The 131,443-nt window shown below is 44.3% G+C and overlaps 5 protein-coding genes across 24 annotated transcripts in view; 2 read left to right on the top strand and 3 right to left on the bottom strand.

Annotated features, from left to right (window-relative positions):
* The window catches only part of LOC110504941 (adhesion G-protein coupled receptor G4-like), a 15,075-nt gene extending 13,708 nt beyond the window's left edge, over positions 1 to 1,367 (bottom strand). Inside the window, exon 1 of the mRNA XM_036970375.1 lies at positions 1,228 to 1,367. The gene's annotated coding sequence lies outside the window, so the exon portion shown is untranslated. The remainder of the gene's footprint in view (positions 1 to 1,227) is intronic.
* A 15,645-nt stretch (positions 1,368 to 17,012) lies between these two features.
* On the top strand, positions 17,013 to 72,153 carry LOC110504938 (MAP7 domain-containing protein 1). 16 transcript variants are annotated; one of them, XM_021583820.2, is made up of 21 exons: positions 17,013 to 17,165; positions 32,580 to 32,729; positions 33,283 to 33,363; positions 33,726 to 33,889; positions 35,840 to 35,948; positions 36,707 to 36,787; positions 37,922 to 38,026; positions 43,294 to 43,404; positions 43,925 to 44,023; positions 48,135 to 48,257; positions 53,475 to 53,593; positions 62,829 to 62,959; positions 63,111 to 63,403; positions 65,092 to 65,218; positions 65,305 to 65,485; positions 65,573 to 65,677; positions 65,938 to 65,985; positions 66,133 to 66,241; positions 68,023 to 68,200; positions 68,312 to 68,595; positions 68,719 to 72,153. In XM_021583820.2, the coding sequence occupies exons 1-21, from the start codon at positions 17,120 to 17,122 to the stop codon at positions 68,724 to 68,726; spliced, it is 2,652 nt and encodes an 883-aa protein (XP_021439495.2). In that variant the 5' UTR covers positions 17,013 to 17,119; the 3' UTR covers positions 68,727 to 72,153. The 16 variants fall into 16 exon arrangements, with proteins under 16 accessions (XP_021439495.2, XP_021439494.2, XP_021439496.2 ...); XM_021583819.2 differs by having other exon boundaries at positions 53,451 to 53,593; XM_021583821.2 differs by lacking the exon at positions 36,707 to 36,787 and having other exon boundaries at positions 53,451 to 53,593.
* Positions 72,154 to 72,199: 46 nt separating this feature from the next.
* LOC110504939 (four and a half LIM domains protein 1) lies at positions 72,200 to 92,446 on the bottom strand. Of its 2 annotated transcripts, none has more exons than XM_021583833.2 (6): positions 92,197 to 92,446; positions 77,647 to 77,828; positions 77,012 to 77,189; positions 76,702 to 76,871; positions 73,177 to 73,363; positions 72,200 to 72,977 (listed from the first exon to the last, which is right to left on the bottom strand). In XM_021583833.2, the coding sequence occupies exons 2-6, from the start codon at positions 77,800 to 77,802 to the stop codon at positions 72,823 to 72,825; spliced, it is 846 nt and encodes a 281-aa protein (XP_021439508.1). In that variant the 5' UTR covers positions 77,803 to 77,828; positions 92,197 to 92,446; the 3' UTR covers positions 72,200 to 72,822. The 2 variants fall into 2 exon arrangements, with proteins under 2 accessions (XP_021439508.1, XP_021439507.1); XM_021583832.2 differs by lacking the exon at positions 92,197 to 92,446 and adding an exon at positions 81,324 to 81,474.
* A 5,270-nt stretch (positions 92,447 to 97,716) lies between these two features.
* On the bottom strand, positions 97,717 to 116,059 carry LOC110504936 (sodium/hydrogen exchanger 6). 4 transcript variants are annotated; one of them, XM_036969575.1, is made up of 16 exons: positions 115,348 to 116,050; positions 112,970 to 113,169; positions 112,243 to 112,320; positions 111,700 to 111,776; positions 111,463 to 111,575; positions 111,074 to 111,179; positions 108,264 to 108,405; positions 107,215 to 107,320; positions 107,000 to 107,088; positions 106,764 to 106,877; positions 106,459 to 106,570; positions 102,124 to 102,277; positions 101,887 to 101,917; positions 101,675 to 101,778; positions 101,256 to 101,361; positions 97,717 to 100,972 (listed from the first exon to the last, which is right to left on the bottom strand). In XM_036969575.1, exons 1-16 carry the CDS (start codon positions 115,637 to 115,639, stop codon positions 100,694 to 100,696), a joined length of 2,103 nt encoding a protein of 700 aa, XP_036825470.1. In that variant the 5' UTR covers positions 115,640 to 116,050; the 3' UTR covers positions 97,717 to 100,693. The 4 variants fall into 4 exon arrangements, with proteins under 4 accessions (XP_036825470.1, XP_036825471.1, XP_036825468.1 ...); XM_036969576.1 differs by having other exon boundaries at positions 101,675 to 101,760; positions 115,348 to 116,041; XM_036969573.1 differs by having other exon boundaries at positions 107,000 to 107,320; positions 115,348 to 116,059.
* Positions 116,060 to 117,635: 1,576 nt separating this feature from the next.
* On the top strand, positions 117,636 to 131,171 carry LOC100305219 (TAF7 RNA polymerase II, TATA box binding protein (TBP)-associated factor). Its single transcript, NM_001165123.2, is given in 12 exon segments — positions 117,636 to 117,754; positions 117,939 to 118,015; positions 118,320 to 118,398; positions 118,856 to 118,989; positions 119,342 to 119,462; positions 119,609 to 119,667; positions 120,118 to 120,190; positions 120,736 to 120,849; positions 123,604 to 123,804; positions 129,519 to 129,631; positions 130,298 to 130,357; positions 130,851 to 131,171. Coding segments are annotated over 12 exon segments (1,116 nt in total). The 5' UTR covers positions 117,636 to 117,714; the 3' UTR covers positions 130,896 to 131,171.
* Positions 131,172 to 131,443: the final 272 nt, after the last annotated feature.

The raw sequence follows: 131,443 nt of genomic DNA, 5'->3' as shown, positions 1-131,443 counted from the left end.
CATCAAAATATATTTGATATTTTATATTCTTCAATGTAGCCACCCTTTGCCTTGATAACAGCTTTGCACACTCTTGGCGTTCTCTCAACCAGCTTCACCTGGAATGCTTTTCCAACAGTCTTGAAGGAGTTCCCACATGTGCTGAGCACTTGTCGGCTGCTTTTCCTTCACTCTATGGTCCAACTCATCCCAAACCATCTCAATTGGGTTGAGGTTGGGTGATTGTGGTGGCCAGGTCATCTGATGCAGCACTCCATCACTCCCCTTCTTGGTCAAATAGCCCTTTCGTCCTTCACGGTGGGAACCACAAATGCAGAGATCATCCATTCACCTACTCTGTGTCTCTCAAAGACATGGCGGTTGGAACCAAAATCTGAAAGTTGGACTCATCAGACCAAAAGATAGATTTCCACCGGTCTAATGTCCATTGGTCGTTTTTCTTGGCCCAAGCAAGACTCTTCTTCGTATTGGTGTCCTTTAATAGTGGTTTCTTTGCAGCAATTCGACCATGAAGGCCTGATTCACACGGTCTCCTCTGAACAGTTGATGTTGAGATGTGTCTGTTACTTGAACTCTGTGAAGCATTTATTTTGGCTGCAATCTGAGGTGCAGTTAACTTTAATTAACGTATCCTCTGCAGCAGAGGTAACTCTGTGTCTTCCTTTCCTGTGGTGGTCCTCATGAGAACCAGTTCCATCATAGCGCTTGATGTTTTTTGCGACTGCACTTGAAGAAACTTTCAAACTTCATGAAATTTTCCAGATTGACTGACCTTCATGTCTTTATTCATTTTTTTATTAACCCCTCTTCGGATGACAAATATCTTGAATTTTTTTTACATCTTTTTTGCAACATATATATTGCTTATTTGAGATGTTCTTGCCATACTATGGACTTGGTATTTTACCAAATAGGGCTATCTTCTGTATACCACCCTTACCTTGTGATTGGTTCAAATGAATTAAGAAGGAAATAAATTCCACAAATGTACTTTTAACGAGGCACACCTGTTAATTGAAATGCATACCAGGTGACTATCTTTTTTGGTTACTACATGATTCCTTTTGTGTTATTTCACAGTTTAGATGTCTTTACTATTAATCTACAATGTAGAAAAATGGTAAATGGTCAACAACAAAAAAATTTAACAATTAAGAAAAACCCTGGAATGAGAAGGTGTGTCCAAACTTGACTGGTACTGTACATGCAAACAAAACTATGACTTACCTGTGTCATCCCCCAGTCCAAAAAGCAATGTCCTTCGCCAGATAAAACAAGCAAACAAGCAAATTAGAATTGAATAAACTGTCTCTTACATGTCTATAACACCAAATGGAAGGTTAAGAGAAAAGGTTGACCTCCTGGGATAATAGTCTTTGTTGAATGAGGGAGACTACAATGTCTTCCTCTTTAAGAAGACCTCCACGCCCTCTCCTTTTGTATCCTGGCTTACTTATTAATCAGACACAGAGCAATAAACATAACTAAGGCAACAGAGGGCAGATTGACCATGATATCTACAACTTTAGTTCTTCAAATATGGAAATAGGTATATACAACTTCTACCCAATTTAGAATTCTACTAAATGTATGTGAAAGGCTTTGGGTGAATGGTTTTGGATGATTTACTTGGTCCTGTCACTATATTCTGACTATAACACATGTTCCTGTTGATTGGCATGGAGCTAACAGACAGACATGTCCAGAGAATCAGTAAGGAGTTTTGGGAAACTGACTGATACCTTGACATCTTACACAATGTGTGTTTCTAATCCTGGGTGCTGATTGGTTAAAACCGCATTCCAGACGGTGTCTATTCCACAAGTTACCACCTGCTAAACCTATGACCTTAAAATGCCTATTTACTCTGTTCCATCTGACTGCGCAATCCACTGTCTCATCAACTCAGCCAGGCAATTGATATACTAGATATACATTGTAAAAAGCATCTAGACATTATCTACCATTTCTTTTAGATTAGCATTTGGTTGTCAACAGCAGAGATTTGTAATAACATTGCTCTCTGTATCGCTGAAATTGGCAGCATTGCTTCAGTATTGAAATTTGATCTCCGCTAGCATGTCGTGGTACACACCTTCCACGTCCATCATTATTCTCCATAGAACGCAAAGCCTCTTGTTGATCATCCCTTATGTAATGTACAGAACGTCTGCGTTTATCCCTTACTTATCTAGTCACTTTGCCCTACTATAACTAAATACAGTGCCTTCAGAAAGTATTCAGACCCCTTGACTTTTTCCACATTTTGTTACGTTACAGCCTTTTTCTAAAATGGATCAAATAAAAACAAATCTTCAGCAATCTACACACACAAAAATGTTTTTTTAGAAATATTTGCAAATGTATTAAAAATACCTTATTTCAACAAGTATTCAGTCCCTTTGCTATGAGACTCAAAATCAAAGTCAGGTGCATCCTGTTTCCATTGATCATCCTTGAGATGTCTCTACAACTTGATTGGAGTCCACCTGTGGTAAATTCAATTGATTGGACATGATTTGGAATGGCCCACACCTGTCTATATAAGGTCCCACAGTTGACAGTGCATGTCAGAGCAAAAACTAAACCATGAGGTCGAAGGAACTGTCCGTAGAGCTTCGAGATAGGATTGTGTCGAGGCACAGATTTGGGGAAGGGTACCAAAATATTTCTGCAGCATTGAAGGTCCCCTCGAGCACAGAGGCCTCCATCATTCTTAAATGGAAGAGGTTTGGAATCACCAAGACTCTAACTAGAGCTGGCTGCCCGGCCAAACTGAGTATTTGGGGGAGAAGGACCTTGGTTTGGGAGGTGACCAAGAACCCGATGGTCACTGTGACAGTGACAGAGAGAGGTTCTCTGTGGAGATGGGAGAACCTTCCAGACGGACAACCATCTCAGCAGCACTCAACCAATCAGGCCTTTTATGGTAGAGTGGCCAGACGGAAGCCACTCCTCAGTAAAAGGCACATGACAGCCTGCTAAGTGTTTACCAAAAGGCACCTAAAGGACTCTCACACCATAAGAACAAGATTCTCTGGTCTGATGAAACATGAATGCCAAGCCTTATGTGTGGAGGAAACCTGGCACCATCCCTACGGTGAAGCATGGTGGTGGCAGAATCATGCTGTGGGGATGTTTTTCAGCGGCAGGGACTGGGCGACTAGTCAATATCGAGGCATGGGTGAACGGAGCAAAGTACAGAGAGATCCTTGATGGAAACCTGCTCCTAAGCTCTCAGGACCTCAGACTGGGGGAAAGGTTCACCTTCCAACAGGACAACAACCCTAAGCATACAGCCAAGACAACACAGGAGTCAAATTTTATTTGTCACATGCTGTCACGTTCGTTGAATGGAGGAGACCAAGGTGCAGCGTGATGTGAATACATTCTTCTTATTTAATGAAACGAAGAACACTTAAACTTACAAAACAAACGTGAAGCTATGTATGATAAATGCAGACACAAGCACCTGACACATAGACAATAACCCACAGATAACCTAAGGAATATGGCTGGTAAATAAATATGTTTCCCAATCAGAGACAACAGAGAAAAAAGATAAACTGCTGCCTAATTGAGAACCAATCTAGGCAACCATAGACATACATAACACTTAGACTAGTAAACACCCCCATAAACATACAAAACCCCTAGACAAGACAAAAACACAAATCACTCGTCACACCCTGACTTAACCAAAATAATAAAGAAAACAAAGAATACTAAGGTCAGGGCGTGACACATGCGCCGAATACAACAGGTGAAATGCTTACTTACAAGCCCTTGACCAACAATGCAGTTAAGGAAAATACATAAAAAATAAGAAATAAAGTAACAAATAATTAAAGAGCAGCAGTATAAAGCAATAGTGAGGCTATATACAAGGGATATCTGTCACGTATTAACAAGGTGGGTGGAATCAGGCGCAGAGAGCAGGTGCAGTGAGTCGAATGTTTATTCTCCGGAACCAAACACGGTCAACCCAAAATACAGGGTGAAATAATCCAACACAGGATTAAAATGTATCGGAGCAAATAACACAATACGTATTCACGAAAACACATGAAACCAAAACAATCCCGCACGAAACAAGGGCGGGACAACCTACTACATATAAGGACGTCAATAAACTAAAATACACACAGGTGAAACTAATAAGACAAAACCAACAGACAAACGAAAAAGGGATCGATGGTGGCTAGTAGGACGGTGACGACGACCGCCGAGCACCGCCCGAACAGGCAGGAGAGCCAACTTCGGCGGAAGTCGTGACAGTACCCCCCCCCTGACGCGCGGCCCCCGCAGCGCGCCGCCACCGTCCTCGAGGACGACCCGGAGGACGAGGTGCTGGGCGATCCGGGTGGAGGCGGTGGAAATCTCTCAGGAGAGAAGGGTCCAAAATGTCCCTCACCGGAACCCAGCATCTCTCCTCCGGACCGTACCCCTCCCAGTCCACGAGGTACTGTAGGCCCCCCACCCGGCGTCTCGAATCCAGAATGCCCCGAACTGTGTACGCCGGGGACCCCTCGATGTCCAGGGGGGGCGGAGGGACCTCAGGCACCTCACCTTCTTGCAGGGGACCAGCCACCACCGGCCTGAGGAGAGACACATGAAACGAGGGGTTAATACGGTAATACCTAGGAAGTTGTAACCTGTAACACACCTCGTTTATTCTCCTCAGGACTTTGAACGGCCCCACACACTGCGGCCCCAGCTTCCGACAGGGCAGGCGGAGGGGCAGGTTCCGGGTCGAGAGCCAGACCCTGTCCCCCGGTGCAAATACGGGGGCCTCACTGCGGTGCTGGTCAGCGCTCCTCTTCTGCCGTTCGCCCGCTAACCGTAGTGAGTCCTGAACGGCTTTCCATGTGTCCTTGGAGCGCTGTACCCATTCCTCCACCGCAGGAGCCTCGGTCTGGCTCTGATGCCATGGGGCCAGGACCGGCTGGTAACCTAACACACACTCAAAAGGAGACAAGTTAGTTGAGGAGTGGCGTAGGGAGTTCTGAGCTAGTTCAGCCCAGGGAACATACCTTGCCCACTCACCATGCCGGTCCCGGCAATAGGACCACAGAAACCTGCCCACCTCTTGGTTTACGCGCTCCACCTGCCCATTACTCTCGGGGTGAAAACCTGAGGTTAAGCTGACCGAGACCCCCAGTCTCTCCATAAACGCCCTCCATACTCTGGACGTGAATTGGGGACCCCGATCAGAAACGATGTCCTCAGGCACCCCATAGTGCCGGAAGACATGGGTAAACAAGGCCTCAGCAGTCTGCAGGGCCGTAGGGAGACCGGGCAACGGGATGAGACGACAGGACTTAGAAAACCGATCCACAACGACCAGGATCGTAGTACTTCCCTGGGACGGGGGAAGGTCGGTAAGAAAGTCCACCGATAAGTGTGTCCACGGCCGTTGTGGAACGGGGAGGGGTTGTAATTTCCCTCTAGGCAGGTGCCGAGGAGCCTTGCTCTGAGCACACACGGAGCAGGAGGAGACATAAAATCTCACGTCTTTAGCTAGCGTGGGCCACCAGTATCTCACTCTCAGACTCCGCACTGTCCTCTCGATGCCAGGATGACCCGAGGAGGGGAGAGTATGAGCCCACCGAATCAGCTTGTCCCGGACCCCCCTCGGTACGTACTGGGTTCCTACTGGACAGTTGGGGGGGGGCCGGCTCTGACCATGAGGCCTCCTCTATCTCCGCGTCCACCTCCCATACCACTGGTGCCACGAGACATGACGGTGAAATGATGGGAGTTGGCTCAACGGGCCGCTCCTCGGTATCATAGAGGCGGGACAGCGCGTCGGCCTTGGTGTTTTGGGAGCCGGGCCGGTATGAGAGGGTAAACCGGAACCTGGTAAAAAACATGGCCCATCTAGCCTGACGTGGATTTAGTCTCTTCGCTGCCCGGATATACTCGAGATTACGATGGTCAGTCCAGATGAGAAAGGGGTGTTTAGCCCCCTCAAGCCAATGTCTCCACACCTTCAGAGCCTCGACTACAGCTAACAACTCCCGGTCCCCCACATCATAGTTTCGCTCCGCTGGGCTGAGCTTGCTCGAAAAGAAAGCACAAGGGCGAAGTTTGGGTGGCACGCCCGAGCGTTGGGACAGCACGGCTCCGACCCCAGCCTCGGACGCATCCACCTCCACTATGAACGCTAAAGAGGGGTCCGGATGCGCCAACACGGGCGCATTGGTGAACAGCTCCTTCAAACGAGTGAATGCTCTGCCCGCCTCTGCTGACCAGCGCAAGCGCACCGGTCCTCCCTTCAGCAGCGAGGTGATGGGAGCAGCTACCTGACCAAAACCCCGGATAAACCTCCGGTAGTAATTGGCAAACCCTAAAAACCGCTGCACCTCTTTCACCGTGGTCGGAGTCGGCCAATTACGCATGGCTGTAACGCGGTCATCCTCCATCACCACCCCAGAGGTGGAAATACGATATCCCAGGAAGGAAACGGACTGTTTGAAAAACTCACATTTCTCCGCCTTGCAATACAGGTCATGCTCCAGCAGTCGCCCAAGTACCTTACGCACCAGAGACACATACGCCGCGCGTGTGGCAGAATAGATCAAGATGTCATCGATGTACACTACCACTCCCTGCCCGAGCAGGTCTCGGAGAATCTCGTCTACGAAGGATTGGAAGACGGCTGGAGCATTCTTCAACCCGTATGGCATGACGCGGTACTCATAATGACCAGATGTAGTACTAAATGCAGTTTTCCACTCATCTCCTCCCCGGATACGCACCAGATTATACGCGCTCCTCAGGTCCAGTTTTGTGAAGAAGCGCGCCCCGTGAAATGATTCCACCGCCGTAGCGATGAGAGGTAGTGGGTAACTAAACCCCACTGTGATGGAATTTAGACCTCTATAATCAATGCACGGACGCAGACCTCCATCCTTCTTCTTCACAAAAAAGAAGCTCGAGGAGACGGGTGATGCGGAGGGCCGAATGTACCCCTGTCTCAGCGATTCAGCAACGTATGTTTCCATCGCTACCGTCTCCTCCTGGGACAATGGATACACGTGACTCATAGGAAGTGCAGCGTTCTCCAGAAGGTTTATCACGCAGTCCTCTCGACGATGAGGTGGTAATTGGGTCGCCTTCCTTTTACTGAAGGCGATAGCCAAATCGGCATATTCAGAGGGAATGCGCACGGTGGAAACTTGGTCTGGACTCTCCACCGTAGTCGCACCAACGGCAACTCCTCTACACCTACCTGAACACTCCTCTGACCACCCCTTAAGAGCCCCCTGTCGCCAGGAAATCACCGGGTTGTGTTGAGCTAACCAGGGAACCCCCAACACCACCGGAAACGCAGGTGAATCTATAAGGAACAGACTAATCTGCTCCTTATGATCCCCCTGCGTTACCATGTCCAGTGGCACCGTAGCCTCCCTAATCACTCCTGACCCTAATGGTCGGCTATCTAAGGAGTGCACTGGGAAAGGTTGGTCTACCGACACCAGGGGAATCCCTAGCCTTAACGCAAGCCCACGATCCATGAAATTCCCAGCTGCGCCTGAATCGACTAGCGCCTTATGCTGTAGAGAGGGAAAAAACCCAGGGAAAGAAGTCAAAACATACACATGACCGACAGGAGGCTCTGGGTGAGTCTGGTGCTTACTCACCTGGGGTGATCGAGCAGTGCTCCGCCTGCCCTCCCGACTCCCAGACGAGTTCCTCCAGCACCGGTCTGACGTGTGCCCTCGTCGACCACAACTGGTGCAGGAGGACACTCCTCCTCCGGTCTCCCTCGAAGCTGCCCCTCCTAATTCCATAGGGATAGGGGCAGGAGGGCTGGGAAGTGGAAACGACAGGGCCTGATCCGAACGCCCGCGGGCAGCCAGCAGATTGTCGAGACGGATAGCCAAGTCAATGAGCTCATCCAGTGTGCAGGTGGTGTCCCGACATGCCAGCTCCCTGCGGACGTCCTCCCTGAGACTGCATCTGAAATGGTCGACCAAGGCCCTGTCGTTCCATCCTGCTCCTGCGGCCAAGGTCCTGAACTCCAGAGCAAAGTCCTGTGCGCTCCTCGTCTCCTGCCGCAGGTGGAACAGCCGTTCACCCGCCGCCCGACCCTCTGGTGGATGGTCAAAAACAGCTCGGAATCGGCGGGTGAACTCTGGGTAATTATCCCTTGCCGAGTCTGGACCATTCCATACTGCGTTGGCCCACTCGAGGGCTCGCCCAGTCAAGCAGGAGACGAGGGCGCTCACGCTCTCCTCTCCAGAGGGAGCAGGACGCACGGTAGCCAGGTATAGCTCCAGTTGCAGGAGGAAACCCTGGCACCCAGCCGCCGTTCCGTCATACTCCCGTGGGAGTGTCAACCGCAGAGCCCCGGAGCCAGATGTGGTCGCAGGAACAGGAGGTGCTGGAGAAGGGGGTGCTAGCGATGATGTGGGAAGACCACTCCTCTCCCATCGATCCATCCTCTCCATCATTTGGTCCATGGCAGAACCAATCCGATGGAGCACGCTGGTGTGGTGGAGGACTCTCTCTTCCATCGATGGGAGAGGAGACGCGGCTGCTCCTGCTGATTCCATTGGTGGTGCGGGATTCTGTCACGTATTAACAAGGTGGGTGGAATCAGGCGCAGAGAGCAGGTGCAGTGAGTCGAATGTTTATTCTCCGGAACCAAACACGGTCAACCCAAAATACAGGGTGAAATAATCCAACACAGGATTAAAATGTATCGGAGCAAATAACACAATACGTATTCACGAAAACACATGAAACCAAAACAATCCCGCACGAAACAAGGGTGGGACAACCTACTACATATAAGGACGTCAATAAACTAAAATACACACAGGTGAAACTAATAAGACAAAACCAACAGACAAACGAAAAAGGGATCGATGGTGGCTAGTAGGACGGTGACGACGACCGCCGAGCACCGCCCGAACAGGCAGGAGAGCCAACTTCGGCGGAAGTCGTGACAATATCGGTACACAGTCAATGTTCGCTGGCACCGGTTAGTCAACGTAATTGAGCTAATATATAGGTTGAAGTCGGAAGTTTACACACACTTAGGTTGCAGTGATTAAAACTCGTTTTTCAACCACTCCACAATTTTTTTGTTAACAAACTATCGTTTTGGCAAGTCGTTTAGGACATCTACTTTGTGCATGACACAAGTCATTTTTCCAACAATTGTTTACAGACAGATTATTTCACTTACAATTCACTGTATCACAATTCCAGTGGGTCAGAAGTTTGCATACACTAAGTTGACTGTGCCTTTAAACAGCTTGGAAAATTCCAGAAAATTATGGCTTTAGAAGCTTCTGATAGGCCAATTGACATAATTTGAGTCAATTGGAGGTGTACCTGTGGATGTATTTCAAGGCCTACCTTCAAACTCAATGCCTCTTAGCTTGACATCATGGGAAAGTCAAAAGAAATCAACCAAGATCTCAGAAAAAAATGGTAGACCTCCACAAGTCTGGTTCATCCTTGGGAGCAATTTCCAAATGCCTGAAGGTACCACGTTCATCTGTAGAAACAATAGTACGCAAGTATAAACACCATGGGACCACACAGCTGTCATACCTCTCAGGAAGGAGACGTGTTCTGTCTCCTAGAGATGAACTTACTTTGGTGTGAAAAGTGCAAATCAATCCCAGAACAACAGCAAAGGATCTTGTGAAGATGCTAGAGGAAACAGGTACAAAACTATCTATATCCACAGTAAAACGAGTCCTATATTGACATAACCTGAAAGGCCTCTCAGCAAGGATGAAGCCACTGCTCCAAAACCGCCATTAAAAAGCCAGACTACGGTTTGCAACTGCACATGGGGACAAAGATAATACTTTTTGGAGAAATGTCCTTTGGTCTGATGAAACAAACATAGAACTGTTTGGCCATAATGACCATCGTTATGTTTGGAGGAAAAAGGGGGAGGCTTGCAAGCCGAAGAACACCATTTCAACCGTGAAGCACGGGGGTGCAGCATCATGTTGTGGGGGTGCTTTGCTGCAGGAGGGACTTGTGCACTTCACAAAATAGATGGCATCATGAGCATCTCAAGACATCAGTCAAGAAGTCAGTCAGTTAAAGCTTGACCCCAAGCATACTTCCAAAGTTGAGGCAAAATGGCTTAAGGACAACAAATTCAAGGTATTGGAGCGGCCATCACAAAGCCCTGACCTCAATCCCATAGAGAATTTGTGGGCAGAACTGAAAAAGCTTGTGCGAGCAAGGAGGCCTACAAACCTGACTCCGTTACACCAGCTCTGTCAGGAGGAATGGTCCAAAATTCACCCAACTTATTGTGGGAAGTTTGTGGAAGGCTACCCGACACGTTTGACCCAAGTTAAACCATTTAAACGCAATGCTACTAAATACCAATTGATTGTATGTAAACTTCCGACCCACTTGGAATGTGATGAAAGAAATAAAAGCTGAAATAAATCATTCTCTCTACTATTATTCTGACATTTCTCATTCTTAAAATAAAGTGGTGATCCTAACTGACCTAAAACAGGGAATGTTTACTAGGATTAAATGTGAGTTATTGTGAAAAACTGAGTTTAAATGTATTTGGCTAAGGTGTATGTAAACTTCCGATTTCAACTGTACATGTGGGTAGAATTATTAAAGTCACTTATGCATAGATAATAACAGAGAGTAGCAGCAGCGTAAAGGGGGGGGGGGGGTCAATGCAAATAGTCTGGGTAGTCATTTGACTAGATGTTCAGGAGTCTTATGGCTTTGGGGTAGAAGCTGTTTAGAAGCCTCTTGTACCTAGACGTGGCGCTCCGGTACCGCTTGCCGTGTGGTAGCAGAGAGATCAGTCTATGACTAGGGTGGCTGGAGTCTTTGACCATTTTAAGGGCCTTCCTCTGACACCGCCTGGTATAGAGGTCCCATATGGCAGGAAGCTTGGGCCCCAGTGATATACTCTGTAGTGGCTTTAGGTCGGAGGCCGAGCAGTTGCCATACCAGGCAGTGACACGACCAGTGGGACCCATAAGGTTTGAGTGAGAACACACTGGGAATAAGCATACGGGGAATTTAGCATGATTATTGTTGTTCTTTTTAATACTGGCTCTTCTTCTTCTTTGGTGTTTATGGTAGTGTGCAGACCAACGTTAAGGTGCATTAATGCCACCTACCTGGCATAAGTCTGATAGAGACTGGACTTTGGATATAACCGAAATTCTGAAATCAAATCAATATTGGCTTCAATGTAATTCATTATGAATTCACCTGTCATTGACAGAAAGTTTGTGACATTTTGTCAAAAACACGAGTTGAAACCCCTAAAGCAGGGGTATTCAACACTTTCCTGTCTTCCACATTTAGCAGCCAAGACTGCAGGACCACGGAGGGTCTGTCTATGGAGGCCAGTGTTTCTGCATCTCTGCTGTGTTATGTTGTGGAGGCATTTCACCGTAGAGTTATGCCAATGAATGGTTTGTGTGTGTTGTGTTTCTCCACAGGCATCTTGTCTGCTGGCACTGTCTGAGTTCAGCTATAATGAGACACAGTTTCTGCACTTTAATGGCAGTTATGTGGTCTGTCCTGTCTGTGGACCTGAAAACAGACGTAACAAATAGAGTTACTGTGTCTGTCTGTCTGTCTGTCTGTCTGTCCTGTCTGTGGACCTGAAAACAGACGTAACAAATAGAGTTACTGTGCCTGCCTGCCTGCCTGCCTGCCTGCCTGCCTGCCTGCCTGCCTGCCTGCCTGCCTGCCTGCCTGCCTGCCTGCCTGCCTGCCTGCCTGTCTGTCTGTCGACCTGATAACAGACATAACAAATAGAGTCTGTCTGTCTGTCTGTCTGTTAACCTGTCCCTGACTCTACACATGTGCTTACTGTCCCAGCACTGTGGCTATGGGGATGGGGAGAGGGGGCTGCTGTGTGCCGTGTGCTGAGGGGCAGTTCAGTGTCTAGACTGGGTTAGCCCTGACAACTTCCTCCCAGGGTTCGATATCTATAGGGGGCTGGTGGCACCTTAATTGGGGAGGACGGGCTCATAGTAATGTCAGGAACCGAATAAATGGAATGGGTTCGAACACATCAAACGTATAGTTTTTTATTCCAATAACTTAAAGATAACCGAAGCCACTGTAATCTTAGAGGGCAGTAATGAAACAGGATCGGTCATGATCATCCCCATAGGCCTTGCTGCGTACATCATCATGTGTGGTGTTTATGTGTAGGGTTTTTGTGTGGTGTTTATGTATGGTGTTTATGTGTGGTGTTTATGTGTGGTGTTATAAGCTCCTGATGTGGATCTGTCGTGGACCTGTTGTGCATGCCCTCACAGCAGGCAAGGTCAACAGCCAGCCAACCAATTAATGCTGTTTAGCAAACAACTACAACATCACCGTAAGCTTTCCACTGGTAGATCCTGTTGATTTTCAAATTATTCTTCTCAGAGTGAGAATTAGTCAACAGAATTTCATTTCATCAGAATTGGCCATCACTATTTCCAGAAGTTCCAAAGTGTAACGATCTGGGTGTAGTGGGTGCGAAGTCAGGCGCAGGAAGCAGAGAGTTCAGGGTAGTGCTATTTAATGCACAAACGGTGAACATAAGCCACCCCACAAAACACAGGGCGCACACAAAACAAATGCCCCAAACACGGGGACTTATGCAGTCTAGCAAAAAGCCCAAGAAATGGGAAACACGTAAACCTCAAACGTGCACACTAGTCACACAAACAATCCCGCACAAAGAGCAGGCGCGCCTCCTGGTAATTATAGCCCGACTAATCAGCCTAAAGACAAAACAGGTGAAACCAATAAACAGAAAGGGGGAAAAGGATCAGTGGCAGCTAGTAGGCCGGTGACGACGACCGCCGAGAGCCACCCGAACAGGAAGGGGAGCCACCTTCGGTAGGAGTCGTGACACAAAGGAGTTACAGAGAACACTGAGTACATGACATTGTAAAACAAGTTGTGTAGATGAGGGGTATGTGTGTATTGTTGAGCTACAGTAGTGACACTGGATACGGTTCATGTCTCCATGGCTCTTATTGGTTCAATGACTTCCACATCGACCTTTCTACTACTTCTGTTGCTCTGGGCCCTTCTGCTGTTCATTGAAAGATTCAGTGTTTTTTGCCTTTACTGAAAAGAGAACACTTGTACCCCCTCAGAGAAACAACCAGTACCCCCCCAGAGAGACCACCAGTATCCCCTCAGTGAGACCACCAGTATCCCCTCAGAGTCCACCAGTACACCCCTCAGAGAGTCCACCAGTATCCCCTCAGTGAGAACACCAGTATCCCATCAGTGAGACCACCACTATCCCCTCAGAGAGTCCACCAGTATCCTCTCAGTGAGACCACCAGTACCCCCTTAGTGAGACCACCAGTACCCCCTTAGTGAGACCACCAGTACCTCCTTAGTGAGACCACCAGTATCCTCTCAGTGAGACCACCAGTACCCCCTTAGTGAGACCACCAGTATCCCCTCAGAGAGTCCACCAGTATCCACCCAGAGAGTCCACCAGTATCCTCTCAGAGAGACCACCAGTACCCCCTTCGTGAGACCACCAGTATCCCCTCAGAGAGACCACCAGTTTGGGAGAGAGAGAGAGAGAGAGAGTTTTGCCCTGTTCAAATAATACACTACTGTGGCCCATTAAATGCTGTTACATAATCAATTCATGTCCTTGGATTTTTACATGAACATTCAACCAACTGTATGTTTTCAAAAACTGAAATCAGGTTTTCTGTGTCAAACTGTTTTCAACTCTCTATCACTGCGCTGACACCAATATTTAAGTAATTGACTGACACTGAACTCTTCTCTTCTTGTCTTCTTGTTGGTCCAGGTGAAGAGGCTGGGCTATTCCCTGGGTTTCTCCCCTGAGGTCCTTTCTAACCGCCATGGGTTCCATGATCTGTTCCAGTACCTACACCCTACTGTCCCAAGCCGCCGCCCTCCTGCCCCGCCTTGATATTGTTGCTAGGATACATTGCGCTCTGGTGGCCACTCACACGGTGACGTCCAGGCCCTAGGGACATGTTGCCATGACTCCAAGCAATCCAAGCTCAACTTGGCCTTTGTGACATATACACTCTCCTACATATTTATTTGTACAGTGAAGCTAAAATGTTTTATTTGTCTCTATATTGCATTATTTTGGATTTGTGATCAAATGTGTCATATGAGGCGACAGTACTTAATGTCACCTTTTATTTGAGGGTATTTTCATACAAAACTATTTTACCATTAAGAAATGAAATCACATAATGTATCTTGTCCCCCCATTTGAAGTATTTGGACGAACTCACTTATATGTGTATTAAAGTAGTCAACAGTTTAGTATTTGGTTTCATATTCCGATATATCAGCAAAATTATACTCCCAGAAATATGACCCTCCCCTGTTATTGGTTATGGTTAGCATGTCTTGGGGGTATGATGATTGTGTGTCTAACTTCCTCACTCATCATTATTCCCGATTCATTCAGGATTATCTGTAATCATGGTAGCATCCACATTAATGTAGAAGTAGTCAAAAGTTTAGAATTTGGTCCCATATTCCTAGTACGCAATGACTACATCAAGCTTGTGACTTTACAAACTCGTTGGATGCATTTGCAGTTTGTTTTGATTGTTGCAAACTATGCTGTGCCCAGTAGAAATGCCATTTTGGACTCACTTTACGGAGAATCCTGAATGAATTGTGAATAATATTGTTTGAGAAAGTTACAGATGCACCAATATCATATACTCAAGACATGCTAACCTCTCACCATTATTATAACAGAGGAGGTTAGCATTTTATATCATACCTCCAAGACATGCTAACCTCTCACCATTACAATAATAGAGGATGTTAGCATTTTATATCATACCTCCAAGACATGCTAACCTCTCACCATTACAATAACAGGGGATGTTAGCATTTTATATCTTACCCCCAAGACATGCTAACCTCTCACCATTACAATAACAGGGGATGTTAGCATTTTTTGGGGAGGGGGTGGGGTATGATCTTTGAGCCTCTGTAACTTTCTCAAACCTTCATATTTACTCAATATTTACTATTGATTCATGATAATCGGTAATCATGGTAGCATCCACATTAATGTAGAAGTGTTCAGAAACGTATTCACTCCTTATTTACAATAAAAGTGACTCCAAAATGACACTACATTATTTACCATTAATTTCTGTTGGCCAACATAATCTGAAACACAACCAAAACAAACTGCAAGTGCTTCTAACAAGTTTGTAGAGTCACACGCTTTATGTAGTCATTGCGTGCTAGGAATATGGGACTAAATATAAACATTTTGACTACTAATGAGTGAATTTGTCCAAATACTTATGACACCTTCAATTGGGGGGACTAAATACAGTACAGAAAGTGGTTTCATTTCTAAACGGTAGAACAGATATGTATGAATGAAAATATCCTCAAATAAAAGGTGACATTCTGTACTGTTGCCTCATACAGTATGAACCAGTTTAACTCAATTCCAAAATGCTGGAGTGTAGAGCCAAATTAAACGCTTTAGCTTCACTGTACAAATAAATACGTAGGGGAGTGTACTGTATGTAGCACTATGACCAGAATCCTCATCATGGTATGCCACACCATGGGAAAGGGACACCAGTATAGTGTAGAGTTTGACATGAGACTCCTGGATAATGTTCTAGTTCTGCAACGTATTGTTAGACAGTGGGGCTACCAGCTTGTTATATGATATCCAATTATGTCAATGTTCCTTTAGTAAAACAACTCAAAGGGAAAGGGAGCGGAACTTGACCGTTTGAAACTAGATTTTTTTTTTCTTTTTTTTTTGGGGGGGGGGGGGGGGGGGGGGCTAGAAACTGCAATTGCTTGTTCACAGTGGGTTAAATCAATCCATTCAATGTATAGCCATTATATATATGTAATACCCTTGAACTATTTTCTGTTGCATAAGACATAATGGTATCATTTGTCTGCATACTGTAAGGTGTGAATAGTCAGCATTGTAATGTGACCTAGATTACTTTTTCATCTGAGTCACAGGATGCAACGCACAGAGACTTGGCAATGAGGCCCTTTATCTACCTCCCCAGAGTCAGATGAACTTGTTGATAACATTTGTATGTCTCTGTGTCCAGTATGAAGGAAGTAAGAGGTAGTTTCGCGAGCCAATGCTAACTATCTTTAGTGCAATGACTGGAAGTCTATGGGTATCTGCTAGCATGCTTTTCAATGCGAAGCTAACTCTAATTTCCTTCATACTGGACACAGAGACATACAAATACTATCCACAAGTTAATCTGACTCTGGGGAAGTAAACAAAGGGCCTCATTGCCAAAATCTTGAAGCATCCCTTTAACCATGTGTATGGGAAGGCTATTTGCCTATGATGAATACCAGTATAGGGTTTATGGTATCTCACTGCTATACCGGACCAACCTCTCACTAACACTTCCATTATATGTGATGGTTGTTAGTGTTAAATAACCTCTTCTGTATTGTTCAGTGCAGTATAACTGAACCCACAATGCATTTTTGTTTACCCTGTTTTCCATGTAAAATGAATGAGGGCCCCGCTGGCTAAGGCATGTGAGATGGGGTAGGACAGAAGCGTTAGTGTTGGATGAAAATAGACAGAACAGAGCACAGGGAGGATGTGGTGTTTTCTTTATTTGTAGGGGTTGGTTCACTACTGCTGCAAAGCAGTTCCTCCTGAAACTCCTTAGACTCTTCAACTCTTTCCATAAGGTAAGTCCTCAAGGAAGCCAATGCCTTGACTTCTCTAAACTGCTTCTCTAATGTAATGTTATGACAGAGACAGAACAATATGATTGACACAAATGCATCTCTAACTTTTATAGTGCATCTGACAAAGTTTAGCTTTTATGTTCTGACATAAATATTACTTCCTGTTTGAGTTCTAATTAATTGTATTCCCACTATCATTCCCTGGGTGGTTTGATTACACTTTATATTCAACATGGCAAACTTTGATAAGCAGCTGTTGCCTTCTCACAACCATAGATTTTCACGCTAGGTGGCGCTATTGCCTATCGATGGCCCGTTCCCTACTTTTACTTGGATGTCCACGTAACCGCGTACGTATTATGCGCGCCTCTGTTGCCCCCAAAAAATTGAGAAGGAAAACTTCATAGAAATGGCGGAGGGTGCAACATCTCTGAAGGGTTTGCGAGCTCAAATGGGTAAGGAATACACTTAGCATAACTAATTATTGATGTGCCAATGTAGCTACTTAATGAAGTCGAATTTCCTCTACGTTGCTTGATAAGTGACCCCTCTACCGGTAACCTACTCATTTTGAACATGTTTTGTGGCTAGCAAGCTAACCTTATCCGCTGACAAAAGGAGTTGGAAGTCCGCAACTCTGATCCCCTCCGGCCAGTTTGAAAGCTAGCTGTACAACCTACTAAGCTATCTGCATGAACATCAACGTTTACCAGGTCATTTATTTTGCACTATATGTAACTAGTACAACGTTCCTATTGAATGTACTTATTGTAAAATCACATTAAAACCTACTCTAACTGAGCCATAGTAGCAGAACCAGAGAGCCAATCATTGTTGGATCCAAAATTAAATGTAATCACCGGTTGGAACGGATCTGCGTGCGCGCTGCAGAGGCGCCATAAATTGCTACCTAGCTAACGTTACACATCAAACTTGTTGAAATAGTTGCCTAATTAGCTAGCTAATTATTAACTAAATAATTAATTTGCCAATAAGCATAGTTTACTTAGCTAGCTGGGTAGCTAACTTATACAGTTAGCGTCATAACCGTGCCTATTTTCTGACTAGCTAATTTAACTAATAATACTAGCTACAGTAGCTACTTTATGGTCATCTTTGACATCTCCAAGTTCAAGCTAGGAGGTAACGTTAGCCGACGACTTGCTAGCCATTGTCTGCAAAGAAGCAAACCGTATTTTCTGGTTGGCTAGCTAGTTTAATCAGATTGACCCTGGAGAGGCTGCACGAAACTGTCGTGTAAAACTACACAAATTGTCTGTTGGTATGTTAAATGACGCTAGGCTAATTCTAAAACAGTGATGTGCAAGTAACGTTAGCTACGTAAGTATTGCTATTTTTTTGTGCCTGTCTTAATGCCCAGAAAGGACGTTTGTTGTGGTATTCCTGAGGGCTTTGAATGAGAGTATTCCCGTGGGCTTTGGATGTTGACAGGTTTTGACCTGGAACTGGGAGGTGATTGGTGGTTTCACATGGGATTTGAGAGGAAGTTATGGTGGTTTTTGTGTGTTGCATACCTAGCTAGCTAATTCCTCTCTAGAGACAAGTCACCAATGCAGTTTCCCCTCAATGCATGTGGCTCATTGGTATTCAAGCAGTGAAGAGAATCTGAAATTAAAACTATTTGTCTAAGCTTGTTGACATGTGACAGATTCCGTTGTCTTGGCAAGGTAGCTAGCTGCTACATTTATTTTATTTAACCTTTATTTAACTAGGCAATTCAGTTAAGAACAAATTCTTATTTTCAATGACGGCCTACTGGGGAACAGTGGGTTAACTGCCTTGTTCAGGGGCAGAACTACAGATTTTTACCTTGTCAGCTCGGGGATTCGATCTACATAACGATGTCTGACGTGGTTTTGCACTGAGTTCCACAGACACTGAACCAAAAGTCCACAAAGCTGCTCATGGGATGATGACTGTCCATTTACGGCTAGTTTTCTTGGATGCAGTCAGTGATAAAGGGTTGTTTTGTTTTGTGTATTTGGTTCCACTTTTTCACACTACAAAATTGCTGTATAAGCCAACACTTTTTCTGTCTTTAACATTAACAGAAGTTATTTTACATCGTAAGCTGGGCCTCTTCCTGAGTGGCAGCCAAATGCACAGATGTTTACTGTTTGTCTGCATCAGAAGGTCTGAATGCCCAGTTTGTTTTGTACTCAAACTGTTGGACTGGGCTGATATGCTAGTGTTTCTTTCCGTCAACATACCAGGCGTGAAGGGGTGTTTCTGAAAGTAGGTCATATCTTTTCTTCATCCACTTTCTCATTCACTATTTTCACTCTGAAAGCTATATCCACTGAAATATGTGTCTTTGTGAAAGTATTTTCCAGAGATATTCAATCTTGCCTGTCAGTGAACTGCTGAGAAAGAGGGTGATGAGGGGAGTTTTGAAAAACCCAACCGCACTGTGTTCATAGACAGGAAGGGTAACAAAAGAATGGCTGGAATCCAGTACAGTGTTGAAACACACAAATACTTGGTTATCTACGCAAGATTGTGGGTTGTACCTACACTGTCATTATGAGTGCAGATCAGATGCCTGTGACTGGAACCTAGCAAGGCTATCTGAATCCTGGCTCTGCCTGGCCTGAAGAATCAAAAGCATGAAAAATATTTCTGAATTGTTCTGAGGGAACCGGAGGAGGACATTTTTTAGCCTTTTTTTGTTCGGAAGCTTGTAGCAATGAAAGAGAAACAACTAGTTAGGAGGAGTTCCTCTCATCCCTGTCTTCTATAGGAGGTTAACCCTGAGTTCAGAGGTCATGACATGCTACAGTTTGAGATTGCAGAGCCCCCGACAGTGACACGGTTTTGTTTCATGGCAGGCATTACAGCACAGAGAGAAACGAGCCCCAGGCAGGTCAACTCTTTTATCGGGTGAATAAGAGCTGATTCATGTGATACAGTAAAATATCATGGAAGTTGGATGTGCCCACTCCTATAATACATCAATAAAAAAGAAAGTAAAAGTGCAATATGTGCCATGTAAAAAAAGCTTGCTCAGCTTTTGCTCAGAACATGAGAACATATGAAAGCTGGTGCTTCCTTTTAACATGAGACTTCAATATTCCAAGGTAAGAGGTTTTAGGTTGTAGTTAATATAGAATTTATGACTATTTCTCTCTGTACCATTTGTATTTCATATACCTTTGACTATTGGATGTTCTTATAGGCACTTTAGTATTGTCAGTGTAACAGTATAGCAGTATTGCAATGTCCGTACTGTGAGACGCTTAAGACAGGGCGGACAGCTGATCGTCCTCGCAGTGGCAGACCACTAGTAACATCTGCACAGGATTGGTATAGCCGAACATCACACCTGCGGGACAGGTACAGGATGGCAACAACTGCCCGAGTTGCACCAGGAACGCACAATCCCTCCAGTTCTCAGACTGTCCTCAATAGGCTGAGAGAGGCTGGACTGGGGGCTTGTAGGCCTGTTATAAGACAGGTCCTCACCAGACATCACCGGCAACAACATCACGTATGGTCACAAACCCACCGTCGCTGGACCAGACAGGACTGGCAAAAAGTGCTCTTCACTGACGAGTCGTGGTTTTATCTCACCATTGGTGATCAGATTTGCGGTTATCGTTGAAGGAATGAGCATTACACTGAGGCCTTTACTCTGGAGTGGGATTTCTGAGGTGGAGGGTCCATCATGGTCTGGGGCGGTGTGTCACAGCATCATCAGACTGAGCTTGTTGTCATTGCAGGCAATCTCAACCCTGTGCGTTACAGGGAAGACATCCTCCTCCCTCATGTGGTACCCTTCCTGCAGGCTCATCCTGACATGACCCTGCAGCATGACAATGCCACCAGCCAGGCTGCTCGTTCTGTGTGTGATTTCCTGCAAGACAGGAATGTCTGTGTTCTGCCATGGCCAGCGAAGAGCCCGGATCTCAATCCCATTGAGCATGTCTCGGACCTGTTGGATCGGAGGGTGTGGGCTAGGGCCATTCCCCCCAGAAATGTCTGGGAACTTGCAGGTGCCTTGGTGGAAGATTGGTGTAACATCTCACAGCAAGAACTGACAAATCTGGAGGAGATGCGCTGCGGTACTTCATGCAGCTGGTGGCCCCACCAGGTACTGACTGTTACTTTTGATTTTGACCCACCCTTTGTTCAGGGACACATTATTCCATTTCTGTTAGTCACATTTCTGTGGAACTTGTTCAGTTTTTGTCTGTTGTTGAATCTTGTTATGTTCATACAAATATTTACACATGTTAAGTTTGCTGAAAATAAATGCAGTTGACAGTGAGGACTTTTTTTTTTTTGAGTTTAGATGCTTTGTATCAGTTGACTGTATAAGCATTGAGCCTAGGCCTATCCACTCCATTGTGCTTGTTGGCCTGCCATGAGTGATGCTGATGAAATGTGATGTGTGTTACACATCTGAGACAGTCCTTGTGTGAGCCCAACTCTGGTCAGGGCATTCTGTCATTAGCCAGTGAGAATGGAGCTCAACCTGCTGTCGTCAAGGTGTCTTCATCCCGGTGGCTCTGGAAATAGCCCCGGCTTACCTCTGAGTGAATGTGTCCCCAATAATCCTGGACAAGATCTGGTGTGTGTGTGTGCACCCTCATCGCAGCTGTGCCCGGTGAAGACTGTCATTATTAGACAGTGTGGACACATTCCCCTCCAGGCATCTGCAGTACTGCACTTCCTGCTTGCCAAGAAACACCCAACCATTGCTACTGCTGGGCCCCAGAAGGAATGAGAGGTCACTTCACTGACCCACTGAACTCACTATTGTCTCTGACTGATATTTGTGTGTGTGTTGAGTGGTGGATGGTTGTGTTAAGGGGGGGGGGGGGGCTGTAGTTTCTTTGTGCCCTGTCTACTGACGAGTGGCTGGACTCTGCTTTATTTTTGGCTGACTGACACCTCAGTGCTCAGTACCAATCTCACTGTGGCTTTGGACAGGAGGCACGAACGCAGCAGTCAGCATGTCTTCTTCAGCAGTGGCCCAATGTAAATTTATTGTGAATAGTATGTAATTTATGAACAAAAGGATTATATGCCTCATACTCTTTTATATTGGTGTTCATTACCCATAGTGCTTTGAAGTTAGACATTTCCTGTTTGAACACTGGTGGTTTTGTCCGGCTGTGAACAGAACTGCAGCTGCATGATGGTGCAGGCTGGCCTGCTTCCTGTTTATGACCAGTGCCTGCCCTGTCTGTGGAGCCATGATGAGTGTTCCAGGACAAGACAGGAGCCCCCTGATGAGTTGGATTTTACTGCCTCCCCTAACTGCTCTGCCTGTGGGATGTTTCCTAGCCTAGCTAGCCTAATCAATATAGCCAGTCTATTTACTATGTTGTGTGTGATTATAGAGTGCAAAGCTGTTGCAGTGCATACTGTACCCTAACTGCCTAATAGGATAAGTTGGGTACCACAGACTAATCAGTGAGGTGTTTCCCCCATCACAGCAATGCAGTGCCGCTGTAGCTAGCAAGCATAGGCTAATTAAAATGGCATGTCCTCTATGGTTTGATGAAGAAAAATAAAAGTAGCTTGTTTTTAAACGTATTGTATTATAGTTGTGGACATAAAATAAAACATTTTACCAGGTTATTCTCATTGTTCAACTGTCTGTTTTACAAGAGAGACCTGGCCAAAATGGCAGCACACAAAGTTGCAGACACATTTACATCATAAAACACGAAGAGCTACAGTTTAAAAAAAAAAAAAAAAAACATTTACATACAGAAAAGCAAGATGTTTTGGGAAAGTGTGGTGCAACTGTGGGTCAGAACATTGATAGCCCTCTTTTATTTTCCATCATAGTGTTCAACGTAACTTTAAACACATTTTGAAATGGGATGAGCTCCTGTCGTTTTCGGACCTTTTCAAGCTCGTTCCAAGTGGACGGGGCAGAGTCCTAAAAAGCTTTTTGCCCTAGCTCTGTACGGGCCTTAGGCACAATCAGCTAGACACAGTCATCTGTGCACAGACAATAGTTTTCATTTGACTGCTAAACAATGTAGTTACAAAAGTAAAATGGTAGCTGTCTCAATATGGCCTTATAAATAAAAATGTACCAATGATTTAATCTCTGAAGAGCTAACGAAGGCCAACCCACTCTCATGTAGAGGGTACAGTGATGTGAGAGCTTTGGAGTTACAAACCTCAGCTCCTCATGGCTTTTATTTATATTTATTTTTTTATTGCAGAAAAAACAGACAATTGCAAAATAAATGCAAAACTCTTTCTGGATGCTCAACACCAAGTACAGTTAATGTATTTTTTGTTTCATCGGGTAATGATTAGCACGGTAATACTTATGGATCATTCTGAAAAAGACCTTTGACCTTAACAAGCAGGTATTTGTGTGGTAATAACCAGACTTTTTCCCCCAACAGATATTATTGACAAATGTATTCCAGTAAGTCGTGACATAAGGAATTGATTCTATATCCCTTTTAAATAAAGCAGGGATGTATCTGTTGTTCTGAGGGAGCAAGGAGAAACACATTTTCCCTATTGGAGAGTCAACTGGATTAAGCGAGGGCAGGTCAAGAAGGTGAGGTCTGGTTACACCTCTAAATAACATGAGAGTTCCAGATGGAATAGCATCAGACTATGGCGAACTCTCTAGGTGTGACAGGGATATTGTAAAGAGTAAAATTCCTTATAATGATTGACAATCCTTCTGTATTAACATGTTGACTCATCAGCAGGATATGATTATTAAACCAGTTCTTAAAAAAATAGACTTGTTTCTATACAAAATATCCTTATTGTTCCAAATGAAATACCTATGCGGGGAAAAATTGTTTATTAACGACCACTCTAAGTATACTAGTCTATGAAAAGCATATTTTTTTTTAGGAATCTAATCATTGTTATAGTTACAAAGTAACATAAAATTGAAGCCACCAAAACGGGAGAAGATATGAGGGATGAAACTCCAAATTGAAGTTGTATTCTTTAGGAAATGTTTAGCCCAATTTATCTTAAGTATTATTCAAAGTATGAAAATCGGAAAAAATATGAGACCACCATATTCATGTGTTCATAGCGACAGATTTCCTAATACAATGTGTATGATTTTTCCAGGAAGTTAAAGCATCTGGTCAACCGGTTTACTTATTTTGTGAAGATGTAGGGACTGGGCTGCATAAGTAAGTCTGGAGATGCCGTCAGCTTTAGAAAGCAATACTTGACCTTTTTCAAGGATAAATCCCTCAGCAACCAATGGTTAAACTTTTCTTTTCAAAAATAGGTATGACATTTAATGAGCATCTTTCCTGTTGATCCTTAGATATGGTAATCCCAAGGTACGTTACTTTTTCCTTGACTGGAATATTGCATAGTGTATCACACAGTCTTTAACAGCAAACAATTCACACTTATTAAGGTTTAGGCAAAGACCAGATGCTTTGGAAAATATATTTATCACATCGACTGATCTAGAAATCTGGTCAGCATCTTTCAAAAAGAGGGTGGTGTCATCTACAGGCTTACTGGTGATGATATCTCTGTCAGCAATAGAGATCCCTTTTATATTGCTGGATTTAACAAAACTTGTAAAAGTTGGGTTGCAAGCAGGAAGAGGTAAGGTGAAATTGGGCAACCTTGCCCAGTTCCTCTTTTCAATTCTAGGAGGAGTGCCATGCTCTAATTTAATGTAACTGTTCCCATTCTCCTCATGTTATTGTCCAGCATGCGTTATGTCACAGGGACAAACATGTACAAGATATCACCATACTCAATTACAGGCACGAAAATAGCGGAAACGAGCCTCTTTCTCTCTTCAAAAGAAAAACATGACTTATTATGAAAATAAAAACCCAACTTGAACCTTCGATGTGGGTTTTAAAGGTGAGACACTCATCTATCAAGTGACCCAAGTACTTGTAAGTTGCTTCTTTTTATACTCTATCTGCATAGTGACTATACATGGGAGAGTCTGAGGTTTCAACTTAGATTTTGTGAAAACCATAAACCTTTTCAGCATTTTAAAAGCCACTTCAGCTGACAGAGCTGAGTCTGGACAATAGTAAAGGTAGATTGCAGTTCTTCTAAAGGCCTTATTCAATGTTGCGGCACAACAATAAATAACTGTTGTCAGCATAAAAATGAAAACTAGCATTTGACACGTCATTATTATACCAACATTATTAAAGGGATTCTTCGGGATTTTGGCAATGAGGCTATTTATCTACTTCCCGTAGTCCGATGAACTCATGGATTCCATTTGGTCTGTGTGCGGTTTGAAGAAAGTTGCTAACTAGTGATAGCGCAAATGCTAACTAGCGATAGCGCAAATGCTAACTAGCGATACTAGCGATAGCGCAATGACTTGATGTCTATATCCATAGATTTCTAATTGTGCTAAAACTAGTTAGCATAGGCTCGCAAAACTTCCTCCAACGTTCTTCATACTGGACACAGAGACATACAAATGGTATCTCGAAGTTCATGTGACTCATTGCCAAAATCCATGTGTCCCTTTAATATAAATAGAGAACTGTGGTCCTGCCCCCTTCTGGACAGTTAACCTATCTGGTGTCTTGCCATCAGAACTCTATGTCCAGTTTCTGACACACAGCTTTTGAACCAAGAGACTGCCTGATCAGATAATTCTGTGTTGGCAAGTCTTTGCAACATGTCATGATCAACTGTGTCAAATGCCTTTGATAGATCGATTAATAAGGGTGCCGTTTCTTGTCCATGGCATCAATGATATAATTAACAACATTTGTTGCTGCAGTAGTAGTGCCATGCTGTTTTCTGAAACCTGATTGAAACGTAGATAAAATGCCATTGAAACGTAACTCCAATTGACATTGACATTGGCTAGGCAGGCAAATTTGTTGTGTGTGCTAATGGTTTTGCTTAATACCTTCACTCTGTTACCATTGCTGTTGTCCCCATTGACATTACTGTTATAAAAACGCCACCCACGCTCTTGTCCGGCTTTGTGCTGCGTCATCCAGTCTGTCTGATTTACTGCAGCCAGCCCACTCGGGTCTAATGTATGCTTATCAATGCAAATCTCCATAGTGATGGATGCATGTGCCCTCTCTCTCCTCTTGTCAACTCTCCTTTCAGTATGCACAAGGACACCTGGCTCTTTCAGTTCTACAATACGTGGTCCTGTGTGGCTCAGTTGTTAGAGCATGGCTCGAACCCAGGGTTGTGGGTTCGATTCCCACGGGTGACCAGTACGATAGCAACAAGTCGCTCTGAATAAGAGCGTCTGCTAAATGACTAAAATGTAAAATATGTGTAAATCTGTGGTGAAAAGACCTGAATAAAAGCATTATATTCAATTGAAACCCCTATTGCATTGTCCAGTTAATGTAGGCTAGTCTATGACCAATATTAACTTTGGATAAATTGATGGTATCACTTGCCTCCCAGGTGTGGCAGAGTTAATGGGTATGGACTGGAGCATAGGTGGTGTAACCAGGGACTCAGTCCTTTTATTGTTGCTATGGTGTACTGTTATTTGCATGCTTTGTGCTGGAGGAGAGGGCTCACTGTTTGCCCACTGTTCTCCTTTGTGAGTGACCGAGAGGATGAGGACAGTGACTCAGACAATCCCTTTTGCATATTCTCTATATCCTCTGGCCTGCTCTTTTAATCTGCGTCTGTGAGGGTAGGCTGCACCTACTTCTAATCACGCTATCACACAAGCAGGGAATTATTTCAACTTGTTTTAAAGATGACCGTCTTCAGTGGAACTCTTTTTGGATCGACAATCTGAATGACCACTGCCTGGGCCAAGAGTCTGTCTATGAATAGTGTGAACACTCCAAAGGAACAGACCCCTCAAAAGAGCCCCAGATGTGAATTGAACTATCTCGAGAGGTTGTCTGAGTTTGGTTCGCTTGAATTCTGTGCCCCAAAAAAGGGACCAGATCAATGTGAACACAAGGCTCTCCACGTTTGCTTGTCATTATTCCCACACCACACAGTAGACTACTGCAACACCATTTCCCCTGCCATAACCCCTCACATTGGTGAGAGAAGATGATGTGCAGGTTCGTGGGAAAAGAATGTGTGCTGTTTATGGATATTGATTAGAGATTGTCAAGGATGCACAGATTCAAATATATAGTTTTGTACTGACATGTTCAGATTATTTTTTATTTCACCTTTATTTAACCAGTTAAGCTAGATGAACAAGTTCTCATTTGCAACTGCGACCTGGCCAAGATAAAGCATAGCAGTTCGACACATACAACAGAGTTACACATGGAATGAACAAAACATACAGTCAATAATACAGTAGAAAAAAATTAAACAAAGTCTATATACAGTGAGTGCAAATAAGGTCAAATAAGGGAGTTAAGGCAAAAAAAAAAGGCCATGGTGGCGAAGTAATTACAATATGGCAATTAAACACGAATGGTAGAAGTGCAAAAGATGGATGTGCAAGATACTGTGGTGCAAAAGGAGCTAAATAAATACAGTATGGGAATGAGGTAGATGGGCTGTATACAGATGGGCTATGAACAGGTGCAGTGATCTGTGAGCTGCTCTGACAGCTGGTTCTTAAAGCTAGTGAGGAAGATGGGAATCTCCAGCTTCAGTGATTTTTGCAGTTCGTTCCAGTCAGTGGCAGCAGAGAACTGGAAGGAAAGGCGACCAAAAGAGGAATTGACTTTGGGGGTGGCCTGTGAGATATACCTGCTGGAGCGTGTGCTATGAGTGGGTGCTGCTATGGTGACCAGCGAGCTGAGGTAAGGCGGGGCTTTACCTAGCAAAGACTTGTAGATGACCTGGAGCCAGTGGGTTTGGCAATGAGTATGAAGTGAGGGCCAGCCAACAAGAGAGTACAGGTCGCAGTGGTGGGTAGTATATGGGGCTTTGGTGACAAAACGGATGGCACTGTGATAGACTACATCCAGTTTGCTGAGTAGAGTGTTGGAGGCTATTTTATAGATGACATCCCCGAAGTCAAGGATCGGTAGGATGGTCAGTTTTACGAGGGTATGTTTGGCAGCATGAGTGAAGGAAGCTTTGTTGCGAATTAGGAAGCCGATTCTAGATTTAATTTTTGATTTTGAGATGCTTAATGTGAGTCTGGAAGGAGAGTTTACAGTCTAGCCAGACACCTAGGTATTTGTAGTTATCCACGTATTCTAAGTCAGAGCCGTCCAGAGTAGTGATGCTGGATGGGCAGGCAGGTGCGGGCAATGATCAGTTGAATAGCATGCATTTAGTTTTATTTGCGTTTAAGAGCAGTTGGAGGCCACGGAAGGAAAGTTGTATGGCATTGAAGCTCGCCTGGAGGGTTGTTAACACAGTGTCCAAAGATGGACCAGAAGTATACAGAATGGTGTCGTCTGCGTAGAGGTGGATTAGAGAATCACCAGCAGCAAGAGTGACATCATTGATGTGTACAGAGAAGAGTCGGCCCGAGAATTGAACCCTGTGGCACCCCCAGAGACTGCCAGAGGCCCAGACAACAGGCCCACCGATTTGACACACTGAGCTCTATCAGAGAAGTAGTTGGTGAACCAGGCAAGCTAATCATTTGAGAAACCAAGGTTGTTGAGTCTGCCAATAAGAATCTGATTGACAGAGTCGAAAGCCTTGGCCAGGTCAATGAATATGGCTGCACAGTAATGTCTCTTATCGATGGCGGTTATGATACCGTTAAGGACCTTGAGCGTGGCTGAGGTGCACCCATGACCAGCTCGGAAACCAGATTGCATAGCGGAGAAGGTATGATGTGATTCAAAAATCTCAGACGATACAAAAGAGAGGTTGCACAGGCTAGTAATAGGGGTTGCAACAATTTCGGCAGATAATTTAAGAGAGGGTCCAGATTGTCTAACCTGGCTGATTTGTAGGGGTCCAGATTTTGCAGCTCTTTCAGAACATCAGCTATCTGGATATGGGTGAAGGAGAAATGGTGGGGGCTTGGGCGGGTTGCTGTGGAGGGTGCTGGGCAGTTGACCCGGGGTAGAGGTAGCCAGGTGGAAAGCATGGCCAGCCGTAGAGAAATGCTTATTGAAATTCTCAATTATAGTGGATTTGTCTGTTGTAACCGTGTTTCCTAGCCTCAGAGCAGTGGGTTGCTGGGATGAGGTGCTCTTATTCTCCATGGACTTTAGTGTCCCAGAACGTTTTTGTACTGCAGGGTGCAAATTTCTGTTTAAAAAAGCTAGCCTTAGCTTTCCTAACTGCTTGTGTATATTGGTTCCTAACTTCCCTGATAAGTTGCATATCACGGGGGCTATTCGATGCTAATGCAGAACGCCACAGGATGTTTTTGTGCTGGTCAAGGGCAGACAGGTCTGGAGTGAACCAAGGGCAAAATCTATTCCTGGTTATACCATTTTTTGAATGGGGCATGCCTATTTAAGATGGTGAGGAAGGCACTTTTTAAAGAATAACCAGGCATCCTCTAGTGTCGGGATGAGGTCAATGTCGTTCCAGGATACCCCGGCCAGGTCGACTAGAAAGGCCTGCTCGCAGAAGTGTTTTAGGGAGCGTTTGACAGTGATGAGGGGTGGTCGTTTGCTCGCAGACCCATTACGGATGCAGGCAATGAGTCAGTGATCGCTGAGATCTTGGTTGAAAACAGCAGAGGTGTATTTGGAGGGTGAGTTAGTTAGGATGATATCTATGAGGGTGCCTGTGTTTACGGATTTGGGGTTATATCTGGTAGGTTCATTGATAAATTGTGTGAGATTGAGGGCATCAAGCTTAGATTGTAGGATGGCCGGGGTGTTAAGCATGTCAAGCATTTGTTTGCAATATGTTGATCTATAGGCTAAGATAGCTTCATAAGCTGTTTATTGATTGTGGGGTTTGAATAGTGTGAAGACAACATATTTGGTGAGAATCCATAACATGGTCGTAAAGTCCATTCTAGCTCTTAAAGGGGCAGTAGCCTACATTGGGTGTACAATTTTTAATTATTTAATCAGCAGTTATTCTACTGGTATTTTAATGTTACCAATACTATTTACATGTTCATTTTATCTTCTGATTACATCTTTTTAATAAAATGCTATCTATTAGCTTCCAAAATGTAAGTAGGTAAGTATATCTAGTTGTCCGATAGCACATTCTGATGGAGTGGCTTGTCCTGTATTTTTACCCAGAGTGCATTGAGTGAATGTTGGAAAAATACACCGAACAAAAATATAAAATCAAAATGTGAAGTGTTGGTCCCCATGTTTCATGAGCTGAAATAAAAATATGCACAAAAATAATCTCATTTTGTGCACAAATTTGTTTACATCCCTCTAGGTGAGCATTTCTCTTTTGCCAAGATAATCCATCCACCTGACTGGTGTGGCATATCAAGAAGCTGATTTATACAGCATGATCATTACACATGTGCGCCTGGGTAAAATAAAAGGCCATTCTAAAATGTGCAGTTTTGTCAAACGACACAATGCCACGGACGTCTCAAATTGAGGGTGTGAGCAATTAGCATGCTGACTGCAGGAATGTCCGCCAGAGAATTGAAAGTAAATTTCTCTACCATAAACTGCCTCCAATGTCATTTTAGAAAAATGTGTCAGTACGTCCAACTGGGCTCACAGCCTGTAACCACACCAGCCTAGGACCACCTCATCTGGCTTCTTCGCCTGCGGATCGTCTGAGACCAGCAACTCAGACAGCTGATAAAACAGTAGTATTTCTGTCTATAATAAAGCCCTTTTGTGGAGAAAAGCTCATAGTTGGCTGGTCCTGGTGCCCCACCCATGGCTGTACTCTTGCACGGTTGTGTAAAATCCATAGATTAGGGCCTATTGAATTCATTTAAATTGGCAAATTTCCTTATATGCACTAATTCAGTAAAATCGTTGAAACTGTTGCATGTTGCGTTTTTATATTTTTTGTTCAGTGTATCTTGGTTCCTTTCTAATCAAAGCAATGTAAATGCATAGAGTACTCGGACCTAACGAAGTTTAATTTAACCAGAGTCGGATGAACTGGTGAATACCATTTTTATGTCTCTGCGCGCATTTTGTAGGATGTTTCTATCTTGCATTTGCGCAATTGCTAACTAGCATGAGATGGTGTGTTGTAAGAGTCCCTTTTAGGCCGATGTGATGAGGTTTTGAAGTTCATCTAGTGGATGATTCCTTATCTGCACCAACTTGGATTAGATTATTTATTTTTCCTCTGTTTCATACATTCAAGAGCTGTATAATGGCCTACCTTAATCTAATTTCACACCCTCTCATTGTGTTTTGTTATTCCCCTGAGGGAAGGATGGATGCTAGTCACTAGCTCATGAGACACCACTACTTAACCATTCACCCCAAATGTGTAATCTAATACTAAGCACCCCTCAGTTTCTAAAGAGGCAGTGGGTTAGCTCATTTGTGTATTAGACCTATCTTGAGTCTTATGAAGGTAGGTATCAGATAGTCATAAGGCCATTAAAACTTTTCACTTAACCTAGGATTCCCACTCTGTGAAGCGTGATGAAAGTAAACTGATGTCCACTTCCTATGGGATTATCAGCAGACTTTGACCGAGTCATTCATCTGTGACGACCTGAGTGAAATATATTGATGCTGTTCCATTGAAGACTATGGTATTGATGCAGCTTTGTTTGTTTGTCGTGTTGGTTTTGTCCTCCCGTTGACTTTTGCTATCTACTCTGTAAAGGCCAATGGCTAAAGATATACATCAATGCCAGTCCGTTTGGGAGTGGAAGAGTGTTGAATTTACAGATCCATTGTCTGTTGTTTTGAGGTTTCTCTTCTCCAGTCAGAACCACACTGATATGGGCTAATGTAAAGAGCTGTAGCATAGTCCTCTTCTGTAGTCCACTTCCTGATTTGGAGTTTCCACTCACTGATAACCTGCCTTTGGTTTTATTGTGTTCATATCCGGATGAGTTTTCTCCCGCAGATTCTCGTCCTCTGTATATGAGCTTTCCTGTACTATGCACTCAACAAACAGCATGGCAGATAGCAGTGAACACTGAGCACCATCAGGGTCTTGTAAATAGGGCCATTGTCACCACTCCCCATTGGATAATGCTTTAGTGTTGCCATACAGTCTCACGTTAAGGAGAAGCAGAGGTGCTGTGGGGAGTAGGGTTCATGGTTCCCTTCTGTTGCACTAAAGTTGTTTGTATGTGACATAAAGGCATTTAGACAGGACATGTTTTTTGTTGACGTTGTTATCCGCTGTCTCAGACTCAGAAATTTAAGCATGATGGCTACTTTACTATCCCATACACTCATGGGGCTTTGCTAGCCTATAGCACTGAACTGCAGAGACAATGTTGCTGTTTTAATGCCAATTTCATCAAATTCTGCACATTTTGCCATCGGGAGGAGAATATTTGACTTATTTTTTAAATTCTAGTTTCCTGTAATTCTACACGTTTGTCATGTGGCTGAGAGTGAATTCTGTATTTAAACAAAGTAACTGCAATTATACACATTTTACCATGGCTTATGCCTTGTTCATATGTTATCTGAGGGACTCAAACATTATAACAAAGTCAATGGCGGGCCTATGCCATGACATTGTTTTAAATTTCAGGTTCTTCCTGGGATGTTTGTATAGAAAAGCCCAGCACTGTTAGTGTCGTGACCAAAGCGCATCTGACCCAGTGTGTCACAGAGCCCTGTGTACAGCTGCCTGGCTGACCATTGACGAGGGGGTGGCTAGAGGCTGACTAGATTGATTGTTCTGTAGTGTTAAATCATCTGGATCTCTCTAGAACATGCATTCCTATGGAGGATAAACAAGGCACAGTGTAAACTGCTTGCTCAGCAGCTCCTTATTCCAAAATCATTTTCATTTCATTAGATGTCTTTTTTTAAATTTATTTTTATTGATCATGCTAGACCGTGTGACTCTCTCTCTCTCTGTGTGTGTGTGTGTGCTTACAGCTGCAGCTGCGCAGGCACAGGCAGAGGAGCGGCGCAGCCTAGCAGGGAACAGCCCAGGGCCAGCAGCAGCAGCTAACACGCCATCCCCAGCAGCAGTAGCAGCAGCTAACACGCCATCCCCAGCAGCAGCAGCAAAGTCTCCCCGACCAGGTAACAAAAAAGCCCCTGCCTTCTGCATCTGTATAAACCCACACTGTCACACACACGAAAATAGAGTACACACATGTATATATTATGCGTAGGCATACATACCACCAGAATGAGTCCTATGTCACCCTAAGCCTCTGCCGTATTTCAAGGAGGCCTAGCTAATGTTATGTTTTTATCATGCGCTAACATGATCTTAACCTCAGTAGTCATAAATTAGGCCTACCTGCTATAATTCATTGCAGAGTAGCCTAATCAGTCCCTCTGTGATTCCACGATCACTGTTTTATTTTTGTGCAAAATCAATAATTCCCTGGAAATGAGGGCTTGGAAATTTGACCGATCTTCGCACTTTTTCCATGTTACAGTAATACGACTCAAAGTGCATTAATGTGAGGTAGGCACATGATGGACACATCTGCCTGTTAGGTCATTCACTCAGCGACACTGCAGCTCATTATAATCCACCAACGATGCTCCACCCATGTTCACACTTTCTCCACCGCGTGTGAAGGTGAGTGTGTTCCCACTTACCTGTGTGTCTGTGTGCATGCAGTCATTGATGGTGCTGCACTAAGGATAGACGAGCGTCTTCGAGTGGCGAAAGAGAGACGAGAGGAGGCCGATAGGCAGCAAGGTAAGAGCTCAGTCTGAATGGTGGTTCAGAATCCAACAGAACATTCTCGTAGCGGTCTCAGGAAACCTGTACACCATCCTCTTTAATGGGCCCAGTCTCGGACCCTGACCGTTTCAGCCCTATTCAAATCATTGGATTAGCAACATACACAAGTACATACATTGCAAGTCCTCAGAGGCATTTCCTGTTAAGACAGGAAATGCCTTCTTTAGAGTGTAAAGGGACCTTACTGGGAGATTTAATGAGGTGACCTCTGGGCTGGTCACAAAGTAAACGAACCAATGTGTTTTCCCTCTGTTTTTTCATCACACCCTTTCACACTGACACACACTTGCACCCTCACAACCCCGCCCCATCTTTAGCTACGAAGGAAACTCAGATCCTGGAGCGGGAGCGTAAGGCCAAGATGCAGGTGGAGCGTCAGATGGAAGAGCGCCAGAAGAAGCTGGACGAGCAGCGTAGGAAGGAGGAGCAGAGACGCTCAGCCGTGGAGGGGAAGAGGAAGCTAAAACAGGAGGAGGAGAAGGTACAGGCCCCTGGGGTCATCCTCAACACCAGGGCGCACTACAGATACAGCTGGTATTATTGGGATATATTCTAGTTAACTGGTGTGTGCAGTGCTGGGCATGGAACCTTTTGGTCCACCAGCTACTGTGGCAGGTAGATGAGAAAAATAATTGATTTCTGCTACAATTACTGCTGCATTTATTTTGGTGATAAATGTTCTCATAATTTACTTAATTCTTATTTATTTGCTAATGGGAGTGAAATGCTTGCACTGCGGGTCCCAGACCACCTGCCAACGTGGCTGGAATAGACATCTTACCCGCCGATGTCAACACCGACCCGTATTTGGCATGTGTTAATTTTAGCCCCTGAGATGCAGTGGTTTGGGAATGATACAAATGTGTCTGAACCAGGCTATGCAGATGTACAAGTAAGCAAGAAGAATGTATTTCAATTGGTACTGGTGAACTTAACTCATCATAATTGGCAGAGTTAATGCTATGTCTCGGTTAGAGCATGGGTGAAGAACTTCAGTGAAGTCTGCATACTTTGGTACGTGTTATGAATGAAACCATATCCTGTTTTAGCTTCTTTTCATGGGCGTCTGCTGCAGGAAGCTCAGACACTCAGAGTTCTTATTCCAGACACTTTGTTATTAGTAGCCTGCTGCTTTTCACCACTACAGCGGCCCCAGAACAATTTAGTGATGGTCGTGACATCTGAAAGATTTTAGAATTTACAAGATATTTTAGGGATATGTGTTTTTGTTTCAAACAGAACAGACTATTTGGCTTGATCTCTCATATGACGTTATCTGACATCTTGTTTGTCTCTCAAAATGATCTCCCTCACTTACCCCCTCTCCCATCACTATGGTCATGTTATAGTGAACTGTTATTGTCAGCTAGTCAGACAGAAAATGGCATTTCACCTTGAGTTACCGACTCGAATCATTCTGGGACATATGTTCGTGTTGTTATTTTTGTCCCATTATCTGTTTGACATTGTTTATTTTGGTTTGGGAGACCAAGATTATTTCTGAATGACTGCATTCTACCAATGTGCCCATCTCTCTCCATATCTCTCAATCTCCCCCCCTCTCTCTCTCTTTCTCCTCTCCTTTCCCCCCCTCTCATATCTCTCGCTCGCTACCCCCCCCCCCTCTTGCTATCCCCGCCTTTCTCTCAATATTCCGCTCCTCTCTTTCGCTCTCTCGCTCCCCCGTCACTCTCTTTCGCTCCCCCGTCACTCTCTTTCGCTCTCTCGCTCCCCCGTCACTCTCTTTCGCTCTCTCGCTCCCCCGTCACTCTCTTTCGCTCTCTCGCTCCCCCGTCACTCTCTTTCGCTCTCTCGCTCCCCCGTCACTCTCTTTCGCTCTCTCGCTCCCCCGTCACTCTCTTTCGCTCTCTCGCTCCCCCGTCACTCTCTTTCGCTCTCTCGCTCCCCCGTCACTCTCTTTCGCTCTCTCGCTCCCCCGTCACTCTCTTTCGCTCTCTCGCTCCCCCGTCACTCTCTTTCGCTCTCTCGCTCCCCCGTCACTCTCTTTCGCTCTCTCGCTCCCCCGTCACTCTCTTTCGCTCTCTCGCTCCCCCGTCACTCTCTTTCGCTCTCTCGCTCCCCCGTCACTCTCTTTCGCTCTCTCGCTCCCCTGTCACTCTCTTTCGCTCTCTCGCTCCCCCGTCACTCTCTTTCGCTCTCTCGCTCCCCCGTCACTCTCTTTCGCTCTCTCGCTCCCCCGTCACTCTCTTTCGCTCTCTCGCTCCCCCGTCACTCTCTTTCGCTCTCTCGCTCCCCCGTCACTCTCTTTCGCTCTCTCGCTCCCCCGTCACTCTCTTTCGCTCTCTCGCTCCCCCGTCACTCTCTTTCGCTCTCTCGCTCCCCCGTCACTCTCTTTCGCTCTCTCGCTCCCCCGTCACTCTCTTTCGCTCTTTCGCTCCCCCGTCTCTCTCTCTGTGTGTTTGTGCTGCAGGAGCACTATGAGGCGGTGATGCGGCGGACCCTGGAGCGCAGCCAGAGAGTGGAGCAGAAGCAGAAGAGGTGGTCCTGGGGGGGGCTTTCAGAGTCAGACAACCGACCTGGTAAGGAACCCTCCATCATACCATTCCAACTGCTCTCTATACCATCTAGATAGGACTACAAAGTGTATAGGACTCCACCTGTGTGTGTGTGTGTAAGAAGTTTCTGTTTCTGCTTGTCTGACAGCGGGACGCTGAATGACACAAGTCGGTTAAACTTGCTGATGCATCCTCACATTGACTGGCTCGTTATTGGTTCTCTGTCAGCTGGAGTTATGTTGATTGGCTCTGTTTCTCAATGTTTTCTGTTTTTATTTGAAGTCTTGACTGCCTTTAGTTAATGAAGCATACTATTAATGTGCAGTGACACAGCTGCCTCACTATATCACAAAAAAGTTTAGTGTTTATTTCAGGCAAGGCATTTATTGTACATCTAGGGGCAGTTTCCCAAGAATAGATTACACCTAGTTCTGGATTTAAAAACATGATAGAAGATAGTCTCCATTTGACAGTGCTTTTCAGTCCAATTGTGCTTAATCTGTGTCAGGGAATCCAACCCATACTGTATAAAACCAATGTACTTATTAGTATAGGTCCAGAATATGTACGTTATCAGTCTATTTATTTGACATTTCTGTGGTCCATCCAAGTCTTATGATGTGAGCCTGTTTCCCAGCAGTGTTGTGGGCTCTGATGGTCAGAGGTGAATCTATTGATGTTTGTCAGCCAGCCCTGTTCCTCTTCCACTCTGTCCATGTGAGGAGAGGGGGGGTGGTGTTGTCTTCTCCCCTCTCCCTGCTGAGACCCTTTCTCACCCACAGGAGACCCTGACGCAGGCGCCTCCTCTCCAGTAGCTATAGTTATCTCCCCCGCGTCTCCAGAAAAGCCCCCCAGGACACAAGGTGCTGGTTGATACCTGTACTATACCTACAGTACAGTAGCATGGACTGGCACTGTTATGTTATCCACTAGCCCTTTTCTTAGTCACTCACTGCCTCACTAATATCTTCCTGTTCTCCCAGGGATGGGTTAATGTTGCTTGTATGCACAGATCTAGGATCAGCTTACCCTCCCCCAATCCTAAAATGAACCGTCAGGAGAGAATGCAAGGCTGACCTTAGATCAACATGTAAGGGGAACTTCACTGTTGCTTCTGTCCCACATGCCTTGGGCTCGCTGAATGGAAATGCAGCCTGTGGGCGTCCCCACCTTCTTTCACTCTCACTCACACTTTAGCACTTCCAGGTCAGCTGTCACATGGAGGCACTGAGCTCTCTGAGCAGCACTACTGTTGACTGTTTCACGCATGTGCCAACTAATGTCCATGTTCTCTTGATTGTTCACCTGTGGTGTCTATTCAGTTGATATTTTCTGGATTTTCAATTCTTTCCACTAACTGCTGTGCCTGGCTAAGAATTGTTATGGCTTTGGTCTGGCCCTTGATGTTCATGTATGCCTCACTTTTATATCCATGGCTGATCAAAAACTCATGCTCTCTTGTCTCTCTGCAGCAGACATATAGGCTGCATTTAAACAGGCAGCCCAATTCTGATATTTTTTCCACTAATTGGTCTTTTGACCGATCACATCAGATCTTTTTCAGAGCTGTTCTGATTGGTCAAAAGGCCAATTAGTGAAGAAAAAACCCTGAATTGGGCTGTCTGTGTAAACGTAGCCATAGTAACCAATATGTTTTGGAACATCAAATTACAGTATCTAATCACAATACATCTAGAATCGTGAAAGTCACAATACATTTCTGCACCAAACTATCGTGATAATATCGTACTGTGAGGTCCCTGGCAATTCCCATCCCTATTGATCAATGTTTGGTTTAAACATTGCCCCGCCAGTGAGGTATACCATAGACATGAGACTAAATGAGTGTTGAATATTAGCTGCCGGCAGGGCATTCGGAAACTGCAAGAACCCTGCCCCTATCTCCCTCTTTCCTCTCCCCCATGCCCAGTCTCCTAGTGGTCCTCCTGTATAACTCCCTCATCCCTCCCTGTCTGTCTGTCCCTGCCTCCCCTTAGCTGACAAGCGCTCTACCTCCACCATGAACCTGAAACAGCCGGCCGATTCTGGCATCAACAAGCGCCTGTCCTCCTCCGCCACGCTCATCAAATCACCTGACAAAAGTAAGTCCCTACCCACCCTCATGTCCAGCCACTGTCACAGTTGTTGTCAACCTTGTTGACCCTCTTCTTCCTATGTCCAGGAACTGAGTGACAAGCCGATCAGAGGAGCATTAAGAGACTGGTAAACAAATGCTGTGGCTCGCGGTCTCTGAACTCAACCAATGACAAACCCAGCATGAACTTGTGATTCCATTGCATCCATTTAGTGCTCCCTTCCACTTTTTAGTGCACTTTGTGACACAGGGAAGTGTCTCAGAATCATAAGGAGGGGTGCCAAAGGATCCGTAATCTGTTTATGATCTACCTTCTCTCTCTCTCTCCTCTCCTCTTCAGTAGTCATTGTACTGTACCTTCCTTTCTTATCCTAATGCAGTTCATCCTGATTTGATTCACAAGGAATTGCACTGTTTCTGTCCTTTGAGAAGAATCATCATTCTGGGTCCAATCTAGGCTTGGGCAGTATGGCGCATATACCATATACCGGGGTATTTTGAAATACCCGTGGTATGATTTTCAATACTGTCCCTATTTATTATTTTAATGTATTTTATTTATTTTTATTCACAAATCAATTGAGTCAGTCACATGGTATGCTTGTTTACAAAGAGCACGTGGAGCCAACTGACATTTCCTAACGTGACGCCCACTGTTGAGCAGCACAAGAGGTGATCAAGTTGCACTTGAAATTCAATCCTATTGTTTTCCAGCTAAATATCTTAAATTATAGTTATAACTCTCAAAGTGCCAAATAATTTTCTCCAGTTCAGGGCTCCAGCTATGCATTTGGTTTGCTAACTTGCTAGGTGGCTAACTTGCAAAGCCAAACTTTTGGGATACAGCAGGGACAATCAATCCCATCCTCGATCAATTGTGAGTAGCCTTTTGAGAGTTTATTTTTGGGCTGGTTGGTCTTTCCTAGCATTTACTTTGTTCTCTTGCGCTTCTTAGCATTTAGCTACCGTCCGCTATGGCAATTTGTTCTAATCAATATAAACAGTACCAGTCAAAAGTGTGGACACCTACTCATTCAAGGTTTTTCTTTATTTTTACTATTTTCTACATTGTAGAATAATAGTGAAGACATCAAAACTGAAATAATACATATGGAATCATGTACAGTCAGAAGTTTACATACACCTTAGCAAAATACATGTAAACTCAGTTTTTCACAATTCCTGACATTTAATCCTAGTAAAAATTCCCAGTCTTAGGTCAGTTAGGATCACCACTTTATTTTAAGAATTTGAAATGTCAGAATAATAGTAGAGAGAATGATTTATTTCAGCTTTTATTTCTTTCATCACATTCCCAGTGGGTCAGAATTTTACATACACTCAATTAGTACTTGGTAGCATTGTCTTAAAATGGTTTAACTTGGGTCAAATGTTTCAGGTAGCCTTCCACAAGCTTCCCACAATAAGCTGGGTGAATTTTGGCCAATTTCTCCTGACAGAGCTGGTATAACTGAGTCAGGGTTGTAAAGGCCTCCTTGCTTGCACACGCGTTTTCAGTTCTGCCCACAAATGTTCTATAGCAGGGGTGTCAAAGTCAAATGGACGGAGGGCCAAATAAAAAAATCAGCTACAAGACGAGGGCCGGACTGTTCGAATGTTCATTGAAAAATTTTTAAATGACGCATATAGTCTAGTGAACCTAATTGAACCTACTGAAAACCTAACAAATATATTACAATATGATCAGATAAATAAAGCAATATTTTCTTATGGCTCTGTCAGTAATCTTTAATTTTCAACAGACACAAAAGACAAATTTCCTTTATATAAATATCCCCATAACATGAACATTAAATGAAAGAAACCGGTATTCAAGGCACCATCAGTAGACTATATTTTCTATTTTAGCAAAAGTGGGCTAAATTTACTTCAAAGAAAAAACAATAATAGCAATTTTCTATCATCCACTCAACTGAAATATTTTTAAAATATAATTGGATTGAAATACAAAAAAATAAAGTGCAAAAATCTATTAATCAAAAACAACACTTTGTTTAAGGAGAAGTAACATGCAGTGAAAACAAATATTACATTTTAACTTTTAAACTTGAACTGAGTAAAAACTCTAAATATGTGATTGCACAGTAATGTTCACTTGTTTGAGGTTGAGGGTGATACTTGGTGGTGTCCCATCTTTTCCACAAGTTCATCAATGTTCGGGGTAAGGCTCTGAGCTGAAGAAATCCTCAGAATTGAGTGGAGGTGTTCAGCAGTAAGTCGACTTCTGTGTGATGTTTTGTTCAGGTTCATCAAAGAAAACAGTTGTTCACACAGGTATGTGCTGCCAAACATAGACAACGTTTGAGCAGCCTGGATGCGCAGCTGGGGCATTGTGCCGGGGAGGAAACGGGCGAACTCCGCAGCACCCACTGCCGCATATTTTGCCCTCAGTGCATCATTGCATTGGAGGTCAATCAACTCCATTTGGAGGTTTGGTGGTGAGCTTTCCACGTCAACAGCAAATGGGTTACCGAGCAGTTCCAACCTGCTTTTTTGTGCTTCAAAGTCAGCAAATCGGCGTCGAAAGTCAGCGGCAAGCATACCTATTTTATCAGCCAACTGTGTGCTCGGGAACGCACTGGTAGAGAGCTTCTCTTTCATGGTCTGGCAGCTGGGAAAGTGGCTCAAATTTTCTTTCCGCATCTGCGTCTCCCACAGAGTCAGTTTGGTTTTAAATGCCTTCACTGTACTGTACATATCAGAGATGACACGATCCCGACCCTGCAGCTGCAAGTTTATTGCATTCAGATGACTCGTAATGTCACACAGAAAAGCCATTTCACACAGAAACATTTCGTCTCGGAGTTGTGTTGTGTCTTTCCCTTTGCTGTCCAAGAACAGACAAATCTCCTCACGAAGCTCGAAACATCTTTGAAGCACCTTTCCCTGGCTTAGCCATCGCACCTCTGTGTGATAAGGCAAATCACCATGCTCCGTTTCTAACTCCGTCAGAAATGCCTTGAACTGGCGGTGATTCAAACCTTTGGCTCTGATAAAGTTAACTGTGCGCGTGATGATGCTCATTACATGCTCCATTTTCAAGGCTTTACCGCACAACGCTTCCTGGTGTATGATACAATGATAAGCTGTCAGCTCACCTGTCGCGTTTTCCTCTTGCATCTTTTCCCGTATCTTCGCCACCAGTCCGCTCCTGTGTCCACACATCGCAGGTGCTCCGTCGGTTGTCAAACCCACGAGTTTTTCCCAAGGCAGCTCCATCTCATTTACACATCTTGACACCTCTTCATACAAATCATGCCCCGTAGTTGTGCCATGCATAGGACGTAAAGCCAAAAACTCCTCTGTCACGCTTAGGTTGGAGTCCACTCCGCGGATGAAAATTGACAACTGGGCAATGTCAGAAATGTCGGTGCTCTCATCCACAGCCAAGGAATATGCAATAAAATCTTTTCCCTTTTTCACAAGCTGCTCTTTTAGATTGATGGACAACTGGTCTACTCTCTCGGCAATGGTGTTTCTGCTCAGACTCACATTTAAAAAGAGTTGCCTTTTTTCTGGGCAAACTTCGTCACAAACTTTAATCATGCAGTTTTTGATGAAATCCCCCTCCGTAAATGGCCGGGCTGATTTAGCGATCTCTTCTGCCAAAATAAAACTGGCCTTGACAGCAGCCTGGCCTTGTGATTTGGCTTTTTTGAACAGAGCCTGTCGAGATTTGAGGCCTCGTTTTAATTCCTCTGCCTTTTGTAGCCTTTGTTCCATGTCCATATTCTTGTTTTTGTCCGCGTGTTTCGTTTCATAATGTCGTCTCAGATTATACTCTTTCAGTACCGCCACACTTTCTCCACACAGAAGACACACAGGTTTTCCAGCTACCTTCGTGAACATATACTCCGACTCCCACCTTGTTTGAAACCCCCGGTTCTCAGTATCCACCTTCCGTTTTGCCATTTTTGATGGGTATCTGAAAGTTAATTTTACTGTGATGCTGACGACTGCTGTGCCAATAAATATTGAAATGAAGCAGCCTACTGCTCGGTGCGTCACCTTTGCATTGTGGGAAATGTAGTATTGGTGCGTGTAAAAGATCTGCGGGCTGCCGGCTTGCTGCGGGCCGGTTCTAATAATAAATCAAGATCATCCCAGGGGCCGTAAAAAACCTTCTTGCGGGCCGGATGTGGCCCGCGGGCCTTGACTCTGACATATGTGTTCTATAGGATTGAGGTCATGGCTATATGATGGCCACTCCAATACCTTGACTTTGTTGTCCTTAAGCCATTTTGCCACAACTTTGGAAGTATGCTTGGGGTCATTGTCCATTTGGAAGACCCATTTGCAACCAAGCTTTAACTTCCTGACTGATGTCTTGAGATGTTGCTTCAATATATCCACATAATTTTCTCCCTCATGCCATCTATTTTGTGAAGTGCCACCTAGTCCCTCCTGCAGCAAAGCACCCCCACAACATGATGCTGCCACCCCCATGTTTCACGGTTGGGATGATGTTCTTCAGCTTACAAGCTTCCCTTTTTTTCCTCCAAACATAACGATGGTCATTATAGACAAACAGTTCTATTTTTGTTTCATCAGACCAGAGGACATTTCTCCAAAAAGTATTATCTTTGTCCCCATGTGCAGTTGCAAACCGTAGTCTGGCTTTTTATGGCAGTTTTGGAGCAGTGGCTTCTTCCTTGCTGAGCGGCCTTTCAGGTTATGTCGATATTTGTACAGATGGACGTGGTACCTTCAGTCGTTTGGAAATTGCCCCCAAGGATGAACCAGACTTGTGGAGGTTTCCAATTTATTTTCTGAGGTCTTGGCTGATTTCTTTTGATTTTCCCATGATGTCAAGCAAAGAGGCACTGACTTTGAAGGTGGGCCTTGAAATACATCCACAGGTACATCTCCAATTGACTCAAATGATGTCAATTAGCCTATCAGAAGCTTCTAAATTCGTGACATTGTTTTCTGGAGTTTTCCAAGCTGGTTAAAGGCACAGTCAACTTAGTGTATGTAAACTTCTGACCCACTGGAATTGTGATACAGTAAGTTATAATTGAAATAATCTGTCTGTAAACAGTTGTTGGCAAAATTACTTGTCATGCACAAAGTAGATGTCCTAACCGACTTGCCAAAACTATAGTTTGTTAACAAGAAATTTGTGGAATGGTTGAAAAACGAGTTTTAATGACTTCAACCTAAGTGTATGTAAACTTCCGACTTCAACTCTAAAGAGAGAGCTGTGTCACAGCTTCACCGTTTCACCGTGGGTGTCTCCTCGTTGTCTCTCAGGTGCTCGTGTGAGGAGTTCGTCACTGAACCGGTTGCCTAGAAACAACAAAGTCGACCTAGACACTCAGCCCACTAAGGAAGGCATAAAAAAGCTTCATGTGGAACAGACAGGTGCATATTAAGCCCCCCCCAGTACACCACTATCCTCACCCAACTCAGCCATCCTCTTCATGCTCCACACTCCATTTGATAGGTCTGAGCAACCATTGCCTGATGTGGCTCTGAAGCTTTTGACAACGCCCTCCTTCTGCACAGGAAACAAGCGCCTATAGAGATGAACATAATTGATCTGGAGAGTACTACGTGTCTAGACATTTTTTGCTTGTTAGAGAAACAAATGTTTTCTTTAAGCCTGAATAGTTGGCAGATGCAGGCTAACGTCATACAGTACCGTGGTGCTAGACATCATGTATCCCTCTATCGAGAGATAGCAAGTAATCAGATTATGATCATAGTGTCATTTAGCCACACAGTCAACTAACGTAGAGTTCAAGGCATATTGATTTATACTGTAATGAGAGAACAAAATGACTCTTAATGAAATCCATGTGTTTCGAGAGGCCCTTTCAGGGGAAATTGCTCCTGCCCCCTCTGTCCTTGATAGGCTGTAACCCCACTCTCCTGTCTGTAGGCCCCTCCCTGAAGAAGAGAAGCTCCTCCCTGACACGAGCTGGGGGGGGCAGAACGCCGACCCCCTCCAAGCTCGATAAGGGGACGTCAGACGACCAAGGTGGCTAGCATGAACCAAGTTTATATTTTCTTGTCCTTGTCTGCATTACTCGGGCCTCCTCCTTTTGTAATAACAAGCACGCATCTCCTCCACATTTGTCTGCTCATTCACTTACCTCTTATTCAGCTCCTAGTACTAATTTGTATGCGCAAGCTATGGAGGTTTAGGCAGTTCAGGCTACTGTTGGTGCAGTGATTGTAAAATGCAGCAAGCTAGTGATTTAAAACTTCCAAACTGGCCTTCGTCCCTTTCCTCCACTCTTTCCTCCTCTCTCTATAGGTGTGCTCTTTTCCAGCCAACACTACACCCTCGACTGCCCCAAACTCCTGTGCCTTTGTCTATCCCTGGTCTTTACCAAGGGTTCTCTGGTACCTCGTGTCACTAACCCACCCAGCTCTTTCTCTTACAGATCTCTCCTGTATTGTTGCTCGCCTGCTGTGTTTAACGCCCAGCTAATCTTGTCTTAACCTCTCCCCTTCACCCTTCTCTCTCTCTCCCTCTCTCTCATTCCTTTGAGCTGCTAAGCACCAGGAATGGCTCCTAACTAACACAATGTTTTGTTTGTTGGTCACGTTGTGTTTGTTGTTTTGCCTGCAGATGACGTTTGTAAGCATTGGATTTGACACATGGTCTCGTGCACCGCGCTGTGTCTCGGTGCCATCCCACTGTAGCTCCTAGGGTTTAGAGAGCACTGACATGGCCTCTGTCTGTGTTAACCATGTCCCACTGTATCCAACATACTGTATGTCAATGTGTTAACCATATCCCACTGCATCCAACATACTGTATGTCAATGTGTTAACCATATCCCACTGTATCCAACATACTGTGTCTGTTACTGTATGTCAATGTGTTAACCATGTCCCACTGTATCCAACATACTGTATGTCAATGTGTTAACCATATCCCACTGTATCCAACATACTGTATCTGTTACTGTATGTCAATGTGTTAACCATGTCCCACTGTATCCAACATACTGTATGTCAATGTGTTAACCATATCCCACTGCATCCAACATACTGTATGTCAATGTGTTAACCATGTCCCACTGTATCCAACATACTGTATGTCAATGTGTTAACCATGTCCCACTGTATCCAACATACTGTATGTCAATGTGTTAACCATGTCCCACTGTATCCAACATACTGTATGTCAATGTGTTAACCATATCCCACTGTATCCAACATACTGTATGTCAATGTGTTAACCATGTCCCACTGTATCCAACATTCCCATATGTCAATATGTTAACCATATCCCACTGTATCCAACATACTGTATGTCAATGTGTTAACCATGTCCCACTGTATCCAACATTCCCATATGTCAATATGTTAACCATGTCCCACTGTATCCAACATACTGTATGTCAATGTGTTAACCATGTCCCACTGTATCCAACATACTGTATGTCAATGTGTTAACCATATCCCACTGCATCCAATATACTGTATGTCAATGTGTTAACCATATCCCACTGTATCCAACATACTGTATGTCAATGTGTTAACCATGTCCCACTGTATCCAACATACTGTATGTCAATGTGTTAACCATGTCCCACTGTATCCAACATACTGTATGTCAATGTGTTAACCATGTCCCACTGTATCCAACATACTGTATGTCAATGTGTTAACCATGTCCCACTGTATCCAACATACTGTATGTCAATGTGTTAACCATGTCCCACTGTATCCAACATACTGTATGTCAATGTGTTAACCATGTCCCACTGTATCCAACATACTGTATGTCAATGTGTTAACCATGTCCCACTGTATCCAACATACTGTATGTCTGTTACTGTATGTCAATGTGTTAACCATGTCCCACTGCATCCAACATACTGTATGTCTGTTACTGTATATCAATGTGTTAACCATGTCCCACTGTATCCAACATACTGTATGTCAATGTGTTAACCATGTCCCACTGTATCCAACATACTGTATGTCAATGTGTTAACCATGTCCCACTGTATCCAACATACTGTATGTCTGTTACTGTATGTCAATGTGTTAACCATGTCCCACTGTATCCAACATACTGTATGTCAATGTGTTAACCATGTCCCACTGTATCCAACATACTGTATGTCAATGTGTTAACCATGTCCCACTGTATCCAACATACTGTATGTCTGTTACTGTATATCAATGTGTTAACCATGCCCCACTGCATCCAACATACTGTATGTCTTGTAGTAGTTGTTCAAAGTGACTGTATTTAGAGTATTCTCATTTACAGGGCAAATAGTTTCTCAGTGATATGAGACGCCATGAACTGTTTAAACATCCTTTAGCCTTTTTTGTTTATCAACTCAAACTTTGAATCTCCCATACTGAGAGGAATCCCACAACGAGCCATCCATGTCTGTCCTTAACCTGGATCCTTTCACTAACCAGACAGGGAAAACTCTCCCATCCCCAACCGTTCCTAACCACGTTCCCTGGCCGACCCTGACCCCCAATCAGTCTGGAGCTTCACAGCTGGATCTGAAGAAGTTTAAGGGTCTGGCTCCATGCTGTAAGAGGCTGGCCCACTCTACGTCTAACATGAGTGTCTGCAACAGATGTCCCCTCTCTGTCAGGGAGCCTGAAGGAGGCCTTGACGCAAATCCCTTTATCCAAAGTGCCAAACAGGAATATAGAGCAACGGCCGATTTACTTTAACGTTTCTGTTGTTTATCGACCTTTGTTACTGGGATACTGGTCTTCCATAGGAACCAAGGGGGAACTGTAATCCTTCATTTCGTGAGATCAAGAGCTCCTGCTAATATGTACGCCACTGTCTATTCACATACAGTGCGTTCTGGAACTATTCAGACCCCTTGACTTATTCCATATTTTGTTAAGTTACAACCTTATTCAAAAATTGATTGGAGCAAAAATAGAATGTTTGTTTCATTCTGTTTCTACTTTTTAAAATGTTATTTTGCACAAGTGCAATATTTAGATGTGTGTGTGGTCACACGCGTTCTATTATAAAGGCTGTCATGACTGACTGCAATATTAGTGTATTGTTTTTTTTCTCAAGACTTGAGTGTCATTTGCAGTCAAGTCTAGGAAAAAAATAACATTGGATTGCTTTTAATTTTTTTTTAGCTGTGAGTTAGGTTCACATTAACCACTTATTTTACACAAAGAGACTGCTCATGTAGATCATATTCTTTGTTGATTAGTTAGTTAAAGCCTGCATTTCTCCCTAGCAGGGTTTTTTTTTAATGTTTCGGTGCAAAAAAAAAAACTCACCTTTTTGGGGCCCTCGCCAGTTTGCATCCCTGAGGAAGAGTCTTGGTGGTTCCAAACTTCTTCCATTTAAGAATTCTGGAGGCCACTGTGTTCTTGGGGACCTTCAATGTTGTTTTTTAGTACCCTTCCCCAGATCTGTGTCTCGACACAATCCTGTCTCGGAGCACTACGGACAATTCCTTCAATCTCATGGCTTGGTTTTTGCTCTGACATGAACTGTCAACTGTGGGACCTTAGACAGGTGTATGTGCCTTTCCAAATCATGTCCAATCAATTGAATGTACCACAAGTCGACTCCAACCAAGTTGTAGAAACATCGCAAGGATGATCAATGGAAACAGGATGCACCTGAGCTCATTTTTCTCTCATAGCAAAGGGTCTGGATACTTATTTCTGTTTTTATTTTTATATATTTGCACACACAAAAATCTACAAACCTGTTTTTGCTTTGTCATTATGGGGTATTGCGTGTAGATTCATTAGGAAATAGTTTTATTTAAGCCATTTAGAATAAGGATGTAACAACAAAATGTGGAAAAAGTCCAGGGGTCTGAATACTTTACAAATGCGTAGTGGGCAGGGCCTAGAGTTACCATCTTGGTTTGTCAATTTCAACGTAAGACTTTAAGTTCTTGTTCTTTCCAATACAAAACACTACTATAGTCTGTTTCTTATGTGGATTCTCTCCTGTGACTGGTGGAAATCATATGGTGACCCCCAAATCCTGCCCCCTTCTTTGTGTTGACCCCCCCCCCCCCCCCCCCCCCCCCCCCCCCCCCTCGCCTCCTTCTTTTCTTCTTGTTTTGGCTTCACCATTTTTGGGGGGGGGTTGCCTTGTTCCGGCCGTGTAGCTCGCAAGCCCCTGGTGAGCCCCATGGATGGAGGGTTCCTCAGTCGCCTTCTCATCCCCACCCAGGCCTCAATAGCTAGGAGCAAGAGCGCCGCAGCCCTGTCCGAAGGAGGCGAAGTCCCAGGTAACCCCCACAGAGGAGACCCCCTGTAGAGAGTGAGGACCCAGCAATGCACAGGGACCCACCCCACTGCTGTCCTCCAATATATCATTAGATACAGTATAAGATAATTCCACCTCAATCCACACCCCTGCCCCCATTACATCACCAGTTAATAGCTATAAAACACCCACCCAAGGTCCCTACTATGCCCCTAGCTGTATAGACATATATCTCTCTAGCCCAGAGCCTTACTATGTCCCTAGCTGTATAGACACATATCTCTATAGCCCAGGTCCCTACTATGTCCCTAGCTGTATAAACTATATCTCTAGCCCAGGTCCCTGCTACTGGCTAGGCAAATCCTTTGAAGAAAACTGACCCTTTTCTGGTTTATTTTTTTTGTGGTGGCAGTCCAGCGGTGTCTAAAGGCTGTAGTCCAGCGGTGTCTAAAGGCTGTAGTGTATAAAGGCTGTAGTCCAGCGGTGTCTAAAGGCTGCAGTGTCTAAAGGCTGCAGTCCAGCGGTGTCTAAAGGCTGTAGTCCAGCGTTGTCTAAAGGCTGTAGTCCAGCGTTGTCTAAAGGCTGTAGTCCAGCGTTGTCTAAAGGCTGTAGTCCAGCGTTGTCTAAAGGCTGTAGTCCAGCGTTGTCTAAAGGCTGTAGTCCAGCGTTGTCTAAAGGCTGTAGTCCAGCGTTGTCTAAAGGCTGTAGTCCAGCGTTGTCTAAAGGCTGTAGTCCAGCGTTGTCTAAAGGCTGCAGTCCAGCGGTGTCTAAAGGCTGCAGTCCAGCGGTGTCTAAAGGCTGCAGTCCAGCAGTGTCTAAAGGCTGTAGTGTCTAAAGGCTGCAGTCCAGCGGTGTCTAAAGGCTGCAGTCCAGCAGTGTCTAAAGGCTGCAGTCCAGCGGTGTCTAAAGGCTGCAGTCCAGCGTTGTCTAAAGGCTGCAGTCCAGCGGTGTCTAAAGGCTGCAGTCCAGCGGTGTCTAAAGGCTGCAGTCCAGCGGTGTCTAAAGGCTGCAGTCCAGCGGTGTCTAAAGGCTGCAGTCCAGCGGTGTCTAAAGGCTGCAGTCCAGCGGTGTCTAAAGGCTGCAGTCCAGCGGTGTCTAAAGGCTGTAGTCCAGCGTTGTCTAAAGGCTGCAGTCCAGCAGTGTCTAAAGGCTGTAGTGTCTAAAGGCTGCAGTCCAGCAGTGTCTAAAGGCTGTAGTGTCTAAAGGCTGTAGTGTCTAAAGGCTGTAGTGTCTAAAGGCTGTAGTGTCTAAAGGCTGTAGTGTCTAAAGGCTGTAGTGTCTAAAGGCTGTAGTGTCTAAAGGCTGCAGTCCAGCGGTGTCTAAAGGCTGTAGTGTCTAAAGGCTGTAGTGTCTAAAGGCTGTAGTGTCTAAAGGCTGTAGTGTCTAAAGGCTGCAGTCCAGCGGTGTCTAAAGGCTGTAGTGTCTAAAGGCTGCAGTCCAGCGGTGTCTAAAGGCTGCAGTCCAGCGGTGTCTAAAGGCTGCAGTCCAGCAGTGTCTAAAGGCTGCAGTCCAGCGGTGTCTAAAGGCTGTAGTGTCTAAAGGCTGTAGTGTCTAAAGGCTGCAGTCCAGCGTTGTCTAAAGGCTGCAGTCCAGCGGTGTCTAAAGGCTGCAGTCCAGCAGTGTCTAAAGGCTGTAGTGTCTAAAGGCTGCAGTCCAGCGTTGTCTAAAGGCTGCAGTCCAGCGTTGTCTAAAGGCTGCAGTCCAGCGTTGTCTAAAGGCTGCAGTCCAGCGTTGTCTAAAGGCTGCAGTCCAGCGTTGTCTAAAGGCTGCAGTCCAGCGTTGTCTAAAGGCTGCAGTCCAGCGTTGTCTAAAGGCTGCAGTCCAGCGTTGTCTAAAGGCTGCAGTCCAGCGGTGTCTAAAGGCTGTAGTGTCTAAAGGCTGCAGTCCAGCGGTGTCTAAAGGCTGTAGTCCAGCGGTGTCTAAAGGCTGTAGTGTCTAAAGGCTGTAGTCCAGCGGTGTCTAAAGGCTGTAGTCCAGCGGTGTCTAAAGGCTGTAGTGTCTAAAGGCTGCAGTCCAGCGGTGTCTTTAGGCTGTAGTGTCTAAAGGCTGCAGTCCAGCGGTGTCTAAAGGCTGCAGTCCAGCGGTGTCTAAAGGCTGCAGTCCAGCGGTGTCTAAAGGCTGCAGTCCAGCGGTGTCTAAAGGCTGTAGTGTCTAAAGGCTGCAGTCCAGCGGTGTCTAAAGGCTGCAGTCCAGCGGTGTCTAAAGGCTGTAGTGTCTAAAGGCTGCAGTCCAGCGGTGTCTAAAGGCTGTAGTGTCTAAAGGCTGTAGTGTCTAAAGGCTGTAGTGTCTAAAGGCTGTAGTGTCTAAAGGCTGCAGTGTCTAAAGGCTGCAGTGTCTAAAGGCTGCAGTGTCTAAAGGCTGCAGTGTCTAAAGGCTGCAGTGTCTAAAGGCTGCAGTGTCTAAAGGCTGCAGTGTCTAAAGGCTGCAGTGTCTAAAGGCTGCAGTGTCTAAAGGCTGCAGTGTCTAAAGGCTGCAGTCCTGCGGTGTCTAAAGGCTGCAGTCCAGCGGTGTCTAAAGGCTGCAGTCCAGCGGTGTCTAAAGGCTGCAGTCCAGCGGTGTCTAAAGGCTGCAGTCCAGCGGTGTCTAAAGGCTGCAGTCCAGCGGTGTCTAAAGGCTGTAGTCCAGCGGTGTCTAAAGGCTGTAGTCCAGCGGTGTCTAAAGGCTGTAGTGTCTAAAGGCTGCAGTCCAGCGGTGTCTTTAGGCTGTAGTGTCTAAAGGCTGCAGTCCAGCGGTGTCTAAAGGCTGCAGTCCAGCGGTGTCTAAAGGCTGCAGTCCAGCGGTGTCTAAAGGCTGTAGTGTCTAAAGGATGCAGTCCAGCGTTGTCTAAAGGCTGTAGTCCAGCGGTGTCTAAAGGCTGCAGTCCAGCGGTGTCTAAAGGCTGCAGTCCAGCGGTGTCTAAAGGCTGCAGTCCAGCGTTGTCTAAAGGCTGCAGTCCAGCGTTGTCTAAAGGCTGCAGTCCAGCGTTGTCTAAAGGCTGCAGTCCAGCGTTGTCTAAAGGCTGCAGTCCAGCGTTGTCTAAAGGCTGCAGTCCAGCGTTGTCTAAATGCTGTAGTGTCTAAAGGCTGTAGTGTCTAAAGGCTGTAGTGTCTAAAGGCTGCAGTCCAGCGGTGTCTAAAGGCTGTAGTGTCTAAAGGCTGCAGTCCAGCGGTGTCTAAAGGCTGTAGTGTCTAAAGGCTGCAGTCCAGCGGTGTCTAAAGGCTGTAGTGTCTAAAGGCTGTAGTGTCTAAAGGCTGTAGTGTCTAAAGGCTGCAGTCCAGCGGTGTCTAAAGGCTGTAGTGTCTAAAGGCTGTAGTGTGTAAAGGCTGTAGTGTGTAAAGGCTGTAGTATGTAAAGGCTGTAGTATGTAAAGGCTGTAGTATGTAAAGGCTGTAGTGTCTAAAGGCTGCAGTGTCTAAAGGCTGCAGTGTCTAAAGGCTGCAGTGTCTAAAGGCTGCAGTGTCTAAAGGCTGCAGTGTCTAAAGGCTGCAGTGTCTAAAGGCTGCAGTGTCTAAAGGCTGCAGTGTCTAAAGGCTGCAGTGTCTAAAGGCTGCAGTGTCTAAAGGCTGCAGTGTCTAAAGGCTGCAGTGTCTAAAGGCTGCAGTGTCTAAAGGCTGTAGTGTCTAAAGGCTGCAGTCCAGCGGTGTCTAAAGGCTGCGGTGTCTATATCACTGTTGATGGGGCTTGCTTGCTCAGTGGTTCATGTCTTGAACAGAATGTGCTATCCAGTAAAAGTACACTTGAGATCACAAAGTTGTGCATACATATGTAGATGGGCGCCACACATACAGGTGCAGGATCTGCTCACATGCACTCACAGCTCAGACACAATTGGCTGGGGTGTGTGTAGAGTCTTGTCTGGGAGCTGCACTAAGCTACTTTCTTGTGGGCCCAGTGCAGCCCGCAGCTGGTTGCCTAAGCGATTGAGTGTTTGTGCTGGTAACTGGTCAATGAACCCTGGGAGCTGGAGACTTGCTAGACGGTATTAAGAACTAGAGTCTCAAACCACAGACCAGCAGCTTACACTGATTCTGTATGAAAGACTTACTCATTAGCACCCTTCTAGAGGGGCTAGCTACTGGAATACGCAGGGTTGTGGCTGACGTACATCATTCTCTGTGAAGGATTTGTCCTATTCAACTTTTGGGTTTTTGATTTGGATTCGATTCAAGCTGGATATAATATTGTGTGTGGCATTGGCATACTAGACTAAGCCCCTAAAACTCTGTCTTTTAAAAAACAGCAAATGCTAGAAAGCCTGAAATGACCAGATGAAACAAAGAATATGATTGATATCATAAAAACTCCCTAATGGGAGTTTTTGCAAGGGACCTCATGATACCATATTATCACAACACTTAGGTGCCGATACGATATACACTATATTGTGATTTTCACGATTCTATATGTATTGTGATTCGATATTCCTAACATTTTGCTCACCATATGTCTGCTGCAGATTCAAGCGAGCCATGAGAAAACGAGTTTTGATCAGTCATGGAAATAAAAGTGATGAAAACAATTTGGCTCAAAAAAAAATATATATACTGGAGTTTTGGTGCAGGTCCAGCCATTAGAGCAAAATTATTGTGACATTGTCAAAAACAATATTGCTATATATCTCTCGCTCTCTCTAAATGTATACCCCGAAATGTAACTACCAATTTCTTTCCCACCCATCACCATGAATGAATACTAGAAATGAATGCACTCCTCCAGCGTGCTTGAGTGTTGCTATTGGATAGTGATGGTTTAGGGTGTTTATAGACTACTGTGTGTGTGTGAGCGCTGCCAGCGTTTTCTGCTTTGATGTGGTGATTTTGTGACAGTGGTGGGTTGTATGTGCGCTGTGTTCAGTGTCTGCTGTGGCGATGTGCTCATTGCCGTGTTGTCGATGTGTTTTGCTATGAGCAGCACCGGAGCTTTGGCACCAATCAGGGGATGCCAGTCTGTCTGTCCTTGCCTCTCTCTGCCTCTCTCTGGCTCCACCCTCCAGCCCTTCCACTTCCAGTTTATCCCCGATGCTTCAACAACCAACTGCGTGCTACCATAATCTAACAATAGGTTGTTTTGTGCTCTTATCCCCCAAACCATTGTCTTCCTCTCTTTCTACTCTCTTTCTCTCCATCGCTCTCTTCCCCCCCCCCATGCCTCTGCTTTGCTCACCCAACTCGGCTGCTTCTACCCGTGCTCCCATTGGCTGGTTTCCCTGCGCTACGATGACTGTGTCTTTTACCAGAGTGTCACCTGTGTCCTCGTTCAGCCTCGCCCAGCCCCCTGCACCTGATGCAGCGAGGACCCGTGCGCAGCCGCAGCATCGACCGGCAGAAGAGCACCACCCTGCCCACCTCGGCCTCGGCAGACCAACTGAACCCCTCACTGGTGAGACGTCATGAATCTAGAAGACATAGAATTAGCATTAATAGAATGGACCAATGGAAGACACCGAATTAGTGGAGTGGTGCAAACGTAGAGCACTTAGAACTAATGTGTTCATGTGCATGATGACAACCTGTTAACTTCTTGGTGCACCCATCCCGTTAGCGGGATCATTTTCATCAACATTTGCTGAATTTTATTTTTTATTTTCATGAATTCGCAATATAGCAAAACACAGCTTAGCTTGATGTTAATCCACCTGGCGTGTCAGATTTCAAAAAAGCTTTTCGGCGAAAGCTATCCAAGCGTTTGTGTTAGGACATCTCTCTCAGCAGACTAAACATTACAAACAGCTAGCAACAAAGTAGATTGTTCACGAAAGTCAGAAAAGCAATAAAATGAATCTCTTACCTTTGATATTCGGATGTTTGCACTCACGAGACTTCCAGTTACACAATAAATGTTCCTTTTGTTCCATAAAGATTATTTTTAAATCCAAAAACCTCTTGGTTTGGTTGGAGCGTTATGTTCAGAAATCCACAGGCTCGAGCGGTCACAACGGGGCAGACAAATTCCAAATAGTATCCGTAAAGTTCGTAGAAACATGTCAGTTTTTTTTAATAATCAACCCTGAGGTTGTTTTTACAATAAATAATCGATAATATTTCTCTCAATAGGGGTGAGAGAGAAAATGTCTGCTGCAAAACACCGCTGGCACCCAGCCTTCCACTGACGCGATGTGATCTTTTTCGCTCATTTTTCAGAATAAAAGCCTGAAACTATGTCTAAAGACTGTTCACGCCATGTGGAAACCATAGGAAAAGGAATCTGGTTGATATCCCTATAAATGGAGGGAAGGCATGTAATGGAACAGAGGTTTCAGGAAAAACAGCACTTCCTCGTTAGATTTCCCTCAGGTTTTCGCCTGCAATATCAGTTCTGTTATACTCACAGACAATATTTTGACAGTTTTGGAAGCTTTAGAGTGTTTTCTATTCTAATCTGACAATTATATGCATATTCTAGTTTCTGGGCCTGAGAAATAGGCAGTTTAATTTGGGTACGTTTTTCATTCAAACATCAAAATATTGCCCCCTACACTTGAGGTTAATGGGGTGTGATTAGGTTTCAATTGTAGCGACTTGGCAGTCGGCTATGCATGCATAGTTTTTGTGTTCTTAGCAAGTACAGTCCCCTCCCAGGTCATCAAAAATAAATGAAGGAGACAGTGGAAATGTAGATCATGTAAAGGTGTGTGGGTTGTCTTTCCCAGAAGCCCTTTAGACACCAGGATTTAGTTACAGGAACATGGTGATAACACTCTCGCCAAACCTGCAATGATGTTGGACAAAATAACCCCAGTATACAAATGTCACTCAGTTATATGCATACATCCTCTATAATTTGCCAGTCAAAGCAGCCCTGTGGGTTATCCATCCATAATACTAAGCTGTTTGCTCAGAATCCCACTGCTCTCTCACAACTCAGACAAGTCTGAATTAAATTGAATACCATCGTTGTCCATTGGGGAGAAGACCATTGTTCACTAGAGAAATGCTTCTTTCACTCTTGTTGCATTAGAGATGTTTACCAAACAATTCAGTAAGACGAGGATGCCACTACTGCATTCAAGTGTTTTAGCCCCAAGTAGGTTCATTGGGCATTAGCAGCGTCATGTTAGCCTCGGGACATGTTCCATGCAGCCTGAGGCAAGCTTTGATTCGTTCAGTGTCCTCCACTGCCTGGCTCTCTCGCCCTTTGTCCTTTCTCCATGGTCCTCCATGGATATGAAGGAGTGCCTTTGTCACAGACAGACAAAGGAGCCCACAACAGGTTGAGTACAGTTGGAGTGGCTGGCTGTGGCTGGTTCAGGCCATGCAGAGCAGGACAGACAGACGGCGCAGGCAACACCCTGGGCCTATCAAATCAAATTATATTTGTCACATGAGCCGAATACAACAGGTATAGATAGATCTTACAGTGAAATGCTTACTTACAAGCCCTTAACCAACAATGCAGTTTTAAGAAAAGTAAGTGTTAAGTAAAAAAAAATATTAAATAACAAATAATTAGAGCAGCAGTCAAATAACAGTAGCAAGGCTATATACAGGGGGTACCGGTACAGAGTCAATGTGCGGGGGCACCGGTTAGTCAATGTAATATGTACATGTACAGTAGGTGGAGTTATTAAAGTGACTATGCATAGATAGTAAGAGTAGCAGTGGTGTAAAAGAGGGTAGCCCTTTGAGCTGTTCAGAAGTCTTAACGCTTGGGGGTAGAAGCTGTTAAGAAGCCTTTTGGACCAAGACGTGGCGCTCCGGTACCACTTGCTGTGCGGTAGCAGAGAGAACACTCTGACTAGGGTGGCTGGAGTCTTTGACAATTTTTAGGGCCTTCCTCTGACACTGCCTGGTATAGAGGTCCTGGATGGCAGGAATCTTGGCCCCAGTGATGTACTGGGGCGTTCGCACTACCCTCTGTAGTGCCTTGCGGTCGGAGGCTGAGCAGTTGCCGTACCAGGCAGTGAAGCAACCAGTCAGAATGCTCTCAATGGTGCAGCTGTAGAACTTTTTGAGGATCTGAGGACCCATGCCAAATATTTTCAGTCTCCTGAGGGGGAATAGGTGCCCTCTTTTAAAATGTTGTGCCTTCTTCACAACTGTCTTGGTGTGCTTGGACCATGTTAGTTTGTTGGTGTTGTTGTGGACACCAAGGAAGTTGAAGCTCTCGACCTGCTCCTTTACAGCCCTATCGATGAGAATGGGGGTGTGCTCGGTCCTCCTTTTTCCTGTAGTCCACAATCCTCTCCTTTGTCTTGATCACGTTGAGGGATAGGTTGTTATCCTGGCACCACACGGCCAGGTCTCTGACCTCCTCCCTATAGGCTGTCTCATCATTGTCGGTGATCAGGCCTACCACTGTTGTCCTTGCAGTCATGAGTGAACAGGGAGTGCGGGACTGAGCACGCCCCAAATATTGAGGATCAGCATCGCAGATGTTGTTACCTACCCTTACCACCTGGGGGCGGCCAGTCAGGAAGTCCAGGATCCAGTTGCAGAGGGAGGTGTTTAGTCCCAGTGTCCTTAGCTTAGTGATGTGCTTTTAAGGGCACTATGGTGTTGAACGCTGAGCTGTAGTCAATGAATAGCATTCTCACGTAGGTGTTCCTTTTGTCCAGGTGGGAAAGGGCAGTGTGGAGTGCAATAGAGATTGCCTCATCTGTGGATCTGTTGGGGTGGTATGCAAATTGAAGTGGGTCTTTGGTTTCTAGGATAATGGTGTCGATGTGAGCCATGACCAGCCTTTCAAAGCACTTCATGGCTGCAGACGTCGGTAATCATTAAGGCAGGTTACCTTAGTGTTCTTGGGCACAGGGACTATGGTGGTCTGATTGAAACATGTTGGTATTATAGACTCAGGGACAGGTTGAAAATGTCAGTGAAGGCACTTGCCAGTTGGTCAGCGCATGCTTGGAAATCACGTCCTGGTAATCCATCTGGCCCTGCGGCCTTGTGAATGTTGACCTGTTTTAAAGATGTACTTCTCCTTAATGCAACCACTGTGTCAGATTTCAAAAAAGCTTTATGGAAAAAGCACACCATGCAATAATCTGAGTACAGCTCTCTGAGACCAAAACAAGCCATACAGATATCCGCCATGTTGTGGAGTCAACAGAAGTCAGAAATAGCATTATAAATATTCACTTACCTTTGATCTTCATCGGAATGCACTCCCAGGAATCCCAGTTCCACAATAAATGTTTGTTTTGTTCGATAAAGTCCATCATGTATAACTTCCGGCGCCGACAGATGGCCGCCTCGCTTCGCGTTCCTAGGGAACTATGCAGTGTTTTGTTTTTTTACGTGTTATTTCTTACATTAGTACACCAGGTCATCTTAGGTTTCATTACATACAGTCGAGAAGAACTACTGAATATAAGAGCAGCGTCAACTCACCATCAGTACGACCAAGAATATGTTTTTCGCGACGCGGATCCTGTGTTCTGCCTTTCACCCAGGACAACAGAATGGATCCCATGCAGCGACCCAAAAAAACGACTCCGAAAAAGAGGGAAACGAGGCGGTCTTCTGGTCAGACTCTGGAGACGGGCACATCGTGCACCACTCCCTAGCATTCTTCTCGCCAATGTCCAGTCTCTTGACAACAAGGTTGATGAAATCCGAGCAAGGGTAGCATTCCAGAGGGACATCAGAGACTGTGACGTTCTTTGCTTCACGGAAACATGGCTCACTGGAGAGACGCTATCGGAGGCGGTGCAGCCAGCGGGTTTCTCCACGCATCGCGCCGACAGAAACAAACATCTTTCTGGTAAGAAGAGGGGCGGGGTGTATGCCTTATGGCTAACGAGACATGGTGTGATGAAAAACATACAGGAACTCAAATCCTTCTGTTCACCTGATTTTAGAATTCCTCACAATCAAATGTAGACCGCATTATCTACCAAGAGAATTCTCTTCGATTATAATCACAGCCGTATATATCCCCCCCCAAGCAGACACATCGATGGCTCTGAACGAACTTTATTTGACTCTTTGCAAACTGGAATCCATTTATCCGGAGACTGCATTCAATGTAGCTGGGGATTTTAACAAAGCTAATCTGAAAACAAGACTCCCTAAATGTTATCAGCATATCGATTGCGCAACCAGGGGTGGAAAAACCTTGGGTCATTGTTACGCTAACTTCCGCGACGCATATAAGGCCCTGCCCCGCCCTCCTTTTGGAAAAGCTGACCACGACTCCATTTTGTTGATCCCTGCCTACAGACAGAAACTAAAACAAGAGGCTCCCACGCTGAGGTCTGTCCAACGCTGGTCCGACCAAGCTGACTCCACACTCCAAGACTGCTTCCATCACGTGGACTGGGACATGTTTCGTATTGCGTCAGAAAACAATATTGACGAATACGCTGATTCGGTGTGCGAGTTCATTAGAACGTGCGTTGAAGATGTCGATCCCATAGCAACGATTAAAACATTCCCTAACCAGAAACCGTGGATTGATGGCAGCATTCGCGTGAAACTGAAAGCTCGAACCACTGCTTTTAATCAGGGCAAGGTGACTGGTAACATGACCGAATACAAACAGCGCAGCTATTCCCTCCGCAAGGCTATCAAACAAGCTAAGCGTCAGTACAGAGACAAAGTAGAATCTCAATTCAACGGCTCAGACACAAGAGGCATGTGGCAGGGTCTACAGTCAATCACGGACTACAAGAAGAAATCCAGCCCAGTCACGGACCAGGATGTCCTGCTCCCAGGCAGACTAAATTACTTTTTTGCCCGCTTTGAGGACAATACAGTGCCACTGACACGGCCTGCAACGAAAACATGCGGACTCTCCTTCACTGCAGCCTAGGTGAGTAAGACATTTAAACGTGTTAACCCTCGCAAGGCTGCAGACCCAGACGGCATCCCCAGCCGCGCCCTCAGAGCATGCGCAGACCAGCTGGCCGGTGTGTTTACGGACATATTCAATCAATCCCTATACCAGTCTGCTGTTCCCACATGCTTCAAGAGGGCCACCATTGTTCCTGTTCCCAAGAAAGCTAAGGTAACTGAGCTAAACGACTACCGCCCCGTAGCACTCACTTCCGTCATCATGAAGTGCTTTGAGAGACTAGTCAAGGACCATATCACCTCCACCCTACCCGGCACCCCAGACCCACTCCAATTTGCTTACCGCCCAAATAGGTCCACAGACGATGCAATCTCAACCACACTGCACACTGCCCTAACCCATCTGGACAAGAGGAATACCTATGTGAGAATGCTGTTCATCGACTACAGCTCGGCATTCAACACCATAGTACCCTCCAAGCTCGTCATCAAGCTCGAGACCCTGGGTCTCGACCCTGCCCTGTGCAACTGGGTACTGGACTTCCTGACGGGCCGCCCCCAGGTGGTGAGGGTATTAAACAACATCTCCAACCCGCTGATCCTCAACACTGGGGCCCCACAAGGGTGCGTTCTGAGCCCTCTCCTGTACTCCCTGTTCACCCACGACTGCGGGGCCACGCACGCCTCCAACTCAATCATCAAGTTTGCGGACGACACAACAGTGGTAGGCTTGATTACCAACAACGACGAGACGGCCTACAGGGAGGAGGTGAGGGCCCTCGGAGTGTGGTGTCAGGAAAATAACCTCACACTCAACGTCAACAAAACTAAGGAGATGATTGTGGACTTCAGGAAACAGCAGAGGGAACACCCCCCTATCCACATCGATGGAACAGTAGTGGAGAGGGTAGCAAGTTTTAAGTTCCTCGGCATACACACATCACAGACAAACTGAATTGGTCCACTCACACAGACAGCATCGTGAAGAAGGCGCAGCAGCGCCTCTTCAACCTCAGGAGGCTGAAGAAATGCGGTTTGTCACCAAAAGCACTCACAAACTTCTACAGATGCGCAATCAAGAGCATCCTGGCGGGCTGTATCACCGCCTGGTACGGCACCTGCTCCGCCCACAACCGTAAGGCTCTCCAGAGGGTAGTGAGGTCTGCACAACGCATCACCGGGGGCAAACTACCTGCCCTCCAGGACACCTACACCACCCGATGTTACAGGAAGGCCATAAAGATCATCAAGGACATCAACCACCCGAGCCACTGCCTGTTCACCCCGCTATCATCCAGAAGGCGAGGTCAGTACAGGTGCATCAAAGCTGGGACCGAGAGACTGAAAAACAGCTTCTATCTCAAGGCCATCAGACTGTTAAACAGCCACCACTAACATTGAGTGGCTGCTGCCAACACACTGACACTGACTCAACTCCAGCCACTTTAATAATGGGAATTGATGGGAAATGATGTAAATATATCACTAGCCACTTTAAACAATGCTACCTTATATAATGTTACTTACCCTACATTATTTATCTCATATGCATACGTATATACTGTACTCTATATCATCGACTGCATCCTTATGTAATACATGTATCACCAGCCACTTTAACTATGCCACTTTGTTTACATACTCACCTCATGTATATACTGTACTCAATACATCTACTGTATCCTGCCTATGCTGCTCTGTACCATCACTCATTCATATATCCTTATGTACATATTCTTTATCCCCTTACACTGTGTATAAGACAGTAGTTTTGGAATTGTTAGTTAGATTACTTGTTGGTTATTACTGCATTATCGGAACTAGAAGCACAAGCATTTCGCTACACTCGCATTAACATCTGCTAACCATGTGTATGTGACAAATAAAATTTGATTTGATCATTTATGTCCAAATACCTCCTTTTTGTTCACAAATCCAAATTCACGAGGCGCAGGCACTTAGTCCAGACAAAGTCAAAAAGTTATATTACAGTTAGTAGAAACATGTCAAACGATGTATAGAATCAATCTTTAGGATGTTTTTATCATAAATCCTCAATAATATTCCAACTGGACAATTCCTTTGTCTTTAGAAATGAAAAGGAACGCAGCTCGCTCTCACTGCCGCGCGCATGACTTGGCTCATGGCATTCTGCCAGACCTCTTAAACAGCTCTTATTCGCTCCCCCTTCACAGTAGAAGCCTGAAACAAGGTTCTAAAGACGGTTGACATCTAGTGGAAGCCTTAGGAAGTGCAATCGGACTAAACTTACACTATCTTGGATAGGCAAAGACTTGAAAACCAACACACCTCAGATTTCCCACTTCCTGGTTGGATTTTTTTCTCAGGTTTTTGCCTGCCATATGAGTTATCTTATACTCACAGACATCATTCAAACAGTTTTAGAAGCTTCAGTGTGTTTTCTATCCAAATCTAAATATATCTAATAATATGCATATCTTAGCTTCTGGGCCTGAGTAACAGGCAGTTTTCTCTGGGTACCTTATTCATCCAAGCTACTCAATACTGCCCTCCAGCCATAAGAAGTTAAAGGTCTTGCTCACATTTGCCAGACCTGCCACATCCGACGAGCGTCGGAGCCGGTGTAGTACGATTCAATGTTAGTCCTGTATTGACTCTTTGCCTGTTTGATGGTTCGTCAGAGGACGTAACGGGATTTCTTATAAGCATCCGGGTTAGAATCCCGCTCCTTGGAAGCGGCAGCTCTGCCCTTTAGCTCAGTGCAGATGTTGCCTGTAATCCATGGTTTCTGGTTGGGGTATGTATTAGAGGTCGACTGATAATGATTTTTCAACGCCAATACCGATTTATTGGAGGACCAAAAAAAGCCGATACCGAAATCGTCCGATTTCAACAACAACAAAAAAAACACTTTTTTTTTACATTTATTTGTAATAATGACAATTACATTGTATTTAGACTTATGGATGCCGTCCGTTAGATAAAATACGGAACGGTTCCGTATTTCACTGAAATAATAAACGTTTTGTTTTTGAAATGATAGTTTCCGGATTCGACCATATTAATGACCTAAGGCTCGTATTTATGTGTGTTATTATGTTATGTTTGCTTTTTTTGGTCCTCCAATAATCGGTATCGGCGTTGAAAAATCATAATCGGTCGACCTCTAGTCAAGATTGATTGATTGTTTTTTTTATAAGATAAGTTTAATGCAAGCTAGCAACTTACCATGGCTCCTCGCTGCCTGCACTCGCATAACAGGTGGTCAGCCTGGCACGCAATCTCATCGTGAATTGCAACATAATCGGCGTCCAAAAATGCCGATTACCGATTGTTATGAAATCTTGAAATCGGTCCTAAATAAATGGCCATTCCGATAAATCGGACGACCTCTAATTTCTACCCCACTAGAAGCAAACAGTTTAGAACTAAATTCACCCTGCTCTTTTACTAAGCAGTGTTCAGATAAACCCTGATTAAATAGTTATAGCTGTACACACACACCTCCTAAGTTTGGCATGCATGTCAGTTTACGTGTGTGACCTTCTGTGTTACCAGGTGTGGGTGTCCTTGCTGTGCCGGTCAGCATACCCCTCTTGTGGTACGGGCTTTTTATAAATGGATATATTTGAATCAGACTTGCCCACACCTGTGATGTTATTTAAAGCCTGCTGTGTGCTGCAGTAGGGGGGGACACTCTGAGACCACATGGGGAGACTGTCTGTGACATGGATCAGGTGCTATCTGGTCACTCCATGTTATCGATCCACTTCTACTGGTTCACTGTATTCTCATGAAGGGTTGCTGTTCTAGTGTTAATCCAACGTGTTATTTTAAGGATACCCTAGCCGGATGACGTAATGGACTGAATTGCCTCTCTCTTTGTGGAATGACAGAAGGAGAAACGGTTCTTGTCGCCCGGAGGGAAGCGCCCCGCCTCGCCCTCCAACATCGCAGGACGCCACCGCTCGCCCTCCCCTGCCACCCTCCCCGCCAGCAAAAGAACCCCCTCCCCCAGTGCAGCAAAGTAAGACATCACAGCTCTCCCCCAGAAAATGTGTTAACAATATTGGATATTAAACAATATTAGATATTTCTTGTTTAATTGTGTACTATTGAAATAGTTTAGATTTGTTGGATAATTGATAAAACTGTCAAATCTTGTCTCCCCTCTACAGGCAAAGCCCCCGTAACCGTCCCCCGTCACCCGGAGGTACCAAACATCGCCCCCCGTCCCCTCAACCCAGCTCGGCCAAGCCCCCATCCCCTCAGCCCAGCTCGGCCAAGCCACCACCCATCCAGAGACCGGCCCTCACCCCGACCGGCCCCCCCACCCTGCGGAAGAAAGACTCCAAGCCAAAGGACCTGTGTCCCATCCAGGCTGTGGCCCCCCAGTCCCCAGAGCCCCCCCAGACCAGCTCAACACCGACTCCTGCTCCCACATCCTCCACTAAGACCAAAGACAAGGACGGTGAGCAAAGAGAACCTACAACCTCACTGAGATGGCCTTTCTCTCTGAGCTGAGTTAGCTGTTTCCATCTGTTAGTACCACAGTCATGACATAAGGCTGAAATCTCACTTAAGGACTTTGCCGAGCTCAGATTAATCAAGAACCAACGCTGACAATCTGTCTTCTGAGACTCACTTTCTTCGAATAAGGAGAGAGGGAGCCTATACTGTAAGCCCCTGAGGCAGTGTGTTGGAAACCCTGTATTGTATTACTGAGTTCCCATAAAGAGCATCAGCCTCTGCTCTGTCCTCTATCCGGATGTATCTAAATGATTTATGGCAGTGATCATCAACTAGATTCAGCAGCATATTTATTTTGTTGAGTGGATGGATCGGGGGCCAGAACATAATTATAAATGATTTGTATACTGCAAATTGACCGCAAGAAGCCCAAACAGATATAATATGTATATGATGATCTCTGTTAAACGTGGAAATACTGGAGATTTCCCAAATTAAATTAACTTGGACCTGATTTCCTGGTATAAAAAAATGTCCAACAGAGGGCCAAATAAAAACCCGCGGCCTGCCAGTTGGGGAACCCTGATCTATGGCTTAATAGCTGTTTCAACACAGTGTGTTAGTGGGCTCCTGTGCGGTTCATTAGCAAGGGAAAGGGACATGGCAGCCCCAGCAGCAGCTTAGTGTGGAGCTGTAAATGCTGTAGTTCCATGCTGTTAGCCCTAGAGGTCTAGTACCCCCTTCTGGTTGGAGTCCTGTACTACTACTGTATAACTCATTAGGAGATAGTTAAGGAGAGGGTTAATGGATTGTGTGTGTGTGCGCTGAAGGCCCTCACTGCTCCCAATGGGACTTATTCTGCAGTATATCTTTTTATGACCAGAAGCCACAGAGATGGCTGTGTGTCGCTCTCTGTGTGTCGCTCTCTGTGTGTCGCTCTCTGTGTGTCGCTCTCTGTGTGTCGCTCTCTGTGTGTCGCTCTCTGCGTGTCGCTCTCTGCGTGTCGCTCTCTGTGTGTGTGTGCTCTAGTAGTGCTATGCCTGCTCTTGTGGTTATTATGTTGTGGCTTGGTTATTGTCAAAGGTTCACAATTTTTTACGTTTTGTGGTTTTAGTGCATCTGAGTGATTTATCAATTCCCTGGGTCATTTCATGTTTTCATGTGTATCTGAGTGATTGGCGGTGAAGCAGGCAGAAATCCGTAGCGTTGTGATAGTCGCTATCACTACACTGGAAGTTCTAAGTTGCAATATTCCTCCCTGGAGAAATGTAATTTAACAGAGGGTCTAGCACATTATTTCTGTTTGTCTACCTCTTTAGTCCAGGGTGCATTGCATGGCGACGTTGCCAGAGATATTATAGAAAGGAGATAGGAATCCAATGAATGAAGGAATGTATAACGCCCCACCCAGTAGACTTTTGACCAATCGCGTTCACGTTGTCATGCTGTGTCACGCGGTTGCTAAGCTAATCGTCATGCAATCCCTTCTCAGCCTATTTTCCTCAATGGGATGATTCCAAAGCTATACGATACCATAGATGGCAAGTTAATTCTCAAAAAATATTGTTCTCACATATATTAGTGTTATTTAACACTCTCTAAATTAAAGCAATGGTTTTGGGTGGATTTTTCCTTTTAATGAAACAATACATTTACTAACCTCCTGTGTGGCTCCTATCGGTCTCTCAGAGAAGTCCATGGCGGGCACCAACTCTGCAGCCGAGGCCGCCATGATCCTTGCCGAGAACCGCCGTGTGGCTCGGGAGAAGAAGGAGAGAGAAGAGGCACTCCGAGTACTGAGAGAGGAGGAGGAGAAGTAAGGAGGCATGCTGCTAGAACACTTTCAGGTGGTCTCCATCTTTCTGTGGGGGGGGGCATTGACCTTTCCTATCCTATCTACAGGCTGAGGAAGGAGGAGGAGAAACGCTTGGCAGAGGAGGCACGATTGAAATGCCTAGAGGAGGAGAGGAGGCTGGCGGAGGAGAAGAAGAAAAAGGAGGAGGAGGACGCTCTCTTGGCCGAGGCAGACCGAGAGAGACTGGAGGCTGAGGAGGCCGGGAGACAGGCTGAGCTACAGAAAGAGGTAGGGACACACATTGACAGTGTTGTTGGTGTCATTTTATAGTTTGATTGGTTGCTTGTGATTGACCACCTGTTTGTCCAATCGCAGCGTGAAGAGGCGGAGGCTCAGGCTGCAATTGATGCAGAGAAGGTCCGCATTGAGAGGGAGAGGGTAATGGCCCAGAACCATAAGGAACGCATGGAGAGGAAGAAGGTGGGTGGAGAATCACCATCACATCATGCATGCTTGATCATACACACTGCATACGTTGACTGGATGTTTCAGTAGCCTGTTCATCATGCACACTCAGTGAAAATAGCACCTGCATCCACTCCCTGTATACCAACACTTGAACTTAAAGGCAGCCCAACCATTCAAACATTTTATAACTTGTTTTACATTGAGCATGTCTGCAGGGTGTAATTTGCCAGAAATTGTTCACGTGAATCTCCCTGTTGCTCTTCGACTTGCAGAGAATTGAGGAGATCATGAAGAGAACCAGAAAAGGGGATCAAGAAAAGGTGAGTTCACATTTCTCAAGCTCTGATATCTCCATGGAAACTGCTTTCCACAATAGCCAAATCAGCTGGATTAAAACATCCAGTAATCCTCCCACATACTAGTTGATACATATTTTAACTGGCACTCTGTCCATGTGTCCTGTGTAGGGAGGAGATGATGATGATGATGATGATGATGAGGAGGATGAGAAAGACATACAGGATGAAGAGGGAGAGGAGGAGGGCGAAGAAGAAACCAACTGTGTCGAAACCAAGGGTAACTGTCCTCACTTAACCATCCCTTTGACACAATGGGGTGTGTGTGTGAGACAGCTGGGCAGTATGGGCAAAAATCCCATAAATGGACTGAGTTATAGCGATAAATAGAACGATTAACTTTAATGAGTACTTGCTACTACTGCTACTTCAGATGTAACCATCAACTGTCTTGTTAGAAATTTCCCAAATTAGCAGACTTCTTTCATTTCAAACTTCACATTTCTCTGGTATAGGCTATTTATCCCAGTTATCGATATCAGTAAAATGCCTTTGGTAAGTGGTCGTTGTTAATCATTTAGGGGTGTGAACGTTTAAACATTCAAATGTTTAAACACAGTTAGGATCCTTATATTTACAGTTTTTTTTTATACCACATTTAAATCACAATGCAGTTATCATATTATTATAACACATTATTTTCTGTGTCATAGCCTAACTAGATGGTTGGCTATGAAGGCCTGGGGAAGGTTGTCCTTTAAATAAAAACAAAGTGGAAGGGGCCAACTTTAGGCTACTTTGGTGAGTTTGCAAGGCAAGAAAATCAAGACATTGTGAGACACAGATTTCCTAGACATTCTTTCTGCCTGCCCCCTCGTCCCTCTCTCTTACCCTGGCTCGCCTGCTCTTGGCCAGAGTTCTGTATATGATGACGAGACACTCATGTCTCCACCCTAACAATGGGAATTGTTGTCCCAAAGGTGGAAAGCAGGTGACGAGCTCAGTTCCAAAATAAATAAGACCTTTTTGGACAGATTTTGGCAAGAGTGAAACCTCTTTCTTTGCCTCTTCCTCTGTCTTCGCTAATGATGCTAGTGTGTGTGTGTGTTCAGTCTTCGGTCTTTTGCACATAGAATATCCTAGCCAGGGCCTCCCGTGTGGCGCAGTGGTCTAAGGCACTGCATCTCAGTGCTAGCTGTGCCACCAGAGACTCTGGGTTCGAGCCCAGGCTCTGTCGCAGCCGGCCGCGACCGGGAGGTCCATGGGGCGACGCACAATTGGCCTAGCGTCGTCCGGGTTAGGAAGGGTTTGTCCGGTAGGGATATCTTGTCTCATCGCACACTAGCGACTCCTGTGGCAGGCCGGGCGCAGTGCACGCTAACCAGGTTGCCAGGTGCACAGTGTTTCCTCCGACACATTGGTGCGGCTGGCTTCCTGGTTGGATGCGCGCTGTGTAAAGAAGCAGCGCGGCTTGGACATTGCAAGCCAAGAAATTGTGGGATACAGCTTTTGATTGCCGATAGATAGGCCTAGTGCACGGTTCTGACTGTCTGGTGGCTGACCTGCCTATACTGATAGATAGGCCTAGTACACGGTTCTGACTGTCTGGTGGCTGACCTGCCTATACTGATAGGCCTAGTACACAGTTCTGACTGTCTGGTGGCTGACCTGCCTATACTGATAGATAGGCCTAGTACACGGTTCTGACTGTCTGGTGGCTGACCTGCCTATACTGATAGATAGGCCTAGTACACGGTTCTGACTGTCTGGTGGCTGACCTGCCTATACTGATAGATAGGCCTAGTACACGGTTCTGACTGTCTGGTGGCTGACCTGCCTATACTGAAAGATTGTTGTGAATTGACTAAACTGTTGATTAATTTTTCTTGGTTTTAACGGACACAGATACAAAAATGGCAGTTTAAACTTTAAGAAAAATTGTCCAGGCGTCACATCCCTAGTGAGTGCATACACTGTATGTGATTGACTTGTCTGTTTGCACAGACACCACTCCTGTTTGTGAGTGTGCATATTGAGTTATCTGCTTATTTGTCCCCGCAGACGACGAGTCAACCCAGCCCGGTGATGTTGCCTTGGAGACGGACGACCTGGAGCGTGGACTGGCCCGCAGCGAACCAATGGGAGTGCGGGAGGAGCCGTTGGGATGCGTGAACGGGATACCGGAGGCAGACAACAAGGAGAACAACAGAACCACCGCTGAGGGGCCTCTGGCTGTTAGGTATGACACACACCCACACAAGGTATACCACTCCCAAATGCTCTAGACACAATGATATAGGATTATTTTTGGCTATAGGCATCTTTCATTCACTCCCTCTCTCCCCTCCAGTCCAGTGCCTAAGGTTCGTTTAGTGGGGGGCTCAGAGTTCCTGAACGAGGACTCTAACAAGCTGGCCCCGGGGCTGAACGGTAAGCCTGGCCCCTGGAGCTTCGAGGAATTCATTGACCTGGGCGTCAACTCCAAGGGCCGTCCCCTCATCGATGCTGATGGCCGCAACCAGGGCCTCATCGACTGTGACGGGGCCCCCAATGGACCCAGGGTGGCCTTCGAGGACAAGGGGACCCCCGTGTCCACCCTCCACCCCTCCAGTCAGCCCATTGAAGCCCTGTCAGGTGTGAGAGTTATTTTGGAAACAACTGTTTGTATAGTTGATTTATTGTTACTGTACTGCACATGTTGTATAGAAAAGTGAATTGCTTTGTGGATGTCAAATATTTGTGTCTTTCTCTCTCTAGAGATGTGAGGCTGCAGCTCTCCCTTCAGAGGCCTGTGAATATTGCACTTCCAGAGTTCTTGTCCAGCTGAGCTCCAGACCCCCTTACCCCCTCCACATGTACACACCCGCCCTCAGCCAGAGGAAGAGCACAGGGGTTGAGGGGGGAACAGGGACTCCCAGAACGCTAACTTTGCACCCCCACCACATGAAAAGAAAAACGTTTTTTTTTTTTATATATATATCTAAAAAGAGAAACAAAGCTTCAGGGGAAAATCTCTATTCCTCCTTCAATGTGCTCACTTCAAGGGCTCTCATCCTCCCATACTTACAACAGTTGACACTTGGTTATTTTTAAAGTGTTGTTTTGTTCATACTGTTGTTTTTTTAAGTGTTGTGCAGGGCGTGCGACGTAATTTATTAATTTTTTGTCTTCGTTAAATGTAATTGCTGTTATCTCATGTCTAGTTTTAGGGGGGGTAGTCTGGTTTGAGAATATTCCAGGATCTATGTACATAACACTTTGCTATATGATCGCTATGAGTTCATTACTTCTCGTGTCATGAGTGAGTCAGGAAACTCTAGTACTGATTGGTGGGCTGGGGAACCTGGGTATTGTAGTCTCTCAGGGTCTGCCTACATGATCCCTAAGTAACTCTAATCCCATCCTACCCAAATTGTAATCCGACCTAGAATTCTGGATTTGTCTGGGTCTGGTAAGGTCCTATTCTCCCATGGTTTACCCCTATGCCCCAAAGGGCTGGTCAGAGCCCCTCCGCCTTCCCTTGCCATCTCCCAGCAGTCCCTCACTCCTGCTCTTCTCCTTATGGCCACACGGGGGCACTCAGATCTATGAATCAAACAAATGGTATTATGAAATGACTGTTGCCTACTAACCTAAGGTAGCAGGCATAAAATAAATGCCTGAGTGGGGTCGTAAGAAACCGGAAGCATACGGCTTTCAAACTTCGCCTCTTCTCAGCTTTTCCCCTGAAAACCGGATGCTTCCGGTTTCTTCCGGCACTGCTGAGGGTGGTTGCCTACTATTTCAAATTTACAAACTGAAGGATGTAGGAATTTGACAAAGCTGGTGATTTAGTAAATATTTGAACTGTTGCTGTTAACTTTCGGTTCCTGGTCTTTAGGTTTATGTCCTCAGATCTTGACGTGTTATGTTTTTACATGTATGTAGACTTAATGTTCAACTAACTCATATCAATTTTGAATTTAATTGCATCCTGAGCGCTGAGGTATAACTTGACCCCCAGCAATGACTGCATGAATTTATACACTTACCATATGAATGGCTATAGCCCGTAGCGGATTAACGTGTGTGTGTGTATGTTGGTTAATTGCAGTCAGACGAGGTCCATGAGTTTCATTTTACGTCACTCTTTTCTAAGGGGTGTTCTAGTCCAGAAACTAACTTGAATGGTTGGAAGTTTTCTCTTACGATGCCCAAAGTTCCTTTTTCTAGGGCTAAAACACAGTTTTGACCTGGCTGTAGATGTATGGAGTGTCTCCTACATTCGCTGTCTGTCTAGCTCGTTCCATACAAATTCCAGTGCTTCTCCACTAAGCTTCTATGTTACTTCTCCTGGGAAAAAAATAATAATTATTGTTTCAATTATTTGTGTCATAATTTGGCCGTCTGTTTATATACAATATACGAAAATATATTTCCTCATATTTAAGTGTTATTGTATTATGTATGTAATCAGTATTGGGCCAATGCGTCTGTGGGTGGGGTACTGCGAATGGATGTTACTTTATTTAAATGTTGGTTCTATTAGACTCGTGCCCTTTGCCAGGGTAGTCAGTGCTGTTACCCTATGCTCTGTTCTAAATTAAGCCCTGTCTCCTGCCCTCTAGGCACTTTAGTAGATATGGATTGGTGTAAGCAATATGGTAACGATTCCACAAGGTGAAGCTATTATATTGCTTATGCCTGTCAAATGCTTACAAAGTGCCAAGGGATAGGGACTAAGGGTTGGGGTGGAATTGAGTCAGGTCCGGTTTTGGTGTTACCCAGGAGGCTACAGGAAACCCTCCTGTTCTCCAGTACTCTGAGCCTAGGGCAGGGGATCCTCATACTGTAGAGGGAAGATGTCTGGGCACGTTGATTGAGGGCATTTTGTGAAGTTCTGACTTTCATCCCCCAACCACCTCTGACAATCGCCTTGGTCTCCGACAGGGGTGGACTGAGGGGTGGAAATGTTTCAGTGCTTTATCACAGTGTGAAAGTTTGCAGTCATATGGTGTCTGAAGGTTAACATGAACTCTGACTACTGCGCCACACACTTCTCTGTATAGCAGCAGTGTGACGGAGTGAGTCTACCACTAAATGATGGAGATGGGAGATGCGATTTGGTCAGTCTTGTTCTTGTCTCGTTTATGGGTTCTTTCAAATCTGTGTCGAGAAGCTTGAATTCCCTATGCTTGAATCGTCCAAACGGAGAGGTTTGGGGACCTTTGTTTTTTGCTTCATAATAAATCTGTTGACTCTGTCACATTTAATAAACCAGAAGGTTTCTCTGAAATAGCTTTATATTTTACATACCTTATGTCTGGACTTAGACCCATGAGCTTAGCTTTGAGAATGTAACTTTAACTAAACAAACAAGCCCTTAATCATTTAACATGCTTCTCTTTCTGAGGAGAAACCTTTTTTTGTTTTCATGTGCAACCAGTTTTATTATTCATCACAACATAAGACACTTTGCACTGTGGGAGGTTTTCCACTTCTTGAAAGGGTTGAAAAGCTTTCTAAAATGAATTACACAGGGTTGACTTGTCACCAAGAAGTAACTTTACTGTATAGTCCTGTTCGAGAGGTGTGTGTGTGTGTGTGGTATTCTGGAAAGAACGTTTTCTCTCTCCTCTCCGGTCTCCTCCCATCCAGGCCTTTAATGAACTCCCCTCCTTGACTTGACTAACCTTTTATCTTTTCAAAGTGCAGGGGGTTGCTGTAGACCTGTTCAATATGAAACGCTTGTTCCTTGGTCAGGTCTACATGTGCTTAGCTAGTGGCGCTGGCACATCCAGTCACGGATACTGTAGATCGGACCAATACAGGACAGTCGCTGCTTTAATACTAGAAATGTTCCAGGTCCTGTTATGTTTTTTTAATTCCGATCCCTTTCTGCATCTGTGGGCCTGAATACAGAGCTAACTGTTCTTAATTGATCTCATGATTCAGTTGCTATGACGGTAGAATAGAATGCCTTAGATTGAGAATAGGCTGTATTTTTATTTTATAGTAATTAATAACTAATCAAATGTGTCACGTGTCCTTACGTCGGCCATGACAATCATTCTAACGACCAGGGCTACAATGTGAATATCAATAGCTTTTTCAGACCCTAACCCAAGCCATGTCCACAAATTATATTTGTAAATATATCTAAAGTGTTCTGAGAAGATATGAACTGTTAAAATAAAGTTTTGCTAAATAAAAGTAGCCGTTTTTGTTATTTCTGTCTAGCAAGTGAAAATACTAAATTTTATCGCTTGCCTTTATTGACCCATCATAATGTGCATTCACATCCCGAACTTTCCCTCCACGTCAAAGTTACAGTATGAGTACATGATTAGATTACCATCTCATAACACCACTTGATACCTACAGAAGACCTAGTTTGTCCATACTGATTATTACAAGAAGCGTTCGTTATATGTGAAACCCTCATACGTAGCTCTGCAAACATCACTTCAGAGGTGCCGTGACCGATTTATTTAGTGAAGCTAGTATATAATTCAAGAAGCAATGTGAAGCGTTGTAACATGTAATTGCCATATTAGTATTATCAAAGCCGTGTTCCAGTAAGGCAGTGAAAATAGCATTCCCTAATATGGCTATGCAGTGTTCAAGCTTGTTAGTATTGCATATCGAAGGCCCACAAAAGCAAACCAGTTGACGTGCGTTAGTATTCAACAATGACAAAACACTGGAACAAGATTCCTATTTGGCTGCTGTTCAAATTCACTCAGGTAATTGACCTCTCTAGTTTTAACCCTTGGATTGACCTCTCAACTTTAGTTGGCACTAATTTATGTTCCTGACCCTGCCAAAACACCTCAACATGAATGACAGACAGAACTTTTTGGGCCTCCTGGCTGGCTGTGCTCACAGCTTCTTAGCACAGTCAGGGCAGTAGATGTTCTCTCCGTTGATGACAAAGCGCTTGTTGGCCAGGGAGAGGGAGCATTTCTTGCAGTTGAAGCAGTACTCGTGCCAGGAGTGACCCTCGTAGTTCACCACATTGGTCCCATGGCCAAACCCTGTATTATGGGAGATAGTATGTGGAGCAGTCAGCATAGTAATGGGACAGATATATGATGACCAGTGCTGCTTAGTCAAAATATAATCTCAACAAAACAGAATATAATGTAATTAAATCCTTTATCATAAAAACGGAGCATCTGTCCATGCAATATCAGGCATACATGTTCATGTAAACTATGTGTGTGGGCGACTGACCTGTGATGGGGTTCTTGCAGCCGTTGCACTGCTTGGCAACAGAGGTCTTGTAGCAGTCCACACAGTAGACGTGCTCCTCGTGGGAGGTGAAGCGGGTTCCGGCCAGGTTCTTACGACAGGTACGACACACAAAGCACTCAGAGTGCCATGGCTGATCCTGGTAGCTTATACCACCTGAAGTGATGGGCTGAGGGGAGAGAAACATCATGTTAGTTCTATTGGAAGACAGACTTATTCTCTATGAATAATAACAGAAAGCATTTCCTTTAACTTGTACCTTAAGAATACAATAATTAGGTATACTGTAATTATACTGTCATAAGGGACAGGTTAAAATGCATTGGGAGGAGGAGTGGTCCAAAATAGTGGAGGGTTGTCAATTTCATTTATTTTTTGCTTTGGAGAGGGTAGTGTGTTTTTTGGGGAGGCACGGGAGGGTGGTGTGTTTTCTCCCTGGTTTACATTTGCTCTTCTGCTCTTATTCTCCCTATTAAAAAATGGCTTGACTTTTGATATTACCCTAATAAAGTTTAGAAACGTTTGTGAAGGTTTGGTAGGTTGTGGCTATCATTAAGCTTTAGCTACTGTAGGCCTATGATATGAAGACTGACTCCCGACAGTTGAAATTGAGGTGAGGAAGACTGTTTCAGGCCTAATAGAGTTACTCCTATAATCTAACAATATAATGCTTATCTTTATACAAACTATTCAGATTGAATATGTACGAATTACCCTCCTGTACCCCTCTGACAAAGAAAAGCATGTTGGCATACTGCCGGCATATCTCGCTCTCTCTGGGGTATAAAATATTAATATCAAACCGTGGACACCTATGCCTATAGGCCTTTGCATGCAATGTCCTGATGCATTTAGGGCTCAAATCTCTGACAGCTGAACCGTGAGGTGGACAATTATTGTTTTCGGGAAAAGTAGCCCCCCCCCCCCCCCCAAAGGCTATAAAGTTTCCAAATGCTACACATCGAAACACAAGGAATAGTGCTTCTGTAATTGTTTCAAGGACACGTAAATGTGGCTCACTTGGCTAACATATGTTTCTTGATGTTTATTGATGGCGCTGACTGCGCCAAGTCGTATCTGAATGCATATAGATGTCCATTAAATTTCTCAATTGTCCAGTAAATTAAAATCTCCCCTGTCATGTTGTCCGGTGCCAAATATTCCTAAAGGAAACTGAAATGGCATATTGTTTTTATGAAGATTTTAGAATATTCACATCAATCTGTCTACAATCGGATGGAAACCTAGCTATAGACACCCTAAAGACTCTGGCAAGTGCACTAGTCCAGTGTCACTTTGATTCTGTCTGCGCATCATGGTTCACCAGCAGCCCCAAACATCTAAAGATATAGACCAAGAATAAAGAATAGGCTACCAGCCAAACAAGCGTGTAAGAATTGAACTTAAACTCCCTCCTCATAATCATCTGGAGGTTGAGCACTTTTTCGTCTGTATCTCTAATTATATATGTATTTATGTCAAATATAGGGACCACAATGGAAATAGGTCCCTGACTTTATTGTGCAATCCTGGCCACTATTAACATGTTTGTGTATATATGTGTTTTATTAACTGACAAATCAAATCAATCAATTCAAACTGTGCAGCGGCCAATTGATGAAAGGAAAGGGACATCTGTTACAAGAAGTTGAATGACATTCGGAGATTCAAGCCAAGCCTTCGATACTGGGTAAGCCTACAATGTAGGGAGGGATGCATTTTCTGTTTGTTGACATAGTTTATTTATTGTGGTGTTAAACCATGATATTGAAATGTTTGAAGTCGGTATACTTTGTTTATTGGTTGTATGGGGTATTGGCACAGAAACCTGTTGGTGGAAAATTTGTTGCATATACACTGCTCAAAAAAATAAAGGGAACACTTAAACAACACAATGTAACTTCAAGTCAATCACACTTCTGTGAAATCAAACTGTCCACTTAGGAAGCAACACTGATTGACAAATTTCACATGCTGTTGTGCAATGGAATAGACAACAGGTGGAAATTATAGGCAATTAGCAAGACCCCCCCTCCTCCTTGCCTTTGTGCAAGGAGGATCACTGCCAGAGCCCTGCAAAATGACCTCCAGCAGGCCACAAATGTGCATGTGTCTGCTCAAACGGTCAGAAACAGACTCCATGAGGGTGGTATGAAGGCCCGACGTCCACAGGTGGGGGTTGTGCTTACAGCCCAACACCGTGCAGGACGTTTGGCATTTGCCAGAGAACACCAAGATTGGCAAATTCGCCACTGGCGCCCTGTGCTCTTCACAGATGAAAGCAGGTTCACACTGAGCACATGTGACAGTCTGGAGATGCCGTGGAGAACGTTCTGCTGCCTGCAACATCCTCCAGCATGACCGGTTTGGTGGTGGGTCAGTCATGGTGTGGGGTGGCATTTCTTTGGGGGGCCGCACACCTCCATGTGCTCGCCAGAGGTAGCCTGACTGCCATTAGGTACCGAGATGAGATCCTCAGACCCCTTGTGAGACCATATGCTGGTGCGGTTGGCCCTGGGTTCCTCCTAATGCAAGACAATGCTAGACCTCATGTGGCTGGAGTGTGTCAGCAGTTCCTGCAAGAGGAAGGCATTGATGCTATGGACTGGCCCGCCCGTTCCCCAGACCTAAATCCAATTGAGCACATCTGGGACATCATGTCTCGCTCCATCCACCAACGCCACGTTGCACCACAGACTGTCCAGTAGTTGGTGGATGCTTTAGTCCAGGTCTGGGATGAGATCCCTCAGGAGACCATCCACCACCTCATCAGGAGCATGCCCAGGCGTTGTAGGGAGGTCATACAGGCACGTGGAGGCCACACACACTACTGAGCCTCATTTTGACTTGTTTTAAGGACATTACATAAAAGTTGGATCAGCCTGTAGTGTGGTTTTCCACTTTAATTTTGAGTGTGACTCCAAATCCAGACCTCCATGGGTTGATAAATTTGATTTCCATTTATAATTTTTGTGTGATTTTGTTGTCAGCATATTCAACTATGTAAAGAAAAAAAGTATTTAATTAGAATATTTCATTCATTCAGATCTAGGATGTGTTATTTTAGTGTTCCCTTTATTTCTTTGAGCAGTGTATTTTATATAATAATGAATTTTGCATCAAAATGTTGAAAATGTGATTTTCCCCCTGGCTGATCATTGTCCGCAGCTGGCTTTGATCGTAATGTAATGAAACAGGCAGGGAGAGTGAGCTCATCTGTGGTGGTCGGTGAACCATCAACCTTCTGGCCTGTAGCCCTAAGTCAATATCCTTGTTAATAAAGACAAATTCACTACAGTAATTTGTGGTAGTAAACATACTTTAGATTTAATTCTATGATGGGAAGGATGTTCAATTTATTTTACAGTACAAGAGGGTCATGTGAAAATATTTAAATTTGGGGAAGGGGGTGCATTTTTTTTAATGACATCTTGAGTTGGACCATTACTATCTAATAAAAAATAAATCTGTATTTGGGTGTGTGAAGGGGAACATTTTGTTATTCACCTGCTTGCAGTGGAAGCATTTCTTGGCGAACTTCTTGTCATGGCACGGGCCGCAGTAGATGTCATCGCCCTTGTTCAGGAAGCTCTGTGAGCGGATTGGCTGCTTGCACTCAAAGCAGGTGAAGCACTCCTCATGCCACACCTTCTTCTTATACTCCACATTCTGTGTGCCTGGCAATCCAAGATACAGAAGAATAGAATAAAAAATTGAAAATGTCAACATTGAAAACGTTAACAGCAGCCACGTGCACAGTGCTAGGTCACTTTAAAGAAAAGATGAAGAAGTGCATTGTGGTTATGGTTAAGCCCACCTGGCATGACCACCTTGTAGCAGGCCTGGCACCGGTTGCCATCCTCGCGGGAGCCACACTTGCCGCACATGATCTTGCCGTCGTCCCTGGCGCTGAAGGGCTCATTGGCCAGGGGCTTATAGCACTTGGCACAGCGGAAGCAGTCCTCGTGCCAGTGGCGGTTCTTATGGTTCAGCTCCTGGACAGGAAGGAGGGGAGAGGGTCAAGAGTAAGATACATTAATACACACGGGCTTCATACACACCTCATTAAACTGAGGCTCATTTCCCTATCAATTGTAGGCTACGGTATTCAGAGGAGTTTGCCAGAAAACAGAGTATGTCCATCTGGAAATAATTATTAGCATTGGAGATGAAGTGAATTTGAGTGCAGCGTAGCATGAAGGACTGACAGCCAATACAGGCAGACTACAGCCATGGTGAAACAATCCTACGGGGTTAGTCAGTAATGATAGTGTCCATCAGACAAGTGTCCGTGACTGAATGATGACTGTTATGTTGTGGAAGCTGCTGCTCATTGAGGAAGAACAGATATGAAACACTGGTCTTAATCTCGACATATGAACTGAAGCCATTCAGCCTACTGAACACGCACACTCACAAGGACACTCCTACACACACACACACAATACCCACCTTGGCATCAGCCCCAATGGGGCGACGGCATTCTGCGCAGGTGTTGGCGCAGAGCTTGTCGAAGCACTTTGTACACACGTGCTTCTCATCCTTCTTAACATACTTCTTCCCATGCAGGTTGTCACGGCAGTAGTAACAGTCGAAGCGTTCAGTCATGGTGGAAGTAGCGTAGCTCCTGGGCCCTGTACCAACACACACAGCAATCACATTTACTATTGGGGATCGAGTCACGTGTACATGATTAACTCGTCAAATTCATTGATTGACAAGTAAATAAACGTCATTGGAGATGAATTGACTGGAAGCACGTGAACTGTCAAGGCTCTGGTTCAGCTGGATGTGATGTCTCAGGGTCACCACAGGGAGGCAGTGTAGGTTACATTTTAATTGAGTCAACCACTACCGACTTCTGCGATACAGAGCCCTAGATCTCAATATGGTCCATGTGGGTCTAAGAGAAAGTAATACCTACATGACTTATTCATCATATTATTATACTACCATGATCCTCAGCTATCTGCAACCCTGCCCTGAGTAATTCCAAAAGTCCTCCCCTTTCCATAATCCAACATCCAAGCTAAGAGGAAGATATATTCAAGCTGGCATCCCAGCATGTGTTCTGTCCTCTAATCAGAACCAGCCAGGTGAGGGGCTTAGCACCGGCATGCCAAACAGCTGAGGGAAGTGGCACACAGATGTCTGCCTATCCTGAACAGAGCTTTAGCATGTAGTCATCACTCCATGTCGGACTCGGCCCCACGGGGGGCTTTGCTGGAAAGTTTAGGCCATATTTTTAGAGTGCCTGGCTCACTCACTACAACACACCCCATCCAACCAACTCCATTGGCTGTTAGTGTAAACAAAAAAGTCCCCCTGCTCCTCTCATCAACATACCAACATTCCCATCACAACGGGCAGAGACCTAGCTGTTCCCTGGAAGAGATTGGTGTGTTTATATGTTTGTGCTCTTGGGTCTCCCTGGAATGAACTATGAACTTTCAGCCTTTTACTTATGTGTCATCTGGGTCATCTAAACTACGCCAAAACGACCAAAGGTCAATCAAACTGGATCTCTATGCTGGGGTTGGCCGTTTGGGAGCCAGAGCAAAAATATCTGTGATTTATGAGACACAACAGATGAGATATTATTGTGAGTTCTCAAGTATCTTAATCCAGTTGAATAAAATGAGTGTGATTGAGGGAAATACTAACAAGGGAAGGACATTATATCCTGGTAGCCATGGGAACACTGCAAATATTTACGAACGCCAATTGGTGCTCTTCGATGTGTCTGGGGATGTGTGTGGTGAACTGAATGGGATGAGTTACAGACATTGTGGTATGTGCTCTCTCCCAGCTGTAGTGTCTAGTGAGGATGGATGGGTGGAACAGGGGAAAGAGACAGGCTTGTCTTCAGCTGTGCCAGAGGGATAAAAGAGGCAGCCCGGCTTAAGCCCCTATGCTGAGTCACCGGTGAGTCATCCCCATTCTTATCTCAGTGGTACGAGCCAGCCAGGATCAGTCCAACAGAATCTAACTTGCAGGATTGGATCAGTGGCTTGATTATGGGGAGTAGGGTAGCAAGGTATCACAGTCTCAGAAGCCCGAATCCATCTAAAACTGAGTAAACCATGCATTCCATTCTGAGTGTATAAGCACTGTGCACTTGTTTCAGGGACATCACTGGGGTCGAGCTTCCTGCCATCCAGGACCTCTATACCAGGTGGTGTCAGAGGAAGGCCCTAAAAATGGTCAGACTCCAGCCACCCAAGTTAGAGACTGTTCTCTCTGCTACCGCACAGCAAATGGTACTGGAGTACCAAGTCGGACCAAAAGGCTCCTGAACAGCTTCTACCCACAAGCCATAAGACTCCTGAACAGTTCATCAAATGGCCACCCAGCTATTTGCATTGACCCCCTTTTTTGCACTGGCTCTATGCACATTCACTGGACTCCACTCACACATACTACACTGACACTTAAACACACACACACACATACTACACTGACACTTAAATACACCCACACACACACAAACACGCACACACACACATACTACACTGACACTTACACACACACACACACACACACACACACACACACACACACACACACACACACACACACACACACACTCACACATACTACACTGACATTTACACACACACACACACACACACACACACACACACACACACACACATACTACACTGACACTTACACACACTCACACACACACTCACACACGCTCACACATACTACACTGACACTTAAACACACACATACAAACACGCACACACACACATACTACACTGACACTTACACACACACACACTCACACACATACTACACTGACACTTAAACACACACACACACACACACTCACACATACTACACTGACACTTACACACACACACTCACACACACTCACACACACACTCACACACACTCACACTCATTGATGCCACACTCACACACAGACACAGTTTCACACTCGTTCACTCTCTTCACATACGCTGCTGCTACTTTGTTTATTATCTATCATGATTGCCTAGTCACTTTTACCCCTATGTACATATTACCTTAATTACCTCAACTACCACATATCCGTGTACATTGACTCTGTACCGGTACTCCTTGTATATAGCCTCGTTATTGTTATTTTATTGTGTTACTATTTCCTTTTTTATTGAGCTAATTTTTCTTACTTTTTAACTCTGCATTGTTGGGAAAGGGCTCATGAGTAAACATTTCACAATCAGGTCTACACCTGTTGTATTCAGCAAGTGACAAATAAATGTTTGATTTGATTTGATCTAGGCCCACAACTCAGAGGAGTGACTTTTGAGGACACTGTGGGTGCCACTGTGCCACCGTGACCGTTATGGGTCTAGATTCCTAATAAAAGGGCAGAGTAATTAAACGCTAAGCCCTTCAGCTACCGCCAATCACATAGCACCCCCCGCAGAAACAGCTCTGGTATGCACCAGCGCTCTGTAGGAGGGGTTGGAGTATACCACTTTGGTCCCTGGGGTGGGAAGCACTCTACAGTGGAAAGAGTAAGAGTAAGAGCACACTGAGTGGTGAACCAGGATGGTGCCAGGGAGCCTGGCTCTCATCTCTCACTGATGGCAGATCAAAGCCAAACGGCTCCCAAAGAGAGAGTTATGGAGGTCAGGCAGATCAACTGTTAGTATCTACCATGTGATAACTCTGTCTGACTCATCATGTACCAAATCAATATTAAATGAAACCTCTTTGATTCACTACTGACAGCCTAAATGATGCTGTCCCAAGGACTTAACTTCCACGAAGTACATTAATCCTGCTGTAAATGGCATTGCCTTAAAAAATGTCAAACTATCCCTTTTTTCCCCAAAAACACGTTCAACTTCTTTCTACCTCTATGGACCTTTCTGCTCCCTCTGTTGTGTCACAAGACCTTCGTTTTCTTTCCACACCCCAAGAAAAATCAATAATCAGATAAAATACTCCAGGTTCCCAAAATGTTTTCAATTCTGACCCACTAAACAAACCCATGTTTCTAACCAAGACCCAAGAGGAACTTCCCACCAGTCAGTCTCTGACCGGACTTGAGAAAATCTCCCCAAACCACCACCACTATTCCAGCACTAGGTATCAGTAATGGAATAAAATCATCTATCATAATTATTTACCTGAAAGTCTGTAAGCCATGTTTAGGTCCAGGTAAGAGAGGTAAGGACAGAACCAAGGAACGGAGGAGAGAGTAGCATCCACACAGGGTGATCCACACACCCCACCAAGGTATAGGCTATATATACACCCCCTCTGATCCACGCCCTGAGGCTAACAGCTGCCCCTCACCCCGACACCCCACACCCCCTCACCCACACCCCCTAACCCCACACACAAACCCAACCATGAACCATTCCATTTTAGGATATGCATCAAAAGAATAGAGTGTAGGGGAGGGGGAGAGGGATTCCAAAGCTCTGGAATGAGGACCACGAGGGACAACAGATAGTATACCCCCACTACCCCTATGATATTTGTTTGTTAGTGTGTAGAATGTGTTTGCAGTACGTGAATGGATTAATATCAAGCACTGAAGCACTGCAACCGACCAGCATGTTGATATCATTACTCAGTGAAAGGCATTGTGCAAACAGGCTGAGTGTCAATCAAACCTTAATTTATGGTTTGTTTATTTTATACTTCATTACACTTTATATTACCATAAACACTTAGAACATGGTGGAAGGCTTTACAGGAAATATGAAAAAATGTGTGCGTGCGTGCCCATGTTGCGTCTGCCTGTGTATGTGTATGTGTGTGTGTGTGTATGTGTACTCCCGTAACTCAATGATGTGTGCTCAAAACTATGTCCTAAAGCGCTCCCAGCCAAGGTTATTCAAGGCACATGCGGGTAATACATTTTCAAGCACTTTGTTTTTCAGTGTTGAATACCTCTGTGACCTCAGTGGCTCTCAGCAGAAATATTTCATTGAAAGTAGCGAAGACGACATTTGTAACACCAGGGACCATCAACTCGACTCAGCCGCGGGACGTTTTTTTCCCCCCCCGAGCGGATGGTCTTTGGGGGCGGAACATAATTACTGATCATTTGTAGACTGTAAATTGAACGCAAGAATTCCAAACAGATATAACATTTGACTTAAACATAATAATTTCAAATTTTGTGTACGATCGCATACACTGAGTGTACAAAACATTAGGAACACCTGCTCTTTCCATGACATAGACTGACCAGGTGAATCCAGGTGAAAACTACGATCCCTTATTGATGTCACTTGTTAAATCCACTTCAATCAGTGTAGATGAAGGGGAGCAGACAGGTTAAAGAAGGATTTTTAAGCCTTGAGACCATTGAGCCATGGATTGTGTATTTGTGCCATTCAGAGTGTGACTGGGCAAGACAAAAGATTTAAGTGCCTTTGAATGAGTTATGGTAGTAGATGTCTCATGCACCGGTTACAGTGTGTCAAGAACTACAACGCTGCTGGGTGTTTCATGCTCAACCTTTTCCTGTGTGTATCAAGGACATCCAGCCAACTTGACACAACTGTGGGAAGCATTGGAGTCAACATGGGCCAGCATCCCTGTGGAATGCTTTCGACACCTTGTGGAGTCCATGCCCTGACGAATTGAGGCTGTTTTGAGGGCAAAAGGGGGTGCAACTCAATATTAGGAAGGTGTTCCTAATGTTTTGTCCACTCAGTGTTTATCTCTCTATTATGTGTGAGAAGACCTTGGAACATATTTTGAGATGATTTTCTGGTGTTTTTACAGTCTTTTATGTCAAAAATAAATCAATAAAAACTTGCGGGGCCAAATACAATCCCCTGTGGGCCGCCTGTTAGGGAACCCTGCCATAGACAGACAGTACAACAGTATTAACTCACATAAATAAGGTTTGGAGGAGAGGGAGGGGAAGAGAGAGAGAGCGAAATAGAGACAGAACAGAACAGAAATGTATTGTAGGTAATGACGGAAACTTGGGTGGGGAGGCAAGTAACTGGATTGAATAATCAGGACTCATCATCAAGTCAATGACCTGAGTAAAGAGACCTGAGTATTTATTGTTGCCCTAATGAGTCTACCATGTCTCTGCACTTAAATTACATCCTATCCTCTGCAAAGAGCACTACATTTGACTAGAGCCCTATGGACCATGGTCAAAAGCAGTGCACTATATAGGGAATAGGGTGTCATTTAGGACAAGCCCATATAAACCAGGAGAATAAAAACACTAGGCCAGACAGAGGACAACAGATCCAACAGGAAGGAAGAGAAAGCAGTGGATGTTTGTTTAAGGCATCTGGTCGTACTTGCAGATTTGATTTGTCCCATTACTGAGGATCGAACATCATGTTTTTTTCATTCATTGCCTGTCTGTTTATATCATCTGTCCCTCAAACTAAACCCACAGAGAAACATTAATGATCAGGCAGCAGCCATGGACACCACATCACACCACTTAAAGCCCCCTGAGGAAGAGTCCCGTCTTCTCTCCTCTGTTGAGTACATATATAGGATCTTCATTTGAGCCAGTTTGCTACAGCAGGAAAATAATCCTGCAGCAACAGGAAATGTGAATGATTTTGTGGATTATGATGAATGGACATTTTTTGTAGGGGTTGATGTTTTCGTAACCGAAAATCAAGTCCAAAATGTCCATCTTCAGAAGCCTTTTTAAAACCTAAGCACATTACAAGTTTAACATTTACTGCGTTGCAGGACATTTCTCCTGCAACAGTGTGATCAAATTTAAATCCTACATCTGTACACCCATCCCCCATACCCCCCCCCCCTTTCTGCCTTGTACAGCCTCCATTAGTTCTTCTCTTCATTTTTCTCTCCCTCTCTCTCCCTCCGCCTCTCCCTTCATCTCTCCCTCCACCTCTCCCTTCATCTCTCCCTTCATCACTCCCTCCATCTCTCCCTCCACCTCTCCCTTCATCTCTCCCTCCATCTCTCCCATCATCTCTCCCTCCACCTCTCCCTTCATCTCTCCCTTCATCACTCCCTCCATCTCTCCCTCCACCTCTCCCTTCATCTCTCCCTCCACCTCTCCCTTCATCTCTCCCATCATCTCTCCCTCCATCTCTCCCATCATCTCTCCCTCCACCTCTCCCTTCATCTCTCCCTCCATCTCTCCCATCATCTCTCCCTCCATCTCTCCCTCCACCTCTCCCATCATCTCTCCCTTCATCACTCCCTCCATCTCTCCCTCCACCTCTCCCTTCATCTCTCCCTTCATCTCTCCCATCATCTCTCCCTCCATCTCTCCCATCATCACTCCCTCCATCTCTCCCTTCATCTCTCCCTCCACCTCTCCCTTCATCACTCCCTCCATCTCTCCCATCATCTCTCCCTTCATCACTCCCTCCATCTCTCCCATCATCTCTCCCTTCATCTCTCCCTCCATCTCTCCCTTCATCTCTCCCATCATCTCTCCCTCCATCTCTCCCTCCATCTCTCCCATCATCTCTCCCATCATCTCTCCCTCCATCTCTCCCTTCATCTCTCCCATCATCTCTCCCTTCATCTCTCCCATCATCTCTCCCTCCATCTCTCCCATCATCTCTCCCTTCATCTCTCCCATCATCTCTCCCTTCATCTCTCCCTTCATCTCTCCCTCCATCTCTCCCTTCATCTCTCCCTCCATATCTCCCATCATCTCTCCCTCCATCTCTCCCATCATCTCTCCCTCCACCTCTCCCTCCACCTCTCCCTCCATCTCTCCCTTCATCTCTCCCTTCATCTCTCCCTCCATCTCTCCCTTCATCTCTCCCTTCATCTCTCCCATCATCTCTCCCTTCATCTCTCCCTTCATCTCTCCCTCCATCTCTCCCTTCATCTCTCCCTCCATCTCTCCCATCATCTCTCCCTCCATCTCTCCCATCATCTCTCCCTCCACCTCTCCCTCCACCTCTCCCTCCATCTCTCCCTTCATCTCTCCCTCCACCTCTCCCTCCATCTCTCCCTTCATCTCTCCCTCCATCTCTCCCATCATCTCTCCCTCCACCTCTCCCTCCACCTCTCCCTCCATCTCTCCCTTCATCTCTCCCTCCACCTCTCCCTCCATCTCTCCCTTCATCTCTCCCTCTGTCTGGAACAGGCAGTTGTTTTGTTGATTGAAGCTTTAAAGTGGTCTATGGTTTAGTACTGTACAACAATATAAATCAGTGTTTGTGTTTTGTGTGTGTGTTTGTGTGTGAATGTGCGTGTGTCCGTGCTTATCCATGTGCACATGCCTGTGTGTAATGTTGACAGTGGTGTGACAGGCTCATTTGCAGGTACTGCTGATGAGACTGTGCCTACTATCCTGGTAGACAATAGCAGAGCAACGCACGCCCACCTGCAAGTCCCTTAGGTCCTGCCCTATACAAGACAGAAATAGCACCACACACTCACCCTGGCTCCATCAGCAAAAACAAACCTCACCAGAACCACAAAGAGCTTTTCCAACTACAAGATGTACTTGGTTAGTTAGCCAAAAGCCATACAGACGTGACACATACTGTAGGAAAATTGGCTACCTTCAGTTTCCTATCTTTGTAATCTATTGTGTCATATTGCAGTGTGTCAGCCTGTCCAACAGAGATGGGGACTCTTTAAAGTCTCAATACATTCAGAGTTCTCATGCATGGAAAGCTATTTCCCACACAAATTAGATGTAATGTGTGTTGATGGAGTGTTCCTCACTCTGGGGTGTGGCCTCAATCTCTACTCTCTCTAGGAGAGATCAAAGAGGCTGTTGGGAGGAAATCCTGGCAGCAGTTCTGTAGTGGTGGTGGGGGTGATGGATAATGTGAAAACTCTGTGCATTAACATCACATATCTAACCAGTCTTATTGCTCATGTTACCAGGGGGTTTCAACAGGACGCCTGGAGTGGACTTTCTGACCAGAAGCAGGAATAGGGCCCATGCCTCCACAACCTAAGACCACCAGAGCCCTGTTCCCTGTGAGACAAACAGATATATCACTGAGGTCCATTGGCAACAGGCATTATTCATCTGGTGTTTGACTTGTCAATCACACATTTACCGACCAACAAATGCCAGCCTCTGATCATGATATAAGAATTAATGGATGGCTGTTATAGCCCAGACAGAAACAAAAGGACAGGCTTTCCAATGGTTCATTTCTCAGAATGTCCCCTCTGTGTGTCTCTCTGAGTTCTGTTATGACTCAGTCACCATCTGTTCCTGGTCCTGTTCTCTCTGAGTTCTGTTGTGACTCAGTCACCATCTGTTCCTGGTCCCGGGCAGTGGACAGGGTAGTGATAGGGCCATCTTATCTCTGTCAGGGGAGTACTAAAGTATTACTGACTCACCACCACACACAGGGAGACGGTGACACAGCCACGGCACTACTGTACATCAACACACATTACCTAGCAACAACAGAGGTGCGGGGAGAGTTGTGAGGTGTAGACTGACAGGGTCAAATATGTGTGATTTCTGTGTGGACACGAGCCTAAAAGGCCACGGCCATTTTGTCAACAAATTGACATTGTCACATCTCACAACAGGACGTGGCTCTGACAAAATATCCACAACACTCGATTCAGGAATGACTCCTAGTCGTGCACAGAGGTGTGTGTGTGTTTGTACATCAAGGACAGCAGGGCACCAAAAAGGTGGGGTAGGTGGGGGGATTACTGTATGTGTGTCCTTTTCCATTCAACAGCCCCCAAACTTCTTCTCCCATGATGCAGAATTCAGACAAACACACACACTCATTGATTAAGACTTCATGGTGGGCAGGCCAACACTTCAGGCTCCCTTTGCTTCTGCGTGACTCACAGCCCCCTGGAACTCTGCAAAGGTCAACTGCTCCAATAGCTCAGTCTGCTCGGTTGATAGGGATGGAGAAGTCTGTCCACAATATATGTCAAGTTGAAAAGATAGGATCAGTAGGACAATGGAAAGAGCCTGTAAAGAAGGACAGACTCACTTGTTCAATGGGTGTGAGGTTCCCACTGACTTCATCCGTCCCTATAGGCCAGCAGAACACACTTAAAAAGCGGTGAGACCCCAAGTTGCATAATATGGTTACATTCACAGTCATGGGATGGATAAGTATGATTACATCAGTTTAGGGTTTGAAGAGGGACACAGTCATGGGATGGATAAGTATGATTACATCAGTTTAGGGTTTGAAGAGGGACACAGTCATGGGATGGATAAGTATGATTACATCAGTTTAGGGTTTGAAGAGGGACACACAGCTATTGGGAAAGAGGGAGATCTGGTCTGGGAGAGGGTTATGAGCTCTCTCTTTCTCTACCTCTTTACCTCTCTCCCTCTACCTCTCTCTCTCTCTCTCTCTCTCTCTCTCTACCTCTATTTCTCTTAATTCAATTCAATTTAAGGGGCTTTATTGGCATGGGAAACATATGTTTACGCTGCCATAGCAAGTGAAATAGATAATAAACACAAGTGAAATAAACAACAAAAAATGTACAGTAAACATTACACTCACAGAAGTTCCAAAAGAATAAAGATATTTCAAATGTCATAGTATGGCTATATACAGTGGGGCAAAAAAGTATTTAGTCAGCCACCAATTGTGTAAGTTCTCCCACTTAAAAAGATGAGAGAGGCCTGTAATTTTCATCATAGGTACACTTCAACTATGACAGACAAAATGAGAGAAAAAAATCCAGAAAATCACATTTTCTAATGAATTTATTTGCAAATTATGGTGGAAAATAAGTATTTGGTCACCTACAAACAAGCAAGATTTCTGGCTCTCACAGATCTGTAACTTCTTCTTTAAGAGGCTCCTCTGTCTTCCACTCGTTTCCTGTATTAATGGCACCTGTTTGAACTTGTTATCAGTATAAAAGACACCTGTCCACAACCTCAAACAGTCACACTCCAAACTCCACTATGGCCAAGACCAAAGAGCTGTCAAAGGACACCAGAAACAAAATTGTAGACCTGCACCAGGCTGGGAAGACTGAATCTGCAATAGCAGCTTGGTTTGAAGAAATCAACTGTGGGAGCAATTATTAGGAAATGGAAGACATACAAGACCACTGATAATCTCCCTCGATCTGGGGCTCCACGCAAGATCTCACCCTGTGGGGTCAAAATGATCACAAGAACGGTGAGCAAAAATCCCAGAACCACACGGGGGGACCTAGTGAATGACCTGCAGAGAGCTGGGACCAAAGTAACAAAGCCTACCATCAGTAACACACTACACCGCCAGGGACTCAAATCCTGCAGTGCCAGACGTGTCCCCCTGCTTAAGCCAGTACATGTCCAGGCCTGTCTGAAGTTTGCTAGAGAGCATTTGGATGATCCAGAAGAAGATTGGGAGAATGTCATATGGTCAGATGAAACCAAAATATAACTTTTTTGGTAAAAACTCGTCGTGTTTGGAGGACAAAGAATGCTGAGTTGCATCCAAAGAACACCATACCTACTGTGAAGCATGGGGATGGAAACATCATGCTTTGGGGCTGTTTTTCTGCAAAGGGACCAGGACGACTGATCCATGTAATGGAAAGAATGAATGGGGCCATGTATCGTGAGATTTTGAGTGAAAACCTCCTTCCATCAGCAAGGGCAATGAAGATGAAACGTGGCTGGGTCTTTCAGCATGACAATGATCCCAAACACACCGCCCGGGCAACGAAGGAGTGGCTTCGTAAGAAGCATTTCAAGGTCCTGGAGTGGCCTAGCCAGTCTCCAGATCTCAACCACATAGAAAATCTTGGGAGGGAGTTGAAAGTCCGTGTTGCCCAGCAACAGCCCCAAAACATCACTGCTCTAGAGGAGATCTGCATGGATGAATGGGCCCAAAATACCAGCAACAGTGTGTGAAAACTTGTGAAGACTTACAGAAAACGTTTGACCTCTGTCATCGCCAACAAAGGGTATATAACAAAGTATTGAGATAAACTTTTGTTATTGACCAAATACTTATTTTCCACCATAATTTGCAAATAAATTCATTAAAAATCCTACATTGTGATTTTCTGGATTTTCTTTTCTCATTTTGTTTGTCATAGTTGAAGTGTACCTATGATGAAAATTACAGGCCTCTCTCATCTTTTTAAGTGGGAGAACTTGCACAATTGGTGGCTGACTAAATACTTTTTTGCCCCACTGTAAAGTGTTGTCACAATGTGGAAATAGTGGAATGTGGAAAGTACACAGGGGGAAATAAATAAACATAAATATGGGGTTGTATTTACAATGGTGTTTGTTCTTCACTGGTTGCCCTTTTCTTGTGGCAACAGGTCATAAATCTTGCTGCTGTGATGGCACACTGTGGTATTTCACCCAGTAGATATCAAATCAAAGTTTATTTGTCACGTGCGCCGAATACAACAGGTATTACAGTGAAATGCTTACTTAAAGGCTCTAACCAACAGTGCAAAAAATGTATTAGGTGAACAATAGGTAAGTAAAGAAATAAAAACAACAGTAAAAAGACAGTGAAAAATAACAGTAGCGAGGCTATATACAGTAGCGAGGCTACATACAGGCACCGGTTAGTTGGGAGTTTATCAAAATTAAATTTGTTTTTTAATTCTTTGTGGGTCTGTGTAATCTGAGGGAAACATGTGTCTCTAATATGGTCATACATTTGGCAGAAGATTAGGAAGTGCAGCTCAGTTTCCACCTCATTTTGTGGGCAGTGCGCACATAGCCTGTCTTCTCTTGAGAGCCAGGTCTGCCTACGGCGGCCTTTCTGAATAGCAAGGCTATGCTCACTGAGTCTGTACATAGTCAAAGCTTTCCTTAATTTTGGGTCAGTCACGGTGGTCAGGTATTCTGCCACTGTGTACTCTCTGGTTACGACCAAATAGCATTCTAGTTTGCTCCCTTTTTTTGTTAATACTTTCCAGTGTGTCAAATAATGATATTTTTGTTTTCTCATGATTTGGTTGGGTCTAATGGTGTTCCTTGTCCAGTAATTGATATGGGCCATACAGGAAACACGATGCCCTCCAGTAACTGATGTGGGCTATACAGGAAACACAAGGCCCTCCAGCAGGAAACACAAGGCCCTCCAGTAACTGATGTGGGCCATACAGGAAACACAAGGTCCTCCAGTAACTGATGTGGGCCATACAGGAAACACAAGGCCCTCCAGTAACTGATGTTGGCCATACAGGAAACACAAGGCACTCCAGTAACTGATGTTGGCCATACAGGAAACACAATGCCCTCCAGTAACTGATGTGGGCCATACAGGAAACACAAGGTCCTCCAGTAACTGATGTGGGCCATACAGGAAACACAAGGCACTCCAGTAGCTGATGTGGGCCATACAGGAAACACAAGGTCCTCCAGTAACTGATGTGGGCCATACAGGAAACACAAGGCCCTCCAGCAGGAAACACAAGGCCCTCCAGTAATTGATGTGGGCCATACAGGAAACACAAGGCCCTCCAGTAACTGATGTGGGCCATACAGGAAACACAAGGTCCTCCAGTAACTGAGCCCACTGATCTAACATGTCACAATGTGTTCCAATGGGCATCCTGTCTGTGGACATTGGGTCCTGCTGCTATTGCTGGTGTGTCAGGCTTATGCGACTGGTTGATAAGACTAAACTTTGCATGACCAAATTCTTCATGAAGGCACAAATGCTCACTTTACAAACAAATGGAAATTCGTCAATCAGTCTGATTAGAAACAGGAAACACAAGGCCCTCCAGCAGGAAACACAAGGCCCTCCAGTAAAGTATCATATCATTTATCTACCATATTCTGAAAAGCTATGGGCACTAAACCCAATCCAAAGATACTTTTTTTGTATTTTATTGATTAAAATGGTGACATCATTGTAACAATGAAAGCCAGTCACAGTAGCGGAGGAGGAGCCTCCCCGTGTGTTCTGAGGCTGCTGCTGCTGCTGGGAGAAAATGACATCATACATTTGACTTGGCAGCTGGCCAAACCAGTAAAGTGTAGCAGGGCTGAGGGCAACTTATTGTACTGTGTGTTTCCTAGAGGGTTTTTGGGCTGACCTTGAATAAATAAAGGTGAAATAAAAAATAAAAAATAACCCACGGGGGAACAGTAGGCTACTATTATGATGGTATCGTTGAGCACTAATGATTTTGACATGGGCTCGGGGCCCTATTCAATTAAAACGGGTTTCATTTCAACTACAGGATATGTCCAAAACAGCATTATTTGCAGTCGAGTTTCTTTTTGTGTCCCATTGTAAAACAATACTTTGCCTGAGGTAGACAAATGCTGCTTTTGACTTCTGCAAGAAACCTGGTTTCAGGTTTGATTGAATAGTCGACATCATGCATGTACAGAACCTAATAATCTGTCAATAAAAAAAGTTTTTCAGTGAATCATTTTTCCTTATGTCAGTAAAACTATGAAACTTGGAATAACAATCATTAGTAAATGTAATTGACTAAACTGCTCATGCTAGACCATTCAAATCTGGCCACATGGGCTACAGTAAATTACCAAGTCACACACTCCCCATATGCATATAGACACTTAGAAATCATTGGTTTCATCTGAAATGTGAAAATCTTTACATTTTTGGTCAGCAAAATGTATTGCAGCAGCTCCTTTACAAAAATACTTGTGATGAATGATTGCCAATAGGCTAAAATTCACTACGAATAAATAACAGCACATACCTCCAGGGAAGGGAAATGACTTTATATCACTGACTATTAAAATTCCAGCCCTCCTTATCAGACCTCTTAAACTGCTTCGCCGCTATGCTGCCCACTACAAGGAATTTGATTATGTAAACCAGCATTCAATGACCAAAATGCACATGCACATTGTGTCTAATGTTTTTTGCATGGACCCAAAACCAAAATGTTACAAAAACTGACAACAAATTAAATCCAAACATTTACTTATGTCATAGACAACCGGAGTAAAGAAATATATGTTATAACAAAAAAAAGTTTACCTTTTACGCACAACAGTCGTTCCACTGAACAGTCAAAGAAAAACTTTATTCAACCATTATAACATATTTTCACTAGGTTTTAGATTGTTTTTTACTTCTCAAAATATGGCATTTGACTCACCTATCTCCACACCGATGCGTCCAGCGGCAAGGTTTTTAGCGTGGATATACCAGACGCTCCTTAAAAGCGAGTGGAGCTCAGAAAAAAAAACTGCAGGATACGATCCAAACCTCTCCGTTCATATCAACAATGACCTCAGCCAGGAATTTACAAGCTGTAGCTAATAGGTTCTCACTGGCTAACACCGGAGGTAATGGGGGCAATACTGTTGCATTCAAAAGGGCCTTTGCGTTACAAAGCGCAATAAGCTACTATTTGAGAACAGGTATATGACTCAAGAAACTCAATAGAAGTGTGTAATGTTTTAGTATGGCCTGCATCTTTTGGTTTAACACTAGCCCTATGCTTTCTTCATTACATAGATAGATTGAATGGCCTCATTAGGAGGATGGCTTGTGCTGTCCCACCCAAAAAAAACGAATTAAGGATGAACAGTTTGACATCTATATGTCATCTATGTTAACCCTACAGTGTGCATGCCGGTATTCCCCAGTGCATAAGCACCTCCATCTTTAGTAAGAAATATATTTTGCTGAGAGAGATTGCAACAAGGATGAGTCACACTCATCCTAAGTAGATACAGTAGGTGTATCCTTGCTTACCCCTCCTCCAGCCTGAACAACTGTGTTACTACAAAGGTATAACACAAGTAAATATTATTTAGGATTCCTTGGAACCACACAAGTTATATCATGTCCGGTACTGTATCAACGACATAAGAATAACCATATTTTATATTCTTTCAGTCATCATAGATAGAAATGGCTTGGCTTTACTATTGGCATTTATGGATGGGAAATCCCAGGGGGGTTCACACCCCTCTCCCAGTGGTTCTGTTACCCTGCTGGAAGTGCTCCTGGTTGGGCTGCCAGCCGCGCTGCCAGGTCCTGTAGGATTAGCTGTCTCAAGGGCACGGCAGGAGGCTTGGCTGGGAGCTCAGCTTTAGTAAGGATCTACAACAAAAAAAAAAAAAGCTAAAAAGCTAAAGTATCCAGAGAGACCTGGACTCAATTTACACTGAACAAAAATATAAACACAACATGTAAAGCATTGGCCCCATGTTTAATGAGCTGAAATAAAAGATCCCAGAAATGTTCCAGACGCACTTAAAGCTTATTTCTCTAACATTTTGTGCACAAATTTGTTTACATTCCTGTAATTGAACATTTCTCCTTGGCCAAGATAATCCATCCACCTGACAGGTCTGGCATATCAAATTAGCTGATTTAACAGTATGATCATTACATAGGTGCACTGTGTGTTGGGTACGATAAAAGGCAACTCTAAAATGTGCAGTTTTGTCACACAACACAAGTTTTGAGGGAGTGTGGAATTGGCATGCTGACTGCAAGAATTTCCACCAGAGCTGCTGCCAGCGAATTTAATGTTAATTTCTCTACCATAAACAGCCTCCAATGTCGTTTTAGAGAATTTGGCAGTGCGTGTAACCAGTACGTGCAACCAATTTGGCAGTACGCCAGCCCAGGACCTTCACATCTGGTTTCTTCACCTGAGGGATCGTCTGACACCAGTCACCCGGACAGCTTATGAAACTGTCAGAAACCGTCTTAGGGAAGCTCATGTGTGCTCGTCGTCCTCACCAGGGTCTTGACTTGACTGCAGTTCCGACTTCAGTGGGCAAATGTTCACCTTCGATGGCCACTGGCACGCTGGAGAAGTGTGCTCTTCACGGATGAATCCCGGTTTCAACTGTATCAGGCAGATGGCAGACAGCGTGTATGTCGTCGTGTGGGTGAGTGGTTCGCTGATGTTAACATTGTGAACAGAGTGCCCCATGGTGGCAGTGGGGTTATGGTATGGGCAGGCATAATCTACGGAAGACAAACACAATTGCATTTTATCGATGGCAATTTGAATGCTGTGAGATAAATGCCGTGACGAGATCCTGAGGCCCACTGTCGTGCAATTCATCTGCCGCCATCACCATCATCGCCATCACATGTTGCAGCATGATAATGCACGGCCCCATGTCGCAATGATCTGTACACAATTCCTGGGAGCTGAAAATGTTGTGTTCCAGTTCCCGCCAATATCCAGCAACTTTGCACAGCCATTGAAGAGGAGCGGGACAACATTCCACAGGCAACAATCAACAGCCTGATCAACTCTATGTGAAGGAGATGTGTCGAGCTGCATATGGCAAATGGTGGTCACACCAGCTGGTTTTCTGATCCATGCCCCTACATTAAAAAAGAGTATCTGTGACCAACAGATATCTGTATTCCCAGTCATGTGAAATCAATAGATTAGGGCTTAATGAATTTATTTCAATTGACTGATATCCTTATGTTGAAATTGTTGCTTGTTGCGTTTATATTTTTGTTCAGTGTAAATAACTCCCATTTTATTTTTACGGTGTCTTTTACAATTTCATAGGCAATGGATGCCTAACATGTTGGCTAAGGCTCCAGTCCACTCCAGTCAGCTAAACTTACCAAAAAAAATCAAATGTTCTCTCAAACAGTTGTTACGTAACTTGGTTTCAGTTTGTGTATATCTCTACTCCAAAGTCACTAATCTAACCATCTTTACTCTTTTGAGATTTGAGAGTTATAAATGGTCATTTAAGAGCCACAGATGGGGATTTGAGAGCCACAGATGGGGATTTGAGAGCCACAGATGGGGATTTGGGGATTTGAGAGCCACAGATGGGGATTTGAGAGCCACAGATGGTGATTTGAGAGCCACAGATGGTGATTTGCGAGCCACAGATGGGGATTTGAGAGCCACAGATGGTGATTTGCGAGCCACAGATGGGGATTTGAGAGCCACAGATGGTACTTTTCGCTGAGAGAAAGAGAGAGAGTTGGTCAACTGGAGTCTGTAATGTCTTCTAGGTGTCTGAGCTTACATAGAGCTGGTGTTCCTTTCTACTGAAGGGGAGGGTAAAGGCTGACACACTGCCATGTCTCTCTCACTCACTCACTCACTCACGCACGCACGCACACACACACACACACACACACACACTCTCCCTCCCTCCCTCTCTCTCTCCCTCTCTCGCAGAAACAAATGCACAGTATGATACAGAGACAGATCCCATCTTCTCTAAGTAAGATTAACATCTCACTTACTTGTAAACAAGCTCTGGTGACACAGTTAATGAGAGTAAACACATACCTCTCTCTTGGCATGGCTATCAAGAAATCATGACACTTTCCTTCTGTAAACTGACGATGATGAGACCCTGCCATTGGGCCTTCTCTGTATGCTAATGAGGAGGACGATGAAGGTGATGCTATTGTCTTCCTGTAGATACCAAGGGCATCTGTATTGAGATTCAACAACCTCTCTGTAAATGAAAGCATGACATATTTCCTAGATGACAGCTTTTCCTGACATACAGCCACAAATTTAGAGGAAGATGAATCTTAAACAGGTGTGCTATGTCTTCCATTGTAATTTGAGGGTCTGGCTGGCTAGCAGAGTTAGCTACCTCATCCCATATGTTTGCCATGACATTTAGCTTTCCTGTCCCCGTTACAAATTAGTAGGTGAGGAGTGGTTGCTAAGCCACCATACACTGTGAAGACCCACAGACACTCCATACAGGGTCAAACTTACAAGAGGCTCAGCCAAGGAGATGCATTTCTGAGAGGTGTGTGTGTGTGTGTGTGTGAGAGAGAGAGAAAGATAGTCACAGAGGGTACTGGCTTTCAAGAGCAGACCTGGCTCTCAAGAGAAGACAGGCTATGTGCACACTGCCCACAAAATGAGGTGGAAACTGAGCTGCACTTCCTAACCTCCTGCCAAACGTATGACCATATTAGAGACACATATTTCCCTCAGATTACACAGATCCACAAAGAATTTGAAAACAAATCCAATTCTGATAAACTCCCATATCTACTGGGTGAAATACCACAGTGTGCCATCACAGCAGCAATATTTGTGACCTGTTGCCACAAGAAAAGGGCAACCAGTGAAGAACAAACTCCATTGTAAATACAACCCATATTTGTTTATTTATTTTCCCTTTTGTACTTGAGCTATTTGCACATTGTTACAAAACTGTATAAAGATGTCTTAATTTGAAATGTCTTAATTCTTTTGGAACTTCCAAGTGTAATGTTTACTGTTCATGTTTGTTGTTTACTTCACTTTTGTTTATTATCTACTTCACTTGCTTTGGCAATGTTAACACGTTTCCCATGCCAATGTCAATTGAAATTGAATTGAAAGAGAGAAGAAAAGGGGGTGAGAGAGACAATGGAGGGAAGGAGGGAGGGAGAGAGGAGGAGGAGAGAGAGAGAGAAAGTGCTAAAGACCCTCAAGAGAACATGAGGCAGTCCCAGTCTCCCTTTAATAAAGTTGATATTTCCTCCCTGTGCTGTAATGGAACCAAACAGGCATTCTGGAGTTCTGCCCTTATTAGGAATGTATCCTGATACTGGGGAAATGTGCTGGAGGGAGAACGCCTAACAATCTGGCAGTAGAGAGTCGCCTCTCATCTGAAACACATCTCCACCCTGGAATGGTGAATGGGAAATGTCTATCCCTAGACTATGGTTAGGGTCAGGACAGTAATGTCTCATGACTAGGGAAAACTCCTAGTCCTATATATTCTTGGGTCGTCACTCTTCAGAAATGGATAAACCCGGCCTGTTTCTAAAATGTATCTTCTTAAAATAGGATTTTTAAACAAAAAACTTAAAAAGAGGTACATGGGAACATGTGGAACCCATGTTTATGTCTCTGTGTTCAGTATGAAGGAAGTTAGAGGTAGTTTTGGGATTCAATGCAAACTAGCGTTAGCGCATTGACTGGGAGTCTATGGGTACTTGCACCCATAGGATTCCAGTCATTGCGCTAACACTAGTTAGCATTGGCTTGTGAAACTACCTCCAACTTCCTTCACACTGAACACAGAGACATAGAAATAGTATCCGAGTTCATCGGACTCTGGGGAAGTAGATAAAGGGCCTCATTGCCAAAATCCCAGAGTATCCCCTTAACCCAGACCATAACCACACAGCTAGCCTTATGCCTAACCCTAACCTTAAATAAAGACCTAAAAGCTCATTTCTGTTTTCATCATTTATTTATATTATAGCCAATTTTGACTTTGTGGCTGTTGTAACTAGTGACAATCTTATTTTTGGTCAGGAAAATCTCCAAGTGCACCTCTCATATCTACATCTGCCCTGGGAGGAAAACTTACTCCACCTCAGCCTGTCAGTCCATGAGAAGGATGGGCTATTCTCTATGGAGAGGTGGAAAAATATAAAAGAGACGGTTGAGACTGTCCATAGGGGGAATGTGATACACTGTTAGGGGTTGAAGGCCAAGGCTGGTGGAGAAATTACTGGGATGAATTCAGTTTTTCCTGTTCTCATTCCCGGCCAAACCTTAGGGGAAGGTCAGGACTGGACTTTCTGGATCTGGTAAGCTATTAACTAACATTACATTTATCCACCAGGACATGTTCAGAGGCAAACCAGACCGTGTCAACATCATCATGTTGATGTGAAATCAGCAGGTCAATAAGGAGACATTACAGAGGGTTCAATCAAAAGCACAGGCTTTGTTTATTGACCATTGCACGCAACTTGAACAGGTGAGAATATTTACAGAGATGTAAACAGTCAGTACCTGCAACACTGAGGAAGCACAGTGTGACACACACAGCGAAGTAGCAGTATAAACACATCGGACAGTCTGAAAACACAGAGTACAACAAGCCCCTTTGGTCAGCTACTTCAGACTAGTGTCAACATGTTAATTACAAGTTACCATTCATCGTTCAAAACAATAGAACACATACTGTAAGAACAGTACAGGCAAGGTATAAGGTGACCTATAATGGGTCTTTTTTTGACATTACTTCATATGTTAGTTATAGACTGGTACACAGTCATGATCTTGCTTGATTTCTTTTTTCCTTAAAGTGAAGACAGAGTCAGAGTCAATGGCACGGAAAAGCAAGGAGGCCAATCTTGTTACTCTTGGTTACATAGATCATAACAACCTGTACATCAATGGATACCACCCTTCAGTTCGTGACCTCCGGCAGTTATGACATGACTCCATGAGTTTCTACTATAAATCATAGTTCACGGGATTCATGTCAATTCCTTCATAACCCCAACAAAAGCCAGTTAAAAACAGCAACACAAACATGACAAATGGAACTTACAAGACAAATCTAACTCAAACAAAGGTTTCTTAAAAGACAAGTGCAAATGCTGAGCGCCATCCCCAACACTCGCCTTATTTCCCTTCTTCATCAAGAATAAACAAAATAGAGGAAATAAACTATATATAAAATGGTGGGAAGAAAAATCATTTCCTGCACATTGTGGTGTCAAGAGGCATGCTTGATAAAAAAAAAAGTAAAAAAAAGGAGACCACACGCCGTCAGAGGTTCCTGCACAACAGGAGATAACGCTGAGTGGTACACTGCCCTCCTCTACCCCTCCCTCCCCAGGTGCGAAAGTGAATAACATTGAATATAGGTAGAATGTCCACTATTTCTCTCTCTACCTCCCTTTCCTCTGCTCCTACCCTGTCCCTCTCTTTGTACTTCCCTCCTACTCTGCCCCCCCCCCCCCTCCCCCTCTGTAATGCTGTCTGGCACAGGGCCTGATTCCATCCACATCAACAGTGCGTCGTCAGGGTGGTGTCCGGTCAACACTTCCTGCTACACCACATTAACAGCCACCACTGATCCCAGACCAGTCACAGAGCAAACCCCCATGTAGCCAAGCAAGCTCAAAGGAGCTACTCTGGTACCAGACATCAGCTATAAATCAACCCAGCCCCCATACATTGTAGCGCGAGGCATATAGGATACGTTAGACTCTAATATAACCTATTGTATGATTATTTTACACAAATAAAGTATTGCACACACACATTTTTCTACAACCATTTCGTTTTCTTCAACTGATCCCTACCAGCTTTTCTCTAAATATCTACTCTGAACCATAGAAACACAGAAATGATTGCTAGAAACATATCTTCATAGCATTTCAATAACAAATATATGTCTGTGGTTTTGGATCATTTAAAATCTAAATGTTATGATTCCAACTGGCCTATTCAAGTTGTTTCTGATAGTACGTACCAATCCTTTGTCACGTCATACAGTACCAGGGACAATATGGTCAATAACTCAAGGCAGTTAACAGTTGAACTGAGGTCCAAAAACAAAGCAGATTAGATCCTTAATTATGAGCTACTGTAACATGTTCCCGCTACTACTCCTGTAACTCAAGCAGATAGATCTTAGCCAATAGGAAGCAAGGACTTAGCCCAGATAGAAGTACACACTCGGTTTGATTTGAGTAACATTTCAATCCCTAAAGTCAAATATACACCATGTTACACGTGAATAGTATTAAAATTACAGTGAAAACGAGGATGTAGCTAAAGTACTTGTAGTATGTTGCAAAATACAGCAAGTTTTTTCAGGCTGCCTGCACTCAATTTTCATCAAATGTCAATGGAGGAGGAATGGCACCAACTTCCACCATACGGGAGATCTAGAACTCGTACTCGAAACGACAGCCCTTCTTTCTGCTTCTGTGGTGAGTGACATCAGCTTCTAAAAGAAGGTGTCAAACCCTCCCAAAGTCACAGTCTGAGGTCATTGTGGGAGATCCAAGACTTGTGCTAGGTTACACAGAGCGAGCTGAATTACATTGTTAGCTTGGTTGAACCAGGCTAGAACATCTTTAACTATCTACAGAGCAAAGGCTCAAAACGCAGGCAGCCTGTCACCCGTAGAGAGGTCGCCACCCAGTGGACGGAGGAGTGTATCACTTCTAAAAAGGGAACATAAACTGTTGGTCACTCAGGCACTTGATTCTAACCGTATGCATAGCAACACAATGCAACGCCGAGCCACTAAGTCAGCCAGCATCCCTTGGATCACACAGAGAAGGCAGCAACATTCAGAATCAGACCCCAAAACAGGGCTACAAAACTCAGTCAGCCCCTCGACCTACCCACTCCCCACGCATAAAAAAACAACAACGGTATTATGCACCCTGTGATACAGAGACAAATGGTATTAGTTAAGCTAGCTGTTGCACTGTGACCTCCACATACAGACTAATGCATGCGTATAGACGACGCTGCAGCGCTACGGTGAGCAGATTGCCACGTGATTTCAGTGTGGTCCTGTTAGAAGACAAACTGAGAAAAGATATCGGTTTGACCGAATCAAAAGAAAAGGAAACATGAATAAATAATTCATATTATAATGATGGAGACAGGAGTAGAAATGAACAAAGAATAATGAGGTAGACATGGATTAACCACTTGAGAAACTCAAAGGAGGAGCGGCAGTGGGTGAGAGAGAAAGAGATGAGGAGCGGTATGAGAGGAGAGGAGAGACAGAGAGAGAGAGAGACAGAGACAGAGACAGAGAGACCAGTCTCTTGCTGATCTTAGTTGATCTAATTCCTGCAGCCTGCGGGGGAGCAGGACGTAGAGTGAGTTGGTCATCTGGCTAGCTGGCCTCTCTTTCGCCTCACATCCGCATACGGTGTCGTGGGTCGCCGAGCGGGGGCTCGGAGTCGTCCATGGGCAGGACCAGACGAGTACCCCTCATCACCAGCTCGTGGTCCCCGTACGTCAGCTCGCGGTCCAGGTCGTCAGCGGAGATGACGGCGGAGGTGGTGCCCGCGGGCCCGGCACTGGTGTGGGCACCGCTGGCGTCTGTGCTCACAGTGATGTCACCGTAGGTCAGGCTGATGTCCCCGTCCGTCAGGATGAGGTCTGAGTCGTCGTCCTTCAGCTGGCACTCGTTCTGGTGGCAGGAAAGAAACATTTCAAAATAGGTTACCACTAGATGACATTCTGATTATGACTGTTCTCACTAATCAAATACTCCTGCTATAACTGAACTAATTCTTTAGCTTTGATGAAATCAGCAACTCTTCATTTGCGTTCATTCAAATATACACTATCCGCTGTGATACTCATTAAAACAAAGAAGAAAACACTTCCTCACTACATGTCATCACTATTACCATAATCCCCCTAACAGGGTCACAGGATTAATAGGAACACATGTTTTTGTGGGGCCTGACCTCATAGGCCTGTGGGCTGGTGAGACATCTGGCCAGCGGTCCACAGCAGGCAGGCATGGTGACGGTGAGTGGGGGGCCACTGTGGGTCAGGATGGGCTTCAGGTAGCTGGAGAGGGCGTAGAGTCAAGGCCTCAACTGTGTCACATAGTAACAAAACAAACTGCTCAAATATGTAATGGGAGACTTACTATAGGAGAACCATCCACCTCTGCTTCAGTACACCTCTGCTGTAAGCTAGTATGTTATTGCAGTAGTTACACACACACACACACACACACACACACAATCATTTTGGTTATGAAGGACAAATCATGATTTAATACACTGGATAGAGAACATAAAAGCTTTGTCTGTGAAATGAATATCGGTCACTGGAGCACCGTCTGCTGTGAGCTGACGGGAGTGACATCAAAGGATACTTGTGGTCAAAGTTGTACCAGATCCTGAAGAGCCAGGCACTCTCGTGTTTGGTGCTCCGCCGCTCTGATCCCTCTGTCATGCTCATCTGACCAGACACACAAGACTGATACAGCGATCCACTCAAAACAAGACGATTACAGCATTCAAGTCAAATAACAAATAATAATAAATACAAGTCAAATAACTCAACTTTCAGAGTTTTAATACTCACTGTGTTATCTGCGTCCGAATCGACTCCAACACTGTTAGAAACGCAGATACACATAAATGAGTGGACCAGATCCCAGTGGTCACAGAAGATCATATTGAGGACAGACAACCTTATGTGCTTTGTGTATCCTCGATTAGAATAAACATCAACAAAGGTTCCGTTTGAAGGCAACAACAATAAATAGGCAGACACCAACACCGAAAATCCCTAACCTTTGACCCCCTGCGGTGGACCTACCGTATGTGCTGGCAGGAGAGCATCTGAGTGGTTCCCCCTCCACAGACCCACACGGTGAAGAAGACGATGAGGAGGGTGGTGGTGAACATCATCTGACGGGCGTACGTAGCAGTGTCCCGAATGGAAAGTGCAAAGGTCATTGCTCCGCGCAGACCTGTGGAGGACAAATCATTGGTCACACACATATTATTGCGGGTGTAGTGAAATGCTTGTGGATAATGTAAGAAATAACACACAAAAAAACAAAATACTGCAAAGTTGCTTGGAAGCCTGGATTCTTCTGGAACAAGGAGGGGTAATACTGTGTGTGTGTGTGTGTGTGTGTGTGTCTCCACAAGTAATATCACTAAAAATAGCTTTTTGTTAGATAACGTCACTGGTGTGGGAACTCTGAACATTTCCAATTACAGTGATCACATGACAATCAGTTAAAACAGGTCCATAGGGGTCATTGAAACAATAGGTGCTGGTATGACTCAAGTAACTACATTCATATTCTATAAAGGATGTACTGTATTAGCAAAACAGCATCTCCTAAATCACCGGACACACAAAAGCAGACTCATAAATGAACATATATATTTTTTAAAGCTTTAGGACAAAAATTGGTAGGATATTTTTTTTTTTATTCCCCAAACATTTTATATACAGTCGTGGCCAAAAGTTTTGAGAATGACACAAATATACATTTTCAAAGTCTGCTGCCTCAGTGTCTTTAGATATTTTTGTCAGATGTTACTATGGAATACTGAAGTATAATTACAAGCATTTCATAAGTGTCAAAGGCTTTTATTGACAATTACATGAAGTTGATGCAAAAGTCAATATTTACAGTGTTGACCCTTCTTTTTCAAGACCGTTGCAATCTGCCCTGGCATGCTGTCTATTAACTTCTGGGTCACATCCTGACTGATGGCAGCCCATTCTTGCATTATCAATGCTTGCAGTTTGTGGGTTTTTGTTTGTCCACCCACCTCTTGAGGATTGACCACAAGTTCTCAATGGGATTAAGGTCTGGGGAGTTTCCTGGCCATGGACCCAAAATATCAAAGTTTTGTTCCCCGAGCCACTGAGTTATCACTTTTGCCTTATGGCAAGGTGCTCCATCATGCTGGAAAAGGCATTGTTCGTCACCAAACTGTTCCTGGATGGTTGGGAGAAGTTGCTCTCGGAGGATGTGTTGGTACCATTCTTTATTCATGGCTGTGTTCTTAGGAAAAATTGTGAGTGAGCCCACTCCCTTGGCTGAGAAGCAACCCCACACATGAATGGTCTCAGGATGCTTTACTGTTGGCATAACACAGGACTGATGGTAGCGCTCACCTTGTCTTCTCCGGACAAGCTTTTTACCGGATGCCCCAAACAATCAGAAAGGGGATTCAGAGAAAATGACTTTACCCCAGTCCTCAGCAGTCCTATCCCTGTACCTTTTGCAGAATATCAGTCTGTCCATTATGTTTTTCCTGGAGAGAAGTGGCTTCTTTGATACCCTTCTTGACACCAGGCCATCCTCCAAAAGTCATCGCCTCACTGTGCGTGCAGATGCACTCACACCTGCCTGCAGCCATTCCTGAGCAAGCTCTGTACTGGTGGTGCCCCGATCCCACAGCTAAATCAACTTTAGGAGACGTTCCTGGCGCTTGCTGGACTTCCTTGGGCGCCCTGAAGCCTTCTTCACAGCAATTGAACCTCTCTCCTTGAAGTTCTTGATGATCCAATAAATGGTTGATTTAGGTGCACTTTTTTTACCCCTTTTTCCTCCCCAATTTAGTGGTATCCAATTAGTTACGGTCTTGTCTCATCGCTGCAACTCCAGTACGGACTCGGGAGAGGCGAAGGTCGAGATCCATGCGTCCTCCGAAACACAACCCAACCTAGCCGCACTGCTTCTTGACACAACGCACATCCAACCCGGAAGCCAGTCGCACCTATGTGTTGGAGGAGGAAACACCTGGTCAGCGTGCACTGCGCCCGGCGCGCCACAGGAGTTGCTAGTGCGCGATGAGACAAGGATATCCCTGCCGGCCAAACCCTCCCTAACCCGGACGATGCTGGGCCAATTGTGCATCGCCCCATGGACCTCCTGGTCGCGGCCGGCTGCGACAGAGCCTGGGCGCGAACCCAGAATCTCTGGTGGCACAGCCTTAGACCATTGCGCCACCAGGGAGGCCCCTTAGGTGCAATCTTACTGGCAGCAATATCCTTGCCTGTGAAGCCCTTTTTGTGCAAAGAAATGAGGGCGGCACGTGTTTCCTTGCAGATGACCATGGTTGACAGAGGAAGAACAATGATTCCAAGCAATGATTCCTTTTGAAGCTTCCAGTCTGTTATACGAACTCAATCAACATGACAGGGTGATCTCCAGCTTTAGACCGTCAACACCTGTGTTAATGAGAGAATCACTGACATGATGTCAGCTGGTCCTTTTGTGGCAGGGCTGAAATGCAGTGGAAATGTTTTTTGGGGATTCAGTTCATTTGCATGGCAAAGAGGGACTTTGCAATTAATTGCTATTCATCGGATCACTCTTCATAACATTCTGGAGTATATGCAAATTGCCATCATACAAACTGAGGCAGCAGACTTTGAAAATTTATATTTATGTCATTCTCAACACATATGGAATCATGTAATAACCAAAAAAGTGTTAAACAAATAAAAATATGTTATATTTCAGATTCTTCAAATAGCCACACTTTGCCTTGATGACAGCTGTGCACACTCTTGGCATTCTCTCAACCAGCTTCATGAGGTAGTCACCTGGAATGCATTTCAATTAACAGGTGTGCCTTCTTAAAAGTTCATTTGTGGAATTTCTTTCCTTCTTAATGCGTTTGAGCCAATCAGTTGTGTTGTGACTAGGTAGGGGTGGTATACAGAATATAGCCTTATTTGGTAAAAGATCAAGTCCATATTATGGCAAGAAATGACAGTCCATCATTACTTTAAGATATGAAGGTCAGTCAATACAGAACATTTAAGAGCAGTCACAAAAACCATCAAGTGGTATGATGAAACTGGCTCTCATGAGGACCTCCACAGGAAATGGAAACCCAAAGTTACCTCTGCTGCAGAGGATAAGTTCATTAGAGTTACAAGCATCATAAATGGCAGGCCAAATAAATGCTTCACAGAGTTCAAGTACCAGATACATCTCAACATCAACTGTTCAGAGGAGACTGCGTGAATCAGGCCTTCATGGTCGAATTGATGCAAAGAAACCACTACCAAAGGACACCAATAAGAAGAATAGACTTGCTTGGGCCAAGAAACATGAGCAATGGACATTAGACCTGTGGAAATCTGTATTTTGGTCTGATGAGTCCAAATGTACGATTTTTGGTTCCAACTGCCACGTCTTTGTGAGACGCAGAAGGAGAGTGATGGACAGCCACACCTCAACATCAACTATTCAGAGGAGACTGCATGAATCAGGCCTTCATGTTCAATTGCTGTAAAGAAACCACTACTAAAGGACACTACTCTGTCTTTGTGAGACGCAGAGTAGGTGAACGGATGATCTCTGCATGTGTGGTTCCCACCATGAAGCATGGAGGTGGTGTGATGGTATGGGGGTGCTTTGCTCGTGACACTGTCAGTGATTAATTTAGAATTCAAGGCACTTAACCAGCATGGCTACTACAGCATTTTGCAGCAATACGCCATTCCATCTGGTTTGCGCTTAGTGGAACTATAATTTGTTTTTCAACAGGACAATGACCCAACACACCTCCAGGCTGTGTAAAGGCTATTTGATCAATGAGCGTGATGGAGTGCTGCATCAGATGACCTGGCTTGGGATGAGTTGGACCGCAAAGTGAAGGAAAAGTAGACAAGTGCTCAGCATATGTGGGAACTCCTTCAAGACTGTTGGAAAAGCATTCATTATAAAGCTGGTTGAGAGAAAGCCAAGAGTGTACAAAGCTGTCATCAAGGCAAAGGGTGCCTACTTTGAAGAGTCTAAAATATATTTGGATTTGTTTAACACTTTTTTGGTTACTACATGCTTCCACATGTTCTATTTCATAGCATTTAATGTCTTCACTATTATTCTACAATGTAGAAAATAGTCAGAAATAAAGAAAAACCCTTGAATAAGTAGGTGTGTCCAAACTTTTGACTGGTACTGTATATATAACTGTGGCTGATATTTCATCCCCAGGAACCCTGAAATTGGATAGAAAGGGATAGCTTATTTTACTTCACACGCCTTTTCTCTTCAAGTAAATACAAAGTTATTTATTCTGGTGACTGAACGTAAGCTGCAATTTATGAGAAAAGGAAAATAACAAACTGTGGCGCCAGATCTCTGTCTGACCACGTCACACACTGTACCAGCAAACATCATCATGTGTTGGAAGTTGGAGCTGATCTTGTTCCTGCGTCCCAGGTTGAGCAGGAAGGACAGGGGGTAGATGTTGGCTGCTCTTCCCAAGAACACTGCCAGCTGGGAGGGGAACACTGTCAAGGAGGCCTCCAAACAGTCCAGAGAAACAAAGATACCCCTCCAGTCTACTGAATGTTTGCAATCTTACCATGACCTTTCTGGTTTCACCAACTTTACATGCAATATAGTCCATACTCCACATGAACTCCCTACAGTGCTTTAATTGAAGTATTATAGTTTTGAGTAAAGATACGAAAGCCCCGACAATAAAGGTGGGGTTGAAGATGTGGTTCTTGAAGGTGAACAACGCCAGACCCATGTAGGAGAAGATGAAATTCTCCGCCAGGAAGTTCAGTAGCTCAAACAACTACAGGACAACACAAAAACAACCTTTAAGGGGCACTGACGGACCAACAATATTTAGCCGATGACATTGCTGTCCAGAGTAGCTTGCCCGTAAATAACTGCCATGGTAAACGTTGTCCTCACCTGTTTGGTCCTGTCCTGAGACTCAGGGGACAGGTTGTTGAAGGTGTAGTGAGCCTGAGTGATCCCACAGAACAGCACCGCCACCACACCTGCACACACAACATTAACCAGACACATCCACATCGTGATTAACCGTAATAAGCTGGGTGATGAAAAATAACCTGTGGGGTGGGACCATGACCTGAGTGTAGCTTTGCGGTAAGATGAGGGTTCACCTGTGAAGCCACAGGCCTCAGCCATTAAGAAGGTGCTCCAGGACATGAGGAAGAAGAGAGCCGTCTCCAGGAGATGGAAGTCTCTCAGCTTAGTGAACTTAGTGACGTGAGGAGAACAGTCAAGGAGAAAATACCACATGAAACACTACACTGACATTAGGAACACCTGCTATTTCCGTGACATAGACTGACCAGGTGAATCCCGGTGAAAGCTATGATTCCTTATTGATGTCACTTGTTAAATCCACTTCAAATCAGTGTAGATGAAGGGAAGGATACAGGTTAAAGAAGGATTTCTAAGCCTCCAGACATGGACTGTGTATGTGTGCCATTCAGAGGGCGAATGGGCAAGACAAAATATTTGAGCTCCTTTGAACAGGGGTATGGTAGCAGGTGCCAGGCGCACTGTTTTGAATGTGTCAAGAACTGCAACGCTGCTGGGTTTTTCACCCTCAACAGTTTCCTGTGTGTATCAAGAACGGTCCACCACCCAAAGGACATCCAGCCAACTTGACACAACCGTGGGAAGCATTGGAGTCAAAATGGAACAGCATCCCTGTGGAACACTTGAAACCTGTTGAGGGCAACTCAATACTGGGAAGGTGTTCCTAATGTTTATACACTTAGTGTATATACTACACAACTCACTATACACCAGCTATTGCCACCATGGCAGAGATGGAGAAGAATGGCTCAGAGAGCGTGGCCAACTCTCAGTTCCCACAATTCATGGAGGAATGGAAAATTGCAGTGAACTAGTTTTGAAATGGAAGAAGGCAGTTTTATCTGTTTTGCTTAGTTTTTTTTACAGAGCTTAGAGATTTAAGTTTAATATATATATATATATATATATATATATATATATATATATATATATATATATATAGCAACAAGCAAGTTGATAATACCAAAAAACACAACTTCATACATTCTAATACAAGAACAAATGCATTTCCATCGGTTTCTAACCTGGATGTGATTGCTATATCAATCTATATATTTCTAGACACTCAAATCACACAGGAAGTATATCACTGCGTAAAGGATATGAGTGCTGTCATGACCCCGGTGGCCACCCCCAGGGCGAAGGATCCACTGAAAACACCCAGGAACACCCCGAAGGACTTCAACATGGCCATCACCTCGAAGGTGTGACTGTTGTCCCCCTCCGGCTGGTATGCCACAATGGACCTGGTACAAACACATTCAATATTAGAAAAGGTACAACAGAACAGAACAGTTCAGGTGCCCTATGTGGGTGGATGAAGTGTTGTAAGGCTGGAAATGAAATACCGGTATGTACTGTAGCATTTCTGGAGCCTAGAAATAAATGTGCTTTGCTTGCAGAATACTTAAAGAAAACATGGATAATTTGGAAAATTACAGAACTAGAGAGCTGCTTTATAATGTGCTTCCATCCTGAGAAGGTTGAAAGTCTTGAATAATCTGCAACCCATTGATATCAGAACCAAGGTATGGTATATTCCTACAGACCTGGGGAGGGCTTAATCCTAGTGGTCCCCATAACTGATGATCAGAACGATCCTAGTGGACCCCATAACTGATGATTAGAACGATCCTAGTGGTCCCCATAACTGATGATCAGAACAATCCTAGTGGTCCCCATAACTGATGATCAGAAAGATCCTAGTGGTCCCCATAACTGATGATCAAAAAGATCCTAGTGGTCCCCATAACTGATGATCAAAAAGATCCTAGTGGTCCCCATAACTGATGATCAGAAAGATCCTAGTGGATCTCATAACTGATGATCAGAAAGATCCTAGTTGATCCCATAACTGATGATCAGAACGATCCTAGTGGACCCCATAACTGATGATCAGAACGATCCTAGTGGCCAGAGACTACACTGTATAGTACTACCGTTTGCATGCCCAGTCTGTTTGAAGTGCAGATGGATCTCTTAGGCAAATATGTTGTGGCTTGCTTTCATAGTTTTATATGGAACTCAATAAGGAATGATGAGATTGTACTACAGTATGTAAATATTTGTGTATGGACATCTGCTAGTAAGTACTGTACGTGATGCAACTATTTTAGTAGCAATGTGCTATGCTAGAGGGTTCTATGGGAATTCCAGCTACCAAGTTCGATCCATCTTCAAGTATTCCAGCTACCAAGTTAGATCCATCTTCAGGTATTCCAGCTACCAAGTTCGATCCATCTTCAGGTATTCCAGCTACCAAGTTCGATCCATCTTCAGGTATTCCAGCTACCAAGTTCGATCCATCTTCAGGTATTCCAGCTACCAAGTTCGATCCATCTTCAGGTATTCCAGCAACCAAGTTAGATCCATCTTCAGGTATTCCAGCTACCAAGTTAGATCCATCTTCAGGTATTCCAGCTACCAAGTTAGATCCATCTTCAGGTATTCCAGCTACCAAGTTAGATCCATCTTCAGGTATTCCAGCTACCAAGTTAGATCCATCTTCAGGTATTCCAGCTACCAAGTTAGATCCATCTTCAGGTATTCCAGCTACCAAGTTAGATCCATCTTCAGGTATTCCAGCTACCAAGTTAGATCCATCTTCAGGTATTCCAGCTACCAAGTTAGATCCATCTTCAGGTATTCCAGCTACCAAGTTAGATCCATCTTCAGGTATTCCAGCTACCAAGTTAGATCCATCTTCAGGTATTCCAGCTACCAAGTTAGATCCATCTTCAGGTATTCCATCTACCACGTTAGATACATCTTCAGGTATTCCATCTACCACGTTAGATACATCTTCAGGTATTCCATCTACCACGTTAGATACATCAATCCTTAAGAACTTTGGCAGAAACACTTCAACAGCTATTTATTCAATTCAAACTGGAGGAACTATTAGGCCTAGATTTTGAAACTGGTAAAATATGTGGAACCACTCGTGAAAGATTAGCTGAAGCTTGGAATTAGTGATGTTAGATAACATGTCAAAATCCAAATGGAGTCAATGGAATGGAAACCACTTGGTTTTATGTGCTTGATACCATTCCATTGACTCCAGTACAGCCATTATTATGAGCCGTCCTAACCTCAGCAGCCTCCACTGGACGTAACAACAAACTTGTATCACCCAAACAGCAAATCACCAGAATTTCATACCACCAGAACTGGGTTGCAGTTTGAATTGGTGCATCAAGATTTTCCCTAATGCATACCTCTGGATCTAATGTGGGCTCAATACTCAACTTTTAGGTTCTGCAAACACCTGACGAACTTTGATTTGAGTGAACTATCCCTTGCTGGGTTGTACTTGTGCTGTGGTTCATATCTGCTATCTGGAGTGTAATGGTTGGTCATTTGCCGTGTATGTTCTAAAGACGCAAAACGAAACCACTGCAAAAGCACTGGGCTAGCACACCAGCTCAGGGGAGTGTCTCGCGTCGCCGCCACACCCTCTACCCACTGACTGGCTCCAGGGGCATGCCGCACCCCCGCACTGAGCCAACCATAACACAACCAAATTCTGAAATATTAAGAGTTCTCGGCAGAGGGAATGTGGTGGTTAGGGTTACCAAAAGGTCAGCCTCACACATTCCACAGTATTAATACTGGCTTGTTATTGGTATAGTGCCAGGTCACACACAGGAAAATCCATACCAACAAGTTGTTTGAGGGTGTCTGTGTGCGTATGTCCATGAACCTGTGTGGGTGTGTAGGCTAAACGCCCCCTTACCCTGCACAAATTATATATTTTTTAAAATAAATAAAAAAAAACAGTTTTAAAGCACATCTGTTGAAAGATGAGATTTGTCAGCCAAAGATAAACACAAAACCTCACAACGTGAGTGTGTACATACAGGCGCAGACAGACAGACGGTAGACAGGTGGGTCGGGTTAAGACGGAGGACTCACGAGGACAGCACCACGGCCACGGCGTCATTGAGAACGCTCTCTCCAAACAGCAGAACGTACAGATCCACGTCCACCTGCAGCTCGTTGAAGATGGCCAGCACCGTCACTGCAGGACGAGAGACACAGTAACCACCTTTAGACTGTCTACAGAGATAGAGCCCTATAGGTTAGAAATCATTGGTGGTGTGTACATCAGCCTATGCTATATTCCACAACTCACATTTTCCCAGTCACTGAAATAATTAGCGGCAGTGCATGTTTTTGCAGCTTGTGAATCAGGAAATCACCTTTTAAATAACTATGTCTGACTAGGCATATTACTAGTGAAGCAAGCGGTTGACCATTATGTAGTGTACTAAAGAGGTGACTGAGGTGAACGGGGTCTGTACCGGGGTCAGTAGCAGAGACAATGGCTCCAAACAACAGGCAGTCAGTGAAGAAGAAGTCCCCGTCAAGCTGTCCCACTTGCTTCATCAGCGTGACACAGCCGTACATCAGTAACCTGTACAGAGATAGAGATCACACTACTTCAGCTGAGCATTTCTCTGACATGTCACACAAAACCCTAAAGGTGCATAAACACACAGATGTAATGGATACATGTATAATACAGGGTGTGAACTCACCCAATGATGAAACATGATATGACTGTTCCCAGAAAGGCATAGGCTAGGATGGATCCCATGTTCCTGAAGAAGTGTCTCTGGGAGATAGAATTAGATGAAGGATTAGGCCTAAATATTACCCAAGAACAAATCAACACTGTGATTTAACTATCGTTTAAAGCTACAATATGTCACTTTTGGGGCGACCTGACCAAATTCACATGGAAATGCGTGTTATAGATCTGTCATTATCATTGAAAGCAAGTCTAAGAAGTGGTAAATCTGTTCTGTGGACACTATTTCTATGCTCCCCATATTTAAGTTTAGTTTTTGTATCTTTTTCTCTTGGTTTTGTACACCAGCTTCAAACATCTGAAAATACAATATTTGTGGTTATGGAAAATATTTTTAACTATGGTTTAGATGGTACAATGATTATCTACACCTACTTGCTTGTTTTATCACAAACTGAAATTAGGCAAACTGTTAAGCATTTTAGCAACCAGGAAATGGCAGAGCGATTTCTGCATAGAGCATCTTTAAACAACTAACTACATGTCTTACCCTTTTCAGACTGTAGCCAGCATGGAAGATAATGGGGGGCAGGAGGATGTTAAAGAACACTTCAGGGTCAAAGGTCACCTATAGAAAAGAGGAAAAACACAAGAGGGATTGTATTACATGACTGAACTGTAGTCTCCCACTGACTATGGAGGACTACAACGAATAAAACATGTTATTATTTGTTTGAATCTAATTATAACTACCTGTAATAATAACTAACAAGGGTTCTAAATCCCTTTTCAATTGTGTTGATGGATGAAAATAGCGCTAGTTGTTATGTTTGTTAATCTAATGTCCTACCGTTAGGCCTAGTTCTGATCAAGCCTCTTTAGGCTGACATCAACTCTAAGTCCTAAATGGCATCAAGGAATGTTTATTTTCTCTGATCAGGTGACACAGTGTTTGCATAGAACAGAGTAGTGCTCTGTAGGCTACCTCAGGACATGACTGATTACACATGCTATGCTCCGAGTTAGACACAGTCTCATGAGTGTGTGTCAGACAGTGAGTAAGTGTGGAGAATGTCTAGGGAAAGATTGAGAATGAAATATGTCAACAAACGGCCACCTACTTGCCTGATTCGTACTAAGCCTCCCAAACAGCACTTCAGATATGAAGAAACACTTTCAGACAACAACCATGCCATCTGTAAGCACCCACTGTTTTGGTCAGTCAAGCCATTCATGTGCATCACATTAACAAGGACCACATCTGTTTGGGACTCTACCTTGCGAAGCATCTCGTTGTCTTGTACATCATTGATCTCAGAGGGGCTGATCTCACCCTTCAGACTGTACTCGTAGAACTTGCCACTGACGTTGACGAGCAGTGTGGGCGGGCTGGCATTGACATGGCAACTGAGGGTGACGTTACTAATGTCACGGGGTACGTGGATACCATAGCGCAGGACCACCCCAACCAGCACACCTGGAGGGAGAGAGAGGGAACAGAGGGTGAACAAACACAGAATTGCACCTATGAAAGCCCCTACAGTACATGCCACAAGGCAACCCCTGCTAACTGGGTTTACAGTTGTCCTCTCCACCCTTAAAGCTGGTACAGCAGCACCTTGTGAATTGTAAATAAATAACCAGGTAACAGGCTTCAGGGAAGTGCATGGTGTGTAGTAGAGAGGACTACACTAAACTACAGTAAAACACTGAAGCAAGTTGGACCTTCCCGGGTGAATAACACAGAACGGTATGGGGTTTTGTGCATGCACACAGTCGCATAACTGATCAGGCATGAATATTGTTTCCCAACAACAGAGATGTACACTGAACAAAAATATAAACGCAACAGGTAAAGTGCTGGTCCCATGTTTCATGAGCTGAAATAAAAGCTCCCAGAAATGTTCCATACGCACATAAAGCATATTTCTCTCAAATCTTGTGCACAAATTAGTTTACATTCCTGTTAGTGAGCATTTCTCCTTTGCCAAGATAATCCATCCACCTAACAGATGTAGCATATCAAGATGCTAATTAAAAATAATGATCATTACACAGGTACACCTTGTGCTGGGGACAATAAAATTGTGCCGTTTTGTCACACAACGCTAGATGTCTCAAGTTGAAGGAGTGTCCAATTGGCATGATGACTGCAGGAATGTCTACCAGTGCTGTTGCCAGAGAATGTAATGTTAATTTCTCTACCATAAGCTGCTTCCAATGTCGCTTTAAAGAATTTGGCAGTATGTCCAACCGGCCTCACAACCGCAGAACACGTGTAACCACGCCATCCCAGGACCTCCACATCCGGCTTCTTCACCTGCGGGATCGTCGGAGACCAGCCAGCTTGAAAACTGATGAAACTGTGGGTTTGCACAACCAAATAAATTCTGCGTACACTGTCGGAAACCATCTTAGGGAAGGTCATCTGCATGCTCGTCGTCCTCATCAGGGTCTCGACCTGACTGCAGCTCGGAGTCATAACCGAATTCAGTGAGCATAAGCTAACATTTGATGGTCACTGGCATGCTGGATAAGTGTGCTCTTCACAGATTAATCCCGGTTTCAACTGTACCGGGCAGATGGCAGACACGTACGTATATGATGTCAACGTTGTGAAGAGTGCCCCATGGTGGCAGTGGGGTTATGGTATGGGCAGGCATAAGCTACGGACGACAAACACAATTGCATTTTATCGATGGCAATTTGAATGCTGTGAGATACCGTGATGAGATCCTGAGGCCCACTGTCGTGCCACTCATCACCTCATGTTTCAGCATGATAATGCACGGCCCCATGTCACAAGGATCTGTACACAATTCCTGGGATCTGAAAATGTCCCAGTTCTTCCATGGCCAGCATAATCACCAGTCTGGATCAACATGTATGACAGCGTGTTCCAGTTCCCGACAATATCCAGCAACTTCGCACAGCCATTGAAGAGGAATGGGACAACATTCCACAGGCAACAATCAACAACCCAGTCAAACTCTATGCGAACAAGATGTATCGCGCTGCACGAGGCAAACAATGGTGGTCACACCAACTGGTTTTCTGATCCATGCCCCTACTTTAAAAAGGTTTCTGTGACCAACAGATATCTGTATTCCCAGTCATGTGAAATCAATAGATCCACCTAATCCTAATGGATTTATTTCAATTGACTGATTTACTTGTATGAACTGTAACTCAGTAAAATCTTTGAAATTGTTGCATGTTTAGTTAATATTTTTGTTCAGTATAACATAGTGATACAGCCATTCTAGGACTCACATAGACCTAGGCATTGTGTTGTCTCTACCGCATCCCTATAGGAATGACAACACTGTCAGCATATTTCCAGGTAATGTTAAAGGAATACTGTGCGAGTTAGTCCTTGTACTTCTACTTACTCAAGAGTCAGATGAACTCGTGGATACCATTTTTTTGTCTCTGCGTGCAGTATGGATGAAGTTAGCGGTAGTTTCGCGAGACAATGCTAACTAGCGTTAGCGCAATGACTGGAAGTCTACAGATATATTAGAAGTGCTACATAAACATGCAATAACGTGTATAGCTAACTACATAACAATATGACGATGAGTAATAACAATATCAATGACATCATGCAGTCTCCTGACAAGTGGGCCTCTCACCCATACACACCCATACACACCATAGATCATAGCTAGTCCCGTTTCATGCAAAAACCTGAAACGACGGTGCTTGAATAACCAAATAGTTAAAATCGTGAGGGTTAGGAGCATGATGAAAATCAGCAGGTCGGCACTGTCTTGTCTGTGGTTATCTTCAACCTTCCTCTCTGTTACGATGTTCTCCATGGCACTATCCTCTGCCCTGCAAACACTGATGCAGAACGACAAACAGGTTAGAACGGTCAAGGCTAACGTCTTCGACATCTTCCGAGTTACGTTGACTCTGAATTTATTGTAACCCATGTTGAACATTCAATCTTCAAGCTAGTAGCTACGTTGTCGTTATTCAAGGTTTCTATATGTATATTTCATGCAAGATAACTAAGCGGAGACAGCAACAGTAGATTGATGTTTCCCTTCTCTTCGGTGGGGTTTATCGGCGGTTGACATCAAACGTTATGGTGCATTATCGCCACCTTCTGTACTGGAGTATGGGCCAGAGGCAGGGAGAAACTAAATCCTACCTGCCACCCCGTTGCTTTTAAAACATATAACAACATATTTGAGACTATATATAATAAAGTTCTACTCAATATAATCTTTAAAATAATTTCCTGTATCCCCTTCTCCCTCATACTAGATCTCAGCCTCTCTCTTTCCTCTGATACTGCCCACACTGTAGCAATACGGTCTCTGTTTCCTGGCAATAATCACACTTTCCTTTTGGATGCTTTCCTATCACATTTAAAATCTTATTCAATCGGTGTCCCACTCTTAATCTTCTAAAAATAGCCTCCTCTCTTCTGTCCCTTCCTGAAGGGAAAATGTTTTTTGTCTCCGTATTGCATTTTTTGTTGTTCAAATTAAAAGTATTTTCGGATGATGAAAATAAAATATGATAATGCTGCTAATTGTATGTGCCCGTATTGGTGATTAATGTGGTGATTAATGTGTCAAACTATATATTGATATGTATATATTATTATTAACTCTTGAGATATAGTTTTTCTGTTCAGAAATCTTATTATGAAGTTTGCTTTGGATTTTGACAGGGAAGTTAAAGAAGTCACTCTAGTAGTACGATGGTTACTAGTTACCACAGACACAAAGTCATGAACCCCGCCCATACAATTTTTCTTCTTAAAAATAAAAATAAAACCCTAACCTTAACCACACTGCTAACCTTATGCCTAACCCTAAACTTAAATTAAGATAAAAAAAAAAAGCTTATTTTTGTTGTTATGAATTTTTGTCTCACCCTCTTCACAACTGTTTTGGTATTTTTGGACCATGATAGGACCTCAGTGAAAGGTCCAGAGGAACTTGAACCTTATGACCGTCTCCACTACAGCCCCATCGATGTGAATGCGGGCGTGTTTGGCCCTCTGTTTCTTGTAGTTTCAGGTCCTTTATCTTGCTGACGTTGAAGGAGAGGTTGTTGTCCTGGCACCACACTGCCAGGTCTCTGACCTCCTCCCTGTAGGCTGTCTCATCATCATCGGTGATCAGGCCTACCACCATCATGTCAACAGCAAACTTAATGATGGTGTTGGAGTCATGTGCTGCCACACAGTCGTGGGTCAACAGGGAGTAGAGGAGGGGGCTAAGCACGCAGCCCTGAGGGGCCCCTGTGTTGCGGGTCAGCGTGGCAGATGTGTTGTTGCCTAGCCTTACCACCCGAGAGCGGCCTGTCAAAAAGTCCAGTATCGATTTGCAGAGGGAGGTGTTTAATCCTAGGGTATGTTGAAAGCTGAGGTGTAGTCAATGAACAGCATTCTCACGTAGGCATTCCTTTTGTCCAGGTGGGAAAGGGCAGTGTGGAGTGCAATAGAGATTGTCATCTTTTTATTTTTTTATTTCACCTTTATTTAACCAGGTAGGCTAGTTGAGAACAAGTTCGGTGGATCTGTTGGGGCTGTATGTGAATTAGAACGGGTCTAGGCTAACGCAAAATGGTACACAGCATTATCTGGATATGTGTGCAACAAAAGTTCAACATTCACCTTCTGCTACCATTTCTGTCAAACCATTCACACATACAGTTTGACTCATATGTTCCATAAATCCAACGTATGCAGCACACAGAACGCACTACAACTGCCTCTGCAACCCAATGCTGAATGGAAAACGCAGCGTTCAATCGGAAATGAATGTACTTCGGTGTCCCTGTCACTGTCATTGTGATCGAGGCGTTATTCTGCACTGACTGCAATATTTTCCCGAAAGGGATATTACTACCGTCCTGCTCCCATTCTGACCAGTAGGTGGCGGAATAGTCCATTGAATTAGGTCAAACGTAATCAAAGAAGAGTCTTCCGGTTTGCTGTGTTGTTTCTAGCTGTGTGTGCATCGACAAGGCTCTTTATTTTTCATTTCAAGTAGTCACCATGCAGAACAAAAAGACCAAATCGACCTCCAAAATAAAAGGTACGTTTTGTTAACATGTGGAATAGGAGATCGTCCGTCTTCGGTGAAGCTAGCGTAACGTTAACGTGAATAGAAACTCAACCAGACAGCTAACTAGCCAGCTAGCTAACTAACCAGCTAACTAGCTAGATAATCAAACCTACAAAATATGACTATTAATATGTTATTATGCACTGATTTGCAGTGGGGAAGGTCGGTTCGAAAAACAAAGATGATGCACCCCATGAGCTGGAGAGTCAATTTGTCCTGCGGCTGCCTACGGTAAGGAAACATATGGAATACAATGGGATGAGAGCATTTTTGGTTTTGTGTATTTAAAAAAAAAAATAGCCATGTATCTCAAATTCAAAATGATGCTATTTTTTAACCAACTTAGCTACAGAATGAATGTCACCATGATTGATTAATAATTGCCAACCATAATTGAACCTGAGACTCAAACACTCGTTTGCCTGTATTGTACCTTTCTGTGCACCCATATCTTGAAATAAAGGAAATCATACTTGACATGGCATAAACTGTTTCGAGATTGATGTATATCTTGACTGCATGATCTCTGTCAAAGGAATATGCCTCAACAGTGAGATGTATTGCCCAGTCTAGCAGCATGAACCTCAAAGACAGACTCACCATTGAACTGCACGGTAGGTATTGAGCCTTCATGTCTTGTTAGTTCAAGTGTACCTTGTTGTTTTCATGGAATGGTCCTAACTGTTCACTCACAATATTACCATCTGCTGCAAAGGACGTTGGTCACACTCTGTAATGTAGAAAGTTAGGCTTTGTCATTTGCATAATTCAAATCAAGGATAAGGTAAATTGGCCTCATTAATCATGCTAATGAAGCAACTTGAAATTAAAGTAGAGAGAGAACCTTGTTTAACCCTGGTGCTCATTTAACATTTTTTGGTTCAGAAGCAGTTATACCAGCATCACATTACAGAATGGCCATTCCTTCCCAAGAAAGCACCTATTGCCAACATAAGGATGAAATCATAGAAGTAGGATAATAACAACGGACATTCAAGTAAACCTGTGATAGGTGACCAGTAGTCAAATTATTTTTCTATGTGTGAAATGACATCATATGATGTTCTGCAGCTGATGGTCGTCATGGCATCGTGAGAGTGGATCGTGTACCTTTGGCGTGTAAACTGGTGGATCTGCCCTGCATCCTGGAGTCTCTGAAAACAGTGGACAAGAAGACCTTCTATAAGACTGCTGACGTCTGTCAGGTAGGACAGGAAGGATGCTCTCATACAAGCATCATATAGGAGTAGAATGGTGTATGAAGTCTCCAGACCAGTTGTCTTTGGCTGCAGTGTCTGCTCTAAGGTTTAGAATGCCCTGTTCCTGTATGACATTTCAGTCATTTAACAGACGCTCTTATCCAGAGCAACTTACAGGAGCAATAAGGGTTCAGTGCCTTGCTCAAGGGCACGCCGAGAGATTTTTCACCAAGTCGGCTCAGGGATTAGAACCAGGGATGATTGATAATGACCTCACATAATGTTGGTTTATATATTTTCAAGCATTCTATAAGGTCGATATATTCATTGCTCTTTGACCCTGTTCTGTGTGGGGTAGATGCTGGTGTGCACGTTGGATGGAGACCTCTATCCTCCCTTAGAGGAACCCACCGGTACTGTGGACCCCAAGAAGAAGAAGGACAAAGACAAGGACAAGAAGTTTGTGTGGAACCATGGCAGTAAGTAGAACTATATCCCCTCTGTATTGAAATATGCTGAGTAGCACTTTGCAGCCCGCAGAGACTTATCTTCAAGCCTCAGCCAATCTGCAAGTTTCCTTTCTGACGGTTCTGTTAACTTTAAATCATGATGTTTTGGTCTCCAGTCACCTGTCCTCTAAAGAACACAAGGAAGAGAAGATTCAGGAAGACGGCAAAAAAGAAGGTACTGACATCTTGTGTTTCCCCTAGAGCTCTCTTTCCCCCTCATCTTGTGAATATTTTCTTCAGATGATGTCGGGTTCTCGTCCCAGGCCCTTAATTCAAACAACACATTTACATTTCATAAAAGACGAACTGCAGCGGATGTAAAAACTAAGATTTACATAAAAAATAAAGGCCTTCCATCTTCATTTGCCCCAAAGGTTTGCAAGAGAGCAATCTAACTCTCTGCTTTGATCCAAGTGACAGAGAGCAAGTGAGAGGAAATATTCCTACTTTGTCTTTTGAATAAATCTTCTTTAAGGTGCAACACCATATCGGTTTGGCTCGCTGTTCTTAATCGCTAATGTGTTTGCTGGCACATGGCCAGCCATTCGCTAGGGGTGTGTGTGGGTGTGGGGGTGGGTGGGTAGTCTGGAGGCATGAAGTAAGTCTAACCTGATTTCCTCTGCAGTACATCGAGTCTCCCGACGTGGAGAAGGAGGTGAAGAGATTACTGAGCACGGACGCAGAGGCCGTTAGTGTCCGTATCCTTTTAGCTCACTCACTGGGGCAAACGCGCACACACACACACACACACACACACACACACTGTCTCTAACGCTGCACCAAACCGTCACCAGATATTGCGGTACCCTTTTATACATGCACTGTAAATGACACACAACACATCCAATAGCTGTTGACCAGCGGGGGCCCTACTCTGCTAGGCCTCACTTGAACTGACTCCTGCTAACGTGTTAATGTGAGACCTGCACACCAACACCTTCGTCAATAAGCACCGTGATGAAATGATAAAGCAGGAGGAACCATTCCCCAGGGCGTTGATGTAAATGAGAATGTGTTCTCGGTCAACTTACCTGGTGGGGGGGGGGACGAGCACAGAACATGGGACAGCATTAACATCGGAGTGCATCTCCCTTAGTGTAGATTTCAATGGGCGGTGGTACATGTTAATATGTCCTTGTAGGCCCATAGGGAAGCCAGTTGTGAGTAGCTGGAACGTGACATAACTTAATGAAAGCAGTGAGGTAGTGTTTGGTGTACACCGTTTCCCTAACTTGGCGTTCAGGCTGGGAGGTGATAGCTGAGGATGAGACCAAGGAGGCAGACAACCACGGCTCTCTGGCCAACCTGGACTCATCACCTGGGACATCGGGACACAAGATGGGGCATGGTTCCTCAGGTAAGCACCATGGAAGTGGGCAAAATGTAGTACTACTATAATATGATCATTTAGCAGATGTGAAGGTTCCGTGCAGAGTGACTCTCAGTTAACTTAGTCCACATATTGAATACATGTATTATGTTTGGAATGAGAGCCATAACTGATATTACAGGCTCCTACCACCTTAGGGCCATCGCACCCACACAAAGTTAGAACATACAGTATGCCACATAGCCTTTCACTGCTCCAACGCAGTACAGTAGTACAGTAGGCCCTAGTGCAGGGTTTCCCAGGGTTTCCCTGTTTCGGCCCACAACCCTATTTAGGTATCACATTTTTTTGCTATTTTTTTACGTTTCTCTCGCGACCCCTAGTTTGGGAAACGCTGCTATAGCTTGTTCTCCATCTTTTTAAATAGTGAGCCAACATGTTTTCAGCACTTATTTCCCTGACTGATTCAAACTTGTTTTACTCGCGCTCTCGTCTCTGCAACAGACATACAGTTCCCTCAGAAAGTATTCACACCCTTGACTTTTTCCATTTTTATTTTTTTGTCACAGCCTGAATTTAAAATGGATTCAATTTACAATTTTGTGTCACTGGCCTACACACAATACCCCATAATGTCAAAGTGGAATAATTATTTGACATTTTTGAAACAAATTAATAAAAAAGGGAAAGCTGAAATGTCTTGAGTCAATATTTTGTAGCTTAAAGCCGTGTCGTGTCTTTACTATCATTAAATTGAAGACATCGTTTCATCAAAGATTCTCTGTAATCACTATTACACGATTAGACTGATTAATCATGTAATCGTAATTAACTAGGAAGTCGGGGCACCAAGGAAAATATTCAGATTACAAAGTTATCATTTCCTAAAATAACTTTTCAGATATTTTACATCTGAACAAATAGTCTTCTGATTAATGAATTATTTACTTTACCTCACGTTAGTCTCATTCCAAACGTTGTAAATTGTTGGTTATCTGCACGAACCCAGTCTTCACTATGAGTCATCCATACATCAATTGTCTTAAATCATTTATTTACTAACTAAGTAATTCACAGAAATATATAAATGAACAAACAAAGTAAAAATGGTAACAAGAAATGACAGGGGAATGTGCCCTAGTGGGCTGAACCGGAATGGCGGCTTGTTGTACAAAAGGGGAGTCAGCTGAGAAGTCACTACAGAGTGATAATTATAAAAATTGAAATGTTAATCCATGAACGCTCACTCATTCGGGAACAATTGCAATCAATATATATATTTACGCTCAGTGTGTCGTCTTGATCCCTGTTGAAAAGTTTTCTTTTGAAGAATTGTCCGTCTCTCTCTCTCTCTGTCGTGGTTAAAGTGGGTAGTTCAGAGTGACATTCATTCATGTTGTTGTAGAATGGATGTTTCGGCGGTTGTTGTTCTTCGCGTTCAATGATACCTAATTCCTAGCTGCAGACTAGTAATCAATATCAAAGACTTGTTCTTATTCTGTCAGTATCGATAGTCTAAGAGTTTAACCACGTGATATGGATTCAGCAATGGTCTACAACCTTTGTACTCCCGTGATTGAGAGAAACATGGTCTGGTGATAATTTCTCAAAGTTGGGTTTTATTCGGAATTGCAGAAAAGGGCTGTCCCAGGATGCCTGACCCTAACTGGGCTCAGGGGCGGTCCTCCGATTTAGTTAAATTCAAAAGGGAATTGGAGTTTCCTTCATTAAACAGTCCAAAATCACATCACACAATTTTACAAACAGTATCATACTCACTCAATCATCTTATACAACAATTAGATGTAAACCTCATATCTGAGGCTATTATATAAACAGCGTTATGGCAATGTGGCCACACCGTCTGCCATGAGCCTCATGGGAACATAAATGTTGTTCGGACCTCAAGTTCTGAGAGGTGGAAGAAATTCCTTTGTTCTCTATGAAAATTCACTCAGTCTCTTATACTGTGTGTCCATGAGGCAGGGTCTTCTCAGGAATTTATGACCTCTCTCTGACCACAGCAGCCTAGTTGAAGGAGGCAGGGAGAGGGGGATGGGTTTGCTGTACCCAAAGAGCGCAACGTCATGACAGCGGCAATCAGCAGTTGAAACGATAGTGTGCTCTGGAGTAATGGAACCACTCTCAAATTCATAGACATAGGTATGGTTGCAAAGACTGGCCATCTGTGATATCAAAATGATAGCTTGATCATGTTGTGAGTGTTTGTTTACATTTACTTTGTTTACAGGCATTGGTGTTAAACAAGCTTGTATTTTGGTTTCTCATGGAGTATGACAGTTGCGCTAATGAGGCATTTATAAGATATATTCTTCAAGAATCACTGTGTACATATCATTCATTTATAGGTCTAAAATGTATGTACAGTAGCTACTGCGTATTGCTCCTTTAAACCATTGAAAAGATAGAGACATATTTGTAGGTAGAAAACAGAATACTCTGTTTATTACAGCCACATCTAGCAGCTTACCGGAGGTTACTGACGTTTTCCCGGTTTTATGAACCAAGTGCGAATTTATCTATTTTGAATTTTTTGAATATTTTTTTTGCCGCAGTCCCATTTTCAAATTAGGTGACCGCACATGGGGTCCAGACCCCTAGTTTGGGAAAAGCTGCCTTGGTGTTTCTAAAACAGTCCTAAAGGGAGGACTGTGTTTTGTTGGTGAGGAGTGGTCACAGTAAGAAGACAGAATTATTATTATTATTATTATTTGTTTAGATATTTTATTTGACAATGTGAAAATCAATGTTTTCTTCCAGCCCAACGTGACGAGCTGAGGGAGATCTTCAACGACATCAGCAGCAGCAGCGATGATGAGGAGGACGAGGGGGACCTTCGTCATGAGGACGAGGACCTGAACATCATGGACATGGAGGAAGACCTGGTTAGACAGCTCCAAGACAAACTAAACGAGTCATCAGACGGTGCTCGGGACGAGGCAGACAGGAACAACCAGATAGGTGAGGCCGGAGGGAGAAGAGGGGTGGTGGAAAGAGAAAGAAGGGCAACGGAGAGTGGGCGAGTTTGTTTTTCATCGCCAGGGCGATTGGGGGGTTGAAGTCATAGATATTAAGAGATTGGCACACCGTCCCCATGTTCCTTTGCAATAACATTGTTATTTCTATTTATTATAAGTGAAGTGTGATTGTTTTGTAATTGGTATAAACATGGCGCTTGTCTACAGTATTGGAATAGCAGCCAATGTGGGGAAAGGAGGAGCGGGGAGATGTGGCTGTAATAGCAGAACAGAAGCACAGAGTACAGACAGACAATAAGAGGGCCTCAAATCACATGAAACACTCTCATTGTCCCCATGTCAAAACGGACGAAGGCGAAGTGAGCTTGAGTTGGAATGAAGCTGAGTTTTCTAGGTCAGAGAGACATCTCCCTCCCTCCCCCATATCCCTTCATCTCCAGTTATATCCCCATTCAGAAGACGGACAGGTACTCGCTCTCTCCTCCTGGGGCTGGTTCAGCCACTGTGCTTTCTCTGACAGCTCACTGGCTTACATGGAACCGTCTGTCACACAGCCAACACTGCACCCCCGTCCTGCAGCTCTCCCGACAGACTCTTGTAGGGCTGCATCTTTCAAAGTCTGGCTGTGGCCGTCGACACGTAGTGCTTGTAATGAGGACCATGGCATCTGAAAAAGGGTTTTCAATCCATACTGACTGTGTGGGATGATGTTCGCTAAGACGGTGGCTCATTGTGCATTAGGTTTTGATTGAATTGAATGGAAGCCACATGACCGCTGTTCCTTAGTAATACGAGCCCCTGTGGACCAGAGAATGAGAGCAGTCTGTTCTATTCCTTCTATTTCTATCGAGCAGACAGCTAACATTCACCTCAGTCACTTAGCCTGGTCTTATATTCACTTTAAATTGGCCTATTGCACACTTTAAAACCCAAAGATCAAATCAGGGTCTGTAGTGACGCCTCTAGCACTGAGATGCAGTGCCTTATACCACCTTAGACCACTGTGCCATCTCAATAGTCTCACAACGTTTCATCTTTTTTTTAATATCCTGAACAAAAATCTAAACGCAACATGTAAAGTGTTGGTCCCATATTTTATGAGCTGAAATAAAACATCCCAGAAATGTTCCACATGCACAAAAATCGTATTTCTAAAAAAATCTTCCTGTTAGTGAGAATTTCTCCTTTGCCAAGATAATCCATCCAACTGACAAGTGTGGTATATCAAGAAGCTGATTAAACAGCATGATCATTACACAAGTAACTTTGTGCTAGGAACAAAAAAAATGGCATTTCTAAAATGTGCCGTTTTGTCACACAACACAATGCCATCTGTATGTAGGCGAGCAGATTGCTGATGTCAACGTTGTGAACAGAGTGCCCCGTGGTGGTGGGGTTTTGGTATGGGCAGGCAGGCGTAAGCTACGCACAACAAACACGATTGCATTTTATTGACTACAATTTGAATGCACCGAGATACCGTGACGAGATCATGAGGCCCAAGGTATCTGTGACCAACATATATGCATATATGTATTCCCAGTCATGTGAAATCCATAGATTAGGGCCTAATGAATTTATTTCAATTGACTGATTTCCTCATGAACTATAACAAGTATTTGGTCACCTACAAACAAGCAAGATTTCTGGCTCTCACAGACCTGTAACTTCTTCTTTAAGAGGCTCCTCTGTCCTCCACTCGTTATCTGTATTAATGGCACCTGTTTGAACTTGTTATCAGTATAAAAGACAAACAGTCACACTCCAAACTCCACTATGGCCAAGACCAAAGAGCTGTCAAAGGACACCAGAAACTAAATTGTAGACCTGCACCAGGCTGGGAAGACTGAATCTGCAATAGGTAAGCAGCTTGGTTTGAAGAAATCAACTGTGGGAGCAATTATTAGGAAATGGAAGACATACAAGACCACTGATAATCTCCCTCGATCTGGGGCTCCAAACAAGATCTCACCCCGAGGGTGCAAAATGATCACAAGAACGGTGAGCAAAAATCCCAGAACCACACGGGGGGACCTAGTGAATGACCTGCAGAGAGCTGGGACCAAAGTAACAAAGCCTACCATCAGTAACACACTACGCCGCCAGGGACTCAAATCCTGCAGTGCCAGACGTGTCCCCCTGCTTAAGCCAGTACATGTCCAGGCCCGTCTGAAGTTTGCTAGAGAGCATTTGGATGATCCAGAAGAAGATTGGGAGAATGTCATATGGTCAGATGAAACCAAAATATAACTTTTTGGTAAAAACTCAACTCGTCGTGTTTGGAGGACAAAGAATGCTGAGTTGCATCCAAAGAACACCATACCTACTGTGAAGCATGGGGGTGGAAACATCATGCTTTGGGGCTGTTTTTCTGCAAAGGGACCAGGACGACTGATCCTTCTAAAGGAAAGAATGAATGGGGCCATGTATCGTGAGATTTTGAGTGAAAACCTCCTTCCATCAGCAAGGGCATTGAAGTTGAAACGTGGCTGGGTCTTTCAGCATGACAATGATCCCAAACACACCACCCGGGCAACGAAGGAGTGGCTTCGTAAGAAGCATTTCAAGGTCCAGGAGTGGCCTAGCCAGTCTCCAGATCTCAACCCCATAGAAAATCTTTGGAGGGAGTTGAAAGTCTGTGTTGCCCAGCAACAGCCCCAAAACATCACTGCTCTAGAGGAGATCTGCATGGATGAATGGGCCAAAATACCAGCAACAGTGTGTGAAAACCTTGTGAAGACTTACAGAAAACGTTTAACCTCTGTCATTGCCAACAAAGGGTATATAACAAAGTATTGAGATAAACTTTTGTTATTGACCAAATACTTATTTTCCACCATCATTTGCAAATAAATTCATTAAAAATCCTACAATGTGATTTTCTGGATTTTCTTTTCTCATTTTGTCTGTCATAGTTGAAGTGTACCTATGATGAAAATTACAGGCCTCTCTCATCTTTTTAAGTGGGAGAACTTGCACAATTGGTGGATGACTAAATACTTTTTTGCCCCACTGTATATATTGTATACAAAACATCCACATACAGAGGCACGCCAACATCCACTCTATCATCCAGGCCCACAGCCCAGTCTCCAGCGCCCGTATCACTCTCCGCCACATGGCCTCAAACTGCACCATCTTGTTCCTCTCTGTTGCCCACGCACTTAACATTTAAATAATAAAGCATTTGGACGATGGAGGATTGGTTGATTTCCAATTAAGCATACGCTTTTTTCAAGATGATATGAGAAAAGTATTGTCTAAGTCAGCAGGTTTCTCACTACACCCCCATATGCCATGTCTTGAAATATGCAGACAGACGGATTAAAAGTTAATGTACATTGTAATACTACTGACAGCCAACGTTCTAACTCCGCCCATAACTTTTGGATTTTATAGTATTCCCAGAAGGCATCCATTATTTAGTCATGGTTCATTTTACACTTAAGTCATGACTCTGCCTTTGTGCTGTAGAATTGGTGATTTCTGTCTCTTGTATAATCAATTCTATACATTAGTTTGTGCTGGATTGAGCGTAGATTTTCATTACCTGGAATTTCGTTAGTTCCAACATTCCCTCCATCCTGTGCAAATATCAGTTATTATTTAAGTCTTGGTTCCAATAGTTTATATTTTTTTTTTATATCTTAACTCATGAATATCATTTTCTTACTCAGATAGGGTTTCTTCAAAATTACCCTGATGTCCAACAGATTTCAAATGGACATTTCTTGATATGAAACATTTAAGTTGCATGTTTGAAAATATTTACACTATCGTTCAACAGTTTGGGGTCACTTAGAAATGTCCTTGTTTAAATAATAATAATAATAATAATAATAATAATAATAATAATAATAATAATAATTGTCCTTGATCAGAAATACAGTGTAGACACTGTTAATGTTGTAAATGACTATTGTAGCTGGAAATGGCTGACAAGTCCTCAACTGGCAGCTTCATTAAATAGTACCCACAAAACACCAGTTTCAACGTCAACAGTGAAGAGGTGACTCCAGGATCCTGTCCTTCTAGGCAGAGTTCCTCTGTCCAATGTCTGTTTTATCTGCATAGAAGGCCAGCATTCCGGAGTCGCCTCTTCACTGTTGACGTTGAGACTGGTGTTTTGTGGGTACTATTTAATGAAGCTGCCAGTTGAGGACTTGTGAGGCATCCATTTCTCAAACTAGACACTCTAATGTACTTGTCCTCTTGCTCAGTTGTGCACCAGGGCCTCCCACTCCTCTTTCTATTCTGGTTAGAGCCAGTTTGCTCTGTGCTGTGAAGGGAGTATTACACAGCGTTGTATGAAATCTTCAGTTTCTTGGCAATTTCTCGCATGGAATAGCCTTCGTTTCTCAGACCAAGAATAGACTGACGAGTTTCAGAAGAAAGTTCTTAGTTTCTGGCCATTTTGAGCCTGTAATCGAACCCACAAATGCTGATGCTCCAGATACTCAACTAGTCTAAAGAAGGTCAGTTTTATTGCTTCTTTAATCAGAACAACAGTTTTCAGCTGTGCTAACATAATTGCAAAAGGGTTTTCTAATGATCAATTAGCCTTTTAAAATGATAAACTTGTATTAGCTAACACAACGTGCCATTGGAACACAGGAGTGATGGTGGCTGAGAATGGGCCTTTGTACGCCTATGTAGATATTCCGTTCAAAAACAGCCGTTTCAACCTACAATAGTCATTTAAAACATTAACAATGTCTACACTCTATTTCTGAACAATTTGATGTTATTTGAATGGGCAAAAAAATTGTTTTTTTTCCAAAAACAAGGACATTTCGAAGTGACCCCAAACTTCTGAACGGTAGTGTACATTGGTCACTCCACTTTTTTAATTCTGTAATGGAAATAAATCAATTTCCTATGACCAAGTGTTTTAGGGAGTGTTATTGGTTCTTGTGGAATAAGTAACATTTTCTTCCATATCGTTGTAGTGTTCATAACTATGAAGTTGTTCATGTGCTTAGCTTTATCCTTAGAAAATAGACACGTCAAAATATTCTGGGGATGAGCATGCTAATCTTCAATATGTTGTTTTAGTGCGTTTAACGATGACGCAAGTAAAAGCCCTGGGTGGCCGCTTCTCAATGTCTCCTTTTCCATCATTCACACTCAAATTAAGGAGTTGGAAGAAGGAAGCTTGTCCTCTGTGTATTCTGATCAGTGCAGGTCAAAGAGAGGAAGCCCTGTTTTTTTTTTTTTTTCATTTGGGCCTGTAGCAAATGGCTGGTCTTGGCTGTGTGTGGAAGAGTCAGTTGGTTGAATCTCCATACGAGTTGCCTCCTTTCAGGTTTTCCTTTCCCTGCTTCCTATGTATCTTAAATTGACGCATGTCTTGTGGTAGGCGTCCAGCGTATTGTTTTCACTCTAATGTAGGTTAAAGGAAGAGCTATCTTTCTGTGTTTTTTCTACTTCTTCATTAGTCCACTATTGATACGGTCCCGACATGTTTTGCATGTCAGCAATCAAGTTCAAGATATAGGACTTTCAAAATGCAAATTGTAACTTGAACATTTTGGGACGAATGAAGAACATTCAAAAAAGCTCTCCTTTTTAGTGTGGGTTATTCCTTTTTAAAGAGTGGCGACGAGCAGAGGAATACACTTGATACTATGGAGATATTAAGTAGACTGTGTGTTTTGTGACGGAAGATGGGAATGGTTCCTCTGTCTGTTCCTGTAGTGATGGAGTACCAGATGCAGATAGACGGTGTGAAGGCCAAGCTGAAGGAGACGCGCGCCCGCAAGAAACAACAGGAGGACCTCATCATGAAGGTGGAGAACCAGGCCCTGAAGGTGAATTATAGACACACACAACTTTTGACATTACGTTTGATTCATTCAGCAGACTGAGACGACCACAAAGGCCGATTCATAAATAAGGCCTTCAAAAACAAGTCTTAGTAGCAGGCTCATATTCACACTTTCACTCAAACACACACACACCGACACACACTCTCTCACTCTCACACACACAGACACACCGAGGCAACCTTGGAGGGAGAAGTCTTTATGTGGAATATAACCCCTCTAAGCGACTGAGTGTAAAACTTCCCAAACTCAGACCGCATAAAGAAGGCATAAATATTACATTTCCACCATCAGCCCTTTGGGGAGGGGGGGGAGCATTAAAAAATCATTGTTCCGCCAACTGCTCTTCGGGGACAGATTTACAACGTGTGGGACACGGGTGGGGACAGATTTATTTTTTTACCATGTCGTTTCAGCTCTTTGCTCGGCTGGCCGGGCCTGGCTGTGATCTATCTTTCACCGTTATTATCACAGCCACAGGAAAAGGTCACGGTTGTCTGACTGGCATTCCAAATGGCCTTTCTGTCAGATGGAAGAGACGCTCGCTAGGAAACGGCAGCACACTGAAATTTCAAACATCAAAACAAGCGAAGGGAACTGTCTAATGACTGAACCCTTATTTTGTTTTTCCTCCCCCTCTTCTTTCTGCAGAACCGCTTTCAGGCTCTGCTTAATGAAATTATCCACCAGGAGGAGAGAGAGATGGAGCAGGTAACGTTGTCTGAGGAAGACGGGAAAGGATATTTTAAAACTGCATCAGTTTATGACCTCTTGTTTGGTTATGAGTTATAAATGTAATGAATTATTGTCTTTGGTATCAAGCAGCATTTGCTGTAAAGGTGCAACTACGCTGCTTGAATAAGAGCGACAAACTAACCGAAACATGTTTGTTTGTAAGAACTGCTATTGTTTTCCTCTAGTGACTGAACATCCCTACACATCCCACTTTTAGAAGTATACGGGTGGTCTTTATAGCCAACATCCAAGCCAATTGGTTTATTCAATCTTAATTTGGATTGTCAAGAACTCCTAACACCAATCTGAGTATCTGATTCAACTTGTCTGTCTTCACATCAGCTTGGTTTGCTGTTTGTATTGACAAATGAATAATGTTGGAAGATGTGTTAATCATCCACTTAGCCTACCAATTACAGCCTGGCATTCGGCATCAACCGATCTCTGCTCCGTTTCTCTGTTCCAACAGCTGGCCTCGCTTCAGGAGCAGCTGGACTCGCTGATCGAAAAGTGACCCAAGTGACCAGCAGGGGGCAGCCAAGTGTCAAATAGGCGCAGTGAGAACCATGGGGGAAGAGCGAAGAAGCATCTGCCACCTCTGACAGCCCTCCTCAGTGACATGCTGTGTCATTACATTATACATTTTCCCTTTAGCCTCCAGACATCATGATTCATTTTTATTTTCTATTGTTCCTATTTTAATTCTGGGATGTTGTCATGTTAGTAGGATTATAGAATGAGGGTTGTCTGTCTGCTACTCTGTATGAATAAACACTTTGTTTTACCATTCAATCGTGTGTCTGTGTTTGACATTTTCTAGTGTCTTACTTCATCTGAGTGACCATACCTATTACATACTAAGTCATCAACCCTGTTGACTGGACAGTCGTCTCCTATATCCTCTCTGATTACCCTTCTAACTTCTAGAAAGATTTTCTTCCACTCCACAGTCTTCCACATCTCTCTCTACCTCACCCTCACATGTTCCTCTGGTCACCCGCCTCTGGCTTCTTACAGGGGATTATTTTGAGGATTGGGGGGGGGGGGGGGGGGGGGGGGGGG

This window comes from Oncorhynchus mykiss, chromosome 31, assembly GCF_013265735.2.
Source record: "Oncorhynchus mykiss isolate Arlee chromosome 31, USDA_OmykA_1.1, whole genome shotgun sequence".
NCBI classification, from domain to species: domain Eukaryota; kingdom Metazoa; phylum Chordata; class Actinopteri; order Salmoniformes; family Salmonidae; genus Oncorhynchus; species Oncorhynchus mykiss.
The sequence above is the reverse complement of the archived record's forward strand: the minus strand, read 5'-3'. Positions and strand labels throughout refer to the sequence as shown.

Bases quoted from the DNA above. Each gene is read 5' to 3' on its own strand.
- LOC110504939 (XM_021583832.2), bottom strand. The intron at 76,872-77,011 runs GTGGGCTTAACC...TTGGATTGCCAG, and splicing joins CTACAAGGTGGTCATGCCAG to GCACACAGAATGTGGAGTAT. The intron at 73,364-76,701 runs GTGAATAACAAA...CTCTCCCCTCAG, and splicing joins AATGCTTCCACTGCAAGCAG to CCCATCACTTCAGGTGGTAT.
- LOC110504938 (XM_021583819.2), top strand. From the start codon at position 17,120: ATGGCGGAGGGTGCAACATCTCTGAAGGGTTTGCGAGCTCAAATGG. The intron at 66,242-68,022 runs GTAACTGTCCTC...TTGTCCCCGCAG, and splicing joins CAACTGTGTCGAAACCAAGG to ACGACGAGTCAACCCAGCCC. The intron at 68,201-68,311 runs GTATGACACACA...TCTCCCCTCCAG, and splicing joins GAGGGGCCTCTGGCTGTTAG to TCCAGTGCCTAAGGTTCGTT.
- LOC110504936 (XM_036969573.1), bottom strand. From the start codon at position 115,639: ATGTTCAACATGGGTTACAATAAATTCAGAGTCAACGTAACTCGGAAG. The intron at 108,406-111,073 runs GTGAGTCCTCCG...TGTTTGTACCAG, and splicing joins GTGGCCGTGGTGCTGTCCTC to GTCCATTGTGGCATACCAGC. The intron at 101,362-101,674 runs GTATCCTTTGAT...CGCCCTCTCCAG, and splicing joins TGGTACAACTTTGACCACAA to CTACCTGAAGCCCATCCTGA.